This window comes from Tachyglossus aculeatus, chromosome 3, assembly GCF_015852505.1.
Source record: "Tachyglossus aculeatus isolate mTacAcu1 chromosome 3, mTacAcu1.pri, whole genome shotgun sequence".
Classification (NCBI taxonomy): Eukaryota; Metazoa; Chordata; class Mammalia; order Monotremata; family Tachyglossidae; genus Tachyglossus; species Tachyglossus aculeatus.
The window spans coordinates 31,363,304-31,507,482 of NC_052068.1; the positions used below are offsets into that span (position 1 = coordinate 31,363,304).

Sequence of the window (144,179 nt, forward strand, 5' to 3'; positions counted from 1 at the left end):
GAGGGAGGACGTGGGCCGGGGGTCGACGGCGGGACAGGCGAGAACGAGGCACAGTGAGGAGGTTAGCAGCAGAGGAGCACAGGGTGTGGGCTATTTTTCTACAGAAAAGTTCAGGGCATGTCACCCCGCTCCTCAATAATCTTGTGGTTCCCTATCCACCTCCGTATCAAACAAAAACTCCTCACTATTGGCTTTAAAGCTCTCCATCACCTTGCCCCTTCTTCCGTCACCTCCCTTCTCTCCTTCTACATCCCAGCCCGCACCCTCCGCTCCTCTGGTGCTAACCGTCTTGCTGTGCCTCAATCTCGCCTGTCTTGCCGCTGACTCCTGGCCCACATCCTACCTCTGGCCTGGAACACCCTCCCTCTACAAATCCTCCAAACAATCACTCTTCCCCACCTTTCAAAGCCCTACTGAAGGCACACCTCCTTCAAGAGGCCTTCCCAGACTAAGCCCTTCTCCTCAGCTCCCTCTCCCTTCCACATTCATTCAATCGTATTGAGCGCTTACTGTGTGCAGAGCACTGCACTAAGCGCCTGGGAAGTACAAGTTGGCAACATATAGAGACGGTCCCTACCCAACAGTGGGCTCACAGTCTAGAAGGTGGGCTCACATCACCTTGACTCACTCCCTTTGCTCTTCGCCCCCTCCCCGCCCCACAGCACTTAGGTATTTTATTAATGATGTGCATATAGCTATAATTCTATTTATTCTGATGGTTTTGACACCTGTCTATATGTTGTTTTGTTGTCCATCTCCACCTTCTAGACTGTGAGCCTGTTGTTGGGCAGGGACCGTCTCTATGTTACTGACTTGTACTTCCCAAGTGCTTAGTACAGTGCTCTGCACACAGCAAGTGCTCAATAAATACGATTGAATGAATGTATATATCTATAATTCTACTTATATTGATGCCTGTTTATTTGTTTTGATGTATCTCCCCCCCCTAGATCGTGAGCCCGTTGTGGGAAGGGATTGCCTCTCTTTAGTGGTGTACTGTACTTTCCAAGTGCTTAATACAGTGCTCTGCATACCATAAGCGCTCAATAAATACTATAGAATGAATTAATGTACTAAGCGGTTGGGGGAGTACAATATAACAATCAACAGACACATTACCTGCCCACAATGAACTTACAGTTTGGAAGGGGAATCAATACCAGTTCCCTTTCCTACTTAGACTGGGAGGTCCATGTGGGACAGGGACAGTCTCTGACCTTTTAACTTGTATTTACCCCAGACCTTGCTACCACTGCCTCCCACACAGTGAGCACTCAACAGATACCATTAGTATCACAGTCCCACTATCTCTAGATAGATGGAGATCAGCTGAGTACAGACTCAAATACGGCTGCTTCATTTATGGTGGAAAGTCTTTTTATTTACATAATTAATACAAGGATGCTGCAGGCAATGATCCAGGTATTTACCAAACACTGAAGAATAGGGTTGATTTTTGATCCCTCTGCTCGTGGCTCAGTGGAAAGAGCACGGGCTTTGGAGTCAGAGGTCATGGGTTCAAATCCCAGCTCTGCCAACTGTCAGCTGTGTGACTCTGGGCAAGTCACTTCACTTCTCTGTGCCTCAGTTACCTCATCTGTAAAATGGGGATGAAGACTGTGAGCCCCACGTGGGACAACCTGATCACCTTGTAACCTCCCCAGCACTTAAAACAGTGCTTTGCACATAGTAAGCACTTAATGAATGCCATTATTATTATTATCGACCCCCATTCGCCGTCTCCACGACTGCCCACCAGCTCTGCCTGGCGGCATCGAGGTTTCTGCTTTATCAGGAGGCAGCAATAAATTTGCAGGATCACACAGGCGTGTCATTTTTAACGTAAACTTTAATCTGACCTTTATAAACAAAATTTCGACTCATGCGAGGAATCCCTATTCAACTCTGGGTCGGTAGTTCCTCGGAAGAGCTTCAACTTCAAAATCAGCTCTGTTACGAGCTGTTTGTGCAAAACTAATTTTTAAAGAAAATAACTTCTTGTAGTCACCTGTTCTACTGCTGTGTGCAAGAGGGACAATCTGTTTCTCCCAAGACTGAGACCGGCTATATCCAAACAGGTTTGTGTTGTAAGATTCTTTAATTCCCACTCTAGTCAAATTTTTGGTGAAAACAAGTGCTATGGCAGGATTGGGCAGGATCAAAGCCTGTACGATATGTTACCCCTCCCTCCCAATTAAGACTACTCCAAGTTCAGAATTTTAACCTTTTCCCAAAGCCCCAATAAATTTAAGCATCCACAATTCTTTGTGCATTTTTCTGTGTTTTTCAGTTTCTTATCGATACATAGGCACACACTCCTTGAGTTCAGTTGTCCCTTTATTCTGGCATTCAGTTGGATCAATCTGATTAATTCATTCCGGAAGACCACCCTGGGAAAGAAGAGGTGAGGGTGGTGGGAGGAGGGGAGGTAGGGAAAGAAATTATAATTGTTTAAGGCTTATTTCCTCTCATCCAACGCTTATTCTAAAAAGGGATGCACTTTCCTTGCCCCTGGTTTTCAGTGTCCCATCTCAGGACCACAGCCCTCGATGAGTCCTGGGAAGTGGAACTTTGTTCTTTCCTGAAGTTGTGCATCCATTTCCCAGAACCTGACCTTCGGGAAAGCACAAAGGATGGGCTGCATTGAAGGTTCTCAGGGGGTGGTGGTGGTGAGGGGGGTTAGCAACTCCATGGCCATCACCATTTTCATTTCTTCCTCTGGCACTTTGCCAGTCTTAATGAGCAGTTCGGCACAAAGAGCACATTGTCTCCTGGGGCAAAATCCACTCTTTTTTCCCTTGAAGACAAGCTACTTAGACTTTTTTTTTTTTTCAAATTTTGCACAAAACCTCCTCCAGAGCCTTGGAAAACCCAACAGCAATTACAGAGCTACTGCGAAGAAATCCTTGCAGATTAATAAGGTCTTCCTCTGCCGCTTAATCTTTACAGAGATCTGACGCACATGCTTCCTGCTTCAACTGTAGATTTACACCCTCCTACTGTATGAGCTCTTCAGGTTCAGCCCTTCTCTGTGATTCTTCTGAGATTCATTCGTTTCTCTTTCTCCCCAACCCTCCTTCTTCAGGGACTAACCTCTGCAGGGCCTCCAACACCCAGGCAGTTGCCGGTGGTTGAAGTGAGGTGAAGACTGAGTTGCGGTTACTCCGAAGACAATGACGGGGCCCCATCTAGTTTTGCCAATTCCACGGCTGGTCTAGGTTTTTTTGAACTCCTGAGGCTAAAAAACCCAGGAGGGCAGCTGCCGGATGGGCCACCCAGCTATTTTTAGCCAGAATGGGGAGAACTGGAGGCCAACAAAGTCGACATTCAACGTCCCCCCCGCACTTAGACTGCGAGCCCCAAGTGGGACATGGACTGCATCTCCACCCTGATTATCTCGTATCGACCCCGGTGCTTAGAACAGTGCTTGACACATAGTAAGCGCTTAATGAATACCATTTTTTAAAAAAGAGGCAAACAAAAATAACACCCTTGAATCGTAGAAGTGTAGGTGGAGACTGGATGCAGGGAAGTTGGATGCTCTCAGGACCTGGGTAGAGCGGATCTCAGCAAGGCCTTGGGTTTCACCCCAGTTCCAGGTTTGAATTCAAATCCTATGCGGCGATTTTGCTTGACCAGTTTTTTCGGATTAACTTCAATATTGGCTTTTACAGAGTTCTTGCTGCTTAAAAAGAAGAGTAAATAAAAATGTTTTTTTTTTCTTTAACTTGAGAACATCACATTGGGAAATTTCAACAAAGGGTGAAACAAAAAACTTGAACTTCTTCCTTGTTTGTATTAGACTGGGTACACAGCTACATGCTGTCTGGAGCCAAAAAGCAGACGGCTAATTCCCACTTGCCACAGTGCTAAGGTGTCGAGATGAAATTATAATAGTGGGCTTGATGCAACTGGAAAATGGCAAAAATAAAAACGATGTCAAACATAGACAAATGAACTAACAAGGATGAATAAATTAGAACCAGCCAGAGATAGGTTGGGAAATAGTTATTAACTTATTCACACAGAAATGGTCTCCAACAGGAGACTATGTACTTTCAGGCAGTACCACAGTTGGCTGTGACAACATGGATAATGTGAGAAAGTCTTCCATCTTTCTGAACTGAAAAGCTTCGAGCTGAATTCAATTCTTGAACAGGTGCTCCTCTCCATTGTCCACATCTGAGTCCGCTTTATTTTCCAAAGTTGGTGGCAGCAAACCATGGATGGCTAATTTGGGTTTGGCCCCGAGGCCAGAAGAATGCCGGATTAAGTCCGCAGTCTTTCCGGTCCTCTGGTGGATGCTACGTGACCATGGGGATGTGGAACTCGCTCGTATCGAAGACCAAGGGCCTCTCGGGAGGGTTGGGATCCCGGTCAGCTTTGTGGAGCAGCTTGAAGAGTCCGGTCCCAATGTTCATCGGGATGCCCATGATTATGCACTCAGAAACACCTGAAACAACAACCCAAGTGCTATTAGAATCCTGCACCTTGGCCCAGGTCTGAGAAAATCCTAACTAGGCTAGCCCGATGATGGACTTGACCCTCCATTTTACACTCATCATCATCATCATCATCAATCGGATTTATTGAGCGCTTACTGTGTGCAGAGCACTGTACTAAGGGTGAAAACTTGATAAAGCAGCCAAGAAAAAAAAAAAGCCAGACACGGTGAACTTTCTTTCAATATTAGTCCTGTTGTTCCTTGAGCACTTGCTTTTCACCAAGTACTGTGCTAAGTGCCATAGAGGTGCTTAAAAAATTAAATAATCAATATGAGTTCGTCCTCGTCTCTGCTGGGGCTCACAGTCGATCAATGACATTAAGTGCTTACTGTGTGCAAAACACTGTTCTAAGCACTTGGGAGAGTACACTACCACCGAATTGATAGATATGTTCCCTGCCCACAAAGAGAGAGACATTAAAATGGATTCTGGACATGTACATGAGTACTAGGAATTTCGAGAAATAGATATTGTTATCTCAGTAATCTTTTTGGTCTGTTATATTACTGTTTTCTAGTCACTTGTAACTATGGTGCCTTCTGCCTCTTCTGACCCTACCGTTAGACTGTAAACTTGAGGGAGGGGATCATGTATGTCTTTTATTTCTTTTTTATGTGCCCCACATACCTGAAGTACAGTGCTCTGGAGCCAGTAAGTGCTCAGTAAATACTACTAATACTACTGAAAGGCAGCATGACCCAGTTTCTAATCCCAACTCTGCTGGTACTGAAGTTACTGTGTGACTTTGGGTAAAGTCACACTCTCCCTGGGCCTCAACTTCATCATCTGTAGAATGGGGCTAATACCAGTCCTCTCTAACCCTTGGATTATAAACCCTGAGAAGGGCATACTCCGTATCTGATCTGAGTCGGTCGATCGACGGTATTTGAGTGCCGGGGCCCAGCGCGGCACTTGGCAGACAATTGGCATTTAATCAACACCACGATTGTTAAACTGGCACTGCTGTTTGCTTTACCAGGCTGAGACCATCACCTTTCGGATGGGCGGAAACGTGAAAAGTGCAGATTTAACAGACGTATCTTCAGCTCTTTCACTTCAAAAAGTTCTTGCTACCAATCTATGGGCCTGCTGAAAGCCCTGTTCTTAGTCTGCCGGCAGAGGATATGCAAAAGAGGAGTCTCTTCCTAGATTTGGGAACCCTGAGACTTGGCCCCAGGTCTTGGGTGGTTGATTTAGGAGAAGTGCCACCTAGTTCCAGCCAAATCACCGGGCGGCTGGAGACTGAAACCGTTTTGCTCTCACATCTGTGCTAAGTCAAATGGCAGCCACGGGGGCTGCCAAAGTGAAAAAATAAAAAATAAAAAGGAATCCGTACGGGTCCCTCTTCTGAGGTCATTAAACTTAGTCAGCAAGAACATTGAGCAAACACTTTCAGAAGGGATTGAGTTTGCCACAGAATGTTTTCTTTGACTGAAACCACAGAATAAAGTAAACAACCAGAGGTCAGCTCATGGACTTTGGACCAATTGGTGCCCAGGTCTTACCTACTGGAGAAAAAGGCAATAAAAATTCGGGACGTGCCCCAATGGCAGTTTTGTCTCTGCCGGGATTACCAGAACACGCCTGCCCCTGGGGCAGTTCAGAAATGCGACTCAGGTATTTGGGAGAAGGGAGAGGGGAGGAGAAATGGGAAGGAGGGAATCACCTCTGGAACAACTCACTGTGGCCAGGGAATGTGTCTACCAACTCTTATGTTGTGCTCTCCCAAGCACTTAGTACAGTGCTCTGCACACAGTAAGTGTTCAATAAACACGATCAATTGATTGAAATAGCCGGGCATTGCACTTGGCATAGGCTTCCCCTCGGGCGGCTTTAGGCAAGGCCTGAAAGACTCAGGACCTGAACGTGGGAATCCAGAAGTACGGGAATTCAAAAACGGGGAGATAAATAGGCCAACAGAGCAGAAGCCTATAAGAAGAAAAGCCTGTGGTGCTCTAGGGACAAAGGGAATAGGAGGAAACAGTTTTCTGCCTTTCCACACTGTTCTCCCCCTTCTAATCTCATCACCAATGGCATTTACTGAGCGCTTCCTATGAGCAGAGCACTATGCTAAGCGCCTGGGAGAGTACAATACCACAGAGTCGACAGATGCACCCCTGACCACAAGGCTAGAGGGGGAGACCGATATTAATACAGATAAATTTATAAGACGCAATTTATAATTCCAGTGAACCCAAACTGAGGCACCAGTAATAATACTCTGTGTTCGGAAGGAGTGAGGCCCGGACAAACGAACTGTGGAGAGGCGACTTCTCCGGTAATAATAATGATAATAATGATAGCATTTATTAAGCGCTTACTATGTGCAAAGCACTGTTCTAAGCGCTGAGGGAGATACAAGGTGATCAGGTTGTCCCACAGGGGGCTCACAGTCTTCACCCCCATTTTACAGATGAGGGAACTGAGGCCCAGAGAAGTGAAGTGACTTGCCTGAAGTCAGTAGCATTCCCATCCTTCCTTTCCCGGCTACAGTTTCTTTAAGAGTGGTGCTGATATCTGCTGCATCCTTGTGGTCACTGTTTCTCCTGGGTCACAAGCAGAAGTGATGTGGTCCAGGAATCGGTCAACCCATCGATCAACTAATGGCATTTTGTACTTACTTTGTGCAGAGCACTGTCCTAAGTGCTAGACAGTAAGCTCCCGATGGGTAGGGAATCGGTCTGCTAATTCTGTTGTGCTGTACTTCCCCAAGTGCTTAGTCCACTGCTCGGCACATTGTAGCTCTCAATAGATACCACTGATTGATTGGGAGAATACAATACCGTTGGTAGACACAACCACCTCAAGGAGTTAACTTGGGTACTTGTTAAGTGTTTACTATGTGTTAAGCACTATACTACACGCTGGTAATGGAACAAGTACTTTTTAAGCAAACTCACATTTGAAACATAAAAAGAAAGTGTATTTGAAAGGCTAGGGTCAGGGTGTGGCATATATAGATTACATATATATGTACATACGTATTCTATTTATTTTATTAATGATGTGCATATACCTATAATTCCATTTATTCATATTAATTCTATTGATGTCTGTTTACTTGTTTTGATGTCTGTCTCCTCCCTTCCAGACTGTGAGCCCGTTGTTGGGCAGATATTGTCTCTATTTGCTGCTGAATTGTACTTTCTAAGCGCTTAGTACAGTGCTCTGCAAACAGAAAGTGCTCAATAAATACGATTGAATGAATGAAAGAACAGATTCTTAGGCTTCTGGTTCTGCCCTATTTGGCTATGAGACTACAGCAAAATCTTATATCACTCTGCCTCAGTTTTACCATCTGCAGAGCGCAAGGGTGGTGGGATTGCTTTGTTATTTTAGGGAACACCAATTTAAAAAAAGGGTAAATAATGGTAATACTGGTATTTTGTTAAGTATGTACACTGTGCCAAGCATTGTTCTAAGTATTAGGATAGATACGAGATAATCAAGTCAGGCATAGTCTCTGTCCCACATGGGGCTTAACAGTTAAGTAGGAGAACGGGTACTGAATCCCCATTTTATAGATGAGGAAACTGAAGCACAGAGAAGTTAAGTGATTTACCCAAGATCACACAGCAGGCAAGTGGCAGAGCTGGGATCAGAATCCAAATCATCTGATCCCCAGGCTCCTGTACTTTCCACTACGCCACACTGCTTCTCAGTGGTGTCATGTGAAAGAGAATGACTTACTAAAGTTAAGCTAGTGCTGGGGACTAGTTCCAACAGCCTTCTGAAAATAGAGCTATTACCACAGGTCAGTGTTTCATTAAAATTCCTACTTGTCCACAAGCATCAAATTCCTTTTGGGCCTGTTCTAATTGCTGTTAAGTCACGGCAGGCCCTTCTATGCTGTTTTCTACAGCTCAACCCCCCTACAAGGGCAGAGAAAGAAGACATATCCCGTCGTGCTTTCTGAAACCAACAGATTCACTCGTTTCAATTTTAAGAACTGCAGTTGCAGCTTAAAAAAAATCTCCTTTTTAAGTTTTGAGAAGCACCTGAAACATTGACTCCTTTCGTTTCTTAAGTGACTTACCTGGTGCGTAAATGCTGGATGCATTACTACAACCTGTCTGTCCATGGATACTTACCACACACTGAATCCTTCTGCCCAAAGTAGGCAGCATCAAAGAGATGGTCCGCAGTCTTTTCAAAGGATGCCAGCATCAATACGCTTTCCTTCATTTTGGCCAGGCCGAACCTAGTAATGCCTAGCACTTCACCCTGGGTCAAAGGTCAGAAAGATACAAATTCAAACAGAGCTCCAGAGCTATGATTCTGCTTCCAACACAAACAAAAACAACACAAAAAAACAACACAACCATTTCCCCACCCACACAAAACAGCAGTTTGAATACATTTAAGCATCAGCAAAGAACAACATGGAACTGAATCTATCATCTGACTTAGAAACTGATGCCTGTTTCCTAAAATGATTTCTTTGAGCAGTTAAGGCCTGGAAGTACACACCTCCTGTCTTAATTGGCTATACCCCATTCCATGCGTACTTGGCTGTTTTCTAGACTTGGCTGCGATACATTATCTAAAATGACTTTGGAAGGGTATAAGATTTTGAAAAGCCATTTTAGGAAAGCTTTTTGTCATGAGAAGCAGCAAGGCCTAGTGGATAGGGAGCGAGCCGGGAATCAGAAAAACCTGGGTTCCAATCCCGGCTCCAACACTTGTCTGCTGTGTGACCCTGGTCGAGTCACTTCACTTTTCCTTGCCTCAGTTTCTTCAACTGTAAAGCGGGGATTAAGACTGTGAGCCCCATGTAGGACATGGACAGTGTCCAATCCCATTATCTTGTATCAACCCCAGTGATTACGTGCCTGGCGCATAATAAGAACTTAACAAATGCCATAAAAAAACCACACACACACACACACAGAGCCCCCCCACAAAAAACCCCAAAAGTCCCCCACATCATACCATAATAATATTCGTTAAGCACTTATTACGTGCCGACCACTGGACTTAGGCACTGGGGTAGATACAAGATAATCCTGTTGGATACGGTCCCTAATTCCTCAATGGACTCAGAGTCTAAGGAGGGAGAACAGGTATTTGATCCCCCTTTTACAGACGAAGACACAGAGGCATTGAGAAGTTAAGTGATTTGCCTAAGGTCACACCGCAGGCAGACGGCAAAGCCAGGATCCGAGAATCCAGTCCTTTAAGTCGAGGCCACTAAAGCCACACCGCTTCCCACCCCCAATGTGGCTGCTCCAGTATCATAAACAAAGCCAAAGACAGTTCCAACTGCTGAAGTCCCCAAATTTAATCAAGTCTTACAAGTAAGCAACGGGAAGGAATTCCTACATACACACCTTATAGGTCATCAGATCGGACAGCAGCATAACATGCCTTCTGTCGATGCTCATGCCATGATTGACCATTGTGTACTGGATTTCATTGATGATAGTTGTGCGGGCAGCTTCGATGCCCAGCGTTTTCTCCACCTGAGAAAACAACATCAAGGAGGAACCTTCTCACTGGGCCTCGCTCTCACCTGTCCCGCCGTCAGCCCCTGGCCCATGTCCTACCTCTGGCCTGGAATGCCCTCCCTCCTCATATCTACCAAACAACCATACTTCCCCCCTTCAAAGCTCTACTGAAGGCTCACCTCCTCCAGGAGGACTTCCCAGACTAAGTCCCCCTTTCCCTCTGCTTCCCCTCCCCATCGCCCCGACTCCCTCCCTCTGCTCTACCCCCTCCCCGCCCCACAGCACTTGTATAGATATGTACATATTTATAATTCTATTTATTTATATTAACGATGTGTACATATATCTATAATTCTATTTTTTTATTTTGATGCTATTGATGCCTGTTCACTTGTTTTGATGTCTGCCTCCCCCTTCTAGACTGTGAGCCCACTGTGGGCAGGGATAGCCTGGCTCAGTGGAAAGAGCCCGGGCTTGAGAGTCAGAGGTCATGGGTTCTAATTCTGACTCTGCCACTTGTCAGTTGTGTGACTTCGGGCAAGTCACTTCACTTCAGCACTTAGAACAGTGCTTTGCACATAGTAAGCGCTTAACAAATGCCATCATTATTATTATTACTATCCTCTGTGCCTCAGTTCCCTCATCTGTAAAATGGGGATGAAGACTGTGAGCCCCATGTGGGACAACCTGATCACCTTGTTTATCCCCACCACGCTTAGAACAGTGCTTTGCACACAGTAGGTGCCTAACAAATGCCATCATTATTATTATCCTTGTTGCTGAATAGTACTTTCCAAGTGCTTAGTACAGTGCTCTGCACACACTAAGTGCTCCATAAATATAATTGAATGAATGACTGAACACTGGCGCTTTCCCCTTTCCCTTCCTTTGAATATCCAGCTTCTCTTGCAGGTTTCAGGCTACAACAGGCTGCTTTTCCTTGGCAAAGAAATCGCAAGTGACGAGCAATTCACAGACCGTGGGTTCTTCTGTTTTGGCAAACGAGCAAGAAACCGCGGAAGGACTGAGGTGGGAAGAAGGGAAAATCCTCCCAAACTGACAATACGTTTCACCGGTAGGACAGCTGTACCTCATAAGTGTTATTGGAAGTGGTTTTAGTGCCCTTGACTCCGTGCGTGGCCATGACCGCCCGCAGATTATCCCCTTCCACCAGAAGCTTGTATTTCTCCTTCCCGCTCTGCTCGTCAATGTGAATGACCGCTCGCGACACCTCAGGGATGCCCTGCACCACCACCTGAAATCCAAAGAGAAAATGCTCTGAAGTCTTGTGGGTAGGGAATGGTGTCTGCCCTGTGGCACTCTCCTGAGCGCTTAGGACAGTGCTCCGCATCCACCGAGCGCTCAATAAATACGACAGATGGAGGTTTTCAGGCTTGCTCCCACCCCGCTTACGATCCGAGCCCTCCCTACGGTGACGTACCAGGCCCCAGCCCGGGGCTGGGCACAGGGGACAAAGGCAGGAAGCGGGTAGCGGTCTTACTTTCGGCAGGTCCTCTTTGAGAAACTGCAGGACGTAGTACATGGAGCTCTTGCTGTTCTCTCGTGGGGTGACACAGAGCACGGCCTCCCCGTGAACGGCGACATCCCCGGGCTTCACCCGCAGCTTGGACATGCAGATGGAGTAGCGGACCGTCTCAGCGTTTACCTGCAGTATCGGGCACAAGGGTTTCTGCATCTCAGCACGCGGTCCATTTGTTTCACTCATGGCAAAAGAAGCAGCTTCTGGCTGGCAAACCCCAGTTTCAAGCACTGGGCTGGTTTAACTAGCTCAAGTTATCCATTGTAGTGGGAGAAAAAAGAGAGTTCAGATAAATGAAATCGAAGAATGATTTTTAGAAGGTCACAAGAGAGGCAATGTGGCCTAGTGGATACAACATAGGCCTGGGTTTAGTCCTGGCTCTACCACCTGCCACGTGACCTTGGGCAAGTCACTTCTCTGTGCCTCCGTTACCTCATCTCTAAAATGGGGATTAGTACTGTGAGCCCCACGTGGGACCTGAACTGTGTCCAAACTGATTACCTTGCATCTACCCCAGTGCTTGGAACAGTACATGGCGCACAGTAAGAATTTAACAAATATTATTTTAAAAAAACATGCAAAAAACCAGAGCCGAACTTTAGCCAACATTTCCTACGGTCCAGTTCTTTTTTAACCTCTCAGGTTTTATTTTCTGTAATAATAACTGAATTTGCTAGATGCTTCATCATCATCATCAATCGTATTTATTGAGCGCTTACTGTTTGCAGAGCACTGTACTAAGCGCTTGGGAAGTACAAGTTGGCAACATATAGAGACAGTCCCTACCCAACAGTGGGCTCACAGTCTAAAAGGGGGAGACAGAGAACAAAACCAAACATAATAACAAAATAAAATAAATAGAATAGATATGTACAAGTAAAATAAATAAATAAATAGAGTAACAACTACGTACAAACAGATGCTTAATATTTGCTAAACTTTGAACTAAGCACTGGGATAGACAGAGGATAATTAGGCTGGACACGGTCCCTGTCCCACATGGGGCTCATGATCCAGCCCTAATTGTCACCATGCTGAAGCTGTTTCTCATTTAAGCGGTCTGAGTTTCATAATGAATAACTTACTTCTAGCCTCAGAAGCCTAATCCGCTCCAGGGACAGCTTGACGAGAATAAAACAATCATCGGGAAGAAACACTTCTTCAATGTATTCGGAAATCTACAAATCCAAAAATCCAAAATGTTCATCGATCAGTCTTTTCAATCGGTGGCATATGTTGAGTACTTATGGTGAGCGAGGGAGAGTATAAGAGTAGGTGGACACGATCCCCCCCCTCAAGAACCTTAAAATCAAGAGGAGGAGGGGGCAGACATTAAAATAAGTTATAGGTAGGGAATGAGAATAAGGAGATGTATGTTAGTGTTAGAGGGGAACTCGGGGGAGGTGATAAGTGCTTAGGGGATACAGACTCAAGTGCACAGGTGATGCAGTGGGATGAGAGAATACAGTGGGGAGATGAGCGATTAGTCAGAGAAAGCTTCCTGAAGGAGATGTGATTTTAGTAAGGATTTGAAGATGGGGAGACTGGTGATCAATTATATGAAACAGAGGGAATACCAGTAGCCTTTTTTGCTCTAACGGATAAAGATATTTGTAAGATACTCCGCCTGAATTTCACACTTTATATTTAGGCTACCTATTGAAGAGAAAGTTACAGAGCAGTATATGCAACCCAGCTTTCAAAATCCCACTGTTACTTGTTCTGCTAATCCAGAATTCAGTCCTGGACATAGTTTTATGAATTACCAAGAAAAAGTTTTCTTACCTCTCCCAAGAGGGTTTTCTCAATGCGACCTTTCACAAGACGGGCAAAATCGGAATCGTCATCTGAGTCCAGTTGTGCTGTGATAATAGGAGTGCTAGGTGGAAGAAAGGAGATAGGATACATTGGAAGGAAAAATGTTTTGTTCCTTAGTAACAACAGCTTCGTTCAACACCCTATATTTTGTGGAGGGCTGCTAGCATGGTGCAGTTTAATCTAGGACAAGATGTTCCTAACTTTTGCACCCATTTTTGTAGTCCAAGATTCATCTCCCTTATTCTTCACTGTTGGGTGTTAGAAGAAAATGCTTGTAGCCCAAGTGGCATTCAGTTCAGACTAAACATCTAAGGAAGTTAGGAGCAATGTGAGGTGGGTTTCATATACATTGGCCTAACTCCATGGGTTTTCCGAGTGAGTCCTTTCACCCCGTGATATTTTTCTTATTCATTATTTTTCTGGACGCGACCTTAGTCCCACAGAACCAACCATCGGCCCAGTTTAAGGAGGCAGCTAGCACGGGACTGGAAATCAGGGGGCCTGGATTCTAAGCGCTTGTACAGTGCTCTGCACACAGTAAGCGCTCAATATATACGATTGATTGGTTGATTTACTATTCTATTTTGTTAATGATGTGCATAGAGCTTTAATTCTATTTGTTCTGACGATTTTAACACGTCTACATGTTGTTTTGCTGTCTGTTTCCCCCTTTTAGACTGTGAGCCCGTTGCTGGGTAGGGACTGTTTCCATATGTTGCTGACTTGTACTTCCCAAGCACTTAGTACAGTGCTCTGCACATAGTAAGTGCTCAATAAATACGATTGAATGAATGAATAAGGCAGAGCAGGGCTCTGCTCTGCCACTTATCTGGTGTGTGATCTTGGGCAAGTCACTCAAGCTTTCTGTGTCTTAGTTTCCTCATTCCTCATCACCACACCCACTCCTTTGGAGATAACTCAATCAATCAATCAATCGTATTTATTGAGCGCTTACTGTGTGCAGAGCACTGTACTAAGCACCTGGGAAGTACAAGTTGGCAACATATACTACACATATATACACATATCATTCCTACAGCTTCAACTACCATCACTATGTGGATGATTAATAATAATAATGGCATTTATTAAGCACTTACTATGTGCAAAGCATTGTCCTAAGCGCTCCCAAATCTACACCTCCAGTCCTGACCTCTCTCCTTTTCTGGAGTCTCACATTTCCCCCTGCCTTGGGGACATCTCTACCTGGATGGCCTGACACCTCAAAACGGTTCAAAACAGAACTCCTCATCTTCCCACCCAAACCCTGTTCCCCCGGAACCCCCGTCACTGTAGACAATACCCCTATCCTCCCTATCTCACGAGCCCGCAACCTTGGTGGTGTCCTCAACTCACCACTCGTTCACCTCACATATTCAGTCTGCCACCAAATCCTGTCAGTTATACCTTCACAGCATGGCTAAAATTCTCCCTTTCCTCTCCACCCAAACTGCTACTATGTGGATTCAAGAACTTATCCTATCCCACCTTGACAGCTGCTTCTGCCTCCCTGCCTCTCCCAGTTAACTCTCCTGATTATTTTTCTACAAAAAGGGGGAAGGAAAAAAAAAACCCTCAAGGTACAATACCTGATGGCTTTGGATGCGTTAATGATTTCTTTGATCCTGGGCACACCCAGAGTGATGTTCATGGAGGCCACGCCTGCAAAATGGAACGTCTTGAGGGTCATCTGTGTGCCCGGCTCGCCAATGCTCTGAGCACAGAGAGCACCCACCGCAGAACCTGGTTCCATCTGGGCCCTAGGGTGGGGGGAAAAAAAGAAAACGTGGAGAAAAACGCATTAAAGTTGAAAATGCATTTCACACAGAATAATGGGGGATTTGGGGCATTGGCAAAAATTATCAATAGGCAGTTCCTTCCTAAAAGAGCCTTAAGAATAGGCTATACACCCAATTGGGATGCATGAGGAGTGCTCCACTATGGAAGGACGCTATGACCACTGGACTTCAACTCCAGGCATGAGATTCTATGAAGTTTCACTCAGGAAATAACCTTGTCTTGTGCAACTTTACATGTTCGATTCACAGCCTAAAGATAAAAAATTTGCTACAGTCACACAGAAGAACAGCCTCAGAGTATTATGTATTATGAAAAGTGTGAATTTAAATAATCCCAGCAGAGAAGGGCCATCCGATTATCTGAATTTGACTTTTTCAACTCCTGTGAGCGCTAGTGATTAAACCTAATCCTACCAAAAGACCAAATCGTCTGTGTAGAAAATAAGTGAAGGGAAATACGGGGGAAGATACCAATATTTGTAATTCAGATATGAGCTAATCCCAGCAGATCTGTAGACCCGTAGCAAACGTAGCAATGTAACCACAGCAGGAGCATGACCTAGTGGAAACAGCACAGGCCTCGGAGTCAAAGGACCTGGATTCTCATTCTGGCTCTAACACTTGTCTGCTTTGTGATCTTAGGCAAGCCACTTCACTTCTCTGTGCCTCCGTTACCTCATCGGTAAAATGGGGATTAAAACCGTGAGCCGTATGTGGGGCGTGGACTATGTCCAACCTGATTATCTTGTAGCTACTCCAGTGCTTAGTACAGTGCCTGGCACATAGTAAGTGCTTAGCAAATGCAATAAAAACAAAACAAAAAACTAAAAAGAGACCCAGGTTATCACTGTTCCACTGCACTAATGAAGAGTGTGTGTAAAGTGTGTGCAGTGTATAAAGTCTTACCAATGAAGAATTACTAAAGACATTTATTGAGGGCCTAGCTCAATGCAATGTCAAATCCAGCAGGTTCTAGACCATCCTAATTCTCCTAGACTTCTCAACTGTGACTGAAACTGTGGACACCCCCTTTTCCTGGAAATATTATCGAACCTTGGCTTCACTGACGCTGTCCTCTCCTGGTTTTCCTCCTATCCCTTTGGCCGCTTCTCCTTAGTGTCTTTTGTCAGACCCTCCTCTGCCTCCCACCCTTAAAGTAAGAGGGTTCCTCAAGGCATGGATCTCATTAGTTCCCAAAGCTTTATTTTATTAAAAGCACATTTCTTCTCAGAGATTATTCCCCCAAATAAGCCCTCATTTCTTCTTCTCCCATTCCCTTCTGTGTTGCCCGTGAACTTGGATTTCCACCCTTTATTCACCCTTAGCCCCACAGCTTAGTACAGAGCTTAACAAACACAATTATTCATTCTTATTACCAAATTTGTTATATTGTTCTCTCCCGAGCACTTAGTACAGTGCTCCGGACACGGTAAGCTTTCAGTAAATATCGTGCATTGATTAGCTGACAAACTGTTTTGTGAATTTCTCAATGAGTACTTTAACCCCGACAGTATTTCCCACCCATGGCAAGACTTGCAAATGGCTCCACAAAAAAAATTACTTCTAATTTCATTCAGGAGATACGCTTTCACCTACCTCATGTACTTATCCCTACAAGTCTCCAGAAATTTCTCTAGCTGAGTTGGGGTAATCCGGTCCAGCTGGTACAAAACTCGTGGCTGAAAAAGGAAAAAGTGAGGGATGTCATGAAGCGGCAGGCTTTGATCTGGACTGTTGCCACTATACTTCTTTTTCCAAGGATGTTACCTCTGTTGTGCCGTTGTCATTGATGCCGTATTTATCCCTGGTTTTTTTTATTTTTTCAGAAACGACTTTGATAAATTTTTTAATTTCCTGAAATGTATGAAAAAACACACAAAAAGACATTTTAAATGTATAACAGCAGATGTGTTCGGATCAAATTTCCCGCGTAAATTAGGAGACATTTGATCCCTGGAATGCATTTTAATTCTTCTACACTGTGTGCCATTTCATTACACGTCTAAGGAGGGACCTAATATACCAACACAACCCCATTACAAAGTGTCACGTTCTGTAAGCACTCGATGACTATCGCATGCCAACCCATATTTTCGGTAACAATTACTTCCTGCACGGTACTGTCTGTGAGCTCAGGGATTTGGTACTCGTCAAAGAATTTCGAACGTCCATTTACCATCTTATTACAACTTTCGTAATCGCCACTAATCCATGACAGCACAAGCTGCTCATACTTCTCATCCAAATACTATTTTCTGAACAGGTTGGGGAGACGCACCACGGTAAAGCACATCTGTCTCCTTCCACACTGCTCCCTCAGCAGACAGGGATGCTGGCAGGGTTCATTAATCAGTCAAATCCAACAGCGGGACTTAATCGAGCACTTACGGTGCACAGAGCACTGTACTAAGCGCTTGGGAAAGTACAATGCAGCAGCGTCGGTAGATGCGATCCCTGCCCACAGGAGCTTACAGTCTACAGGGGGAGGCAGATATTAAAGTTGATTAGAAAAGGGAAATAGAATATTAAAATGTGGACTTTAAAATGTGGCAATATGTTGCCAATTTGTACTTCCCAAGCACTTAGTACAGTGCTCTGCACACAGTAAGCGCTCAATAAATACGATTGATGATGATGATGATGACGGATTCACAGCTAGAGCAGACATCTAGCCAGAATCATTATTCCACAGGTACGATTGCCCCATCTGTTCATCTTATTGGCACTGCCTCAACCATTACTTTATTGAGGGGCTATGCCTTTCAGAGTACTGAAGAGAAGAATTTGATTTACCCATCAGGAGGGATATTAGTAGAATTTGATTTACCCATCAGGAAGGAACTAATATCTTCTAGGTTTGTATCATGATGTACCGTCGTAACAGTGTTGCTTTTATTGACAGACCCACCATTTTAAAATTAGGAGCTTCATTCCCTAAACCAGAATTAAGGGATAATACCGCCAGAAGACAACCGCAACAATTTTGCCATGCAAACAGATATTTTGCCTTTATTTTGAAGCTCAAATGCATGGACTGTGAGCCCACTATTGGGTAGGGACTGTCTCTATATGTTGCCAACTTGTACTTCCCAAGCACTTAGTACAGTGCTCTGCACACAGTAAGCGCTCAATAAATACGATTGATGATGATGAACCAACGGATGGCTTCCAGTTCCCCTGGCCCCCACAGCTAAGAGAGGGAGGAGAGAGCCAGGAGAGTCACTCCTTGGTGCCTCTCCCTCAAATGGAAGCCGAATCAATCAGTCGGAGACAAAGAGTGGGAAGGAAAGAGGGGGACAGGTTGGGAAGAAGGAGAACCTCAGCCATCTTGGAGGTGAGGGACAGATAGTGAGTGGTGTTCCTGGGAAAACGGGACACAGGGAAACCCGGGACAGACACAGGACTCAGGGATGGATTGGAGAGGCTCCCGGGAGGTTTGGAGACCAGCAGCCGGGACTCCGGAGGAGTGAGCCTCCTGTTCCCGATGGGGAGAAGACCCGGTACCCCAGGATGCCTACAGGGAAGTACAGTGTGGGAAAGAAGGAGAAACATTACTAGATCCAGAGAAAGGCAGTTTACTCAGAATTTGTTTTGGCTGCAACCTTATTAAAAATATATTAAATATTAGAGAGATCTCAGCTCTTGGTACTTCCCTGCAGTAGGAGCTGGAGGAGAAGCTCTGGGTGCTGGGGAGACCCGTGACCTGGGGAGCTGTGGGTGGTGGGCCGGACCCCGATGATCTCTATGCCTTCAGTAGTAAAGTGGTGGCAGCAAGAAGGGTCAAGGGGCTACGGGAATTGGGAGAGTTTTAGGGCCCAGTGGAGGCTGACAGGGGTCCAGGTGCTTATACGGTGACTCCAGGGGCTCTTTAGCTGACATTTAGGGTTGAAAACCCCCTGTAAAGTCAATTCACTTACTGACTGCTCTCTTTCTCTCTCTCTGAATTCATATTTTTTTGTGACGACCTTAACAATTACTGGTGGTTTTTCCACCTATCCCACTTTTCTCCGATCCTGCACACTTTTAATAGCAATTTCCTGGAAGCGATGAAAATGAAATTCTTCTTACAGGTTAGCACAAGAAATCAGGGGTACAGAATGTATGGCAAGGAAACAAGTGTCAACCTTTCCCACAGGAGAAGGGGAACAGGAAAACTCACTGTGCTTTCCAAATTTGAGGGTACTGACAAGGAAAACTGAAAGGCTTCCAGTGACCACCTTGAATGAATCAATTTCAACATTGGCAAAAGAAGGGGTAGGGATATTTTGTAATGTAGAGTGGAAAATTACTTTGCTGAAATGGAATCTAGAAAAAGCTGGTTAGAATTTAGCTAAATACATTAGGCAAAGGAGAAGGACGTGAAAGGAATTATTAAGGGCAGAAAAGAGGTAAGAGGGAAAAAAAATCAATAATTTTGAAAAGTCACATGCTTGGAATCTAGAAAAAGCTTGTTAGAATTTAGCTACAGAAACTATGAAAAAGAGAAGGAGGTGAAAGGAATCCTCAAGGGCAGGAAAGAAAAGGGAAAAAAATTGATAATTTAAAAAAGTCATACACTTGGAATCTAGAAAAAGCTGGTTAGAATTTAGCTAAACTGTGAAACAGAGAAGGACGTGAAAGGAATCATCAAGGGCAGGAAAGAAGAGGGAAAAATCAAATTTTTTTTTAAAAAGTCTCACACTCTCTGGACTAGATCACAGTACTCCCCTTCTTCAGACCATCTGTGCTCACTACCATAAAATGCAGACTCTCTTGATTCTGAGTGGGTGGGGCAGGTGGAGATGTTATAACCTGATGAAAATCTGCTGTAGGGTGGATTTTTTTACCCAGCTGGGCTCAAGACCATTTTTCAATACATCATCCTTTGGGCACTCATCCAAAAGTCAAAGGGGAGCAAAATAAAAGTGAAGGAAAGGTAAGTAAATCAAACACACCAAGCATAGTTGTTGAGGCAACATAGACGCCAGTTGTTGCGTTAGCTGGAGCACAGGAATTAACGCATTTATGCTCACAATTCATGACCATGCTAAGATTACCTCATTATACTGTGCGTAACCTGTCTCGGTTAAAGTCTTCAAGAATGACAGAAAAAAGAAAACCGAAAAATAAGAAGCTAAATGCAAGATCTGAAATGTTAGAGAGAAGTCCACCAGAAAACGAAATGGCTTTGGACTGGTTGCAGCGAGAATAACTGAACTTGCTCTACTTAACACAAATTCTCAAATTTCAGTCTTGACTCCCACACCACCCTACAATCCAGCTAAGTAGTAAAGTGCCAGATGTCTTAAGCAAAACATTACCCATTGAATCTTAATACTATTCACTTTAAATGTGAATTGCAAGGGGGTGTGAAAATTTCCTAAATCTGTCAGTTAGGCATTTCTACACAGGGCACTCCAATTTGCCTGCTGGTCTTCTGTCAGCATTTGGATTACAAATTAGGTTCCACAAAAAAGATGTTTCTGCTCCGGGGTGCACCAATCTGTGACCAATAATAAAGGAGCTGCTAAGGAGGATCAATGAAATTCACAGTTTTATCACGGGGTCAAAATCAGAGGCCATTTCAAAGAACCATCCCTCATCATCAATCGTATTTATTGAGCGCTTACTATGTGCAGAGCACTGTACTAAGCGCTTAATCCCTCCTACATGAAACTGGAAAAGTGAGACCCGATACATGATGGGAATTCATAAAAGGATTACACAGATCTAGCTGCTAAATGAGGAGGAGCAAACCAATTCCCCAGGATGCACAGTAACAGAAATGAGAATGTGGAGATTCAATTAAAAAAAGCATTTAAAAAGCCATTTTCTAATGGATGTAACTTTGTATACTAAATAAAACACAAACCCAATTACAGCTCAGGTGAAGGCTGAGCACACAAAAAAGTAAAATATATCTACTGCTTGTAACAAACTTTGACAATCCTGAATTAAGTTAGCAGTTTATCCCCCACAAACCGACCCTATAATTCTTGAAAAGATTTCTGAATGCCATCCATGATGGGTAAAGGCTCAGTCACGTGATTTAGGCTGAAAAAAGACATGCATAATAATAATAATAATAATAATGGCATTTATTAAGCGCTTACTATGTGCAAAGCACGGTTCTTTCATTCAATCGTACCTGAAGGAAGCTATCCTGGCAGCAGATGAATTCATTCTTCTTCATGATCGATTCAGTAGTCAGGACCAATTCATTTTTACTGAGCGCTGGCTCACTCTGGCATGGGAAGACTGCCTCAAGTTTTTCAAGAAAAGGAAAGGGAAGCATTAAATTAAGGAATAAATCACCTTACAGATAAGAACCAAAAGTTTCCTAACCTACATTTTTTTTCTTTTAACCAAACTATCCTCCACTAAAACCTGTAATTAATGGAAAGAAAGAGAAATATAATCAACGATATTGACTGCATAGATCTCTGGCAAAACTGAGCTGAACTCTAAATTCCAACCAGAAAAATGACTCTCTTTTGACACTTCTTGGATACATGCTCGGGATAGCAAAGGCAGGAAAAATATTCATGCAAAACACATGGTTGATAATGCTGTTGAAGCACCGCCATTTACTGTGAAATAGTTCTTTGATTAAAGAATCATTATCAAGCAATGGAATTCGAGCACTGTATGCAGAGTACCGCACTTAGCCCTTGAAAGAACACAACCAAATGGGTAGACACACTCCTTGCTCACAAGGAGCTTACAGTCTAGAGGGTCAGGCATTAAACGACAGGTACAGAAATACCTAAGTGTCCTGGGGCTGAGGGTGGGATGGATTCTCGTGTGTTTAAGAGGTACAGATCCAAGCGCAGAGGTGACAGAGAAAGGAGAAGGAATGGGGGAAGTGAGGGCTTAGTTGGGAAAGACCTCTTGGAGGAGATGTGAATTGGAAGATGAGGATAGTAGTAATCTGTTGGGTGTGAAGGGGGAGGGAGTTCTGCGATAGGGGAGGACGTGGGCCAGAGGTTGGTGGCAAGATAGATTGAGGTACAAGGATTAGGTTGGCATTAAAGAGGAGCACAGTGTGTGGATTGGGTAAGAAATCAGGGAGATAAGGCAGGAGGGGGTGACCTGAAAGTTCTTTAAAAACCGATGGTACGGAGTTTCTGTTTGACGTGGGGGTGTATGCGTAACCACCGGTAGTTTTGGAGGAATGAGATCAGGACTGACCTTTTTTTAGAAAAACGATTCTGGCAGCGGTAGAAGTCTGAAAACAATTTAAATCTTACTTTGATGTTGTCAAGAACCCTCTTGAATTCCAGGGGTTCGTCCTTCCCCTCCATGGCAGCGGGATCTAAACCATCTCCTCCATAAATAAACTGGATAATATCTCCAGTAGAACTTCGCACAGTCAAATCATATTGCGAGCAGAGGTCTTCAAGAGATTTTACAAGCCTTCGCTAAGGAAAGGTGGGAAGAAAACAGTTATCGTTGCTTTAAGAGGAGATCGATGACTCCTCAGGCTAGTTGATATAACCATTAGACTAAATAAACTTAAGTAACAAACAACTCAATCACATACCAGCTCACATCTGACCCCACCACAGCATAACCCTTCTATATTGGGAACTAAATTGAACTTTCACTCTTACATTTGCTGCTCCTTCTAGACTGTGAGCCCGTCTTCTAGACCGTGAGCCCGTTGTTGGGTAGGGACCGTCTCTATATGTTGCCGACTTGTACTTCCCAAGCACTTAGTACAGTGCTCTGCACACAGTAAGTGCTCAATAAATACGACTGAATGAATGAATATGGTATGACCAATCAAAAATGGGTTTAAATTGCACAATGTCTTAGAGAAGGCCTGTTTTTGTATGTCATTTTGACTTTAATTTTTTTCCTTAGGTTTAAATGATTTTCTTAAACATCAAAAACAGAGCCAATCATTTAAGCCAAACTCTTTTATATTCCAATATCTATAATAGATGATCAGGCCTGAGCTCACTCCTGGGAGAGAGAATGAGCGAAAGGCCAGGAGCATCATTAGTTTGGTCCACATCAGTGACTGTTTCCACCCATATCATTAGTGGGGTGGTCCACAGAAGCTGCATGGCCTAGTGAAAAAAGAGTCAGACGGCCTGGGTTCTAAACTGGATTCTGCCATATGCCTGCCGCATGACCTTGGGCAAGTCATTTAACTTCTCTGTGCCTCAGTTCTTTTGTTTTCCCTCCTACTTAGACTGTCAGCCCCATAAGGGACAGGGACGGTGTCCAACCTAATTAACCTGTATCAACCCCAGCGCTTAGACCAGTGTTTGACATGTGACATAAAGTATTTACACATTCACTTTAACTCCTCATCAGGTTGGGACAAAACACAATTTATGAACAGAACGCTTCAAACATCGCTGCGATAGAGCTGAGTTACTGATTTGACGTTGCTGTCAAATTACCTGCATGTATCCGGTTTCAGCTGTCTTTACAGCAGTGTCCACCAGACCTTCCCGTCCAGCCATTGTGTGGAAAAAAAACTCAGTTGGAGTCAAACCAGAATAAAAGCTATTTGCAACAAAGCCTTTGGCAGCTGGAAGCTAGAGGAAATAAGAAAAAACATATGAATACAAGACCCACATTTCTAAACTGCACTTTGAATCCAATATATATGTAACATGTCTAGGGGTCAGTTATTGCTCCCCTAGAACTTCCTCTGTGTTGGGAAAGAGAGCCTCCATGCTCCCGTAATAATTCAAAAGAGGTTCAAGGCCTCCTGGAATGGAAATTAAAGAACTTAATTCTGGACCATGCAAAACCCTCGAATATCCTGACACCAGTTGCCTCGGAAGTACTCACCTTCGAGTGCTTCTCAAAATGAGGCAAAGACCGATTTTCAAAACCATCTGGCACTCGTGACCCACTGATAGCCTGCTGCCCAACACAGGCAATCATCTGGGATATATTGATGAAGGAACCTAGAAACACAGATCCACCATGAAAACTGCACACACTACCCTGAACTCAAATGAAAATTCACCCCCACCTCGAAGTATTTTTTCTAAGGAAGACAATGCTACCTACGGATGCTGGTTTGTAGGAACAACTGTGTTCAACAAATTCAGTTTTCTGGGGACCATAAGTATCTGAATGGGCTTAAAACACACTAAACAAGGACTTCAATCAGTTATCACAAAATATTTGACAACTGAAATGCCCTTTCCTGCATGTCAGTTCTTCAACCAGCACAATGGATTGAAGCGGCAGGTATTAGGTTACTCCAGGTATAAAGTGCAGCACCCGACGAATATGTAGACCAAAAAATTCATCTTTCTCCTTTTCAACAAAATTGGTTGCCAATCGTTAGCTGCGTGTAAAAAGCCATAAAAAAAAAAGTCCCCTCCCACACATGGACTAGAAATGGGCTGAAGATCAGAAGCAAGGCAGCAATTAAATGTCAACAGATTTACCTTTGGAGCCACAAACAGCCATGACAAGGGGACTGTTACTCTTATCCAATTCTCGGAGACAGGCACTGCCAGCGTGGTCCCTGATTACAGACAGCTCCTTCAGGATTAAAGCCTAGAAGCATCCCAGATTGAGAAACACATATATGAAATACATGAGCTAGTAAAGACATACCAATTATGCTCATCATAACTTTTACAGTACCCTACAGTTAAACACCATCTAGGTTTTTGATTTATCAAGATTTTCCCAATGAGTCCCAAACACATATAGTGTTGGCACATGCTAAATGTTTAATACCGTTATTTACTTATATACCTCAAGTGGGGCTTGATGTTTGATTTTATTACTAGAGGAGCAGAGAGACTCATGTTCTCCCGCAATAGACTAAGTCTCCTGGGGGCAGGAATTGTGTCTACCAACTCCATTGTGTTGTATTCTCCCAAGCACTCACTACAGTGCTCTGCCCCCAGTAAGTATTAATAAACACCACCGAATGTAGCATTGAATGGGTGCGGACGAAGTCAAGAGGGATGCATCTAACCCCTATCAGGGGCCCAAACACAGCGGCTGAAATATCTCTACCGAAAGTCCTCGGAGAGGAGCAACGGGGAAACGGATAAGTAACGCAGCAGGTGTAACCATAAAGTGCTTCACACACAGTCAGCGCTCAATAAATATGATTGAATGAAGAATCACAATCAGCTGGCTGGAATTCCAGGAGCCGGAAAAAGCAGGACATAGGTGGGAAAACTGGCAGATGCGCCTGCCATTGTTTGTACATATTTTTTGACTCTATTTATTTATTTATTTATTTAATTTATTTGTACATATCTATTCTATTTATTTTATTTTGTTAGTATGTTTGGTCTCTGTCTCCCCCTTTTAGACTGTGAGCCCACTGTTGGGTAGGGACTGTCTCTATATGTTGCCAATTTGTACTTCCCAAGCGCTTAGTACAGTGCTCTGCACATAGTAAGCGCTCAATAAATCCGACTGATGATGATGATGCATTGCAGCTGCATGCAGACAGTTCCACAGGGCTGATGGTCCTGCTGGCTTTGCCTGTTTCCTTGCCATGAATTCTGTCCAGGCCTGGCGGTGGTTGCACACTTTCTTTCACTAATGAATTCTCCTGTTGATATTACCCCCCTTGCTAAGGATCAGGCATTTCAGTCTCTGTGAACTTGTATGGGCATCTGAAGCTGTGCTTGAGGTGGTTCCTGAGCGAGCAGGTAGAAAAGGAAAAGCCAGCTGCCTTTTCCCCTCAGTAGTAATGGGATTTATTAAGTGCTTCCTGTGTGCAGAGCACTGGGAAAGAATATGTGGGTGGAAATTAGACACGGTTTCATGGGGGAAGCAGCATGGCCTAGGGGAAAGAGGATGGGCCTGAGAGTCAGAGGACCTGGGCTCTAATCCCAGCCCCACCGCTTTCCTGTTGTAAAACCTTGGGCAAGTCACTTAGCTTCTCTGTGCCTCAGTTCCCTCATCGGCCAATACCCATTCTCCCTTCCACTTAGACTGTGAGCCCCATTGTGGGACCTATCTTATATCTACCCCAGCGCTTGGTACAGTGCTTGGCACATAGTAAGTGCTTAAATTCCACAATTACCATTATTTTTGTTATATCTGCCTCTAGGAGGGGTGCTATTTCTAATTCAGTTTGACTTGTCCAAGAAGCAGCTCCGTGCCATAAGGGAGGAGGCTTTGCTGGAGCATAAGTCCACTGCTACCAGGAGCTCTCAATTTACTTTCCTCAAAAAAAAATGAGTCACAGAGTGGACCTAGTAATGACTTGTGGGTCCTGATTTAGGAGACTGTCATCACAGGTCTATCAATCTTTCTGAAAAGAACTAAGCCCTTACTGTGATTAGGATTGTGCTACAATTGTAAGAATATTATTCCATTCTATGTTGTCACCTAACATAAAGTGAATGCTGAAAAACAAGCTAGTCTCTCCCCTCACCTTTGTGGAGTCAGAGTAATTTCTGTGGGAATGTGAGAATGTACCTTATTCTATGGGACAAAACAGAGGAAGGGGCCTGGATAGATATTCGATTTGAATGTTTATGGAATATCCTATCTGACTTTAATAAACTAATAATTACTCTGTCAAGGCACAGCTTTTGCCATCGTTTATTTTGATTGGAAGATAGTACTATGTTGCTAATCAAAGATGTACTGCATCACTCAGTGCAAGAGTGTTAAATAATTATCTGCAGATGAGGTCAAGAAAACTAAGATGACTGAAGAGCATACCCATGAAACAGTGGAGCCCAAGTGAGCCCAAGACCTTTTGCTGAAAAGAGCGTGAGAAGCAGCATGGGCCCAGTGGAAATAGCAGGAAGGACCTGTCACACTTGTCTTCTATGTGACCCTGGATAAGTCACTTCACATCGCTGTGCCTCAGTTACATCTGTAAAATTGTGATTAAGCCTGTGAACCCCATGTAGGCCATGGACTGTGTCCAATTAATTAGCTTGCATCTACCCTATCGCTTAACAGTGCCTGGCAAATAGTAAGTACTTAAATATCATAAAAAAAACCCAGTCCACCAATACCTAGCCCATTGGACTTCTTTGACAATCAATCAAGTAGATGTATGAACTACACGAGCCTAAAATAGCAAACAGAGAAAAAAAAATATCTCAAAGAACAAGCTACTCACCTCTAACGTTTCCTCGGCAGTACAGCCGGGTTGCTGCTGCAGCTTTCCAGTGTTCAAGGCTTCGATATATTCATCACATTTTTTATAGCCAGCATTTAGCAGCTCATATTTGGCTTTTAGCAATCCCTGACCTGGTGTGACATCACCAATCCCGATCGAGAATCCTCGGTTAGCTGCAGGACAAGAAGGGGCACGGAGAGGGAAAAAAAAAAGTACAGTACAGGATTTGGCTTGGTGAATTCTAGGTAGAGATAAGTTTAAAGCTTCACTGATTTTTTTTACAATTATAAAAGAAAAACAAATGAGAGATTTACAGTCGAGTAATCATCTCATTTCAGTGACAGAAATTCTGCCAAGAGTAAAATTTACTTCTGAAGAGAATCATATCGCTCTAACAGATTAAATTAGTGATGTCAAGCGTAGAAATGAATCTGGTCTAAATAAGGCTCCTAATTGGTCTCAGCTCTGCCCAGGGGAGGGTTAGTTTCTTGTTTTCCTTTTGTTTGTTTGTTTTGTTTCTTCTAAAACACAGAACAACAAAAATCAAATCCCACCTCAGCATATGAGGGGCACTGCCTTGGTCTAGGACCTGAGCAGATGGGGTCAGGTCCAGTCATCACCAAGCTGAACCCAAAGCCGGTCCCCTAAGTCTGTTTATTGTTGTACTGTACTTCCCCAAGCACTTAGTACAGTGCTCTGCACACTGTATGCACTCAATAAATACGCCTGACTGAATGAATGAATCAGCTTCCATCTCCAGTGCCTACTTTGGAGCTAAGGTGTCAAGAAAATGGGGTTCCCTTTTGTTTCAGCTTTATCTTCCTACTGGGAGACTGTAAAATGAAAGGAAAATATGTATATGTGCATTTACTTTAGAAGACAGCAGGTAAACCTGAGGCAGAATCCCCCCAAACTTGGACACAAAGGCAGAGCCTGGTTATTTAAAGGAGATGAAGGGATTGGTACTGCTGTGCCGATCAGTTTTAACAATCCAAGTGGACCGGACCCCAAATTCTGCTCAACTTGTTGGACTCTGACAAGGCTTCAGATGTGAAAGGCCAGGTCAGAGAGGTCTGGGCCTGAATGACCCAGCCCAAGCAAGTATCTGTGTGGTAGTCAGTAGTTGATAGCAGAAATTAGCAGGCTGGTGAGAAAAGGATGGGGGAGGGAGAGCATCTGACTGCCTGAGATCTTAGCACTCAAATGATGGTCTCTGAAAGGGGGCTGGCAATCTCTAAATGGGGTGAGGGAGCTTTGGTGGCTCTCTGACGTGGCCCAGAAGTCCGGAGTCAAGTCCAGTTGTTGCCGGGAAGGAGTAAGCTGGGAAATGGCTAAGCACCTCCCTCGCCCACCCAGCCAGGGAACTGGCTTTGACCCCTGGATGCAATCAGGTATCCTTATTTGTCAATTTATTGTTTTCAACCATGCCTTTAAAATGAACGGATTCATTAGTTCTCACCTTTATAAACCAAACTAGCTGAAATAGCTCAGCTCCCCCAATTCTAATGTACTCCTTTTTCTCATTCCCCCACCCCGAACCCTTAACACACACACACACACACACACACACACACACACACACACACACACACACACACACACACACACACTCTCACTCTTTCATTTTAAAATTGTTTCCTTTTCTTGTGGCAATGCCCCTACAAAGTAAGCGTAGGCACCCAGATGCACCTAGAAACAGACAAGCCATCACCACAAGGAACTGGACGACACAGTGCTTGGAGTGGCTACAACAGGGAACTGAAATGACTTGCCCGAGGTCACACAGCAGACAGGTGGCGGAGCCGGGATTAGAACCCATGCCCATCTTACTCTCAGGCCTGGGCTCTAGCCACTAGGCCACACTGCTTCCAGGCGGGGTCAAGTATTTTTGGAAGATGAATGGCTTTGGTCAAATGTCTCCCCCTTCTAGACTGTTTCCCCCCTTCTAGACTGTGAGCCTGTTGTAGGGTAGGGACCACCTCTCTCTGTTGCCGACTTGTACTTCCCAAGCACTTAGTACAGTGCTGGACACACAATAAGCGCTCAATAAATACGATTGAATGGTCTCCACATGGTAAGTGCTCAATAAATATGACTGAATGAATGAATTTAGGATTTTTTTTTCTAAATAGAGGAGAATCTTACAGAGGAGGTACTTACAGAGATAGACAGGAGCTAGTCTGGCCAGCCGGGACATTGCATCAGCAGCTTCGAGCTGTCCCCAGTCTCGCAGTAAAATGTAAAAGATGTTATTCTTGGATCCTGATCCTAAGGTTCCTTTGTCCATACTGCCGCTCATCAACTCGCTATTCTGGATGGTAACATCTGGAAACACAAAAAGGTCAATCCTGAAGGTTTCATGCTCTGGGCGATAGTTTTTTAAAAACCAGCCATTTGACTGTAAACTCCACAATGGCAGAGCTTCTGTTATATGTGCTCCTAAGTGCTTTGGACTCAGTAAGCAAACAACAAATGCAATGAATTGGTTTAAGTCATGGTAAACTTATGAAGCTAAAAAAGGATAAGATGGTGGTGTAAGGAAGTCTACTGCCCTTCTGCCAAGGCAGCAATACCCGTAGATAGATCCATGGACAATGTCCCACATCAATGTCTATAATAAATAGGGTGAAATGTTAGTTTTTCTAAAAAATGAACTACAAGCAGTTCTAGAAGTAGGGCAATTTATACTGATGGTTATTTCTGAAAGCCACCTGTACTCCATCAAAAATCAAATAAAGTAATTCCTAAGGAATAGTTACCCAAGAAAAAAAGCCAAGACACTTTCATGACAAAGGCCAAGGGATCTGGGGATGCTCTATCATTATGGACAGGAGGGAACACGGCTAATTCGGTTGTATCGTACTCTCTGAAGCACTTAGTTCGGTGTTCTGAACATAGTAAGTGCTCGACAAATACTATTGATAGGTTACGGAGCTAGAAGCATTTCTTGGAACACTGAATGTTGGAGGCACAGCTTTAAAGTGCTAGCTGAGTAAGGTGACCCATTATCAGATATATTTTTTTAAGATGAAATCTTCCAGGACTGTTAGCTCATTGTGGGCAGGGAATTCATTCATTCCATTGTATTTACTGGGCACTTACTGTGTGCAGAGCACCGTACTAAGCGCTTTGTGTCTGTTGTATTGCAATCTCCCAAGTGCCTCGTACAGTGCTCTGCACTCAGTAAGTACTCAGTAAACACAATTGAATGATGCCCTACAAGTCAGGTCCCCTACCTATACAGCTTTTTTTTTTTCCTCCATTTCAACTACAGTCCTTATTGGAGGCAGGATTTTGAAATATATTTTTGGGGAATTAAAGACCAAATTGATCAAATGGGCATAGCAGATTATATGATTAGTTTTCTACCAGGCATTCAGTTGGAGTTCAATAGTACTAATATATTAACAAAGACAACAGCAATATTTCTTTTGTATTTTTTTAAAGGTGGTTTAACTGAGTGGCCACCACACTCCTGCAAATCCACCCCAACTTTTTCTATCTTTCAGAAGTCCCTACCACATAAAACGGGATAAATGCAAGCTACACTCCTCTGCAAAACCCCACTCCTATCCAAAACGCTCAGAAAGACCATCATTTTTCTCCACTTGGATTTTACTTTTTCCAAGAGCCACCGAGTTCAATATCATTGGCCTTTGCCAGTGTTCCTCTTTAGTCTTTAAGTAGACCCTACAAACTAATGGGTTGGCACAACTCACAAGAATCGTTGACACAGAGATCCTCCCCTTTGCCACAGTACTGCTTGCCCTTAGTGCGGAGGTTGGCCCTCACAGGACTGGCATCGCTTGGTCTGAGGATGAGGCTGAAAACCTGCTTTCCGGTCCACAGGGTGACAGGCTGAAAGAGGACAAGAAAGGGATGGAAATACCAGTCAGGTCTCGGATAAGCAAAACATTATACAACTGGGATTATCCCAGTCTGATTTCCACACTAGGAAGCTTTAATGCATTCAGACAGGACAACACAGGATTCATCTAAGACACGAAACAATTAAACTTGGAGATAAACGCAAGTCAAAATCCACGTATGCTAAACAGACCTTTAGGATTGTTGGGGGCGGAAGGCGAACTTTAATCTTCTCATCTTTCCCAACCAAGATGGAAGCAATGATTTGACAGGTTTTAGCTCGGTCAAAGAAAGTATCTTTTAAGGTCAGAAGATAGGCACCTGAGAATAGTCAAACAATAGTGATTAAAAAAAAGGCATTAGAAAAGCAACAGACGAAACCATGCCGATCACTTGCTAGAAGATATTTTGACAATCACAAAAGGATAGGGGATATGTATAGACCGTGCCTCTTTCCCAACTGTGGCAATGTTGATTTTCAGGTCCATGCCTGAGAAAAAGCGGTTTGGGAACCAGTTAGATTAAGATTCCTCGATAATGTTGGTCTCAGAAACTGGAGTTGGAGTTCTGAACAGCTGTGTGATGATGATGGATGTAGGACCACCCGGAAAGCATTTCTTCCACTTATCTTTGTCTGTGACTAATGACTATTGAACACCTGTAATTTTGTAGAGCACACACACACCCAAACACCACACGTACTCTCTATTAAGAGAGTAGTCTTCTGTATTCAAAGGCACCACTGATGGAGAAATTCAACTGTCTGTGCATGTGTTGCTGTCATGGCCAGAGGGGCCAACTGTTCCGGCTACGTTGTGTACACACAAAGGTTTTCCCCTTGTTGCATCCTCATGCTGCCGCGCCTTTCTGTTGGTTGTCCTCAACAACTGACTCCCTGTTTTTCAGCCGGATCATGGCAGCGTCTGAGACTGTTTTCGCCTCAGCTCACCAGTCAGTGGATTTCTGATTAGCTGAATCTGGGTAAGGCGGGCAATTTTTAGGGACTCCTTTTCTGTTCTCCACAAAACAGTGCACTTCTAAAACAAGGCTCATCACCTTCTTCAACCTACTTCCCTTTCGTTCCTACCATGAGACTTTCCTACTTTTGGACACGTCTGACTGCCAACCGCTAACAAATTAAACAATTCTAAGCACTAGACAAATTAAACCTACAAGATTATTCATATACCTCTCATTTAATTAACCTCAAACCACAACAAGGCATTGCCTAACGTATGGGATTACTAATTTTTTAAATCTCCAAATTGGTATGCTTAGGCCATATTGCCTTCACAGCGTAATTATAAATGTTTTCTTTGAAAATGAACATCACACCACACACCTGTCAGAAAGTCTTGAATGGCAGCAATTAGTGGCTCCCCGTTTCTTGGCGTTACAAGGTTCGCTTTGGTCTAAGGAATACAAAATATTAAGTAAATCTTACTAATTAGAACTTCTATAACCAGAGAAACACTGGCACCTGTCCACATGTTTTGTTTTCTTGTCTGTCTCCCCCTTCTAGACTGTGAGCCCGTTGCTGGGTAGGGACCGTCTCTGTATGTTGCCGACTTGTACTTCCCAAGCACTTAGTACAGTGCTCTGCACACAGTAAGTGCTCAATAAATACGACTGATTGAATGAATGAATGAATGAATGGCAACACCTTGCAGCAAACATTTCTTGTGAACGCACCCACATGTTTTTCTTGTGTCTTCTAAAGGGGACACTCTAGGAAATGTTAAAATAAAATTAATATTAATATTATCAATAATAACACGCATTTGTTAGACACTAATAGCATGCCAAGCACTGTAGTAAGTGCTGGGGTGGATACAAGATAATCACATCTGATGCAATCCTTGACCCACATGGACTTTACAGTCTGAGAGGAAGGGGGGAATGGATATTTAATCCCCATTTTACAGATGAGGAAACCGAGGCACCAAGAAGCTAAATAACTTGCCCAAGGTCACACAGAAGACAAGTCCTGGCTCTCACGCCCTTCTCTATCCACTGGGCCATGCTTCTTCATTTTCTCCCCAAAACTAAAATTAAGCCTTCACTTTTCTTGTTTCCCCTTTTTTACTGATGAATTGTCTAGTTGCTTATGAAGATTATAAATTACTTTTGGAACCACTCTCTGTACCAACAACCCAGCAATATCCTAGGTTACTTGAACATATTAAATTGCTTCTCCCAGTACCAAGATATAAGAGGTCGTTTTCTCAAAAAATATGCTATTTTATTACTGTAGTTACTACTACTAATAATAATAAAATAAGAATTGCATTTGTTAAGTGCTTACTATGTACCAGGCACTGTAGTAAACACTGGGGTGGATACAAGCAAATTGAGTTGGACATAGTTCCTGTCTGTTGGAAGGCGTGCTTTAAAACAGATATACACTCAACTCTTTGGCCTGGATTTAATAATGTTCACCCGGTCTAAGCACAATAAATACTTGGACAATGGGGACGCACAGAAAAAAAATCAAATATTCTGGCCATGAGAGTGGCTAAGCTGGGGAACACGTGTGGCTGCCCAGGTCATGTCAGATCCGAGGCCCTCCTCACAGAACTCACGATGTTTTTGAGCCAAAAAATAAAATAAATAATAACAGTTTTAATGTAGCAGAGAGAGGAACTACAACTGAAAGCCGGCCACTGAGCTCTCGCATACCCCCATCAGGACGAGCGCTTCGGCCTTCGCCTCTTCCGTCTGAGGTAAATGAAGATTCATTTCGTCACCATCAAAATCTGCATTGTACGGTGTGCAGACACATTCGTTAAATCTAAAGGTCCGGTGGGGCTTGACTCTGGCCTACAGGGAGAGAAAAACAAACAAGTAAGACCAACCGAAAAAGGAATTGATCATTTAGCCACACTGCCCAAGTTGTGCAACTTTTAAAAAATACTATCTAGAAAACTGGGCACTTTTGCTTTTGGAAACAGACTGTCCATGTGCTCTATTCAGACACGAGAGTGTTATTTAGCCAATACTTTCTATCGTAGTGGCATTTTAAGTAGTCTTAATAGATCAGACTGTAGTGATATGAATTTATTATAAAACTATTTGGCTCCTGGAGCCTAGGATTTCAAAAAACATTAATTGCAAAATGCCAAACAGCCAACCGTAAACATCCTTCGCAGGAGGGTTTGTGCCAACCTCGTAAAAATACCAATTATGCATGTAGAGTTTAAGACTGCCTATTTGTTGTTTTGCACCACCAAGTGGAAAGACTTCTGTAGAGTGCTCAATTCTGCCGTACCTGACTCCCGCAAACATTTCCCTTAACAGCCTGCTTACGTAAACTGCTAACAAACTAGATTCAGCCTTAGTAACGAGTTCCTGAATTGAACTGTTTTATTAATATTTTATGAACTAGAGCTGCCGTTCTCTTCCGCTTGAAGTTTTTTTTTAAAAAAATATAACTAGACTTTTTTTAAAAAAGTACAATCAGGCAACAAAGGTCTTATTTTGGGAGAAAATCAAGCCGAAAGGGAACCAAGCTAAGATGAAATTTTCAGTTATTTTGAACCATCTATCCCTTCTCTCTTGCTGCCTGGCAACCACCTGCTGATCAAAGGCTCGATCCGTCAATGGTATTTGAGCTCTTACTGTGTGCAGACACTGAATTAACCGCTTGAGAGAGTATGATACAAGACAGTTGGTAGACACATTCCCTGCCTACAACAAGCTTCCGGACTAAAGGGGCACAGCATCAGTGTTATGCTGGGGTCACTTGGGTTATAAACCAGTCCTGCCCACAATCAAGGCCCTACTGAGAGCTCACCTCCTCCAGGAGGCCTTCCCAGACTGAGCCCCCTCCTTCCTCTCCCCCTCCTCCCCCTACCTTACCTCCTTCCCTTCCCCACAGCACCTGTATACATGTTTGTATGGATTTATTACTCTATTTATTTTACTTGTACATATCTATTCTATTTATTTTATTTTGTTAATATGTTTTGTTTTGTTCTCTGTCTCCCCCTTCTAGACTGTGAGCCCACTGTTGGGTAGGGACCGTCTCTATATGTTGCCAACTTGTACTTCCCAAGCGCTTAGTACAGTGCTCTGCACACTGTAAGCGCTCAATAAATACGATTGATTGATTGATAAACCTCTGTGCTTACTTCACAGCGTGTTGCCCCCTTCCCTGCCTATTCATTTGTGGCACCCTGAGCACCAGTGTGAACCCAACCCATGAGATGCAGTGTGGCCTAGTGGATAGAGCCCGGGCCTGGGAATCTGAAGGATCTGGGTTCTAATCCCGGCTCCGCCACTTGTCTGCTGTGTGACCTTGGGTTAGTCACTGAACTTCTCAGTTACCTCATCTGTAAAATGGGGATTAAGACTGTGAGCCCCATGTGCAGCAGAGACTGTGTCCAACCTGAATAGCTTGTATCCACCCTAGCACTTAATACAATGCCTGGCACATAATAATAATAATATTCACTAAGCGCTTACTACGTGCCAAGCACTGTTCTAAGCACTGGGGGAGATACAAGGTAATCAGGCTGTCCCACGTGGGGCCCACAGTCTTCATCCCCATTTTACAGATGAGGTAACTGAGGCACAGAAGTTAAGTGACTTGCCCAAAGTCACATAGCTGACAAGTTACGGAGCCAGGATTAGAACCCACGACCTCTGACTCCCAAGCCCGTGCTCTTTCCACTGAGCCACGCTGCTTTTCTATAATTATGTTATTTGTTAAGCGCTTACTATGTGCCAAGCACTGTTCTAAGCGCTGAGGTAGATACAGGGTAATCAGGTTCTCCCATGTGGGACTCACAGTCTTAATCCCCATTTTACAGATAAATTCACTGGGGCCCAGAGAAGTTAAGTGACTTGCCCGAGATCACAAAGCAGATAGGTGGCAGAGTCGGGATTAGAACCCACGTCCTCTGACTCCCAAGCCCAGGCTCTTGCCACTAAGCCACGGTACGCATTTAACTAATACCAGAAAAATAAAGCCAAAAACAAAACAAAACCCCAAAACAAACGAAAACAAACTGCAAGGACAGCAGAGTGCAAGGGGAGCTATGCAAACCACTAATACAAAAATGAATTCCTTGGCTCTTGCCCTTAAGTCTCAAGAATGAGGCCCATCTTGATGGGAAACTCCATCATCGAGTTCCTCTCATTTCATTTCTTTGTGAGAGGGATGGAGAAAGAAAGCCATTTTCTTCCATTTCTGTTTCCAGTTTGATAACCTTGGGCAAGCATTTGCTTAAGGTATTTAGTTTAGCACTTATATGTAAGGCGCTGTACTAAGCGCTGGGGTAGATACAAGGTGATCAGGTTGGACAGATAGGGCTCAAAGTGTTAAGCTTCATTTTACAAAGGCAGTAACTGAGGCTCAGAGAAGTGATTTGTTCACGCTAACAGAGCAGACAAATGGTGGAGTCAGAATTAGAACCCAGGTCCTCTGCCTCGCAGGCCATTCTCTTTCTCCTAGGCCACACTCGCTAGTTCTCTTCCTCCCTTCAAAGCCCTACTGTGAGCTCACCTCCTCCAGGAGGCCTTCCCAGACTGAGCCCCCTTTTTCCTCTCCTCCTCTCCAACCCCTCCGCCCTACCTTCTTCCCCTCCCCATAGCACTTGTATATATTTGTACAGATTTATTATTCTATTTATTTTACTTGTATATATTTACTATTCTATTTATTTTGTTAATGATGTGCATAGAGCTTTAATTCTATTTGTTCTGACGACTTTGACACTTGTCTACATGTTTTGTTTTGTTGTCTGTCTTTCCCTTCTAAAATGTGAGCCCACTGTTGGGTAGGGACCATCTCTATATGTTGCCAGCTTGTACTTACCAAGTGCTTAGTACAGTGCTCTGCCCACAGTAAGTGCTCAATAAATACGATTGGATGAATGATCGAATGACTATCTCTATATGTTGCCAACTTGTACTTCCCAAGTGCTCAGTATAGTGCTCTGCACACAGTAAGCGCTCAATAAATATGACTGACTGAATGAATGAATGATAGCATTGTATTGCTTAAACTACATAATAACTTCTAGAAAGTTTGGTGAAAAATTAAAGTGGGAAGAGAAAGTCAGAAAAACTTAATGACAGCACTGGCAATTTCCCCCTAACATCAGAATAAAAAAAAAACCTTCGCACCTTGTTGAATATGTATGCTAAACTCATTAAACTACCAACACACACAGACATACACCATGCACAGAATCCCTTACTTACTAGATGAGCCATGATGCTCAATTTATGTAGTGATGGCTGTCGGTTGAATAACACTACATCACCATCTATGAGGTGTCTTTCTACAATGTCACCATACTTGAGTTCCTGGGCCATCTTCTCCCGGTTTCCATACTTCAAAAACCTTGAGGCATGACAAAAAAAAAAAAAAAAAAGTGAAGAGCTCAGGGAAAAGAAAACTCCTCTCCTATACTGAGAGTCTTAAGAGACTCTGCTAAGTAATGTGTCTAATGTGACTAAGACTATTCTCAAGAAAATTCCATCTCCAAATGAACTGCCTGAGGCAACCCCATAATGGAGAAAGACCGATTAGACTTGAGTCCTTCCTCTCTGGCAAAAAACATGGTGTGTGGAGCTAAATGGAGAATGAAGCCAACACACCAAGTTTACTTCCCTGTACCCTTAGTTCTGCCAGAAATTAGATATGTCCCTACAGCAAGATTGCGGAATATTCATCCAACAATGTGAATCTGTCTGGATAGAGCACACCACAATGAGTGAATCAACTGCACTTACTGAGTGCTTAACGTGTGCACAACACTGTACTAAGTGCTTGTGAGAATACAATATAACCAAGTTAGCAGATACATTCCCTACCCCTAACTAGCTTCCAGTCTCGAAACAGTACAATAAATTAATGTGTGTGTGTGTGTGTGTGTGCACGTGTGTGTGTATATATATATATATATCGTATCTTTTATTCACCCCACCCTCAGCCCCACAGCACTCTCTCTCTCTTATATAATATATATCTTTTATTCACCCTACCCTCAGCCCCACAGCACATATATTATATATATTATAATATATAATAGCATATATATAGCATATATATAGCAGCATATAATATATATATATAATAGAGAGAGAGAGTGTGCTGTGGGGCTGAGGGTGAGGTGAATAAAAGATACAATTCCAAGTGCAAAGGCAACACAGAAGCGAGAGGAAGTAGGAAAAATGAGGGCTTAATTGGGTAAGGCCTCTTGGAGATGTGATTTTAATAAGGCTTTGAAAGTGGAGAGAGTAGCAGTCTCTCGTATATGAAGGAGGACAGAGTTCTTCCAGCCCAGAGGCAGTACATGGGTGAGGGATCAGTGGAGAGACAAATGAGACCAAGGTACAGAGTCCACAGAGTCTGAAGAAAAAGTTGGAGAGCATTCACATGACGTCTGGCCCAAGATAAATTCCACACTGTAACTCTTCCTCAAAATGGGGCCATGCAAGCATGTACACCCCTTGTAGAGTTAAAAACACCAAAAAACTTCTTTGAATATTTTTAAATTTACTTCAGAGCAACTGATCTATGAATACACAATTGCAGGTTAGTTGAGGGAAACATTGGGAACAGATGCAAAATGCATTTTCCAGAAGCCAAGTCATGGGATCAAAAAACGTACATTCTAAGACAGACCGCCAGTAAGACCAACTCTGGGATAAGCTGAAACATCGTTTCAGCATGGGGGAAGGAAACAAAGATAAATGGACAGGGAAGATGGTACCTTTTCATTTGCATATGTCTTTGCTGGATGAAATTTGCTCCTGGATGAACTTCAGGACCGTTCCGTACAAGCTTCCTCATAAAACTGATATTAGCTTTGTTCACCTGCAGAATCAATCAACCGGTAGTATTTGAGTGCTTACCATGTGAAAGGGACTGTTCTAAGCACAACAATATAACAGACACATTCCCTGCTCACATGAGCTTACAGTCTAGAAGGGGAGAAAAACATTAACATAAATAAAAATATGTACATAAGCATTACGGGGTTGGGGGCCAGGGGTGGTGAATAAAGGGAGTAAGTCAAGGTGAGGAAGAAGGGAGTGGGAAGTGAGGACTTAGTCAGAGAAGGCTTCTTGGAGGAGGTGTGCCTCCAATAAGGCTTTCAAGGTGGGGGGATTGCTGGATATGAAAAGAAGGCATTCCAGACCAGACGCAGGACATGGGCAAGACGTCAGTGGTGGGACAGACGAGATCAAGGTACACTGAGAAGGACGGCATTAGAGGAGAAAACGTTTAGGCTGGGTTGTAGTAGGAGTGTAGCGAGGTAAGGCAGGAGGGGGCAAGGTGACAGTGTTTTAGAGTTGACAGGAGTCTCTGATGCGGTGGTAGATAATGATAATAATAATAATAACGATGATGGTATTTGTTAAATGGAGGTTCTTGAGGAGTGGGGAAATATGGACTAAATTTTTTTTGTAGAAGAATGATCCAGGCAACAGAGTACAGTATGGACTTGAAAGGAGAGAGGCAGGAGGTCAGCAAGAAGGCCGATACAGTAATCTATGCCAGACAGGATAAGTGCTTGGATTAAAGTGGTAACAGTTTGGATGGAGAGGAAAGAAAACATTTTAGTGATGTTGTGAAGGTTGAACTGATAGGATTTGGTAATAGATTGAGTAAGTGGGTTGAATGAGAGAGGGGAGTCAAGGATAAAGCCAAGATTACAGGCTTGTGAGACACGAAGGATGGTGGTGCTGTCTACACTGGGGGGGAAAGTTGAGGGGAGGACAGGGTTTAGGTGGGAAGAGGAGGAGTTCTATTCTGGACATGTTAAGTTTGAGAAGACGTCAGGACAACCAAGTAGAGATGTCTTGAAGACAGGAGGAAATGTGAGACCGCAGAGGGGGACAGAGATCAGGGCTGGAGATGTGGATTTGAGAATTGTTCCCCTTGCCTTCCTAAGGCTTGGGCCCCGGATCAGAGAGGTGAGCCCCACATGGTCTCTAACAAGAAGCCCTTTGCATGGAGTCTTTGCTGTCTCGAGGCATCCCTCCCCAGGCTGTTCTTAAAATGGAGCCCCCCCCGCCCACACATACACAATTTGGAGACTGCTCCAAATTACAGTCTGGGTTGTTGCCCCTGTGGTTCAAGGTGACCCCACAGGAGGCTCCGACCCGCTGATGCTCTCAACCCATCTCTCAGAGTTGAGTCCCTGCAGATGAGAACATTTTAAAATAATCTAAGTCATCCCTGGTTTTCCTTCAGTAGGCCAGTGGAGTTGGCATCACACACGCTTCCTCAAAAAAACATCCTTCCCCTCGTTCCCCCCATTCCCACAAAAAAAGGGGAAATGATTTGACAGCACTTACTTTTTCTGGAAAGGTTAGTATTTTAGCCACATGAACCGGAACAGCTACTTCATCTATGCGGAGATTGGGATCGGGCGAGATTACCGTTCTACCGGAAAAATCTACTCTCTTTCCAGAGAGGTTTCCCCTAAACCGACCTGCCGTGAGAACAAATAAAATTCAAAGTTAGAGCGAGGGGGTTCCCCCAACTCATGCCACTCTGTTGGTTACTCATACAGCTGGTCTTCATTTTCATAGTGACATTATAGACAGCGAGATACGTCCTGAGGATCCTGGGATTACTACAACACCCTGGGATTACTACAAACTAGAAGAAGCTTACACGTCCCCTCGTTTTGTGTGAAAAAGCAGAAAATATAAAAAGCAATCCAACAGCTCATGAACATGACACTGAGAAAGAAGACGGGGGAGGAAAAGGCTTTAGATATACCTTGTTTTCCCTTCAGTCTCTGAACAAAACCTCTGGTCCATTTCTTGGGTGCCATGTTGAGAGGAATTCCAGAGAGCTCACTGTTAATGTAGAGGGCACACTGAAGCTGCAGGAAGTCCCAGTCTTCCATGATCATCTGGGTTTTGGCACCCGATATCCGATGCTAAAAAAATCCAGCAGAAATATGAACAAAAATCCATTTGCTCCTAAATCAGGTCTGTCACTACACGCCGGCCTTGAATTGCAAATAAAATACAGACCCTGACTCGGACGGAATACTCATCCCAGAGGCTCACCTTTTTGATCACATCGTTGAGGAAAATGATCTCCGTCAGTTTCATTGTCAAGTCGTCTTCATTAGTGCCGGACTTCAAATCACTCACCACGGAGGGCCGGATGCACAAGGGAGGGACCAGGAGTCGGGTCAGGATCAAGTCGGAGGGTTTCCCGGCTTCTGGGTTCATTAGGAGAAGTGGAATGTCCTCTGCCGGGATGCGCTTGAATAAATTTAGCACTGTCAAGGGGTTCAAATTTTCCTATGAAATTCAAGGAGCAAGGGTGGCATGTTAAAAAAACAAACCTCTCAGTCTGCTATATGATATTTTTGCAAGATTCCTCCACTTTATTCCAACTTCATAATAGGAAGAGCGTTTATTGAGCATCCACTGGGAGCAATGATTTGTACTCCACAGTACAAGAAGTGCAAAACAGAAGTGACATATTCCCGGCCCGCAAAGAGCTTACACTCTGATGAAGGACTCTAATATAGAAATACTTAGAAGAAAAGCAAGTTGAAGGTTCAGTTGAATAACATCTACACAAAAGGGCTCAGACTGGGTATAAATAAGGACATAAGTGGTGGGTTGGTAGAATTTGGGATGCTGGGGATTAACTGGGGAAGGCTGGTTGAAGGTAGGGAAAATTTCGGAGGGCACTGAATGTGGGGAGATCTGTGGCCTGCCACATTTGAGAAGCAGCATGGCTCAGTGGAAAGAGCACGGGATTTGGAGTCAGAGGTTGTGGGTTCGAATCCCAGCTCCGCCACATGCCTGCTGTGCGAACTTGGGCAAGTCACTTAACTTCTCTGTGCCTCAGTTACCTCATCTGTAAAATGGGGATTAAGACTGTGAGCCCCACGTGGGACAACCTGATCACCTTGTACCCCCTCCAGCGCTTAGAACAGTGCTTTGTACATAGTAAGCGCTTAACAAATGCCATCATTATTATTATTATTATTATTATTATTATTTGAGGAGGAGGGAATTCCAGGCTGGGGGGAACAGGGTGGGTGAGGGAGAGGCGAGAGTGAGGTACAGTTAGAAGGGTGGCTTGAGAGGTGTGAAGGGAATGAGAAGACACCATATGGAGAGGATGGGGGCTCTGAAACCGACCATGAAGAGCTTTTCTTTGACATGGAAACATGTGTACAGCAGCAGGCAGTAAATTGGGGAGGGGGAGAGGCTACAGGTAAGGAGGTCAGTGAGGTGGCTGATGTAGTTTTCTAGCTGAGCTACAACCAGAGCTTGGACCGGTTTCTGTTTGGGGTGAATGCCAATCAATCAATGGTATTTACTGAGCACTTACCATGTGCTGAGCACTGTACTAAGCACTTGGGAGAGTACAAAACAGAGTTAGCAGACACGCTCCCTGCCCACAACTGGCTTAGAGTCAATAGGTACATTATATCATAGTATTATCTCTTATGCTTTATGGCTCAAAGTGAGAAGCAGCGTGGCTCAGTGGAAAGAGCCCGGGCTTGGGAGTCAGGAGGTCGTAGGTTCTAATCCCGGGCTCCGCCACTTGTTAGCTGTGTGGCTATGGGCAAGTCACTTAACTTCTCTGTGCCTCAGTTACCTCATCTGTAAAATGGGGATTAAGACTGCGAGCGCCACGTGGGACAACCTGATTACGCTGTATCTCCCCCGGAGCTTAGAACAGTGCTTGGCATATAGTAAGCGCTTAACAAATGCCATCACTATTATTATTACCATTTACTGGTTTTACTGCTGTCAATGCTGTCCGGAGATTGGCCCTTTGAAAACTTGGTTAAGTTAGACATTCTTAGACTTATCTGTCTGTCACTAACCCTTCCCCCAATTTACTCTTAGCTTGTGAGTTCCTTGAAGACCAGGGACCATGTCCAGTTCTCTCCTGGGCGTGAATCACTAACATTTATTGAGCAGCTGCTGAGCAAGGCACACACGAAACTACCCTCAAAGAGCTTCCAATCTAGCCAGGGAAACATACAATGAAATCATTTACAGGGAGGAGAAGTAAGTGAAGAGGTAAATAAATGATTTCAATGTTTACAGCAAGATAAGGCAATGGATGCAGGAGTGTTATGGATGGTTTTGAGTTCAAAAGTTCATAGTTGGGTGTATAAGCGCTCAAGTGGTAGTAAGACTGTAAACTCATTGAGGGGAGGGATCATGTTTATCTACTCTATTGTAGTGTACACTCCCAAGTGCTTATCACAGTGTTCTGCACCTAAGAAGAGCTCATTAACCACCACTGATTAATTGATTGAGTAGGGGGGAGGGAAAATAAATGAATTACAGAAGGCCTCCTGGAGGAGATGAGATTGCAGAAGGGCTTTGAAGATACAGTCTTGAAAATCTGACAGGCCAGTATTTTTTCCTAGTATATAGTACCGTGCTTGGCACACAATAAGTGTTTAACAAATCATATTACCATTACTACTACTTTTTCATGAAATCAGCAACACTTTCCAACCACAGGCAACACGATGCACTTCCATAGAGGCTTACCTGTGCTCTCCCTAGGAGTGGCTCCACCTCTTTGTTATATTCTATGGCTGTTTCAAACGACTGAAGGAAATTGGATACAACTGGATCCACCACTTTCTTGTTGGTTTTGTACTTCTCATGAATTATCTTCAAAAGCCCACATTTCTTTACCGTTCCTAAAAGATACTACTTTGGTTAAAAACAAAACAAAAAACCCACAGAAAAAACCCTCAAAACCTACCTATTCACTTGTCACCCCACCCCACTCTCACTACATCTTTCATTACTTTATAGAAAACCAGTTTGGGGTGGTGAGAGAGAGAAGGGGGTTAAGAGGGCGGGAAGCTTATAAACAAATACTAGAAATTTTCTATTATTTGAGGGGTAAAAGTTTGGAAAGGGAAAAGGAAATGAAGAGTTTAGGAATGTGCCATCTAAAGCTATTCCTTCAGAATGGCTCTCATGTGAATGTGGCAGGGGTTTTTGTGCAGTTTCTTAAACCTAAAACAGACTGCACTGTATCTTTTCCAAAGAAAGCAAATACCCTTAGATGAAATAAAAGCTGATAAATAAATTCGGTATGTTAAACCCATATTCTGACCATGACTGCAAACTTGCTTTCTTGTTAAGTGTGCCCCATCTAAACAGGTGAGAAGCAAACACCAGGCTACAATAAAACTGTCAAACTACTTCCTAAACACTAAAGACAAGTGTCTTCAAACAAAGAAAAGGATCTAAATTTGGAGAACAAATACTTCTAGGACTTCAGAATACCTCCTTGTCGGCAGGGATTGCTCCTACCAACTCTGTTGTACTGTACTTTCCTCAAGTGCTTAAAACAGTGCTCTGCACACAGTAACTTCTAGATAAATACCACTGATTGACTGACACTCTGGGCTACCCATTACCAGCCACCCACTATTCTTAGGTTTAGAGTGACTGCCCCCAGTTCTGTGTAGGGTACAATTGGGCAACTGGCTTGAGAGCTCGTGCAAAGTCTTGCAAAATGTGATTTCTTTGGAGGAAAGTTGGGCAATAGGTATCTCTTTTTTTAAAAAAAGAAGCAACATGGTCTAGTGGAAGAGCACAGACCTGGGACTCAGAGGACCTAAGTTCTAATTCCGGCTCTGCCACTTGTCTGTTGTGTGACCTCGGGCAAGTTATTACTACACTTCTCTGGGCCTCAGTTTCCTGACCTGTAAAATGGGGATTGAATACCTGTTCTCCCTCCTACCTAGACTGTGAGCCCCATGAGGGACAGGGACCCCATGTGTAAAACGGGGATCGAGACTGTGAACTCCACTGGGGACAGGGATGGTGCCCAACCCAATTAGCTTATCTCCACCCCAGCGCTTAGTACAGTGTCTGGTAAACGGTAAGCACTTAAATACCATAATTATTATTATCATTAATTAACTTGTATCTTTCCCAGTGCTTCGAACAATGCTTGACATAATAAGTACTTCACAAATACCATCAAAAAAAAAAAAAAGGAAAAGAAAGGAGTTCCATCCACCCTGGATGGTTCCAACCATTCCCTTGGCTGGAAGGAGGGGGTTGGATTAAAGGTCTCTAGGTTACCCTTTTGGTTCTAGGAAGCTAAGATTTCCAGAATCACTTGATATGGCCTGGGGTACAATAGGGGACTTAGGTAGATAGAGACTCTGTCTCTGTAGACAGAGTGAACAAGCTCACCACTCGGCCACTCAAGGACACAGATTGCAATTTATATAGATGAGAGAGGGGATTCCAGGAAGCTTCCTACAGTTTCAAAGTCGGTACTCACCATTGAAAGCTCCGCAGTGATGACAAGTATTTTTCTTTTTGCACTTATCGGAGACCTTCTTTTTCAAGCCCCGTTTCTGTAGGTAGGTTAGACCGGGCCTTTTCAGGTAATCCAAAAACTGTTTCCTCTCTTCGGATGAGAGCATAATGTGACAACAGGTTTTACAGATCATCTTAAAAGATCAAACAAAGCAAGTAAATGAAAGCAACGAAATACAAAAAAAAAAAACCACCAAGCAGTCTAGAGTGGGCACCATGGTCTTTTTAACAAAGCAAGCTTCCAAATGGAAGTAACAACCCTTCATGGGTTCAGCGACACAGAACATAGTTCAGTCTGTTTAGTACACAATCTTCCCGATACGTTTGTTCCTTGAAAGTACACTCTTTTCCATTCAAAGATTTTCCTCCTCCCTCCCCAATAAGTTCTCTAACCACCTTTCAGAATCCACGTTCTGGGGCTGAAGATATTGGATTACTGCATCAGCCTCCTCTCTGATCTCCCATCCTTCTGTCTCTCCCCACTTCAGTCTATACTTCACGCTGCTGCCCGGATCATCTTTGTGCAGAAATACTCTGGGCATGTTACTCCCCTCCTCAAAAATCTCCAGTGGCTGCCAGTCAACCTATGCATCAAGCAAAAACTCCTCACTCTCGGCTTCAAGGCTGTCCATCACCTCGCCCCCTCCTACCTCACTGCCCTTCTCTCCTTCTACAGCCCAGCCCACACCCTCTGCTCCTCTGCCGCTCACCTCCTCATTGTACCTCGTTCTCACCCGTCCCATTGTCAACCCCCGGCCCACGTCCTCCCCCTGGCCTGGAATGCCCTCCCTCCGCACATCCACCAAGCTAGCCCTCTTCCTCCCTTCAAAGCCCTACTGAGAGCTCATCTCCTCCAGGAGGCCTTCGCAGACTGAGCCCCCTTTATCCTCTCCTCCTTTCCATCCCCCTGCTCTACCTCCTTCCCCTCCCCACAGCACCCGTATATATGCTTGTACAGATTTATTACGCTATTTATTCTACTTGTACATATTTACTATTCTATTTAGTTAATGATGAGCATCTAGCTTTAATTCTATTTGTCCTGACGACTTGACACCTGTCCACGTGTTTTGTTTTGTTGTCTGTCTCCCCCTTCTAGACTGTGAGCACGCTGTTGGGTAGGGACCGTCTCTATATGTTGCCAACTTGGACTTCCCAAGCACTTAGTACAGTGCTCTGCACATAGCAAGCACTCAATAAATACAATTAAATGAATGAACATATATCTTTTCACCTGTAAAACACCTATAACAGCTTTGAAGTATCCCACATGGAAACAAGGCAACTCCAAGTCAATGTATCCGTAGTGGCCCAAACAGTCGGCCAGATTCTTCCCGCAAGTCTCACAAGGACGATCCTTTTCACTGGTACCCTTGGGATCAAACACACACAAACACAAAGCAAGGTCGATTACTGAAGCACGCGGTGCGCTTCGCTCCCTTTCTCTTCAAGCGACACCAACTGGGACTCTTCCAGTGCTCAACCCTCCCACCATTAAAATTCATTCCCAACTCTGAAATATTGATATGCATTTAATGCTACTCGCCATACTGAACTGATGGCAGATTCTGACCTTTGGAAGGAAGAACTTTTAAGTCATGTAGAGACACTGGTTTCCTGAACGGAGAAATTCTTTTGCTTGGCCCGGCAGAGCATAAAGAAAAGCTGATAATGGCAAGAGGAAACTGGCATTTCCATGGGTATTTTCAGCAGGAAGCCTATATAAAAGCTGGGACAGGATTGATGAGTTCTATTTATTGAGAGGTTCTTTGGGGCCCAAGGAGGAAAACTATTCTCCTTTCACAAGTATATCCTGTGGATACTGACTCTGAAAGAATGAAGGAAAAACGCATCTTACCATTCGATGGTCAAGAACTCCATGCAGCAAGGGAGAATGGTGGTTGTCCTGACTATACAAGTTCTTACTCACTACCTGGATGTGTGCTTGTTGTCGCATTTCTTCAGGTGACTTCATCCCAAAACAGATGTGGCTTCTAGAATGGGAAAGAGGGGAAAAAGATGTAACGGTATTAGAAAAAGCCAAGCAAATTATTCTTGATGTATATGGTGGGGGGAGGGGGATGGGGCAGAGAGAGGGGGGTTTCTGTATTTAGCGGAGATGACATTACTGGTAACGGAAACTAGGGAGCTTCCGTTACCATCGGTCTGTGGAGGAATCCCAAATCTACAAAGGCCCAGTGGAAAGAACAGGGGTTTGGGAACCAGAGGATCTGGGTTCATTCATTCATTCATTCATTCAATCGTATTTACTGAGAGCTTACTGTGTGCAGAGCACTGTACTAAGCACTTGGGAAGTTGGCAACATATAGAGACGGTCCCTACCCAACAGTGGGCTCACAGTCTAGAACAGGGAGCCAGAGAACAAAACAAATTAACAAACTAAAATAAGTAGAACAAATATGTACAAATAAAATAGAGTAATAAATATGTACAAACATATATACACATAAACAGGTCTAATCCCAGCTCCGACAGTTGCCTGCTGAGTAACCCCGGGCAAGACACTTCACTTCTCCGAGGCTCAGTTTCCTCATTTGAAAGATAGGGATTCAATACCTGCTTTCCCTCCGACTTAGACTGCGAGCCCCACGTGAGGCAGGGACTGAGCCCAACCTGGTAACTTTTTATCTACTCGGGCACTTGGTACAGTTCTTGGTACATTGTAAGTGCTGAACAAATACCATTATTATTATTATTACTACCTCACCAGCATTACAATCTACTATCCCCTTTTGCCTCCAAGACATCTTCATATTGAGGTCCCACCTGCATCTTGACCTCAACATGGCTAAAAATGAACAACTTGTACTCTCCCAAGCGCTTAGTACAATGCTCTGCACACGGTAAGCACTCAAATGCCATCAATTGATTCACTGGTCTCCTTTCGAATCCATTAACTTTCCCACCACAACAGAGTAAATTTCCTCTCCGAGGCTTGCCGCCTTGGTGCCTTTGACTTCTTTAACACTCACACTCAGTCTGTTACTAAACTCTACCAGTTCTTCCTAGATTCACCCTTTCTTTACCACCCAAATTATCACTGTGCTGGTTTAAATGTATTTTTGCTGTTACACTGTACCCTCCCTAGTGCTTAGTGCAGTGCTTTGCAGACAGTATGCACTCAATAACTACGACTGAATGAATGAATTTAAACTCTGGCCACCCTTTTTTTTTTTTAGTGATATTTGTTAAGCGCTTACTAAACCCTCTTCCAAAGAGACTACTATAACGGCCTCCTCACTTGCCTTCCTGCCTCCGGTCTATACTGCCCTCCGCAGCCTGGATCACCTTTCTAAAACATCGTTCGGCACACACCACCCCTCTCATCAGTACACTGCCGGGCACTGTACTAAGCACTGGGGTAGACACAAGGGGCTCACAGTCTTAATCCCCACTTCACATCTGAGGTAACTAAGGCATAGAAATGACTTGCCCGAGGTCACAGAGCAGACAGGTGCCAGAGGCGGGATTAGAACTCAGGTCCTTCTGACTCCCAAACCCGTGCCCTATCCACCCTATCCTTATCCATTTCCCTCCGTACCAAGAAGAAACTCTTGACTTCAAAGTTCTCCACCACCTCTCTTCTTCTGTTCATCCCCTATTTCCCTCAGGCTCACCTTTTTCCTGCTCCTCGCTCTTGACTTTCCAGCCCCGGGGAATGCCCCCCTTTTTTTTAATGGCATGTATTAAGCGCTTACTATGTGCAAAGCACTGTTCTAAGCGCTGCGGAGGTTACAAGGTGATCAGGTTGTCCCACCGGGGGCTCATGGTCTTCATCCTCATTTTCCAGATGAGGGAACTGAAGCCCAGAGAAGTGAAGTAGACTTGCCCAAAGTCACCCAGTTGACAAGTGGGGGAGCCGGGATTTGAACCCATGACCTCTGACTCCCAAGCCCGGGCTCTTTCCACTGAGCCACGCTGCTTTCTGGCTCTCCCCCAGCACTTAGTACGGTGCTTGGCACATAGGAAGCACTTAACAAATAATAATGATGGCATTTACTAAGCGCTTACTATGTGCAAAGCACTGTTCTAAGCGCTGGGGAGGTTACAAGGTGATCAGGTTGCCCCACAGGGGGTTCACAGTCTTCATCCCCATTTTCCAGATGAGGTCGCTGAGGCCCAGAGAAGTGAAGTGACTTGCCCAAAGCCCCACAGCTGACAAGTGGCGGAGGCAGGATTAGAACCCATGACCTCTGACTCCAAAGCCTGGGATCTTTCCACTGAGCCACGCTGCTTCTTGTATCTCCCCCAGCGCTTACTACAGCGCTCGGCACATAGGAAGCGCTTAACAAATAATAATAATGATGGCATTTACTAAGCGCTTCCTATGTGCAAAGCACTGTTGTAAGCGCTGGAGAGGTTACAAGGTGATGAGGTTGTCCCATGTGGGGCTCACAGTTTTCATCCCCATTTTACAGATGAGGTAGCTGAGGCCCAGAGAAGTGAAGTGACTTGCCCAAAGTCCCACGGCTGACAAGTGGCGGAGGCAGGATTCAAACCCATGACCTCTGACTCCAAAGCCCGGGCTCTTTCCGCTGAGCCACGCTGCTTCTTGTATCTCCCCCAGAGCTTAATACAGTGCTCGGCACATAGTAAGCACTTAACAAATGCCATCATCGTCATTATTCATTCATTCAATCGTATTTATTGAGTGCTTACTTTGTGCAGAGCACTGTACTAAGCGCTTGGGAAGCACAAATATTATCATTGACGCAGCGTGGTTCAGTGGAAAGAGCCCGGGCTTTGGAGTCAGAGGTCATGGGCTCAAATCCCGGCTCTGTCGACTGTCAGCTGTGTGACTTTGGGGAAGTCACTTGACTTTTCTGGGCCTCAGTGACCTCATCTGTCAAATGGGGATGAAGACTGTAAGCCCCCCGTGGGACAACCTCATTCACTCAATCATATTTATTGAGTGTTTACTATGTGCAGAGCACTGTACTAAGCGCTTGGGAAGTACAAGTTGGCAACATAGAGAGACGGTCCCTACCCAACAGCGGGCTCACAGTCTAGAAGGGGAAGACAGACAACAAAACAAAACATATTAGCAAAATAAAATAAATAGAATGAATATGTACAAGTAAAACAGAGTAATAAATACGTACAAATATACAGGTGCTGTGGGGAGGGGAAGGAGGTAACCTCCCCAGTGCTGAGAACAGTGCTTGGCACATAGTAAGCGCTTAATAAATACTATCATTATTATTTGTACTTCCCAAGCGCTTAGAACAGTGCTCTGCACACAGTAAGTGCTCAATAAATATGATTGAATGAATATTATCATTAATGAATGGAGTAATGGGTTTTTTTATTTGTCCATATTTATTCTATTTATTTTATTTTGTTAATATGTTTTGTTTTGTTGTCTGTCTCCCCCTTCTAGACTGTGAGCCCGCTGTTGGGTAGGGACCGTCTCTCTATGTTGCCAACTTGAACTTCCCAAGTGCTTAGTACAGTGCTCTGCACACAGTAAGAGCTCAATAAATACGACTGAATGAGTAAATGAATATCATTAATGAATAGAGTAATGGAGAGCGGAGATCGATTAACCATGCCGCAGAGCTGGGGGAGGGGGCGGGGGGGCGGCTCCTTACATTTTGTTGGCCACATCGGTAAGCGTTCAATAAATACGATTGAATGAATGGATGAATATTATCATTAATGAATGGAGTAATGGAGAGCGAAAGCTGATTAACCGCGCCGCAGAGCTGGGGGCTCTTTACATTTTCTTGGGCACATCGGTAAGTGCTCAATAAATACAACTGAATGAATGAATATTATCATTAATGGAGAGCAGAGACCGATTAACTGTGCCGCAGAGCTGGGGGGGTCCTTACATTTTGTTGGCCACATCGGTAAACACTCAATAAATACGACTGAATGAATGGTCATTAATGAATGGAGCAATCAATCAATCAATCGTATTTATTGAGCGCTTACTGTGTGAAGAGCACCGTACTAGGCGCTTGGGAAGTCCAAGTTGGCAACATATAGAGATGGTCCCTACCCAACAGTGGGCTCACAGTCTAGAAGACTCATCTAGACTAGACTAATCTAGAAGTCTACAGTAATGGAGAGCGGAAGCCGATTAACCGCGCCGCAGAGCTGGGGGCTCCTTACATTTTGTTGGCCACATCGGTAAGCGCTCAATAAATACGACTGCATGAATGAGTGAATGTTATCATTAATGAATGGAGTCACGGAGAGCGGAAGCCGATTAACCGCGCCGCAGAGCTGGGGGCTCCTTACATTATTGACACCCATGCCCATCACCCCCGCCAGCTCTTCCGTACATTCAACTCCCTTCTCAGGCCCCCGGTTCCTCCCCCTCCTCCTTCCCTCACCCCCAACGATCTGGCCTCCTACTTCATTAACAAAATTAAATCCATCAGGTCCGACCTCCCCAAAGTCTCTTCCCCCCTTTCTCCATCCCCCCGGCTCTCAACACTCTCTGCTACTCTCCCATCCTTCCCAGCGGTATCCTCAGAGGAACTCTCCTCCCTCCTCTCAAGTGCTACTCCGGCCACCTGTGCTTCTGACCCCATTCCCTCTCATCTTATGAAATCTCTCGCTCCATCCCTTCTCCCCTCCTTAACTTCCATCTTCAACCGCTCACTCTCCACTGGTTCCTTCCCCTCTGCCTTCAAACATGCCCATGTCTCTCCCATCCTACAAAAACCCTCTCTTGACCCCACCTCACCTTCTAGTTATCGTCCCATATCCCTCCTACCATTCCTTTCCAAACTCCTTGAACGAGTTGTCTACACGCGCTGCCTCGAATTCCTCAACACCAACTCTCTCCTCGACCCCCTCCAGTCTGGCTTCCGTCCCCTTCATTCCACGGAAACTGCCCTCTCAAAGGTCACCAATGACCTCCTGCTTGCCAAATCCAACGGCTCATACTCTGTCCTAATCCTCCTCGACCTCTCAGCCGCCTTTGACACTGTGGACCACCCCCTTCTCCTCAACACGCTATCTGACCTTGGCTTCACAGACTCCGTCCTCTCCTGGTTCTCCTCTTATCTCTCCGGTCGTTCTTTCTCAGTCTCTTTTGCAGGCTCCTCCTCCCCGTCCCATCCCCTTACTGTGGGGGTTCCCCAAGGTTCAGTGCTTGGTCCCCTTCTGTTCTCAATCTACACTCACTCCCTTGGTGACCTCATTCGCTCCCACGGCTTCAACTATCATCTCTACGCTGATGACACCCAGATCTACATCTCTGCCCCTGCTCTCTCCCCCTCCCTCCGGGCTCGCATCTCCTCCTGCCTTCAGGACATCTCCATCTGGATGTCCGCCCACCACCTAAAGCTCAACATGTCGAAGACTGAGCTCCTTGTCTTCCCTCCCAAACCTTGTCCTCTCCCTGACTTTCCCATCTCTGTTGACGGCACTACCATCCTTCCCGTCTCACAAGCCCGCAACCTTGGTGTCATCCTCGACTCCGCTCTCTCATTCACCCCTCACATCCAAGCCGTCACCAAAACCTGCCGGTCTCAGCTCCGCAACATTGCCAAGATCCGCCCTTTCCTCTCCATCCAAACCGCTACCCTGCTAATTCAAGCTCTCATCCTATCCCGTCTGGACTACTGCACTAGCCTTCTCTCTGATCTCCCATCCTCGTGTCTCTCTCCACTTCAATCCATACTTCATGCTGCTGCCCGGATTATCTTTGTCCAGAAATGCTCTGGGCATATCACTCCCCTCCTCAAAAATCTCCAGTGGCTACCAATCAATCTGCGCATCAGGCAGAAACTCCTCACCCTGGGCTTCAAGGCCCTCCATCACCTCGCCCCCCTCCTACCTCACCTCCCTTCTCTCCTTCTACTGCCCAGCCCGCACCCTCCGCTCCTCCACCACTAATCTCCTCACTGTACCTCGCTCTCGCCTGTCCCGCCATCGACCCCCGGCCCACGTCATCCCCCGGGCCTGGAATGCCCTCCCTCTGCCCATCCGCCAAGCTAGCTCTCTTCCTCCCTTCAAGGCCCTGCTGAGAGCTCACCTCCTCCAGGAGGCCTTCCCAGACTGAGCCCCTTCTTTCCTCTCCCCCTCGTCCCCCTCTCCATCCCCCCGTCTTACCTCCTTCCCTTCCCCACAGCACCTGTATATATGTATATATGGTTGTACATATTTATTACTCTATTTATCTATTTATTTATTTATTTTACTTGTACATTTCTATCCTACTTATTTTATTTTGTTGGTATGTTTGGTTCTGTTCTCTGTCTCCCCCTTTTAGACTGTGAGCCCACTGTTGGGTAGGGACTGTCTCTATGTGATGCCAATTAGTACTTCCCAAGCGCTTAGTACAGTGCTCTGCACATAGTAAGCGCTCAATAAATACGATTGATTGATTGATAGTAAGCGCTCAATAAATACGATTGATTGATTGATTGATTTTGTTGGCCACATCGGTAAGCGCTCAATAAATACGACTGAATGAATGAATACTACCATTAATGAATGGAGTCATGGAGAGCGGAAGCCGATTAACCGCGCCGCAAAGCTGGGGGCTCCTTACATTTTGTTGGCCACATCGGTAAGCGCTCAATAAATACGATTGGATGAATATTATCATTAATGAATGGAGTGCGGAGGTCGATTAACCGCGCTGCAGAGCTGGGGGCTCCTTACGTTTTGTTGGCCACATCGGTAAGCGCTCAATACATACAATTGAATATTATCATTAATGAATGAAGAGCGGAGGCCGATTACCCGCGCCGCAGAGCTGGGGGCTCCTTACATTTCCTTGGCCACATCGGTAAGCGCTCAATAAATACGATTGAATGAATGAATGAATATTATCATTAATGAATGGAGTCATGGAGAGCGGAAACCGATTAACGGCGCCGCAGAGCTGGGGGCTCCTTACATTTTCTTGGCCACATCGGTAAGCACTCAATAAATATGACTGAATGAATGAATAACATTAATGAATGGAGTCATGGAGAGTGGAAGCCGATTAACCACGCCGCAGAGCTGGGGGCTCCTTACATTTCCTTGGCCACATCGGTAAGCCCTCAATAAATACGATGGAATGAATGAATGAATATTATCATTAATGAATGGAATCATGGAGAGCGGAAGTCGATTAACTGCGCCGCAGAGTTGGGGGCTCCTTACACTTTCTTGGCCACATCGGTAAGCGCTCAATAAATACGACTGAATGAATGAATGAATGAATACTATCATTAATGAATGGAGTAATGGAGAGCGGAAGCCGATTAACCGCGCCGCAGAGCTGGGGGCTCCTTACATTTTGTTGGCCACATCAGTAAGCGCTCAATAAATGCGATTGAATGAATGACTATTATCATTAATGAATGGATTAATGGAGAGCAGAGGCCGATTAACCGCGCCGCAGAGCTGGGGGCTCCTTATATTTTCTTGTCCACATCGGTAAGCGCTCAATAAATACGATTGAATGAATGGTCATTAATGAATGGAGCAATCAATCAATCAATCGTATTTATTGAGCGCTTACTGTGTGCAGAGCACTGTACTAAGCGCTTGTGAAGTACAAGTTGGCAACATAGAGAGACGGTCCCTACCCAACAGTGAGCTCACAGTCTAGAAGACTAATGTAGACTAGACTAATCTAATCTAGAAGTGCAGAGTAATGGACAGCGGAGGCCGATTAACCGCGCCGCAGAGCTGGGGGCTCCTTACATTTTGTTGGCCACATCGGTAAGTGCCCAATAAATACAACTGAATGAATGAATATTATCATTAATGAATGGAGCCATGGAGAGCGGAAGCCGATTAACCGCGCCGCAGAGCTGGGGGCTCCTTACATTTTGTTGGCCGCATCGGTAAGCGCTCAATAAATACGATTGAATGAATGGTCATTAATGAATGGAGCAATCAATCAATCAATCGTATTTATTGAGCGCTTACTGTGTGCAGAGCACTGTACTAGGCGCTTGGGAAGTCCAAGTTGGCAACATAGAGAGACGGTCCCTACCCAACAGTGGGCTCACAGTCTAGAAGACTAATGTAATTTGGAAGTCTAGAGTAATGGAGAGCGGAAGCCGATTAACCGCGTCGCAGAGCTGGGGGCTCCTTACATTTTGTTGGCCACGTCGGTAAGCGCTCAATAAATACAATTGAATGAATATCATCATTAATGAATGGAGTCATGGAGAGCGGAAGCCGATTAACCGCGCTCAATGAATACGATTGAATGAATGAATATTACCATTAATCAATGGAGTAATGGAGAGTGGGGGGCTCCTTACATTTTGTTGGCCAAATCGGTAAGCGCTCAATAAATGCGATTAAATGAATGGTCATTAATGAATGGAGCAATCAATCAATCGTATTTATTGAGCACTTACCGTGTGCAGAGCACTGTACTAAGTGCTTGTGAAGTCCAAGTTGGCAACATAGAGAGACGGTCCCTACCCAACAGTGGGCTCACAGCCTAGAAGACTAATATAGACTAAACTAATGTAATCTAGAAGTCTAGAGTAATGGAGAGCGGAAGCCGATTAACCGCGCCGCAGAGTTGGGGGCTCCTTACATTTTCTTGGCCACATCGGTAAGCGCTCAATACGACTGAGCGAATGAATATTATCACTAATGAATGCAGTGCGGAGACCGATTAACCGCGTCGCAGAGTTGGGGGCTCCTTACATTTTGTTGGCCACATCGGTAAGCGCTCAATACGACTGAGCGAATGAATAGTATCATTAATGAATGGGGTGCGGAGGCCGATTAACCGCGCCGCAGAGCTGGGGGCTCCTTACATTTTGTTGGCCACATCGGTAAGTGCTCAATAAATACGATTGAATGAATATTATCATTAATGGAGTGCGGAAGTCGATTAACCGCGCCGCAGAGCTGGGGGCTCCTTACATTTTCTTGGCCACATCGGTAGGCGCTCAATAAATACAATTGAATGAATGAACATTATCATTAATGAATGAAGAGCGGAGGCCGATTAACGGCGCCGCAGAGCTGGGGGCTCCTTACATTTTCTTGGCCACATCGGTAAGCGCTCAATACATACGATTGAATGAATGAATATTATCATTAATGAATGGAGTCATGGAGAGCGGAGGCCGATTAACCGCGCCGCAGAGCTGGGGGCACCTTACATTTTCTTGGCCACATCGGTAAGCGCTCAATAAATGCGATTGAATGAATGAATGAATATTATCATTAATGAATGGAGTCATGGAGAGAGGAAGCCGATTAACCGCGCCGCAGAGCTGGGGGCTCCTTACATTTCCTTGGCCACATCAGTAAGCGCTCAATAAATACGATTGAATGAATGAATATTACCATTAGTTAATGGAGAGCGGAAGCCGATTTACCGCGCCGCACAGCTGGGGGCTCCTTACATTTTGTTGGCCACATCGGTAAGCGCTCAATAAATACGACTGAATGAATGAATATTATCATTAATGAATGGAGAGCGGAGGCCGATTAACCGCGCCGCAGAGCTTGTTGGGGGGGGGGGAGGGGGCTCCTTACATTTTCTTGGCCACATCGGACTCGCGGAACTGCTCCTTCCCCATGGTGACGGCGGGGGGAACTAGGTGCTCGCCCCCGCGACCGCTCCGCGCACCGGCCCGACCCGGCTTCCGTAGGCCCCGCCCCCCCGCGCACCTCCGACTTCCGCCTCGGCTCCCAGCCAATGGGAGCGCGGCTCCGGCCGCCGCCGCCCAAGAGGGCACGCTCCGGGGCTGCGCTTCGTGCGGCCGCCCCCCACAGCGCCCCCTCGGGCCAGGAAGCCCCCACTGCCGCTTGGTCCTCAACGGCGCACCTTCATTCATTCATTCATTCATTCATTCATTCATTCATTCATTCATTCATTCAATCGTATTTATTGAGCGCTTACTGTGCGCAGAGCACTGTACTAAGCGCTTGGGAAGTACAAGTTGGCAACGTATGGAGACGGTCCCTACCCAACAGCGGGCTCACACTCTAGAAGGGGGAGACAGACAACAAAACAAAGCATGTGGACAGGTGTCATCAGAATAAATAGAAATAAAGCGGGATGCACATCATTCCTAATCATCATTCATTCAACAGTTTTTATTGAGCGCTTACTGTGTGATGATGATCGTGGCATTCAATTGTATTTATTGAGCTCTTACTGTCTGCAGAGACTGGACTCAGCGCTTGGGAAGTGCAAGTTCTTGTACCCGCCCCCCTACCTTACCTCCTTCCCCTCCCCACAGCACCTATATATATGTTTGTACATATTTATTACTCTATTTAATTTGTCCATTTTTCTTCTATTTATTTTATTTTCTTAATATGTTTTGTTTTGTTGTCTGTCTCCCCCTTCTAGACTGGGAGCCCGTTGTTGGGTAGGGACCGTCTCTATACGTTGCCAACTTGTACTTCCCAAGCGCTTAGTACAGTGCTCAATAAATATGATTGAATGAATGAATAAGTGAACTGTTCTTTCCAAGCTTAGTACAGTGCTCTGCACACAATAAGCGCTTAGTAAATATGATTGAATGGATGAATGAATTGTACTCTCCCAAGCTCTTAGTCCATTGCTCGGTACATAGTAAGTGCGCAATAAGTACAATTGAATGAATGAATAAATGAATGCATGGCTTGTACTTCCCAAGCACTCAGTACAGTGATTTGCACACAGTAAGCGCTCAGTAAATACGATTGAATGAATGAAGTGTACTTTCCAAGGGCTTAGTCTGCACACAGTAAGGGCTCAGTAAATATGAATGAATGAATGGATGGATGGTGACTGACAGTCTGACTGACAGACTGACTGACTGAATGACTGACTGACACTGACTGACTGACTGAATGAATGAATGTATGAATTGTACTTCCTAAGCTCTCAGTACAGTGCTTTGCACACAGTAAGCGCTCAGTAAATATGATTGAAAGAATGAAGTGTACTTTCCAAGCACTTAATCTGCACACAGTAAGCGCTCAGTAAATTTGAATGAATGGATGGATGACTGACTGTCTGACTGACTGACTGACTGAAAGCATGAATTGTACTTCCCAAGCCCTCAATACAGTGCTTTGCACACAGTAAGCGCTCAGTAACTATGATTGAATGAATGAATGAAGTGTACTTGCCTTTCCAGGCGCTTAGTCTGCACACAGTAAGCGCTCAGTAAATATGAATGAATGGATGGATGGATGACTGACTGACCGACTGACTGACTGGATGAATGAATGACACTGACTGAATGAATGAATGCATGAATTGTACTTCCCAAGTGCTCAGTAGAAGGCTTTGCACACAGTAAGCGCTCAGTAAATATGAATGAATGAATGGATGGATGACTGACGGACTGAATGACTGACTGACACTGACTGACTGACTGACTGACTGACTGACTGAATGCATGAATTGTACTTCCCAGGAGCTCAGTACAGTGCTTTGCACACAGTTAGCGCTCAGTAACTACAATTGAATGAATGAATGAAGTGTACTTTCCAAGCGCTTAGTCTGCACACAGTAAGCACTCAGTAAATATGAATGAATGGATGACTGACTGACTGTCTGACTGACTGACTGAATGACTGACACTGACTGACTGACTGAATGAATGCATGAATTGTACTTCCCAGGTGCTCAGTACAGTGCTTTGCACACAGTAAGTGCTCAGTAAATCCGATTGAATGAATGAATGAAGTGTAGTTTCCAGGTGCTTAGTCTGCACATAGTAAGCATGAATGAATGGATGGATGGATGGATGGATGGATGACTGAATGAATGAATGAATGAACGACAGGCAATGACTGCATGACAATGACTGACTGAATGAATGAATGCATGAATTGTACTTCCCAAGCGCTCAGTACAGTGCTTTGCACACCGTAAGTGCCCAGTAACTACGATTGAATGAATGAATGACATGTACTTTCCAAGCACTTAGTCTGCACACAATAAGCGCTTAGTAAATATGAATGAATGGATGGATGACTGACTGACTGTCTGACTGACTGACTGACTGACTGACTGAATGAATGACTAACACTGACTGACTGAATGAATGCATGAATTGTACTTCCCAGGTGCTCAGTACAGTGCTTTGCACACAGTAAGTGCTCAGTAAGTATGAATGAATGGACGGATGACTGACTGACTGACAATGAATGACTGAATGAATCCATGAATTGTACTTCCCAGGTGCTCAGTACAGTGCTTTGCACACAGTAAGCGCTCAGTAAATATGAATGAATGGATGGATGACTGACTGCCTGACTGACTTAATGAATGACTGACTGACACTGACTGACTGAATCACTCAATACAGTGCTTTGCACACAGTAAGCGCTCAGTAAATATGAATGAATGGATGGATGACTGACTGCCCGACTGCATGCATGAATTGTACTTCCCAGGCGCTCAGTATAGTGCTCTGCACGCAGTAAGTGCTCAGTAACTACGACTGAATGAACGAATGCGGTGCCCTTTCCAAGCGCTTAGTCTGCCCACAGTAAGCACTCAGTAAGTATGAATGACTGACTGACTGCCTGACTGAATGCATGAATTGTACTTCCCAGGTGCTCAGTACAGTAACTACGATTGAATGGACGAATGCAGTGTCCTTTCCAAGCGCTCAGTCCACCACAGTAAGCGCTCAGTAAGTATGAATGAATGAATGGATGACTGACTGAATAAATGAATGCATGAATTGTACTTCCCAGGCACTCCCAGGCGCTCAGTACAGTAACTAGGATTGAATGGACGAATGCAGGGTCGTTTCCAAGTGCTCAGCCCACCCACAGTAAGCGCTCAGTAAGTATGAATAAATGAGTGGATGGATGACTGACTGACTGAATGACTGACTGCCTGAATGACTGACTGAATGCATTAATTGTACTTCCCAGGCGCTCAGTACAGTAACTACAATTGAATGGACGAATGCAGTGTCATTTCCAAGCGCTCAGTCCTCCCACAGTAAGCGCTCAGTGAGTATGAATGAATGAATGGATGACTGACTGCCTGCCTGACTGAATGACTGACTGACTGAATAAATGAATGCATGAATTGTACTCCCCAGGCGCTCAGTACAGTGCTCGGCACACGGTAGGCGCTCAGTAACTAGGATTGAATGGACGAATGCCGCGTCACTTCCAAGCCCCCAGCCCGCCCACAGTAGGCACTCAGTAAGTATGAATGAATGGATGACTGACTGACACTGACTGACTAACTGAATGCATGAATTGTACTTCCCAGGTGCTCAGTACAGTGCTCTGCACACAGTAAGCGCTCAGTAACTACGATTGAATGGACGAATGCAGTGTCCTTTCCAAGTGTGCAGTCTGCCCACAGTAAGCGCTCAGTAAGTATGAATGAATGAATGGATGACTGACTGACACTGACTGACTGAATCCATGAATTGTAGTTCCCAGGCGCTCAGTACAAGTGCTTTGCTCAGTAACTGCGACTGAATGGACGAATGCAGTGTCGTTTCCAAGCACTCAGTCTGCCCACAGTAAGCGCTCAGTAAGTATGAATGAATGAATGGCTGACTGACTGAATAAATGAATGCATGTCTCGTACTTCCCAGGTGCTCCCAGGCGCTCAGTACAGTAACTACGATTGAATGGACGAATGCCGTGTTGTCTCCAAGCGCTCAGTCCGCCCATAGTAAGCGCTCAGTAAGTATGAATGAATGAATGGACGACTGACTGACTGAATGACTGACTGAATGCATGAATTGTACTTCCCAGGTGCTCAGTACAGTAACTAGGATTGAATGGACGAATGCAGTGTCATTTCCAAGCGCTCAGTCTGCCCACAGTAAGTGCTCAGTAAGTATGAATGAATGGATGACTGACACTGACTGACTGAATGCATGAATTGTACTTCCCAGGCGCTCAGTACAGTAACTAGGATTGAATGGACGAATGCAGGGTCCTTTCCAAGCGCTCAGTCCACCCACAGTAAGCGCTCAGTAAGTATGAATGAATGAATGGACGACTGACTGACTGACTGCCTGAATGACTGACTGACTGCCTGAATGACTGACTGAATGCATGAACTGTACTTCCCAGGCGCTCAGTACAGTAACTAGGATTGAATGGACAAATGCAGGGTCGTTTCCAAGCGCTCAGTCCGCCCACAGTAAGCGCTCAGTAAGTAGGAATGAATGGATGACTGACACTGACTGACTGAATGCATGACTTGTACTTCCCAGGCGCTCCCAGGTGCTCAGTACAGTAACTAGGATTGAATGGACGAATGCAGGGTCGTTTCCAAGTGCTCAGTCCGCCGCGCTCAGTAAGTATGAATGAATGAATGGATGACTGACTGACTGACTTCCTGAATGACTGACTGACTGCCTGCCTGAATGAGTGACTGAATGCATGAATTGTACTTCCCAGGCGCTCAGTACAGTAACTAGGATTGAATGGACGAATGCAGGGTCGTTTCCAAGCGCTCCGTCTGCCCACAGTAAGCGCTCAGTAAGTATGAATGAATGGATGACTGACACTGACTGACTGAATGCATGACTTGTACTTCCCAGGCGCTCCCAGGCGCTCAGTACAGTAACTAGGATTGAATGGACGAATGCAGGGTCGTTTCCAAGCACTCAGTCCGCCGCGCTCAGTAAGTATGAATGAATGAATGGACGACTGACTGACTGCCTGAATGACTGACTGACTGAATGCATGACTTGTACTTCCCAGGCGCTCCCAGGTGCTCAGTAAAGTAACTAGGATTGAATGGACGAATGCAGGGTCGTTTCCAAGTGCTCAGTCCGCCGCGCTCAGTAAGTATGAATGAATGAATGGATGACTGACTGACTGACTGCCTGAATGACTGACTGACTGCCTGCCTGAATGAGTGACTGAATGCATGAATTGTACTTCCCAGGCGCTCAGTACAGTAACTAGGATTGAATGGACGAATGCAGGGTCGTTTCCAAGCGCTCCGTCTGCCCACAGTAAGTGCTCAGTAAGTATGAATGAATGGATGACTGACACTGACTGACTGAATGCATGACTTGTACTTCCCAGGCGCTCCCAGGCGCTCAGTACAGTAACTAGGATTGAATGGACGAATGCAGGGTCGTTTCCAAGCGCTCAGTCCGCCGCGCTCAGTAAGTATGAATGAATGAATGGACGACTGACTGACTGCCTGAATGACTGACTGACTGACTGCCTGAATGAGTGACTGAATGCATGAACTGTACTTCCCAGGCGCTCAGTACAGTAACTAGGATTGAACGGACGAATGCAGGGTCGTTTCCAAGCACTCAGTCTGCCCACAGTAAGTGCTCAGTAAGTATGAATGAATGGATGACTGACACTGACTGACTGAATGCATGAATTGTACTTCCCAGGCGCTCAGTACAGTAACTAGGATTGAATGGACGAATGCAGGGTCGTTTCCAAGCGCTCAGTCCACCCACAGTAAGCGCTCAGTAAGTATGAATGAATGAATGGATGACTGACTGCCTGAATGACTGAATGCCTGAATGACTGACTGACTGCCTGAATGACTGACTGAATGCATGAATTGTACTTCCCAGGCACTCGGTACAGTAGCTACGATTGAATGGACGAATGCAGGGTCGTTTCCAAGCGCTCAGTCCGCCCACAGTAAGCGCTCAGTAAGTATGAATGAATGGATGACTGACACTGACTGACTGAATGCATGAATTGTACTTCCCAGGCGCTCAGTACAGTGCTTTGCTCAGTAACTACGATTGAGTGGACGAATGCAGTGTCCTTTCCAAGCGCTCAGTCCGCCCACAGTAAGTGCTCAGTAAGTATGAATGAATGAGTGGATGGATGACTGACTGCCTGATTGACTGAATGACTGACTGCCTGAATGACTGACTGAATGCATGAATTGTACTTCCCAGGCGCTCAGTACAGTAATTAGGATTGAATGGACGAATGCAGTGTCGTTTCCAAGCGCTCAGTCCGCCCACAGTAAGTGCTCAGTAAATGGATGACTGACACTGACTGACTGAATGCATGAATTGTACTTCCCAGGCGCTCAGTACAGTAACTAGGATTGAATGGACAAATGCCGTGTTGTTTCCAAGCGCTCAGTCCACCCACAGTAAGCGCTCAGTAAGTATGAATGAATGGATGACTGACTGCCTGAATGACTGACTGCCTGAATGACTGACTGAATGCATGAATTGTACTTCCCAGGCGCTCAGTACAGTAGCTACGATTGAATGGACGAATGCAGGGTCGTTTCCAAGCGCTCAGTCCGCCCACAGTAAGCGCTCAGTAAGTATGAATGAATGGATGACTGACACTGACTGACTGAATGCATGAATTGTACTTCCCAGGCGCTCAGTACAGTGCTTTGCTCAGTAACTACGATTGAGTGGACGAATGCAGTGTCCTTTCCAAGCGCTCAGTCCGCCCACAGTAAGTGCTCAGTAAGTATGAATGAATGAGTGGATGGATGACTGACTGTCTGATTGACTGACTGACTGACTGACTGAATGACTGACTGAATGCAGGGTCGTTTCGAAGCGCTCAGTCCGCCCACAGTAAGCGCTCAGTAAGTAGGAATGAATGAATGGATAGTCGACTGACTGACTGAATGCATGAATTGTACTTCCCAGGCGCTCAGTACAGTAACTAGGATTGAATGGACGAATGCAGGGTCGTTTCCAAGCGCTCAGTCCGCCCACAGTAAGCGCTCAGTAAGTATGAATGAATGAGTGGATGGATGACTGACTGCCTGATTGACTGAATGACTGACTGCCTGAATGACTGACTGAATGCATGAATTGTACTTCCCAGGCGCTCAGTACAGTAATTAGGATTGAATGGACGAATGCAGGGTCGTTTCGAAGCGCTCCGTCCGCCCACAGTAAGCGCTCAGTAAGTAGGAATGAATGAGTGGACGACTGACTGACCGCCTGACTGAATGACTGACTGACTGAATAAATGAACGCATGAATTGTACTTCCCAGGCGCTCAGTACAGTGCTCTGCACACAGTAGGCGCTCAGTAACTAGGATTGAACGGACGAATGCCGTGTCGTTTCCAAGCGCTCAGTCCGCTCACAGTAAGCGCTCAGTAAGTACGTAGGAATGACTGACGGACTGACTGACGGACTGACTGACTGACTGACTGAGGGAGCGGGAAGGCCCGCGGTGTGCCGGACGTGTGGGTGTGTTTGAGTCCGGCAGTGCGTCGGGCAGCCCCGGCGCGCGCGCCCCGCCCCCTGGCGCGTGAGCGGTTGGGGTCCTCGTGCGCGCGGCGATATGATTGGCGGGCGGGCCGGCGCGCGACCCTTTCCTCCCGACGCCGACGCCGAGAAGGAGCCGCGTCGCTCGGCCGTCGTCGTCTCCTCAGCAGCGCCGCCGCGGCCGCCATCATGGTGAGAGCGCGCGGCCCCCTCGGCCATCCGCCCGCCATCGGGGCCATCCGCCCGCCATCGGGGCCATCCGCCCGCCATCGGGGCCGTCCCGCCGCCCCGGGCCCGGGCGGGACGCCCCGGTTGGCCGCTTCGGGCCCCGACGAGGGCCTCCACCCGGGATTCGAACCCATGACCTCGGACTCCAGAGCCCGGCTTCTGAATAATCATCATGATAATGGCGGCATTTGTAAAGCGCTTACTGTGTGCAGAGCACTGTTCTAAGCGCCGGGGAGGTTATGGGGGTAATCAGATTGTCCCACGTGGGGCTCACAGCCTTCATCCCCATTTTACAGATGAGGTCACTGAGGCCGAACTAGGGCCCGTCGGACGCGCACACTCTGCAACAAGCGCCGCTCCTCACAATAATAATAATAGTGATGACGGCATTTGTTAAGCGCTTACTATGTGCAAAGCACTGTTCTAAGCGCTGGGGAGGTTACAGGGTAATCAGGTGGTTCCACGTGGGGCTCACAGCCTTCATCCCCATTTTACAGATGAGGTCGCCGAGGCCGAACTAGGGCCCGTCGGACGCGCACACTCTGCGACAAGCGCCGCTCCTCACAGTAATAATAATAATAATGATGACGGCATTTGTTAAGCGCTTTCTACGTGCAGAGCACTGTTCTAAGCGCTGGGGAGGTTATGGGGGTAATCAGATTGTCCCACGTGGGGCTCACAGTCTTCATCCCCATTTTACAGATGAGGTCGCCAAGGCCGAACTAGGGCCCGTCGGACGCGCACACTCTGCAACAAGCGCCGCTCCTCACAATAATAATAATAGTGATGACGGCATTTGTTAAGCGCTTACTATGTGCAAAGCACTGTTTTAAAAGCTGGGGAGGTTACAGAGTAATCAGATTGTCCCACGGGGGGCTCACAGTCTTCATCCCCGTTTTACAGATGAGGTCGCCGAGGCCGAAGTAGGGCCCGTCGGACGCGCACACTCTGCGACAAGCGCCGCTCCTCACAATAATAACAATAATAATGATGACGGCATTTGTTAAGCGCTTACTATGTGCAGAGCACTGTTCTAAGCGCTGGGTAGGTTATGGGGGTAATCAGATTGTCCCACGTGGGGCTCACAGTCTTCATCCCCATTTTACAGATGAGGGAACTGAGGCCGAACTAGGGCCCGTCGGACGCAAACACTCTGCGACAAGCGCCGCTCCTCACAATAATAATAATAATAATGATGACGGCATTTGTTAAGCGCTTACTATGTGCAGAGCACTGTTCTAACCGCTGGGTAGGTTATGGGGGTAATCAGATTTCCCCACGTGGGGCTCACAGTCTTCATCCCCATTTTACAGATGAGGTCACCGAGGCCGAATTTAGGGCCCGTCGGACGCGCACACTCTGCGACAAGCGCCGCTCCTCACAATAATAACAATAATAATGATGATGGCATTTGTTAAGCGCTTACTATGTGCAGAGCACTGTTCTAAGCGCTGGGTAGGTTATGGGGGTAATCAGATTGTCCCACGGGGGGCTCACAGTCTTCATCCCCATTTTACAGATGAGGTCACCGAGGCCGAAGTAGGGCCCGTCGGACGCGCACACTCTGCGACAAGCGCCGCTCCTCAAAATAATTATTAAATGATGATGATGATGGCATTTGATAAGCGCTTACTATGTGCAGAGCACTGCTCTAAGCGCTGGGGAGGTTGCGGGGTAACCAGGTTGCCCCACGTGGGGCTCACAGTCTTCATCCCCATTTTACAAATGAGGTCACTGAGGCCGAAGTAGGGCCCGTCGGACGCAAACACTCTGCGACAGGCGCCGCTCCTCAAAATAATAATAATGATGATGATGGCATTCGTTAAGCGCTTACTCTGTGCAGAGCACTGCTCTAAACGCTGGGGAGGTTACGGGGTAATCAGATTGTCCCACGTGGGGCTCGCAGTCTTCATCCCCATTTTACAGATGAGGGAACTGAGGCCGAACTAGGGCCCCCCCCCCCGCCCGCACCTGCGTCGGACGCACACACTCTGCGACAAGCGCCGCTCCTCATAGTAATAAGGATGGCATTTGTTAAGCGCTTACTATGTGCTTAGCACTGTTCTAAGCGCTGGGGAGGTTACAAGGTAATCAGATTTGGCCCACGGGGGACTCGCAGGCTTCATCCCCATTTTACAGATGAGGTCACTGAGGCTCAGAGAAGTGGTTCGCCCAAGGTCACAAAGCAGACCTGTGGCGGAGCCGGGATTCGAACACATGACCTCTGACTCCAAAGCCCGGGCTCTTAATCATCATAATAATAATAATTGTGGCATTTACTATGTGCAGAGCACTGTTCTAAGTGCTGGGGAGGTTACAGAGTAATCAGATTGTCCCACGGGGGACTCACGGTCTTAATCCCCATTTTACAGATGAGGTCACTGAGGCCGAACTAGGCCCCCCCCCGCCCGCACCTGCGACAAGCGCCGCTCCTCCTCATAATAATAATGGTGGCATTTGTTAAGCGCTTACTATGTGCAAAGCACTGTTCTAAGCGCTGGGGAGGTTACAAAGTAATCATTGTCCCACGGGGGGGCTCCCAGTCTTCATCCCCATTTTCCAGATGATGTCACTGAGGCTCAGAGAAGTGAAGTGACTCGTCCAAGGTCACGCAAAAGACACGTGGCGGAGCCAGGATTCGAACCCATGACCTCTGACTCCAAAGCCCGGGCTCTTAATAATAATAATAATAATAATAATAATAATAATAATAATAGCATTTATTAAGCGCCTACTATGTGCAAAGCACTGTTCTAAGCTCTGGGGAGGTTACAAGGTAATCAGGTTGCCCCACGGTTGCTCATAGTCTTCATCCCCATTTTACAGATGAGGTAACTGAGGCCCAGTGAAGTGACTTGCCCAAAGCCCGGGCCCTTTTCCACTGAGCCATGCTGCTTCTCTTAGCCCTTCCATCAGTTTTTTTGAGAGCTTACTACGTGCCGGGGGCGGGGGGAAGAGGCAGAGGTCGTGAGTTCTAATCGTCAGCTAGAGAAGCAGTGCGGCTCGGTGGAAAGAGCCCGGGCTTTGGAGCCAGAGGTCGTGGGTTCGAATTCCGCCTCCACCACATGTCTGCTGTGTGACCTTGGGCGAGTCACTTCACTTCTCTGGGCCTCAGTTACCTCATTCATTCAATCGTATTTATTGAGCGCTTACTGTGTGCAGAGCACTGGACTGTATATATATCTGTATATATGTTTGTACGTATTTATTACTCTATTTTACTTGTACATGTCTATTCTATTTATTTTGTTAATATGTTTTGTTCTCTGCCTCCCCTTTCTAGACTGTGAGCCCACTGTTGGGTAGGGACCATCTCTATATATTGCCAACTTGTACTTCCCAAGCGCCTAGTACAGTGCTCTGCACACAGTAAGCGCTCAATAAATACGATTGATTGATTGGACTAAGCGCTTGGGAAGTCCAAGTTGGCAGCTATATATAGAGACGGTCCCTACCCAACAGCGGGCTCACAGTCTACCTCATCTGTAAAGCGGGGATTAAGACTGTGAGCCCCACGTGGGACAACTTGATCACCTTGTATTCTCCCCCCCCCCCAGCGCTTAGAACAGTGCTTTGCACATAGTAAGCGCTTAATAAATACCATTATTATTTCCTTCTAGACTGAGCCCACTGTTGGGTAGGGACCGTCTCTATATGTTGCCAACGTCTACTTCCCAAGCGCTTAGTACAGTGCTCTGCACACAGTAAGTGCTCAATAAATACGATTGAATGAATGAAAGGGCCCCCCGCCCGGCCCTGCATGTGAGGCGCCCACTCTGCGCCAAGCGCCGCTCATAGCCCTTCCATTGGTTTTATTGAGCGCTTACTACGTGCCCGGATTGGGGGGAAAGAGGCGGAGCCAGAGGTCGTGGGTTCAATTTCTGGCTCCACCACTTGTCAGCTGTGTGACTTTGGGCAAGTCACTTCACTTCTCTGGGCCTGTTACCTCATTCAATCGTATTGAGCTCTTACTGTATGCAGAGCACTGTACTAAGCGCTTGGGAAGTCCAAGTTGGCAGCATATAGAGACGGTCCCTACCCAACAGCGGGCTCACAGTCTACCTCATCTGTAAAACAGGGATTAAGACTGTGAGCCCCACGTGGCACAACTTGATCACCTTGTATTCCCTTCCCCCCCAGTGCTTAGAACAGTGCTTTGCACATAGTAAGTGCTTAATAAATGCCATTATTATTTCCTTCTAGACTGTGAGCCCACTGATGGGCAGGGACCGTCTCTATATGTTGCCATCTTGTACTTCCCAAGCGCTTAGTGCAGTGCTCTGCACACAGTAAACGCTTTGTAAATACGATTGAATGAATGAATGAAAGGGCCCCCCGCCCAGCCCTGCGTGTGAGGCGCCCACTCTGCGCCAAGTGCCGCTCATAGCCCTTCCATCGCTTTTATTGAGCGCTTACTACGTGTGGGGTGAGGGGGGAAGAGGCAGAGGTCAAGAGTTCTAATTGTCAGTTAGGGAAGAAGCATGGCTCGGTGGAAAGAGCCCGGGCTTTGGAGCCAGAGGTCGTGGGCTCAATTCCCGGCTCTGCCACTTGTCAGCTGGGTGACTTTGGGCAAGTCACTTCACTTCTCTGTGCCTGTTACCTCATTCATTCAATCATATTTATTGAGTGCTTACTGTGTGCAGAGCACTGTATTAAGCGCTTGGGAAGTACAAGTTGGCAGCATATAGAGACGGTCCCTACCCAACAGTGGGCTCACAGTCTACCTCATCTGTAAAACGGGGATTAAGACTGTGAGCCCCACGTGGGATATCCCCCCCCCCCCCCATTCATTCATTCAGTCGTATTTATTGAGCGCTTATGTGTGCAGAACACTGTACTAAGCGCTTGGGAAGTAGAAGTTGGCAACATATAGAGACGGTCCCTACCCAACAGTGGGCTCACAGTCTAGAAGGGGGAGACAGAGAACAAAAAACATATTAACAAAATAGAATAAAAATTACAAGTAAAATAAGTAGAGTGATAAATGCATATATACATATATACCGGTGCTGTGGGTCAGGGAAGGAGGTAAGACGGGGGGATGGAGTGGGGACGAGGGGGAGAGGAAGGAAGGGGCTCAGTCTGGGAAGGCCTCCTGGAGGAGGTGAGCTCTCAGCAGGGCCTTGAAGGGAGGAAGAGAGCTAGCTTGGCGGATGTGCGGAGGGAGGGCATCCCCAAGGGGGATGACGTGGGCCGGGGGTTGATGGACAGGCGAGAACGAGGCACCGTGAGGAGATTAGTGGCAGAGGAGCGGACCTGGGTGCGGGGTGGGCTGTAGAAGGAGAGAAGGGAGGTGAGGTAGGAGGGGGCGAGGGGATGGACAGCCTTGAAGCCCAGGGGGAGGAGTTTCTGCCCGATGCGTAGGTTGATTGGTAGCCACAGGAGATTTTATTGAGCGCTTACTGCGTGTGGGGGGGAAAGAGTCACAGGTCGTGGGTTCTAATTCCAGCTCTGCCACTTGTCAACTAGGTGACTTGGGGCAAGTCACTTCATTCATTCAATCGTATTATTGGGCACTTACTGTGTGCACGACACTGGACGAAGCGCTTGGGAAGGACAAGTCGGCCACAGATGGAGACGGTCCCGACCTAACAACGGGCACTTCTCTGGGCCTCAGTTCTCTCATCTGTAAAACGGGGATGAGGATTGTGAGCCCCACGTGGGACAACATGATTATCTTGTAATAATAATAATAATGGCATTTATTAAGCGCATACTCCATGCAAAACACTGTTCCAAGCCCTGGGGAGGTTACAAGGTGATCAGGTTGTCCTTTGTAGGGCTCACAGTCTTAGTCCTCATTTTACAGATGGGGACTGAGGCCCAGAGAAGTGAAGTGACTTGACCAAAGTCGCCCATCTGGCAAGTGGCGGAGCCTGGATTAGAACCCATGACCTCCGACTCCCAGACCCCAGCTCTTTACATTGAGCCACGCTGCTTCTCAGTAATGATGATATTAAGGGCTTACTATGTGCTAAGCGCTGGGGGGATACAAGGTGATCAGTTGCCCCACGTGGGGCTCACAGTCTTAATCCCCATTTTACAGATGAGGGAACTGAGGCACAGAGAAGTTAAGTGACTTGCCCAAAGTCACACAGCTGACAATTGGCAGAGTATGGATTTGAACCCATGACCTCTAACTCCCAAACCCCAGCTCTTCGCACTGGGGGGGATACAAAGTGATCAGTTGCCCCACATGGAGCTCACAGTCTTAATCCCTATTTTACAGATGAGGTAACTGAGGCACAGAGAAATTGTGACATTCCCAAAATCACACAGCTGACAAGTGGAGGAACTCAGATTAGAACCCACGACCTCTGACTCCCAAGCCCGGGCTCTTTCCACTGAGCCACGCTGCTTGTATCTATCCCAGTGCTTAGAACAGTGCTTGGCACATAGTGAGTGCTTAACAAATGCCATCATCATTATTATTGTTGTTAGTAAATGCTTGGGAAGCACAAATCGGCAACAGGTAGAGACGGTCCCTCCCCAACAATGGGTTCACTGTTCTAAGCGCTGGGGGAGAAACACGCTGCAGAAGCATCATGGGTTCTAATTCCGCTCCACCACATGTCAGCTTTGGGCAACTCACTTCACTTTTCCCTCATCTGCAAAATGGGGATTAAGAGTGTGAGCCCCACGTGGGGCAGCCTGATCACCTTGTATCTCCCCCAGCGCTTAGAACAGTGCTTTGCACATAGGAAAGGCTTAACAAATGCAATCATTCTAAGTGCTGGGGGAGAGACATGCTGGAGAAGCAGCGTGGCTCAGTGTTAAGAGCCAGGGGTTGGGGGTTCTAAGCCCGGCTCCGCCGCTTGTCAGCTGTGTGACTTTGGGCAAGTCACTTAGCTTCTCTGGGCCTCAGTTACCTCATCTGTAAAATGGGGATAAGACTGAGCCGTGCGTGGGACAACCTGATGACCTTATATCTCCCCCAGCGCTTAGAATGGTGCTCGTCACATAGTAAGGGCTTAACAGATACCATCATCATTATTATTACCACGGTGCTTGGCATGTAGTAAACGCTTAACAAATGTCATCATTATTATTAAGTGAAGTGACTTGCCCAAAGTCACACAGCTGAGAAGTGGCAGAGCCGGGATAATAATAATAATGCTAATAATGGTGATATTTGTTAGAACCCATGATCCCTTGGCACTAAGCCATGCTACTTGTAGGATGCTCAGGCGGGGCCCAGGCTGCAGGGAACGGGGTGGAATTTGGACTTGTCAAGCACTCACTTTGGGCCAGGCACTGTTCTAAGGGTTGGGGCGAGCGCAAGCTAATGGGAATGACCCTCCCACCCCCGCCGGCCACCCTCTGATGGTCTTGGGCTGCAGGAAAGCCACCCCAGCCCCCTAAGCAGCTATGACCGGGGGTTTGGGGGGATAGAGCTACAGCCTGGGCCGCCTGAAGGCTTTGGGGCGGGGGTGTTGGGGATTCCCCCATGAAGTCCTCCGCACCTCTATGAAAAAATATTTTGGAGTTCATTCATTCAATCGTATTGATTGAGCGCTTCCTGTGTGTGCAGAGCACTGTACTAGGTGCTTGGAAAGCGCAATTCAGCAAAAAAGAGAGACCATCCTTGCCCACAATGGGCTCACAGTCTAGAAAGGGGGGAGACAGACATCAAAACAAGTAAACAGGCATCAGTAGCATTAGTATAAGTATAAGTATTAGTATAAGTAGAATTGTAGGTGTATGCACATCAATACAAGTAAACAGGCATTAGTATAAATAAATAGAATTATAGGTATGTATGTGGATGCAAGTGCTGTGGAGTGGGGAGGGCTGAGGAAAAGGGGGTGCTTAGTGTGGGAGCGATGTTGACCCGGGTGTGCCCCTTAAGATCTGCACAGCAACTCGGGTTTTGAAGCAGTATGGCTTAGTGGAAGGAGCGTGGGCCTGAGAGCCAGAAAGTAAAGGGTTAATAATAATGATAATAATAGTTGTTAAGCGCTTACTATGTGCCAAGTGCTGTTCTAAGCACTGGGGTAGGTACAAGGTAATCGGGTTGTCCCACGTGGAGCTCACTGTCTTAATTCACATTTTACAGGTGAGGTAGCAGGCACAAAGAAGTGAAGTGGCTTGCCCAAGGTCACATTCACATAGCAGACGAGGTGGGGCCAGTATTAGAGCCCACGTCCTCTGATTCAGCGCTTAGAACAGTGCTTTGCATATAGTAAGTGCTTAATAAATGCCATTATTATTAGTGTTATTATTCCCAAGCCCGTGCTCTTGCCACTAAACTACGCTGCTTATCTGGGTTCTGATCCTGCTTCTGCCACTTGTCTGCTGTGTGTCCTTGGGCAAGTCACTTCACTTCTCTGAGCCTCAGTTATCTCATGCAAAATGGGGATCAAGACTGAGCCCACAGGGACTATGTCCAATCTGAAGCAGGATAATCAGTCGGACCCTGGCTCACGTGGAACTCGGTCTGCCCAAGGTCATACAGCAGACAAGTGAAGAGAAGCAGCGTGGCTCAGTGGAAAGAGCCCGGGCTTTGGAGTCAGAGGTCATGGGTTCAAATCCCAGCTCCGCCACTTGTCAGCTGTGATTTGGGCAAGTCACTTCACTTCTCTGGGCCTCAGTTACCTCATCTGTAAAATGGGGATTAAGACTGAGCTCCCCGTGGGACAACCTGATCACCTTATAACCTCCCCAGCGCTTAGAACAGTGCTTTGCACATAGTAAGCGCTTAATAAATGCCATCGTTATTATTGTTATTATTCTTAAGTGGTGGAGCTGGGATTAGAGCCCATGACCTGATTCCCAGGCTCCAATTGAGAAGAGACTAGGATTTAATTCCCATTTGACAGATGAGAAACTGAGGTTTAGAGAAATTAATTGATTCCATCAATTAATGGTTACACAGCAGAAAACAGAGCAGGGATTAGATCCGTGGTCGTTTTCTACTAGGGCACTTTGCTTCTCAGGAAAAAAACTGGTCCCCCAAACACGGTTTATTCTTACGTTATCTGAATTGTACTTGCAGAACGACACCGTCACCATCAGAACCAGGAAATTCATGACAAACAGACTTCTTCAGCGTAAACAGATGGTAAGTCGGGTATTGTCTGACTGGGATCCTATTCACTGACGTGAAATTCCAATATTTTGGCCGTCCTGTGAACACAAGCTCAATGGTAAAAACTTTTTTTTAGGTTATTGATGTCCTTCACCCTGGGAAGGCCACAGTTCCCAAGACTGAAATTCGAGAAAAGCTGGCCAAAATGTACAAGACCACACCAGATGTGATTTTCGTTTTTGGATTCAGAACTCATTTTGGAGGTGGCAAGACAACGGGCTTTGGCATGATTTATGATTCTCTGGATTATGCAAAGAAAAATGAACCGAAACACAGACTTGCAAGGGTAAGTGTCTTGCATTTGTCACATAATGTTAAATGGGGTGCAGAGGGATTGAGATCTGCCTCTGTAGCACTCTTAGGAATAGGAAGAGGCCCGGGTATCTGAGGACAATTGGCAAAAAGACCAGTCTGAGATGCCCGTTCCTCATTTGGGAATCACTATTAGCTTTTATCCAGGTTAATTTGGGTGATCTGGTTTTGTCGTTTGGGTTTGGGGGTGTGCCATAACTTTTTTTTGGTCAATTTTCGTATTTTACGTATGACTGTAGGCAGTGCCCTTTGTTGGGTAGGGACCGTCTCCATATGTTGCCAACTTGTACTTCCCAAGCGCTTAGTACAGTGCTCTGCACACAGTAAGCGCTCCATAAATACGATTGAATGAATGAATAAATACAAGTGAACTATTTAATCTGTGGCCCACGTCATCCCCCGGGCTTGGAATGCCCTCCCTCTGACCATCCGCCAAGCTAGCTCTCTCCCTCCCTTCAAGGCCCTGCTGAGAGCTCACCTCCTCCAGGAGGCCTTCCCAGACTGAGCCCCTTCTTTCCTCTCCCCCTCGTCCCCCTCTCCATCCCCCCCGTCTTACCTCCTTCCCTTCCCCACAGCACCTGTATATATGTATATATGGTTGTACATATTTACTACTCTATTTATTTATTTATTTTACTTGTACATTTCTATCCTATTTATTTTATTTTGTTGGTATGTTTGATTCTGTTCTCTGTCTCCCCCTTTTAGACTGTGAGCCCACTGTTGGGTAGGGACTGTCTCTATGTGTTGCCAATTTGTACTTCCCAAGCGCTTAGTACAGTGCTCTGCACATAGTAAGCGCTCAATAAATACGATTGATTGATTGATTGATTGGAGCATATGTAGATTTTTTTAAAGCTCTTACTAGTGGCAAACCTGTCTTCCCTTCCACCTGTGGTCTCATTTGCCATCTTGGGTCTCTCCAGGCTCCGCCCAGGGTGGGAGGGTTTTGCCCCTGGTTTGTGTGCTCACCGAAGTTCCCCAGTAGCTTGAGCAATCCTCAAACTCTAGTTTCTGTTTTTCACTCTGGGTTACTCTGAACAAATGAGCCGCTAGACGTGTTAACGTGTGGGTGAACACATTCTTTTCATTCAGCATGGCTTGTACGAGAAGAAGAAGACATCGAGAAAACAGCGAAAGGAACGCAAGAACAGAATGAAGAAAGTGAGGGGTACAGCGAAGGCAAATGTCGGGGCTGGCAAAAAGGTACGATTTGTTGGGGGGACCTAAGGCATAAACGCAGGTCTTAATTTGAGGTTTAGCTCTGAGTAACGTTTCTTATTGTTCTGTTCTCTTGCCGTATTTTCTTCTGGATTACAGAAGGTAACATAAAATGCTGAGTAGGCCTGTAGCTGCTTCAGTAGCTAGCTCTTCCCCTTGTTTGCCTGCTCCTAAATCACGGCTAGCGAATTCCAAATTGATCCCATGATACCAAGGGGTACTGATTTTCACCGTCTCGGATACTATAAGACGATTTATTAAAGAACTACCTGGTATCAGGTAATTTGAGCGAAGTATGTGATATCACACATTAAGAACTACAGGGTGCTGAAATGTGGTTGAATCAATGAAGTGTGCTTTTTTGGTGTGCTAGAGACCCTGTTGATTCTACCTTTGGCAGTTCCCTGGGATTCAGATACCTCCCTTTGGCAGTGAAGCTTTAGCAATTTCGAATGACTTCTTTTTCAATGTAGTCTGGTGATTTGGCGAGAGGTTTCGATTGAATAACGAAGTGCTTCTATAATGTTTTCTCTTTCTTTCTCTCCTACATTCTTGGATTTTTTGTTCATCAGAAATGAAGTGTCTAGCAGGTACAGAGACTGAGCACGGTGTGGTGATTGTTTAGATAAATGCATCACTTTCACACTCTAATGCATTTTACTTATATCATGCATGTCTGCTCTTGGCTTTCTGAATTGAACAGTATGATACTTGCAGAGCAAAATACCTTCTGTGGAGGGAAATGAAGGGAAATTGGAGAAGCTGAATGATCTTTTTGTCCACAATGCTGGAAATGTATCTAGTGAAATGAAGCAATGGGGGATATTACTGTGCTTGAGTTGGGGCCATTTTGAGGCACTCTCACCTTCACGTGGCAGGCTGGCTGTATTGGATAACATCCTAGAAAGCATTAAGTTACTACCCTTCGTTTTGATGATCCTTCCTCCTTTAGGTTGCTTTCTCCCCAGAGAAGTGTTGCACATCCAACCAATAGACTTGCATCCTTGAGATAATTTAAAGTTGGATAATTAGCCCTTGACTCCGCTCCCTTCCAGCATGGAGCCACCGAGCCCGGGGCCGTTTCTGTTTGGCAGCCTTCACCAGGCATAAATTTCCGAGGAGGAAGAAAATGTGGCAGGGCTGACAGAGCTGCACTGACAGCTCTTCCCCTGGAGCATCACGGCGATTTGGGTGGTCCCAAGGTGACCCTGAGAGTCCACTGGGCCCTGAGGGGAGCCTCTGGCCGGAGGCCAGGGTCCTTAGGGAGCACCTAAAATGCAGAGTGGCTTTCCTGAAATTTGATCTGAGCCCCCCAAGCTCCCCACAACTGCCCCAGCAAGAGGACTGTTTCCCACTTAACTGCCCACTCTTGGCCCCTGAGCTGTGCACTCCACCGGGTCCAGTGGGGCAAGACAGTCGATTCCGGCAGTGGTGGCTTCCAAGTGATTGTTGCAAGCCCCGTTTGATTCTCTCATTCGGAGCCAAGCCAACTTGGCGGAGGAATCCCGCTCCCCAAAGAGCTACTTCTGCCGGGCTTGTCCATTCAAGATCTTTCAATAAACGTCAGCGACTGAACGAAGATCTTAACGATGTAGCAAAAAGCCCGCTGGAATAAAAATCTGGGGCTTGGCCCAAGATGAGTTTGAGGGTTGTGGGTGATGTATCTGGCGGCTCCGAGGCCTTGCCTGATTAATCTCCCACCCTGCGTAATAATAACGAAAGCCGTGCTTAAGTGCTTACTGTTGGGAAGAGCACGGGCCTCGGGGGTCAGAGGAACTAGGTTCTGATCCCAGCTCTGCCACCGGTCTGTCTGACCTTGGGTGGGTCATTTCTGTGCCTCGGTTTCCTCATCTGCAGAATGGGGATTAAGCTCTACTTTGACTGAGCCTCATGTGGGACAGGGACTGTGTTCCATTTGATTATCTTGTATAAATGAGTAACTTGTCAGCGCTTAGAACAGTGCTTGACACATAGTAAGCATTTAACAAGCAGAGGCAGTGTGGCTTAGTGGAAAGCACGGGCCTGGGAGCCGGAAAGGACCTGGGTTCTAATCCCAGCTCAGCCCGTTGCTTGTTGAGTGACCATGGGCAAGGCATTTCATTTCTCTCTGCCTCCGTTGCCTCAATTAGCCTGATAGGGTAGTGACCCCAGTTCTTAGAACAGTGTTTTACACATAGGAAGCGCTTAACAAATGCCATAGAATAGTATCAAAGTAATTATGTGCCAAGCACCAGACTGGATAAAAGAAAAGATAATCAAATTGAATTAAAGTACATATTACAAATTAAATTATAAACAATATTGTCTGTCTCTCCCCCCGAGAATAAGCTGGTAGACAGGGAAAGTGTCTGCTAACCCTGTATTGTACTTAACTCAGCACTTAGTCTAGTACTTTGTACATAGTAAGCACTCAGTAATTGCTCCCAAAAGTCAGGTTACAATCCCTGTGCCATATGGGGCTCACAGTCTTAAGTGGAAGAGGTAAATAAAATCCCCATTTTACAGATGAGATAATGGAGGCACAGAGAAGTTAAGTGACTTGCCCAAGGTCACAGAGCAGGCCATGCTGCTTCTCTATAAACGCAGCCCCCCATTGCCCTTAGGAACATGTCTTTATAGTGTTGCTTCCTCCTAGTTGTAAATTCTTTTAGTGTCTTGTCTCACCTGCTCGATTGTAGCCTTGAGGATGGACGTCATGTCTACTAACTCTCTTGTACTCACTCAATGCTTCGCCCAGAGGAGTGCCTCAAATAGTTGCTGTAGAATGCCCAGAGATACTCCTTAGGCCAGGGCCCATGTGACCAAGGCCCATAGTGGATTGAAATGAAGAGTGGTTTGATCAAAGTAAGGGTTTGCTCAAAATCTGCTTCCTGAGAATTTGCGGGGGGGGGGGGGGGGGGGGGGGGGGGGGGGGGGGGGGGCACGCCCCCTGACCCGATCAATCAATAGTGTGGTTTGAAGCCTAAAACAGATCTGCACCGTTTGGGTTTTAGCATTCATTCATTCAGTCGTATTTATTGAGCGCTCACTGTGTGCAGAGCACTGTACTTGGCAGCCACTCGTGAAAAGTTAGGTGTAAAATTAGGCTTTTTTGAAAAGTGTGGTTTCAGCCTCCAACCCAGTATAGTTAGGAGTGGAAGTTTCAACCTTTTCAAAGTAGCTTTTACCTTATTGATTGCAGTACTACCAGTATGCTTTATTTTACATAGAAGTAGCATTACACTTGTAGAATTGCTTTTACTTACCTAAGAACTAAAAGTGGTAATTCTCTAATCTTGAAATAAGCAGTAGATAGAGCAGGTGGGCGGGGCAAAACCTAGGTGTTCTTTAAGCAATTGCAAGCTCTTTGCATTGAAGTTTTAAGGCCATCATGGACAACACTACTGTTTTTATTGGAACCATATAGTAACAGTAATTAGGGAACATCATCCCAGAATGTATATAAATGAAATTTGGGTGAAGCCAGGGGATGAAAGCATAGGGTTTTTTTTTAAAAAAAGCCCCCTTTTGAGCCAGTTATATCAAATGATCGCAGGGTTGGCATTACAATAATGTTTTTGATTTCTGTCATCTTAATGAGAGAGATCCTCTCGTTGGCTAGGCTGTTATTTTACCATTCAGTTCTAGAACACTAGCACGCTTAAAATACGCAGCTTGAAAACAGGTGGTCATTACAATTTTAAAGTAAACTGATTGCTTGCACTGAAATGCAGATTGTTTTCCTGTTGGGCTTTGTAAGCGACTTAACATTTTTTCTTCTTTCTCTCCTGCCAGTGATTTTAGTGAGCCAGAGATTGAATAACAGGTATAATTCAAGCTCTTTATCAGCATTCAATTTTTGAGATTGAGCATGTGGAATACAAAATAGAAGTTCTTTGAAATAACCCATATCACGGTACTAATCATTTAGCTGGTTCTGGATGTTGGGAACTAATAGACTTACTCTGCATCACGTCAATTCTTAACGTGTTAAATGTTATTGTCCCCATCTGCTTTCTTGTCATTTGTTTAGTTGTATGATTCATGCGATAATTCAAGAAAATAATCTATTTTAAGATTACTTGCGTGTTGCATGGACACTTATCGCTGTTTCTTCAGAATCTTGAATTTTAATAAGTTTTAACACGTGGCTTGATAAATTAACTTGATTCCCTAATCTGTTTCTTTTCTTTTATTTGCAGAAGGATTAAATTGTTCCTGTAATGATTCCATCTGTGAAGAAGGGACAGTTTTTTCGCCAAGATTGAATAAATTCGTATAAAAACTGGAAAGCGTTCTTTGGTTATTTGCAGTGTATCTCTGGCCAGGTTGCAATGTATAGATCGCAGGTAGGGATAGAAACCTACATATAAGGTTTAGGCTTCCATTTTCACGGGTCAGATTTAAAGCGTTAAATTGATCACATTTCCCTCTTGCTCAGTCCGTAAGAAAGGGTAGTGACATGCAAGCGTTTTTACTAGGCACAGCTATCACTAGAGGGTGGTACGAGCCCAGGGATAGGAACCTATTAACATCTTTTCATTCTTGGAGATGGTAAAGACTTCTGGATTAGCTGAAGAGGTCATCTTCCCCTCTGTGAAAAATCTGGCCCATAAAACATAGGTTTGTCTCTAAAACAGCATCATTATACCAGAAATAAGGGACTAATTAATAATTATAATGGAATTTGTTAAGCGCTTACTATGTGCAAAGCACTGTTCTAAGCGCTGGGGGGGGGGGGTACAAGGTGATCAGGTTGTCCCACGTGGGGCCCACGGTCTTAATTCCCATTTTCCAGAGGAGGTAACTGAGGCACAGAGAAGTGAAGCGACTTGCCCAAAGTCACAGCTGACAAGTGGCAGAGCTGGGATTAGAACCCATTCATTCATTCATTCAATCGTATTTATTGAGCGCTTACTGTGTGCAGAGCACTGTACTAAGCGCTTGGGAAGTACAAGTTGGCAACGTATAGAGATGGTCCCTACCCAACAGCGGACTCACAGTCTAGAAGGATGAGTGCGGCCTAGGGGAAACAGCACGGGCCCGGGGGTCCGAGGACCTGGGATCTAATCTCGACTCTGCCGGTTGTTTGCTGTGTGACCTCGGGCAAGTCTGCTACCTCCTCTGTGCCTCAGTTTCCTCATCTTTAAAATTAGGATTCAGTACCTGTTCTCCCTCCTATTTGAACTGCGAGCCCCTTGAGACAGTGACTGTGTCCGACCTGATTACCTCATATCTACCTCTGCACTTAGAACAGTGTGATTTAGTATGAACTTAACAAATACACTTTATTATTGTTATGTAATTCTTGCAATTTTCCAGTGCATCTGTTGTCTAAATCCCAAATAGTCAAGGAAGATCTGGAGGACAGTATTGTTCTCCAGTGTCGCAGATGACTTCTGGCTCTTTCCACTGAGCCATGCTGCTACTCATTAACTAATTAGCAACAGTGGCCATCACACAGGTTGGGTACAGCACATTGCCCTGCCTGCCTCCTCCTTGGGTTCTATTTACTACGTTATCCGTCTACCAGTGGGCCAGCTTTGTCATGTCCACCCCAAAAGACTCAACTTCACGAAGAAGAAAGTGGTCACTGGGTGATTTGGATTTCTGAGGCGCTTGCCATGCAATGCACCGAGTCTAGCTAGCAGATCTGGTTCTCAGTCTGAAATGGGGGAGACTGCTGGTGTCTTCGTCTTCCAAGGTTGGGGCCTGCCAAGTCAATCAATCAACCGTATTTATTGAGCACTTACTGTATGCAGAGCACTGTACTAAGCGCTTGGGAAGTACAAGTTGGCAACATATAGAGACAGTCCCTACCCAACAGTGAGCGCTGGGTTCGGGCAATGCAGAATTTTCCTGAAGCACTCCTGTGCTTCAGGAAAAACAATCGGATGTTACTGCAGGTTGATTTAAAGGACCCGTGAATCAAGGTCATTATTCTGAAGCCTTAGTGTTTTGGCCAGAATTTAGGAGCCTTCCTGGAACTGTTAATTGAAAACATCTGGTCTGGTTCTCCTCCCTTACCTCCACCGCCTGCGTGGTTTAGCTCTTCTTCCCCACTCATTTTTCAAAGTCTCGCTGCCCCCTAAAAAGGGAGAATATCACCATAAGGTCCAGAAAGTTCGTCATTAGCTCCCATTGAATTTTCTTGTGCAGTGGGACTTTGACCAGTCACACCCTGAGTTACAGGAAGAAAGGTATGAGCTTAAGACTTGTTTTCAGGGTATTTTTAAAGCACTCTGAATTAGGGCAAGTGAGGATCAGATTCTGTCAGGCAATAGGGAATTAGATTGAAAATTCCCACATCCTCCGAGGGTTGTGAGGTTGAATTGGCAGAAGAGGAAGCTGCGTGTGGCCTGGAGGAGAGTGGGGGGTGGGAAAAGATCTGAGATGAGGATTTGTCCAAAGTTTCCCCTCCAGTACCACCACCACTTTCATTCATTCAATTGTATTTTTTTTTTTGATGGCGTTTATTCGTTCATTCATTCAATTGTATTTCTTGAGCGCTTACTGTGTGCAGAGCACTGTACTAAGCACTCGGGAAGTATAAGTTAGCAACATATAGAGACGGTCCCTACCCAACAACGGGCTCACAGTCTAGAAGGGGGAGACAACTAAACAGAACGTGTGGACAGGTATCATCAGAGCAAATAGAAATGAAGCTAGGTGCACATCATTAACAAAATAGAATGGTAAATATGTACAAGTAAAATAGGGTAATAAATCTGCACAAACATTTCATTCAATCATTTATTGAGTGCTTACTGTGTGCAGAGCACTGTACTAAGCGCTTGGGAAGTAATATAGAGGTGCTGTGGGGAGGGGAAGGAGGAGAGGAAAAAGGGGGCTCAGTCTGGGAAGGCCTCGGAGAAGGGGAGCTCTCAGGGCTTTGAAGGGAGGAAGAGAGCTAGCTTGGCGGATGTTCATTCATTCAATCGTATTTATTGAGCACTTACTGTGTGCAGAGCACTGTACTAAGCGCTTGGGAAGTACAAGTTGGCAACACATAGAGCCGGTCCCTACCCAATAGTGGGATGTGTGGAGGGAGGGCATTCCAGGCCAGACCACCACCACAGTTCCTCCCTTTCAGCCGTCACAAAGATCTGATTTAGGAAGCCAGTTTTATTTTTAAATGGCACTAAGTGCTTACTAAGTCAAACACTTGTAAGCGAAGGGGGTAGATCCCAATTAATCAGATTGGACACAGCTCCTACCCACGTGGGGCTCAGTCTACTGGGAGAACAGGTACCTAAACCCCAATTACAGTTGAAACAGGCACAGAGAAGTGACCTGCCCAAGACGAGCTGGGATTAGAACACAGGGCCTCTGATTCCCGGGCTTGTGCTCTTTCCACTAGGCCCTGCTGCTTTGAAGCAGTTAGAGGTATCTCCCTAATAAATAAAGTAATAAATTGAGAAGCCAATTTGAGGCTTCTCAATTGTGGCATTTGTTAAACGCTCGCTTAGCCAGAAGCAGCATGGCCTAATGGATAGACCACAGGCCTGAGAGTCATGGGTTCTAATCCTGTCTCTGCTACTTGTCTGCTGTGTGATCTTGGGCAGATGATTAAACTTCTCTGGGCTTCAGTTCCCTCATCTGGAAAATGGGGATTATGCTCTATGTGGGACAGGGACAGTGTCTAACCCGGTTATCTTGTATTTCATTCACTCATATTTATTGAGCACTTACTGTGTGCAAAGCACTGTACTAAGCGCTCGGAAAGTACAAGTTGGCAACATATAGAGACGGTCCCTACCCAACAGCAGGCTCACAGTCTAGAAGGGGGAGACACAAGACAAAACATATTAACAAAATAAATAGAATAAATATGGACAAATAAAATAGAGTAATAAATACGTACAAACATATATGCAGGCGGTGTGGGAAGGGGTCCAGTGCTTAGAACAGTGTCTGTCACATAAATACCATTATCATTATATATCTCTAGACTGTGAGTTCATCGTGGGCAGGAATGTGTCAATAAGCACTCAATAAATACGATTGAATGTATGAATGAATAATAATAATAATAATGATGGCATTTGTTAAGTGCTTACTATGTGCAGAGCACTGTTCTAAGCGCTGGGGGGGATACAAGGTGATCAGGTTGCCCCACGTGGGGCTCACAATCAATCCCCATTTTACAGATGATGTAACTAAGGCTCACAGAAGTTAAGTGACTTGCCCAAGGTCACACAGCGGTCATGTGGTGGAGTCGGGATTCGAACCCATGACCTCTGACTCCAAAGCCCGTGCTCTTTTCACTGAGCCACGCTGCTTCTCATAAGGCAAATAAGGTTGGACACAGTCCCTGTCCCACATGGGGCTCACCGTCTTAATTCCCATTTTACAGGTGAGGTAATTCATTCAATTGCATTTATTGAGCGCTTACTGTGTGCTGAACACTGTACTTGGGAAAGTGCAATACAGCAATAAAGAGAGACGATCCCTTTCCATAAGGATCTCATAGAGCTCAAAGTAAGGCATAGAGAAGTAGCTTGCCCAAGGTGACACAGCAGACAAGTGGCAGAACAGGAATTTGAACCCAGCTCCTTCTGACTCCCAACTCCGCGCTCATCCACAAGAGCTGAGACAGAGAGGAGAGGTTGAGTTCAATCAATCATACCTACTGTTTATTGCCTAGGACAGTGTGATGTAACAGAGTTGGTAGCCACATTCCCTGCCCACAACGAGTTTACATTCTAGAGGGAGACAGACATTAATATACATTAATTATGGATAGTCTATAAGTACTATTATTTATTTATTTATTTATTTTACTTGTACATATCTATTCTATTTATTTTATTTTGTTAGTATGTTTGGTTTTGTTCTCTGTCTCCCCCCTTTTAGACAGTGAGCCCGCTGTTGGGTAGGGACTGTCTCTATATGTTGCCAATTTGTACTTCCCAAGTGCTTAGTCCAGTGCTCTGCACATAGTAAGCGCTCAATAAATACGATTGATGATGATGATGAAGTACTGTGGGGCTCAGGGAGAGGTGTATAATGGGTGCCAATTAAGTGCAAGGGTGATGCAGAAGCGGGTGGGAGACGAGGAAGTGGTGGCTTAGTTGGGAAAAATAAGGCTTTGAAGATGGGGAGAATGATTGTTGCTTCATTCATTCATTCAATCGTATTTATTGAGCGCTTACTGTGTGCAGAGCACTGGACTAAGCGCTTGGGAAGTCCAAGTTGGCAACATATAGAGACGGTCCCTACCCAACAGCGGGCTCACTGTCTAGAAGGGGGAGACAGAGAACAAAACCAAACATATTAACAAAATAAAATAAATAGAATAGATAGGTACAAGTAACATAAATAGAGTAATAAATCCATACAAACATATATACGTCTATACAGGTGCTGTGGGGAGGGGAAGGAGGTAAGGCGGGGGGGATGGGGAGGGGGAGGAGGGGGAGAGGAAGGAGGGGGCTCAGTCTGGGAAGGTTGGTTATGAAGAGAGAGGGCAGGTCGGAGGCTGGGTGTGGTTGACAATTTGGTGATGAGATAGACAAGATCAGCGTGGCTCAGTGGAAAGAGCCCGGGCTTTGGAGTCAGAGGTCATGGGTTCAAATCCCCGCTCCGCCAACTGCCAGCTGTGTGACTTTGGGTAAATCACTTAACTTCTTCTGGGCCTCAGTTGCCTCATCTGCAAAATGGGGATTAAGACTGTGAGCACCCCCCCATGGGACAACGCTTGTAACCTCCCCAGCACGTAGAACAGTGCTTTGCACATAGTAAGTACTTAATAAATGCCATCATCATCATCAAGGTAGAGCAGGTTGGCATTTAGAAGGGTGAAGTGTGAGGGCTGGGTTGGAGAAAATCAGGGAGGTAAAGTGGGTGGGAGCAAGGTGACAGTGCTTTAAAGCCTTTGATAAGGAGTTTCTCTTTGATCCCGAGGTGGATGGGCAGCGACTGGTGGTTCTTAAAGAATGAGGAAACATGGACTGATCGTTTTTGTAGAAAAACGATCCGGGCAGCAGAGTTAAGGATGGACTGAAGTGGGGAAACAGGAGGCAGGGCCCGTTAGCAAGGAGACTGATGCAGTAATCATCGATCAGTGTGGTAGCAATTTGAATGGAGAGGAAAAGGCATATTCTAGTGACATTGTAAAGGTTGAACCTACGGGATTTGGTGACAGATTGAATATGTAGGTTTGAAGAGGGAAATGAGTACAGGATTATGCCAAGGTTTTGGGTTTATGAGATTGGGAGGATGGCAGTGCTTTCTGCATTCATTCATTCAACCAATCAATCATATTTATTGAGTGTTTATTGTGTCCCGGCCGCACCACTTGTTTGCTGTGTGACCTTGGGTAAGTCACTTCACATCTCTGGGTCTCAGTTCCCTCATCAGTAAAATGGGGATTAAGACCGTGAGCCCCACTTGGCTCCTTTGTCCAGCCTGATTTGCTTATATCTACCCCAGTGCTTAGTATAGTGCCTGGCACACATAGTAAGGCTTAACAAATGCTATTATTATTATTATTATTATTACTGCTAAGTGCTTGGGAGAGTACAACAATAACTGTCTCTACATGTTGCCAACTTGTACTTCCCAAGTGCTTAGTACAGTGCTCTGCACACAGTAAGCGCTCAATAAATACGATTGATGATGATGATTTCCTGCTCACAATGAGCTTACAGTCTAGAGCCAGGGAGACAGACATTAGTATAAATAAATTAGTTACAGATACGTACATAAATGTTGTGGGGCTGGGAGGGGGGATGAAAAAAGGGGGCAAGTCAGAGTGACACAGAAGAGAATGGGAGAGGAGGAAAGGGGGAGCTTAGGGAACGCCTCCTGGAAGAGATGTGCCTTCAATAAGGCTTTGAAGGTAGGAGAGATTAATTGTCAAAAATTCTGCAGTAATGGGAAAGTCATTCATTCATTCATTCAATCGTATTTATTGAGAGCTTACTGTGTGCAGAGCACTGTACTAAGCGCTTGGGAAGTACAAGTCGGCAACCTATAGAGACGGTCCCTATGGGGAGGGCAGGGTTTGGGTGGGAATGTGAGGAGTTCTGTTTTGGACATGTTAAGTTTGAGGTGTCAGCTGGACATCCGAATAGGGATGTCCTGAAAGCAGGAGGAAATTAATTTGGGTGATCTGGTTTTGTTGTTTGGGTTTGGGGGTGTGCCACAACTTTTTTTTGATCAATTTTCCTATTTCATGTATGACTGTAGTCAGTGCCCGTTGTTGGGTAGGGACCGTCTCTATATGTTGCCAGCTTCGAGAACCAGCGTGGCTCAGTGGAAAGAGCACGGGCTTCACGGGCTTTGGAGTCAGAGGTCACGGGTTCAAATCCCGGCTCCGCCAACTGTCAGCTGCGTGACTTTGGGCAAGTCACTTAACCTCTCTGTGCCTTAGTTCCCTCATCTGTAAAATGGGGGTTAAGATTGTGAGCCCCCTGTGGGACAACCTGATCATCTTGTATCCTCCTTAGCGCTTAGAACAGTGCTTTGCACATAGTAAGCACTTAATAAATGCCATTATAAAAAAAAACTTGTACTTCCCAAGGGCTTAGTACAGTGCTCTGCACACAGTAAGCGCTCAATAAATACGATTGAATGAAATAGAAAACCGCAGAGGAGAGAGATCAGAGCTTGGTGATGTAGAAATGGAAATGGTAGTTGAAGCAATGAGAGGGAATCGGTTCTCCAAGGCAGTGGGTACAAATAAAAAATAGAAGGGGACCCAGAACTGAAGCTTGAGGGACTCCCACCATTAGTGTGTAGAAGGCAGAAGAAGAGCAGCCAGAGAGATAAGGATAGCGCCAGGATTTAAATATCCCTATTTATTTTATTTTGTTAGTATGTTTGGTTTTGTTCCCTGTCTCCCCCTTTTAGACTGGGAGCCCACAGTTGGGTAGGGACTGTCTCGATATGTTGCCAACTTGTACTTCCCAAGCGCTTAGTACAGTGCTCTGCACACAGTAAGCGCTCAATAAATACGATTGATTGATTTAGACCTGGGCAGACAGGAACGTGGGCAGGGAGATATGCTCATTTGCGACCTGCTGGAGCGGGCGGTCAGTCAGTCAATTGTATTTATTGAGCACTTGCTGTGTGCAGAGCGCTACTGTAAGCACATGGAAGAGTACAATATAACACACACATTCCCTGCCCACAACGAGCTTGGAGTCTAGAGGGGGAGACAGACAGTAATATAAATAGATAAATTACAGGTACGTACACAAGTGCTGTGGGGCCCGGAGATGGATGAATAAAGGGAGCAAATCGGGGTGAAACAAAAGGGAATGGGGGAAGAGGAAAAGAAGGCTTAATTAGGAAGGGCCAATGCATATCCCTATACTCTCCTATTCCCTTAACAGAAATTTCTTATTCATTCATTCATTCATTCATTCATTCAGTCACATATATCGAGCACTTACTGTATGCAGAGCGCTGTACTAAGCGCTTGGAAAGTACAATTCAGCAACAGAGGCAATCCCTACCCAACAATGGGCTCACAGTCTAGAAGGGGGGAGGCAGACATCAAGACGAGTTAACAGGCTTCAGTAGCTTTATTATAAAGAAAAATAATTATAGATATACATATTAATAAAATACATAGACTTATAATTATAAGGGCAGACATCAAAACAAGTTAACAGGCACCAGTAGCTTTATTATAAAGAAAAATAATTATAGATATACATATTAATAAAATACATAGAATTATAATTATAAATATGTACATATCTACACCAGTGCTGTGGGGTGGGAAGGGGGTGTAGAGCAAAGGGAGTGAGTTGGGGTGATGGGGAGGGGCCTGTCACTCCTCTAGACTGGAAGCTCCTTGAAGGCAGGCAATTTGTCTGTTTATTGTTATATTGTCCTCTCCCAAGCGCTTAGTACATTGCTCTGCACACAGTAAGCGCTCAATTGAATGAATGAATGAACTGTACTGCACTGTTCTCCCCCAAGCACACAGTAAATGCTCAACTTATTCATTCATTCATTCGTTCAATCGTATTTATTGAGTGGTTACTGTACTAACCTCCTTGTAAGCTCCCCAGCGCTTAGAACAGTGCTTTGCACGTAGTAAGCGCTTAATAAATGACATTATTATTATTATTATTATTACTAAGCGCTGACAGGGATTTAGGGAAGGCAAAATCTGGCCTTGGAGAAAATCTATTTCTAACTGGGCAGTCCTGAGGGCTTTGATTTTTAACAATTGACTTAACTGGAAGCACACTAGGACAGTTTCCAGTGATTTCAGTATTAGGAGTACTAGTATTAGGAGTATTAGGAGTATTAGTAGACTGTAGACTTTTAGACTGTGAGCCCACTGTTGGGTAGGGACTGTCTCTATATGTTGCCAATTTGTACTTCCCAAGAGCTTAGTACAGTGCTCTGCACATAGTAAGCGCTCAATAAACACGATTGATGATGATGATGATGATTAGTATTAGTATTAGGAGTATTAGGAGGATTTCAGTAGGAGGCCTTCCCAGACTGAGCCCCTTCCTTCCTCTCCCCCTCGTCCCCCTCTCCATCCTCCCCATCTTACCTCCTTCCCTTCCCCACAGCACCTGCTTATATGTATATATGTTTGTACATATTTATTACTAGTTATTTATTTATTTATTTTACTTGTACATATCTATTCTATTTATTTTATTTTGTTAGTATGTTTGATTTTGTTCTCTGTCTCCCCCTTTTAGACTGTGAGCCCACTGTTGGGTAGGGACCGTCTCTATATGTTGCCAACTTGTACTTCCCAAGCGCTTAGTACAGTGCTCTGCACACAGTAAGCGCTCAATAAATACGACTGATTGATGTCCTGAACCAGGCTGCTGGTTCCTCCGGGGAGCCCTCCAAGTTTTATTCAGCCAGCCCACCTTCATGGACATAACAGACGTGTCCACCCATCCAGTCACATGCATCCATAGAGCCCCGAGGCCAGAGAAGTGAGCTCGTTGTGGGCAGGAACGTGTCTGTTTGTTGTTCTATTGCATTCTCAGCGTGGCTCGGTGGAAAGAGCCCGGGTTTTGGAGTCAGAGGTCAGGGGTTCAAATCCTGACTCTGCCAGTTGTCAGCTGGGTGACTTTGGGCAAGTCACTTAACTTCTATTGTAAAATGGGGATTAAGACTGTGAGTACCCCGTGGAACAACCTGATCACCTTGTAACCTCCCCAGCACTTAGAACAGTGCTTTGCAATCAATCAATCAATCAATCGTATTTATTGAGCGCTATGTGCAGAGCACTGTACTAAGCGCTTGGGAAGTACAAATTGGTAACACATAGAGACAGTCCCTACCCAACAGTGGGCTCACAGTCTAAAAGGGGGAGACAGAGAACAAAACCAAACATACCAACAAAATAAAATAAATAGGATAGAAATGTACAAGTAAAATAAATAAATAGAGTAATAAATATGTGCAACCATATATACATATATACAGGTGCTGTGGGGAAGGGAAGGAGGTAAGATAGTAAGCACTTAATAAATGCCATTATTATTATTATTATTTTCCCAAGCGCTTAGTACAGTGCTTTGCACACGGTAAGCGCTCAAAAAATACGATTGAATGAATGAAGGGAAAGAGAGGCTGAGGCAAAGCAGAGGTTTAGCCAGCAGAGGACTGTAGAACCACATGACATCTGTTTCACTGATGCGAAAAGCCCAGTCACAAAGGAAAACCATCTAGGGAAGAAGATGAGATGGACTAAACTACTCTGATAAAACACAAACAGAAGGGGTGCCAATTTCTCGTTTATTCCTTAATAAAGACTTAATTTACCCCCCTCCCCCCCCCCCAAAAAAAAAGATTTATGGGAATTTAGTTTACATTTCCAAGACAGTCGTCGAGTGCTTCAACCAAGGCCTTGGGGATGGCGGGGAGGCAGAACTCGAATCGGGGCTGAGGTGTCCCTAAAGGAAAGCATACTTCATTTGTAATGAACATTATGTCTGCAGAAACTAATGGCCCAACCTCCTATTCAGTTTATGTAAAATAAAACATGCCATATGTTGCTGCTTTCAGAGTTTTGGTGTTTAAATTAAATGTTGTTTAATGAATATTCAAACCCATTTGCTCAAAAGTTGTGTTCAATGCGGTTCCTTCTTCTCCTCCCCCCTCCTTTCAGTACCTAGGGTATTAAGCCATTATAAGAGGGTGTTAAAAAGTAGGCATCTGTCTTCCAACTGAAAGTCAGATATTAAAATGCTAGAGCAGATGACTGTATAAATAAAGACATACAGTGAGAGGATCATCTGATTATTTTTGGTTTGGTAATTAACACTAAGGAGGGGCTGACTTCCCTCCCACCTTGTCGAAAAGCGGGGAGAAAAGCAGCCGTGACTCCAGAACCCACCGAGGACCCTTTAATCAATCGATCAATTAGTCGATCGGTGGTATTTCTTGAGTGCTTACAGTGTGCAGAGCATGGTACTAAGTGTTTGCGAGAGGATGATATAACAAGTTGATGGACAGAGCTCCTGCCACAAGGTTACAGTCTAGAGGGGGAAACCGACATTAATATAAATGAATAAATTACAGATGTGTACTTAAGTGCTGAGGGGCTGAGGGTGGGGTGAATATCAAGTGCATAAAGAGTAGGGATCCAACTGCATAGGTAATGTAGAAGGGAGCGGAAATAGGGAAAAAGAGCATTTACTTGAGGAATGCCTTCTGGAGGAGATGTGTCTCTCCTTGCTTCAGTTTATACTTCACTCCGCTGCCTGGATTATCTTTCCAAAGAAACGCTCTGGGCATAAAAATAATAATCATAATGCCATTTATTGATGATGATGGCATTTGTTAAGCGTTTACTATGTGCAAAGCACTGTTGTAAGCGCTGGGGAGGATACAAGGTGATCAGGTTGTCCCACGTGGGGCTCACAGTCTTCAACCCCATTTTACAGATGAGGTCACTGAGGCACAGAGAAGTGAAGCAGCTTGCCCAAAGTCACACAGCTGACAATTGGCAGAGCTGGGATTTGAACCCCTGACCACTGACTCCAAAGCCCGGGCTCTTTCCACCGAGCCACGCTGCTTCTCTAGCGCTTACTATGTGCAAAGCACCGTTCTAAGCGCTGGGGAGGTTACAAGGTGATCAGGTTGTCCCACGTGGGGCTCACAGTCTTAAGCCCCATTTTACAGATGAGGTAACTGAGGCACAGAGAAGTGAAGTGGCTTGCCCAAAGTCACACAGCTGACAATTGGTGGAGCTGGGATTTGAACCCCTGACCACTGACTCCAAAGCCCGGGCTCTTTCCACCGAGCCACGCTGCTTCTCTAGCGCTTACTATGTGCAAAGCACCGTTCTAAGCTCTGGGGAGGTTACAAGGTGATCAGGTTGTCCCACGGGAGGCTCAGAGTCTTCAGCCCCATTTTACAGATGAGGTAACTGAGGCACAAAGAAGTTAAGTGACTTGCCCAAGGTCACACAGCTGACACTCCCCTCCTCAAAAATCTCCAGCGGTTGCCTGTCAACCTTGGCATCAAGCCCAAACTCCTCACTCTGGGCTTCCAGGCTGTCCATCCCCTCGCCCCCTGCTACCTCACCTCCCTTCTCTCCTTCTCCAGCCCAGCCCACACCCTTCTCTCCTCTGCCACTTCTAACCTCCTCACTGGGCCTTGCTCTCGCCTGTCCCGCCGTCGACCCCCGGCCCCCGTCCTCCCCCTGGCCTGGAATGCCCTCCCTCTGCCCATCCACCATGCTAGCTCTCTTCCTCCCTTCAAAGCCCTACTGAGAGCTCACCTCCTCCAGGAGGCCTTCCCAGACTGAGCCCCCCTTTTCCTCTGCTCCTTCTCCCCTGCCCATCGCCCCCACTCCCTCCCTCTGCCCTACTCCCTTCCCCTCCCCACAGCACTTGTGTATATTTGTACATATTTCTTACTCATAAATAATGTGTATATATCTATAATTCTATCTATCTATTTTAATGGTATTGATGCCGACTTGTTTTGTTTTATTGCTTGTCTCCCCCCTTCTAGACTGTGAGCCCCTTTCTCCCCCTTTTAGACTGTGAGCCCACTGTTGGGTAGGGACTGTCTCTGTGTGATGCCAATTTGTACTTCCCAAGTGCTTAGTACAGTGCTCTGCACGTAGTAAGCGCTCAATAAATACGATTGATTGATTGATTGATTCTAGACTGTGAGCCCGTTGTTGGGTAGGGATTGTCTCTATGTGTTGCCTAATTGTACTTTCCAAGCGCTTAGTACGGTGCTCTGCACATAGTCAGCGCTCAATAAATATGATTGAATGAATGAATGGGGCTTAGTGGCAAGTGGGTCTGTGGAAAGAGCACGGGCTTTGGAGTCAGAGGTCATGCGTTCAAATTCCGGCTCTGCCCATTGCCAGCTGTGTGACTTTGGGCAAGACAGTTAACTTCTCTGTGCCTCAATTACCTCATCTGTCAAATGAGGATTAAGACTGTGAGCCCCCCGTGGGACAACCTTTGTAACCTCCCCAGTGCTTAGAACAGTGCTTTGCATATAGTAAGCACTTAATAAATGCTATATAAATTAAAAGAGCCCAGCCTTGGGAGTCAGAGGTCATGGGTTCTAATCCAGGCACTGCCACCTATCAGCTGTGTGACTTTGGGCAAGTCACTTCACTTCTCTGTGCCTCAGTTCCCTCATCTGTAAAATGGGCATCAAGAGTGTGAGCCCCATGTGGGGCAACCTGATTACCTTGTATCTCCCCCAGCACTTAGAACAGTGCTTGGCACATAGTAAGCTCTTGAGCCCGCTGTTGGGTAGGGACCCTCTCTATATGTTGCCACCTTGTACTTCCCAAGCGCTAGTACAGTGCTCTGCACACCGTAAGTGCTCAATAAATACTATTGAATGAATGAATGAATGAACAAATACCATTATTATTATTATTACTAATGAATAAAGCTTTGAAGATGGGAAGAGTGGTGATCTGTCGTATTTGTGAGGGAGAGGCAGCTCCAGGCCAGAGGGAGGAGATGGGCAAGGGGTTGGAGGTGAAATAAATGAGATTGAAGTATGCAGTAAATTGTTAGAGGAGCAAAGTGTGTAGACTGCGTTGTAGTAATAATAATAATAATGATGGTATTTGTTAAGCGCTTACTATGTGCAAAGCACCGTTCTAAGTGCTGAGGGGATACAAGGTGATCAGGTTGTCCCACGTGGGGCTCAGTCTTCCTCCCCAATTTACAGATAAGGGAACTGAGGCACAGAGAAGTGACTTGCCCAAGGTCACACAGCTGACAATTGGCGGAGTCGGGATTTGAACCCATGACCTCTGACTCCAAAGCCCGTACTCTTTCCACTGAGCCACGCTGCTTCCAAGAGAGGCTACTCACCCACGGAGTTAATAATAATAATGGTGGTATTTGTTAAGCGCTTACTATGCGCCAAGCACTGTTCTAAGCGCTGGGGGAGATACAAGGTGATCAGGTTGTCCCACGTGGGGCTCACAGTCTTCATCCCCATTTTCCAGATGGGGGAACTGAGGCCAGAAGTGGTGACTTGCCCAAAGTCACACAGCTGACAAGCGGTGGGGGTGGAATTAGAACCCATGACCTCTGACTCTCAAGGCTGGGCTCTTGCCCCTAAGTCCCGCTGTTTCCCGATCCGGTCCCCCTGCAGAGTTTTCTGCAAAACCTGGGGATGAGGACGGTGAGCCCCACGTGGGACAACCTGATCACCCTGTATCTACCCCAGCGCTTGGAACGGTGCTCGGCACACAGTGAGCACGGAACAAATGCCATAATCAATCAATCAATCAATCAATCGTATTTATTGAGCGCTTACTATGTGCAGAGCACTGTACTAAGCGCTTGGGAAGTACAAATTGGCATCACATAGAGACAGTCCCTACCCAACAGTGGGCTCACAGTCTAAAAGGGGGAGACAGAGAACAGAACCAAACATACCAACAAAATAAAATAAGTAGGACAGAAATGTACAAGTAAAATAAATAAATAAATAAATAAATAGAGTAATAAATATGTACAACCATATATACATATATACAGGTGCTGTGGGGAAGGGAAGGAGGTAAGACGGGGGGATGGAGGGGGGACGAGGGGGAGAGGAAAGAATAATAATTATTATTATTAACAAATACCACAACTATCATTATGATCAATCAATCAATCGTATTTATTGAGCGCTTACTGTGTGCAGAGCACTGTACTATGCGCTTGGGAAGTACAAGTTGGCAACATATAGAGACAGTCCCTACCCAACAGTGGGCTCACAGTCTAAACGTGATCATTAAATATTGTCTCTATTTCTGCATTGTACTTTCCCAAGTGCTTAGTCTTGTGATCTGCACACAGTAAGCACTCAAGAAATATGATGGAGTGAATTATTAATCATACGATTAAATTACTATCAAATAATAATAAATACTTTTTTAAAGTTTGTGTCGTTGCGGGGGGCGGGATACCGTACTTGTATATACTTCAAGTCTTAGTGCCTGGCGTAGAGTAAACATTTAACAAATGCCATTATCATCATCATCATCATCATCATCAATCGTATTTATTGAGCGCTTACTATGTGCAGAGCACTGTACTAAGCGCTTGGGAAGTACAAATTGGCAACATTGGGTAGACAGTCCCTACCCAACAGTGGGCTCACAGTCTAAAAGGGTTATTATTATTATTACCGAAGCAGTGTGGCTCGGTGGAGTTTAGAAATCGGAGGCCATGGGTTCTAATCCCGCTCCGCCACTTGTCAGCTGGGTGACTTTATTTTACTTGTACATATTTATTCTATTTATTTTATTTGGTTAATATGTTTTGTTTTGTTGTCCATCTCCCCCTTCTAGACTGTGAGCCCGCTGTTGGGTTGGGACCGTCTCTCTATGTTGCCAACTTGGACTTCCCAAGCGCTTAGTCCAGTGCTCTGCACACAGTAAGCGCTCAATAAATACGATTGAATGAAGGAATGAGCGAGTGGGATTCTTTTCCCAGCCTTGCAACTCCCAATAAAGAGCTTCCCCATTTTAAATTTCTTTTCCCTGGAATCAGGGATGTAAGGTGGGAGAGGAGATCTAATCTTTTAGACTGTGAGCCCACTGTTGGGTAGGGACTGTCTCTATATGTTGCCAACTTGTACTTCCCAAGCGCTTAGTACAGTGCTCTGCACACAGTAAGCGCTCAATAAATACGATTGATTGATTGATTGACTGATCCAGTGCCTTAAAGCAGATGGTAAGGAGTTTCTGTTTCATGCAGAGGTGGATGGGCAAACACTGGAAGTTCTTGAGGAGCTGGGAGATGTGGATTGCCAATTTGTACTTCCCAAGTGCTTAGTACAGTGCTCTGCACATAGTAAGCGCTCAATAAATACAATTGATAATGATGATGATGGAATGAACGTTTTTAGAAAAATGATCTGGGCAGCAGTGAAGTATGGACTGGAGTGGGGAGAGACAGAAGGCAGGGAGGTCAGCAAGGAGGCTGATGTGATAATAGTAACAACAATTCAATCATTCATTCATTCATTCATATTTACTGTGTGCAGAGCACTGTACTAAGCGCTTGGGAAGTCCAAGTTGGCAACATACAGAGACGGTCCCTACCCAACAGTGGGCTCACAGTCTAGAAGAGAAGAGAATAACAATAATGATGGTATTATGTTCCAATAATTATGTTGCCAACTTGTACTTCCCAAGCGCTTAGTACAGTGCTCTGCACACAGAAAGCGCTCAATAGATACGATTGATGATGATGGTATTTGTTAAGCCCTTACTATGTGCCAAGCACTGTTCTAAGCACTGGGGGAGATACAGGGTCATCAGGTTGTCCCACCTGGGGCTGAATCCCCATTTTACAGCTGAGGTAACTGAGGCGCAGAGAGGTTGTGACCTGCCCCAAGTGAGACGGTTGACAAGCGACAGGAGAAGCAGTGTGGCTCGGTGGATAGAGCACGGGCTTGGGAGTCAGAGGTCATGGGTTCTAATCCCGCCTCTGCCACTTGTCAGCTGTGTGACTTTGGGCAAGTCACTTCACTTCTCTGGGCCTCAGTTACCTCATCTGGAAAATGGGGATGAAATGGGGTTGTCCCCACGCGGGACAACCTGATCACCTTGTATCCCCCCCAGTGCTTAGAACAGTGCTTTGCACATAGTAAGCACTTAATAAATGCCATTATTATTGTTATTATTATTATTATTATTTTTCCAAGCACTTAGTACAGTGCTCTGCACACAGTAAGCGCTCAAAAGTACGATTGAATGAATGAATGAACGAATACCATCATTATTATTATTCTTAGCAGCCTACCCGGAGCACCCAGAGACGAAGGCAGGTTTCTCAGTACCCAGAGAAGCAGCGTGGTTCAATAGGAAAGAGCCCGGGCTTTGGAGTCGGAGGTCATGGGTTCAAATCCTGGCTCCGCCAGTTGTCAGATGTGTGACTTGGGGCAAGTCACTTCACTTCTCTGGGCCTCAGTTACCTCATCTGTCAAATGGGGATGAAGACTGTGAGCCCCACGAGGGACAACCTGCTCACCTTGTAATCTCCCCAGCGCTTAGAACAGTGCTTTGCACATAGTAAGCGCTTAATAAATGCCATCATTATTTTTATTAATGGGTGGGGACCCAGCCATTCCCAGCTGGGGGGAGTTAGCCAGTGTGAACAAGTCCTTAGCAACTGTCCAGACTGCACAGGCGATGGCTAACAAGTAGTTAGCTGCTAATGAGAAAATGTTAACACATTGTTAACCCCCATCTTACCTCCTTCCCTTCCCCACGGCACCTGTATATATGTATATATGTTTGTGCATATTTATTACTCTATTTATTTATTTATTCATTTTATTCGTACATATCTATTCTATTTTATTTTGTTAGTATGTTTGGTTTTGTTCTCTGTCTCCCCCTTTTAGACTGTGAGCCCACTGTTGGGTAGGGACTGTCTCTGTATGTTGCCAATTTGTACTTCCCAAGCGCTTAATACAGTGCTCTGCACATAGTAAGCGCTCAATAAATACGATTGATGATGATGATGATGATGATTGTTAGTAGCTGAGTTGGTGTGCAGAATTCTGTTCCTCCTTTCTCCTGGCGTGTCCCCAGGTTCAGGTTCATTCATTCAATTGTACTTATTGAGCGCTTACTGTGTGAAGAGCACTGTACTGAGCGCTTGAAAAGTACAATGCAGCAGTAAAGCGTTGGTCTAGATGGCTTAGTGGAAAGAGCCCGGGCTTGGGAGCCAGAGGTCGTGGGTTCCAACCCCGGCCCTGCCACTTATCAGCTGTGTGATTTGGGGCAAGTCACTTCATCATCATCATCAGTCGTATTTATTGAGCGCTTACTGTGTGCAGAGCACTGTACTAAGCGCTTGGGAAGTACAAGCTGGCAACATAGAGAGACAGTCCCTACCCAACAGTGGGCTCACAGTCTAGAAGGGGGAGACAGAGAATAAAACAAAACATATTAACAAAATAAAATAAATAGAATAAATATGTACAATTAAAATAAATAAATAGAGTAATAAATACGTACAAACATATATACATATACATAGGTGCTGTGGGGAGGGGAAGGAGGTAAGGCGGGGAGCACAGATTTATTACTCTATTTTACTCTGTTTTGGAGTCAGAGATCAAGGGTTCAAATCCCGGCTCCGCCACTTGTCAGCTGTGTGACTTTGGGCAAGTCACTTCACTTCTCTGTGCCTCAGTTCCCTCATCTGGAAAATGGGGATGAAGACTGTGAGCCCCCTGTGGGACAACCTGATCACCCTGTAATCTCCCCAGCGTTTTGAACAGTGCTTTGCACATAGTAAGCGCTTAACAAATGCCATTCTTCTTCTTATGATTATTATTAAAATGGGGATTTTAATGGGGGATTTAAAATGGGGATAACCCAAGGTTATCAGTTCAGCAGGTGCAGTCTCTATCCCACATGGGGCTCAGAGACTAAGAGGGAGGGACACTGGGAATCTCATCCCCACTTTACAGTTGAGGGAGCCAAGGATCAGAGAAGTTATGGCATTTATTAAACACTTATTACGTGCAAAGCACTATTCTAAGCGCTGGGGAGGTTACAAGCTGAACAGGTTGTCCCACGGGGGGCTCACAGTCTTAATTCCCATTTTTCAGATGAAGTAACTGAGGCACAGAAAAGTGAAGTGACTTGCCCAAAGTCACACAGCGGACAAGTGGCGGAGACAGGACTTGAACCCATGACCTCTGACTCCAAAGCCCGGGCTCTTTCCACTGAGCCATGCTGCTTCACATTCAATTCGATGTGAATTGCCTGAGGACCCACAGAATCAATGGCGTTTATTGAGCGCTCACTGTGGGCAGAGCACTGTACTAAGTGATTGGGAGAGTACAGTGTTACAGAGTCGATAGGGACATTCCCTGCCCACAAGGAGCAGCATGGCTCAGTGGAAAAAGCCCGGGCATTGGAGTCAGAGGTCCTGGGTTCAAATCCCGACTCTGCCACTTGTCAGCTGTGTGACTTTGGGCAAGTCATTTAACTTCTCTGGGCCTCAGTTACCTCATCTGTAAAATGGGGATTAAGACTGTGAGCCCCCCGTGGGACAACCTGATCACCTTCTAACCTCCCCAGCGCTTAGAACAGTGCTTTGCACATAGTAAGCACTTAATAAATTCATTATTATTATTCTTATTAAGGAGCTTGCAGTCTAGAGGAGGAGACAGGCATTAATATAAATAAATTAAGTATCTGAACTTGAATTCTGTGGGGACCAAGAACGGGCCACTGGCAGAGCTCAGACTACTACATGTATTTCCTGATTCCCAGTCCATTCTCTTCCCACCAGGCCATGCTGCTTCTAGTGTGGGACAGGAGGAGCATGGAAATGTCTTATGCCCAGCGCTTAGAACAGTGCTTTGCACATAGTAAGCGCTTAACAAATGCCATCATCATTATTATTATGGGGCCCTGGACCTCCTGGCCACTGGATCCCAGGAAAAGAGTCAAAACAAAGGGAGGGGAGCTTCCCCCGAGACGGCCTGACTCCAGAAGCCTGGGGCAAGAACACAGGCTTGGGCTGGGTTCTAATTCTGGCACGGCCACTTTGCTGTGTGATCTTGGGCAAGTCACTTCACTTCTCCGGGCCTCAGTTACCTCATCTGTAAAATGGGGATTCACTCATTCAATCGTATTTATTGAGCGCTTACTGCGTGCAAAGCACTGGACTAAGCGCTTGGGAAGTCCAAGTTGTCAACATATAGAGACGGTCCCTACCCAACAGCGGACTCACAGTCTAGGAGGGGGAGACAGACAACAAAACAAGACATATTAACAAAATAAAATCAATAGAATTGTAAATATGTACAAGTAAAGTAGAGTAATAAATCTGTCCAAACATATATACAGGTGCTGTGGGGACGGGAGGGGGAGAGGAAGGAAGGGGCTCAGTCTGGGAAGGCCTCCGGGAGGAGGTGAGCTCTCAGTAGGGCTTTCCCTTGTGCCAAACCTCCTGGCCTTATGACATCCAGTGCCCTGCCAAGGCCGGTCCCAGTCGAGGGACAGTGAGAAGGTCCCGAGCCAGGCTCCCACCACGCCGGTCAGGGTGGTGATCTGCAGACTTTTATCCCAAATGGAGGTAGCGCTAAAAAAGGCAAGACGCGCAATCAAGGCTCCGGGAAACCCGTCCATCCAACGATGCTATTTATCGAGCGTTTCCTGTGGGCAGGACGCTGGCCTGAGTGCCATTTTTACTGAACACTCTTTGCCAAGCATGAATGTTGGGCCCTAATTGTTGTAATGTGCTCTCCCAAGCACTTAGTACAGTGTTCTGCAGCCGAGAAGTGGCTCTATAAATACAACTGACTGGATAAGAGCACAAAGGATCTGGGTTCTAATCCCAGCTCCACCACTTGTCTGCTCTGTGCCTTTGGGCAAGGCACTTCACTTCTGTGCCGCAGTTACCGCATCCGTAAAATGAGAATTAATTAAAATGGTGAGCCGATCTATCCTGTATCTACCCCAGTGCTGAGTACAGTGCCTGACACATGGTAAGTGTGTAGAAGTAATCTTCTAGACCGTGAGCCCACTGTTGGGTAGGGCCCGACTCTATATGTTGTCAACTTGTACTTCCCAAGCACTTAGTACAGTGCTCTGCACACAGTAAGCGCTCAATAAATACGATTGATTGAATGAATGAATGAAGTGTTTAACAAATGCCATTAAAAAAGTCTCTGTCCCACATGGACAAAAGGTTCCCCTCCTTCCTCTCCCCCTCCTCCTCCTCCCCATCCCCCTCACTGCCTTACCTCCTTCCCCTCCCCACCACATCTGTATATATGTTTGTGCATATTTATCACTCTATTTATTTTACTTGTACATATTTATTCTATTAATTTTATTTTTTGTTCTGTTGTCTGTCTCCCCCTTCTAGACTGTGAGCTCGCTGTTGGGTAGGGACCGTCTCTATATGTTGCCAACTTGTACTTCCCAAGCGCTTAGTACAGTGCTCTGCACACAGTAAGCGCTCAATAAATACGATTGAATGAACAATACACACAGGCAAGGTAGTGGTGTAAGTAGACACGATGACCGCAAAAGAGATTGTTTTTCTCAAGGGATTGAGACTGTGAGTCCCACCTGGGACAGGGACTGTGTCAATCAATCAATCAATCAATCAATCAATCGTATTCATTGAGCACTTACTGTGTGCAGAGCACTGTACTAAGCGCTTGGGAAGTACAATTTGGCAACATTTGGAGACAGTCCCTACCCAACAGTGGGCTCACAGTCTAAAAGGGGGAGACAGAGAACAAAACCAAACATACTAACAAAATAAAATAAATAATAAATAAATAAAATAAATGTCCAACCTGATCACCTTGTATCAGTAGCAGCTTGGTACATAGTAAGCACTTAAATACCCTTAAATATTCCTGCCCAGATACTCTCATTCTGAGGGGACCGGCAGGAGGGCAGAGAGGAGGGGGTGACTCACTGGATGGCTCTGCTGTCGGTCTTGGTAGCATCTGGGGCTCCCTTGTGCTAGGCAGTGATCTAACTATAGCCCCTGGGGAGACTAGGTGGATATATTACCTGCATATAATAATAATGATAATAATGACGGCATTTGTTAAGTGCTTACTATGTGCAGAGCACTGTTCTAAGCGCTGAGGGGGATACAAGGTGATCAGGTTGTCCCACGTGGGACTCACAGTCTTCATCCCCCTTTTACAGATGAGGTTCAGAGAAGTTAAGTGACTTGCCCAAGGTCACACAGCAGACATGTGGCAGAGCTGGGATTTGAACCCATGACCTCTGACTCCAAAGCCCAGGCTCTTTCCACTGAGCCATGCTGCATATCTTAGTGGACAGAGCACCAGCTTGGGAGTCAGAAGGACCTGGGTTCTAACCCTGGCTCTGACACTTTTCCGCTGTGTGACCTTGGGCAAGTCACTTCACTTTTCTATGCCTCAGTTACCTCATCTGTAAAAGGGGGAATAAGACTGTGAGCCCCATGTGAGACAGGCGCTGTGTACAACCTGATTATTTTGCATCTACCCCAGCTCTTAGAACAGGGCCTGGCACATAGTAAGTGTTTAATGAATACCATAAAATGAATACCAGAAAAAAGATGAATCAATCAACTAAACTGATTCAAAGTAGTGTTGATTTTAAGCAATTGGGCAGACTAGTATTTGGATCTGTTCCCTTTGGGCACTTGGAATTCACCCCACCCTCATCCCCACAGCAGTTATATACATATCTGTAATTTCTTAATTTATATGAATGTCGGTCTCCCCTAGAGACCATAAGCATAGTAAGCGCTCAATAAATACGATTGATGATGATGATGATTCATTCATTCAATCATATTTATTGAGTGCGTACTGTGCACAGAGCACTGTACTAAGCGTTTGGGAAGTACAAGTTGGCAACATATGGAGATGGTCCCTACCCAACAACGGGCTCACAGTCTAGAAGGGGGAGACAGACAACAAAACAAAACATGTGGACAGGTGTCAAGTCATCAGAATAAATAGAAATAAAGCTGAATGCACACCATTAAGAAAATAAATAGAATAGTAAATATGTACAAGTAAAATAAATAGAGTAATAACTCTGTACAAACATATTTACAGGTGCTGTGGGGAGGGGAAGGAGGTAGGATCGGGGGGATGGGGAGGAGGAGAGGAAAAAGGGGGCTCAGTTTGGGAAGGCTTCCTGGAGGAGGTGAGCTCTCAGTAGGGCTTTGAAGGGAGGAAGAGAGCTAGCTTGGCGGGTGTGCGGAGGGAGGGCGTTCCAGGCCCGGGGGAGGATGTGGGCCGGGGGTCGACGGCGGGACAGGTGAGAACGAGGCAGGGAATGTGTCTACCAACTTTGTTGTATTGTACTCTCCCAAGCACTTAGTGCAACAAGGTGGCATGGATTGTTGAGTGTCCATCTGTCTGCCCAATCACACCCATGGTTAGGATTTCACCTTAGGCATCATCTTTGAATATTCAAAATGGCAAAAAAGACAGAAGATTTCATCAATTGTGACAAACACACAGCAGAAGATAGATAAATGTAGAGAAAGATAGATCAGTAGATAGGTAGTTAGTATACAGAACTGAAGAGCATCCCGGTGTCTCTCTCCACTTCAATCCATACTTCATGCTGCTGCCCGGATTATCTTTGTCCAGAAACGCTCTGGACATATCACTCCCCTCCTCAAAAATCTCCAGTGGCTACCAATCAATCTGCGCATCAGGCAGAAACTCCTCACCCTGGGCTTCAAGACTGTCCATCACCTCGCCCCCTCCTATCTCACCTCCCTTCTCTCCTTCTCCAGCCCAGCCCGCACCCTCCGCTCCTCCACCGCTGATCTCCTCACCGTACCTCGCTCTCGCCTGTCCCGCCATCGACCCCCGGCCCACGTCATCCCCCGGGCCTGGAATGCCCTCCCTCTGCCCATCCGCCAAGCTAGCTCTCTTCCTCCCTTCAAGGCCCTGCTGAGAGCTCACCTCCTCCAGGAGGCCTTCCCAGACTGAGCCCCTTCCTTCCTCTCCACCTCGTCCCCCTCTCCCTCCCCCATCTTACCTCCTTCCCTTCCCCACAGCACCTGTATATATGTATATATGTTTGTACATATTTATTACTCTATTTATTTATTTATTTATTTTACTTGTACATATCTATTCTATTTTATTTTGTTAGTATGTTTGGTTTTGTTCTCTGTCTCCCCCTTTTAGACTGTGAGCCCACTGTTGGGTAGGGACTGTCTCTATATGTTGCCAATTTGTACTAACCAAGCACTTAGTACTGTGCTCTGCACATAGTAAGCACTCAATAAATACGATTGATGATGATGATGATGATGAAGAGCAAAGTGAGAGGAAAGCTCATGAAAAAGTAAATACATTATATGTTTAAATATTTATTCCAAAAGCATGAAAGCTCTCGATGTCATGCATCAGATCCTCTCTCTGGGCCTAGTTGTTCATTTGAAGTTTTCTTGAAATTTCACACGAACAAGTGAGAGGGTCACCCTTCCTGGAGGTAGAATGGGTAGTCTTCAAGTTGTTTATCATCCAAGTGATTATTGTCCTAATCATCTCCATTCAAAGCATTGATTAGGTGCTTGGTATTGTCTAGGGGCTTACAGTGAAAGCCAGACATGAAAGCTAGACATAATTCTTTTGGTGAGCTGACAATCTAAGGCAGACAACATTGTCTCAAACAGAAATGTTCAGAACTTTGATGTGAGCGAACAAAACTTGAACATGTGCATTTACATCCGCAAGTAAAGACGTCAAGCACCTTTGGGAGTGCAGAATGAAGAGAGATTGACAGGGGTTGTGTTACCAAGCAGAGTGTCACACATATGATAATTAGATTACAGCTAGTGTATTAACGAGGTACAGTTGTATCTTTCTGGGCTCACAAGGTGGGTGAATCGATTTAGAAAATAGGAGTGTCAGAACACCTGCCTGCGGGAGAAAAGCAGCGTGGCTCAGTGGAAAGAGCCCGGGCTTTGGCGTCAGAGGTCATGGGTTCAAACCCCGACTCCGCCAATGGTCAGCTGTGTGACTTTGGGCAAGTCACTTAACTTCTCTGTGCTTCAGTTACCACATCTGTAAAATGGGGATTAAGACTGTGAGCCCCTGTGGGACAACCTGATCACTTGTAACCTCCCCAGCACTTAGAACAATGCTTTGCTTAATAAATGCCATTATTATTATTATTAAAAGGTCAGCATGGCCTAGTGGATATCGCGTGGGGCCGGGAGTCAGGAGGACCTGGGTTCTAATCCCGGCTCCACCACTTGTTTGCTGGGCAGAACGGAGTGGGAGAAGAGGAAAGGAGGGGCTTAGTCTGGGAAGGCCTTATGGAGGAGGTGAGTCTTCAATAAGGTTTTGAAGTGGGGTAAAGTAATTGTCTGTTGGATTTGAGGAGGGAGAACCATGGTGCAATGGATAGAGCATGGTCCTAGGAGACAGAAGGTCATGGGTTCAAATTCTGGTTCCGCCACTTGTCTGCTGTGTGACCTTGGGCAAGTCACTTCACTTCTCTGTGCCTCAATTACCTCCTCTGTGAAACAGGGTTTGAGACTGTGAACCCTACGTGGGACAAAGACTGTGTCCAACCTGATTTGTTTGTATCCACCCCGGCACTTAGTACAGTGCTTGGCACGGAGTTAGTGCTTAACAAATACCATAATTATTATAATTATGTTCCAGGCCAGAGGCAGGATGGGAGCTAGAGGTCGGCAGCTAGATAGACGAGATCGAGTCACAGTGAGAAGGTTAGTATTAGAGGAGTGAAGTGTGAGGGCTGCGTGTAGAAGGAGAGGAGTGAGGTGAGGTAGGAGGGGGCAAGGTGATGGACTGCTTCAGAGCCAATGTTGAGGAGTTTTTGTTTGGTGCAGAGGTATATGGGCAACCGTTAGAGTTTTTTGAGGAGGCCGGTGGCATGTTCTGAATGTTTTTGTAGTAAAAAAGAGAAGCAGCATGGCTCAGTGGAAAAAGCACAAGCTTTGGAGTCAGAGGTCATGGGTTCAAATCCCGGCTCTGCCAATTGTCAGCTGTGTGACTTTGGGCAAGTCACTTAGCTTCTCTGTGCCTCAGTTACCTCATCTGTAAAACGGGGATTAACACTGTGAGCCCCATGTGGGACAACCTGATCACCTTGTAACCTCCCCAGCTCTTAGAACAGTGCTTTGCACATAGTAAGCACTTAATAAATGCCATTATTATTATTATTTATAAAATGATCTGGGCTGTAGAGCGAAGTATGGATTGGAGTGGGGAGAGGCAGAAGGCTGGCGGGATCAGTAAGGAGGCTGATGCAGTAATCCAGGAGGGATAGAATGAGTGACTGGATCAACGTGGTAGTAATAATAATAATAATGATGGTATTTATTAAGCGCTTACTATGTGCAAAGCACTGTTCTAAGCGCTGGGGAGGTTACAAGGTGATCAGGTTGTCCCACGGAGGGGCTCACAGTCTTAACCCCCAGTTTACAGATGAGGGAAATGAGGCCCAGGGAAGTGAAGTGACTTGCCCAAAGTCACACAGCTGACAAGAGGCGGAGTTGGGATTCGAACCCATGACCTCTGACTCCAAAGCCCGGGCTCTTTCCACTTTGCCGCGCTGCTTCTCTGGTAGTTTGGAGGGAGAGGAAAGGACAGATTTTAGTGATGTTCTGAAGGTGGGACCGACAGGATGTAGTGATGGATTGAATACGTCGGTTGAATGAGAGAGAGGAGACAAGGATAGCACCAAAGTTACGGACTTGTGAGGTAGGACCTGTATATATGTATATATGTTTGTATGTATTTATTACTCTATTTATTTTATTTGTACATATTTATTCTTTTTATTTTATTTTGTTAATATGTTTTGTTTTGTTCTCTGTCTCCTTCTTCTAGACTGTGAGCCCACTGTTGGGTAGGGACTGTCTCTATATGTTGCCAACTTGGACTTCCCAAGCACTTAGTACAGTGCTCTGCACACAGTAAGCGCTCAATAAATACGATTGAATGAATGAATGAATGAATAGGAAGGATGGTGATGCCATCTACAGTGAATAGGAAGGATGGTGATGCCATCTACAGTGATGGGAAAGTCAGGGGGAGGACAGGGTTTGGGTGGGAAGATAAAGAGTTCAATTTGTATCTATTCCAGCGCTTAGTACAGTGCCTGCACCTGGTCACCACTTAACAAATATCATAGGGGAAAAAATGTCGAGGAGGGTTTGGCAATAGCTATTTTAGGAAAAATATACATTTCAAAACTAATAATTATGGTATTTCTTAAGTGCTTACTACATGCCAAGCACTGTTCTAAGCGCTGGGGTAGATGCAAGGTAATCAGGTTGTCCCACATGGGGCTCACAGTCTTCATCCCCATTTTACAGATGAGGTAACTGAGGCACAGAGAAGTGAAGTGACTTGACCAAGGTCACACGGCAGGCAAGCGAAGGAGCTGGGATTAGTTGTACATATTTACATATTGTACATATTTATTATTCTATTTATTTTACTTTGTTAATATGTTTTGTTGTCTGTCTCCCCCTTCTAGACTGTGAGCCTGCTGTTGGGTAGGGACCGTTTATATATGCTGCCAACTTGTACTTCCCAAGCGCTTAGTACAGTGTTCTGCACACAGTAAGCGCTCAATAAATACGATTGAATGAATGAATGAATTAGAACCCATGTCTTCTGCCTCCCAAGCTCAGGCTCTTGTGGCTAGGTCATGCCGCTTCTCTAACATAAAGGACAAAGTTCAGAGTTCAACCCTATATGTTGCCATCTTGTACTTCCCAAGCACTTAGTACAGTTCTCTTCGCAAGTAGGTGCTCAATAAATGCCATCGATTGATTTATAGAGGGATGGGGAAGAGGGAAGTGTGGAAAGGAGTAGAAGGGGAATAATGGAGATTCCTCAACTTCCCATCCAAATCCCTGTCCTCCCCTGACTTTCTCATCACTGCAGACAGCAGAAGGCAGAAGCAGTGCCTACCAATTTTTCTACTGAGCATTTAATACAGTGCTCATATTTGTTACTCAGTACAGTGTTTGTTTGTAAGTGTAAACTACAAGTGTAAACTAAGTGTTTGTTAGTACAGTGAGCTCTGCACACAGTTAAGTGCTCAATAAATACGATTGATTGATTTGGAGGTAAAATGGACCAGTGGAGTCCTCAAGACGCAACTTTCCAGGTCAGCCACAGTCCGGGAACAACTGAAGCCTTCCGCACGTCCAAAATTTGTGGAGGCCACAAGACACTGTGGGCTCAGGGCATAGCAGGAACAGGAGATCTTGGTGGTTTTGCACAAAGCACGACCTGTCACTCTCCCAAGTCCCTCTTATCCCTGAGAGAGGATCGGGAACGAAGACCGGCCCGGGATGAGCCAAAAGCAATCAGAGTAGAGCCGTCTTTTCTTGATTTATTACTCCGTTCATTAATCCATATATAAAATACAATTTAGGGCCAGGCTCAGGAACCCTACCTCCCTGACACGTTTTCACATGTTTGATAAATGATTCCTCGGTAAGAGGCTTGAAGGGCATCTGCGGTAAATTGTGCTGATCTATTTTTCCAAACATTTTTACACTTTCATATCAAAATGGAAGCTCTTCCTTAGATAAGAGTAAGTGATGAGGTTTGTATGACTCACACTGCTGTCTTTGCATTCACCAGAGGGAAAAACGAGGGACTAATCATTGCAATAGAAAACTTTCAAATTTCCTAATGAACCTCTACCAGCTCCATAAACTGTATCTTTTTATGTCCGCGTACATTAACATTTATGAGCGAAAAAAAATTCTGTACGCGCGAGGCAGGCAGGGCCTCGGGCACAGGTGGGCATCGACGGGCACAGTCAAATGCAGATACTAGGCAGCGAGAGATGGGGAAAGAGGGATGAAAAGTACGAAGTTAGAGAACAGAGAGAGGAGGAGAGCACCAAGAAGGGGAGGAGGGTGGAGAGGAGAAAGAAAGAGAGGGGAGAGAGAGAGAGACTGATTCTGATACTCATTCCAGCCCCACAGCACTTATGGACATTTCCTTATACTCTTCTATTTCCTTTATCTGCATGTATTTTGATCTCTGCCTCCCCATTGTAGATTTTAAACTGCCTGTGAGCATGGATCATTTCTACCAACTCTTTTCTGTTGTCCTCTCCCAAGCACTTAGTACAGTTCTCTTCACAAGTAGGTGCTCAATAAATGCCATCGATTGATTTATAGAGGGATGGGGAAGAGGGAAGTATGGAATCAATCAATCAATCAATCAATCGTATTTATTGAGCGCTTACTATGTGCAGAGCACTGTACTAAGCACTTGGGAAGTACAAATTGGCAACACATAGAGACAGTCCCTACGCAACAGTGGGCTCACAGTCTAAAAGGGGGAGACAGAGAACAGAACCAAACATACCAACAAAATAAAATAGGATAGAAATGTACAAGTAAAATAAATAAATAAATAAATAAATAGAGTAATAAATATGTACAACCATATATACATACATACAGGTGCTATGGGGAAGGGAAGGAGGTAAGATGTGGGGATGGAGAGGGGGACGAGGGGGAGAGAGTAGAAGGGGTATAATGGAAATTCCTCAACTTCCCATCCAAATCCCTGTCCTCCCCTGACTTTCTCATCACTGCAGACAGCAGAAGGCAGAAGCAGTGCCTACCAATTTTTCTACTGAGCATTTAATACAGTGCTCATATTTGTTACTCGATTTGTTTATTTTACTTGTACATATTTATTCTGTTTATTTTGATCTGTTAATATCTTTTGTTCTCTGTCTCCCCCTTCTAGACTGTGGGCCCGCTGTTGGGTAGGGACCGTTTCTATATGTTGCCAACTTGTACTTCCCAAGCACTTAGTACAGTGCTCTGCACACAGTAAGCGCTCAATAAATACAACTGAATGAATGAATGAATGCTCCACAGACTGTAAGTGTTCAATAGTGCTCAGGACAATTGATTGATTCTCAAAGGCAAGGTGAACTAGAAGATTGGAGCATTCTGCAGCAGATCTAGATAATGCAATCAATTGACCAATAGGTAGAATTTACTAAACACTTATGTGTGCATAGCACTGTACTAAGATCTTGGAAGAGGGTAATAGAGGTAGTAGACATGATCCCTGTCCTCGAGGATCTGCTAATTTAGCGGGGGAGGCAGACCCTAGGATAAATTACAGGTAGGAGAAAGCAGCAGAGTGTGAAAATATGTACAAAACTTCAATGGGGTGTGTGTGAATACCCAAATGTTTAGGAGATTTGGAAGTGTCTGAGTGGCAGTAGTGGAAGGAATAAGGTGGGAAGATGAGATGTTAATCAGGGAAGACCTCCTGGAGGAGATGTGATTTCAGAAGGGCCTTGAAGATGGGGAGAGCAGTGCCCTGTTGGACGTGAAGAGGGAGGGAGCACCAGGCAGAAGGGAGGATGTGAGTGAGAGGTTGGTGATGAGAGGGATGAGAATGAGGCACAGTGAGTGGATTGGGTAGAAAGAAGAAAAGTGTGTGAGCTGGAGTGTAGTAGGAGAGGAGTGAGGATAAATAGGCTGTGGGGATAGTTGATTGAGGGCCTGAACCCAGACCTCCAGATTCCCAGACTCCCAGGCCCAAGCTTTTTCCAACAACTCACTTGACCAATGGATCTTTCTCGTGGCTTAGTGGAAAGAGCACGGGTTTGGGAGTCAGAGTTCGTGGGTTCTAATCCCTGTTCCCATCTCTCTGATCTCCCATCCTCGTGTCTCTCTCCACTTCAATCCATACTTCATGCTGCTGCCTGGATTATCTTTGTCCAGAAACGCTCTGGGCATATCACTCCCCTCCTCAAAAATCTCCAGTGGCTACCAATCAATCTGCGCATCAGGCAGAAACTCCTCACCCTGGGCTTCAAGGCTGTCCATCACCTCACCCCCTCCTACCTCACCTCCCTTCTCTCCTTCTCCAGCCCAGCCCGCACCCTCCGCTCCTCCACCGCTGATCTCCTCACCGTACCTCGCTCTCGCCTGTCCCGCCATCGACCCCCGGCCCACGTCATCCCCCGGGCCTGGAATGCCCTCCCTCTGCCCATCCGCCAAGCTAGCTCTCTTCCTCCCTTCAAGGCCCTGCTGAGAGCTCACCTCCTCCAGGAGGCCTTCCCAGACTGAGCCCCTTCCTTCCTCTCCCACTCGTCCCCCTCTCCATCCCCCCATCTTACCTCCCTCCCTTCCCCACAGCACCTGTATATATGTATATATGTTTGTACATATTTTTTTACTCTATTTATTTATTTATTTAATTTATTTGTACATATCAATTCTATTTTATTTTGTTAGTATGTTTGGTTTTGTTCTCTGTCTCCCCCTTTTAGACTGTGAGCCCACTGTTGGGTAGGGACTGTCTCTATATGTTGCCAATTTGTACTTCCCAAGCGCTTAGTACAGTGCTCTGTACATAGTAAGCGCTCAATAAATACGATTGATGATGATGATGATGTTCCGCCACTTGTCAACTGTGTGACTTTGGGCAAGTCACTTAACTTCTCGGTGCCTCAGTTACCTCATCTGTAAAATGGAGATTAAGAGTGTGAACCCCACCTGAGACAACCTGATAACCTTGTATCCACTCCAGCGCTTAGAACAGTTAAGCACATAGTAAGTGCTTAACAAATACCATCATTATTATTATTACCCAGCACCAGGTGGTGGTTAACTCTACTGAAATGCCTCTAGGGTACGGTGTGGAATGGTAAACAGTAACAGTGGAATATTAAATCATGCCAAATTTTTGACACGGCTGGATAATAAACATCTTTCTCAGCTGTCGTGGAAGCTGCTATAAAAATATTAAAACCAATTGCCATTTTCTATCAGAGGACTGGAGGTGTGTGATATTCAGCTTTCAAATGAATTAAAATAAGGGGCAGCTCCCTCCTAGTTCCCTTCTATGGGGTATTTCAGATTTACACAATATTTCTGAAAGCTCTTTTCATAAAGCATACGCACTTAGAGCCCTTAATGAAGTCAGTTCAGCGCTTGCTGGTCCCGTTTCATGGAGTTAATTGTTAAGTGTTTTGCATACTTACAATTGAACTAAATTATTCTGAGCCTAGCTGGTTTCAGGAAGTGTTAATTATATTTCAGTAAAGGAAAATCAAGGCTGAAAAATCATCCACTAGAGCTTCTCTATTTATGAACACCATCGTCTGAAGACCTCAAAAATATATTTTAACACGTGAATATTTAGATCATCTCTAGATTTTAAGCTCATTATGGGCAGGGATTGCGTGTGCTGATTCTCTTGTTCTGTGCTCTCCCAAGTGCTTAGAGCAGTGCTCTGCTTATAGTAATAATAATGGCATTTATTAAGTGCTTACTATGTGCAAAACACTGTTCTAAGCGCTGGGGAAGTTACAAGGTGATCAGGTTGTCCCACGGGGGGGGGGTCACAGTCTTAATCCCCATTTTAGTAAGGGCTCAATTAATACCACTGATTGATTGATTAATATTTCTATGTAAAAGACATCTTTATTCCTTTCTTCAATAGGGCAGAATCCCATTCCTGCAGCTTCATTCAGCCTCTCATAATTGAACTTGACAGAGGCATTGCTTTGTTTGAATGGCTCCTTAAATCTTCTTACCCAGTGCTAGAAGCAGCGTTAGGTCAATGCATCTGCTTGCCAGGCCTTCATTAAAATAACTCATTAATGCTTGGGTCCAGGGCATAATAATAATTGGGACATAAATTATCTATTACATTAATGTCCGCCTTCCCCCTAGACTGTAAGCTCGTTGTGGGCAGGGAGCATGCCTACCAACTCGGACGTATTGTACTCTTAGTAACATTGATGATTCATTCAAGCGCTTAGCACAGTGCTCTGCACACAGTAAACGCTCAATAAATACGATTGATTGATTGATTTACTTCTCTGGGCCTCTGTTAGCTCATCTTTAAAATGGTGATTGAGACTGTGAGCTCCACATGGGGAAAGGGACTGTGTTCAACCCGATTCGTTGTATCCACCCCAGTGCTTAGTACAGTGCCTGGCATATAATAATAATAATGATATTTGTTAAGTGCTTACTATGTGCAAAGCACTGTTCTAAGCGCTGGGGAGGTTACAAAGTGATCAGGTTGTCCCACGGGGTGCTCATAGTTTTAATGCCCATTTTACAGAAGTAAATATAGTAAATATGAAAATTTATTACTCTATTTTATTTGTGCATATTTATTCTATTTATTTTATTTTGTTAATATGTTTTGTTTTGTTGTCTGTCTCCCCTTTCTAGACTGTGAGCCCACTGTTGGGTAGGGACTGTCTCTATATGTTACCAACTTGTACTTCTCCCTTTTCCCATCCGCCAAGCTTGCTCTCTTCCTCCCTTCAGGGCCCTACTGAGAGCTCATCTCCTCCAGGAGGCCTTCCCTGACTGAGCCCCTTCCTTCCTCTCCCCCTCAACCCCCTCTCCATGCCCCGCTTCTTACCTCCTTCCCTTCCCCACAGCACCTGTACATATGTATATATGTTTGTACAGATTTATTACTCTATTTATTTATTTATTTATTTTACTTGTACCTATCTATTCTATTTATTTTATTTTGTTAGTATGCTTGGTTTTGTTCTCTGTCTCCCCCTTCTAGACTGTGAGCCCACTGTTGGGTAGGGACTGTCTCTATATGTTGCCAACTTGTACTTCCCAAGCGCTTAGTACAGTGCTCTGCACACAGTAAGTGCTCAATAAATACGATTGATTGATTGATTGATTCTCAAGCGCTTAGTACAGTGCTCTGCACACAGTAAGTGCTCAATAAATACGATTGAATGAATGAATGAATGAAATTCAATCGTATTTATTGAGCGCTTACTGTGTGCAGAGCACTGTACTGAGCGCTTGATGATGATGATGATAATGATGATGATGTGGTATTTTTAAAGCGCTTATTATGTGTCAAGCACTGTTCTAAGCACTTGGGAAGATACAAGATAATCAGGTCAGATATAGTCCCTGTCCTACACAGGGCTCACTACTTAGGTAGGAGGGAAAATAGGGATTGAATCCCCATTTTACAGATGAGGCAACTGAGGCACAGAGAAGGTAAGTGATTTTCCGAAAGTCACACAACAGGCTCGTGGTGAAGCCTGGATTAGAACCCAGGTCCCCTGACTACCAAGCCTGTGCTTTCTCCACTAGGCCAAGCTGCGCCTCATAATGTGGCACTGGTCATAGCTGCTTAATTGGTGGCACTAGCTTTAACTGTTGCAAATGGGAGAATTTTAAGCTTTCATTCATTCCTTCATTCAATTGTATTTATTGAGCACTTACTGTGTGCAGAGCACTGTACTAATCGCTTAGGAAGTACAAGTTGGCAGCATATAGAGACGGTCCCTACCCAACAACGGATTCACGGTCTAGAAGGGGGAGACAGACAACAAAACAGAACATGTGGACAGCTGTCAAGTCATCAGAACAAATAGAATTAAAGCTAAATGCACATCATTAACAAAATAAATAGAATGGTAAATATGTACAAGTAAAATAAATAGAGTAATAAATCTGTGCAAAGGGACCGTCTCTATATGTTGCCGATTGTACTTCCCAAGCGCTTAGTACAGTGCTCTGCACAGAGTAACGCTCAATAAATATGATTGAATGAATGAATAAGTGCTCAATAAATACGATTGCATGAATGAATGAGTGAATATACAGGTGCTGTGGGGAGGGGAAGGAGGTAGGGCGGGGGGGATGGGGAGGAGGAGAACTTGCATGCCTCTGAGAGAGAAAGCCAGTTAAATTGCTTGCCCAAAATTAAATTACATCAATCAATCAGTCAATCGTATTTATTGAGCGCTTACTGTGTGCAGAGCACTGTATTAAGCACTTGGGAAGTACAAGTTGGCAACATATAGAGACAGTCCCTACCCAACAGTTGGCTCACAGTCTAAAAGGGGAATAATAATGATAGCATTTGTTAAGCACTTACTATGTACGAAGCACTGTTCTAAGCGCGGGGGGTGATCGGGTTGTCCCACGTGGGGCTCACAGTCTTAATTCCCATTTTACAGATGAGGGAACTGAGGCTCAGAGAAGTTAAGTGACTTACCCAAGGTCACTCAGCTGGCAAGTGGCGGAGCCAGGATTCGAACCCTTGACCTCTGGCTCCCAAGCCCAGGCTCTTTCCACTGAGCCACGCTGCTTCTCTGCCCAAGGTTACCCAGCAGGTAAGTGGCGGAGCCGGGATTAGAACCCAGGTCTTTCTGACATCCAGGTCTGTGCTCTATCCACTAGGCCTTGCTACTTCTCTAATGCTGATAGTTCTAATGCTGATAATTCAAGCGCTTAGTACAGTGCTCTGCACATAGTAAGCGCTCAATAAATATGATTGATGATGATAGTCTACGCTGATGCTCTCCTCATTCCCAGAACCACAGCAGTTATGTACACATACTCTGCTGCTTCCCCTATCTGTCATTTATTTTAATATCTGCCTCCCTCACTAGATTGTAAACTCAAAGGCAGGGATCTTGCCTACCAAAGTGTTTTTCTTATATTCTCCCAAGTGCTTAGTGCAATGCTCTGCACACAGTAAGGGCTCAAAAATACCACTGATTGATTGCTGGATGATTGCTGTATCATTCCCCCTTTTAGACTGTGAGCCCACTGTTGGGTAGGGACTGTCTCTATATGTTGCCATCTTGTACTTCCCAAGCGCTTAGTACAGTGCTCTGCACACAGTAGGCGCTCAATAAATACGATTGATGATGATGATGATGATGGTTTGACAGAGGACTTACTTTGTGTGGAGCACCGCAATAAATAAGCACTTGGAAGAATGTAGTAGAAGAAGCAGGCCCAATGCCTGCTCACAAGGGGTAGTGGTAGTAATAGAAGCAGTGTGGCTCAGTGGAAAGAGCCCGGGCTTTGGAGTCAGAGGTCATGGATTCAAATCCCAGCTCCGCCACTTGTCAGCTGCGTGACTTTGGGCAAGTCACTTCACTTCTCTGTGCCTCAGTTCCCTCATCTGTCAAATGGGGATGAAGACTGTGAGCTCCCCGTGGGACAACCTGATCACCTTGTATCCCCCCAGTGCTTAGAACAGTGCTTTGCCCATAGTAAGCGCTTAATAAATGCCATCATCATCATCAGTAGTATTGATTTAGTTTTCACTGTGTGCAGAGTCCTGCGCTAAATGCTGGGTGAGAATATACAGATGGGAATTAGACATAATCTCTGGGTGGGCTCCCAATTTAACAAGTGAACATTTTTTTCCTTGCTAAGCTCTTTAGCTAGGAGCTCTTTGTGGTACCTGAGAAGGAGAAATAAGCCATTTGTGAGAGACTGTAAGCTCCCGGTGGGCAGGGAACATGTCTAATAAATCTGTTATATTGAACTCTGTCCAATACCAGTGCTCTGTAACTTGTAAGCACTCAATAAATGCCAGAGATTGATTGATAATGGGTGTATGGCTCTCTTGGCATCAGGGCCTCCTTCCTGCCCCTTCAGAAGGCTCCACTCATTCAATCATATTTATTGAGCGCTCACTGTGTGCAGAACACTGTACTAAGCACTTGATTGTGCAGCTAGGAAAAAGGGGTCTCTAAAAAAATGCTGGGGTTCAGGAGAAGTAGGAGAATGAAGCTGTATCATTAGTAGGGAAGCAGCATGGCTTAGTGGAATGAGCACAGGCTTGGGAGTCAGAGGTCATGGGTTCTAATCCCCACTCTGCTGCGTGACCTTGGGCAAGTCACTTAAATTCTCTGTTCCTCAGTTACCTCATCTGTAAAATGGGGATTGAGACTGTGAGCCCCACATGGGACAACCTGATTACCTTGTATCTACCCCAGTGCTTAGAACAGTGCTTTGCACATACTAAGCACTTAACAAATACCAACATTATTATTCATTCATTCATTCATTCATATTTATTGAGCGCTTACTGTATGCAGAGCACTTTACTAAGCGCTTGGGAAGTACAAGTTGGCAACATATAGAGATGGTCCCTACCCAACAATGGGCTCACAGTCTAGAAGGATTATTATCCTATTATGTCTAGAAGGATTGTTATCCTATTATCCTAATAAATATTAATTATTATTAATTATTATCATTATTACTATAAAGTCAGCATTCTGAGGCTGCTAACATCCAACCCCAAATCAATCAATCAATCATGTTTATCAAGAGCTTATTGTATGCAGAGCACTGTACTAAGCACTTGGGAGAGTATAATAGAACAGAGTTGGTAGACATGTTCCCTGCCCACAGCGAGCTTAGAGTCTAGAGAATAAAAATGGTTCTGTGGGCAGCAAAGCAGATGATACAATATTCTGGAAAATCATTAGGATTCAAAATCTCAATTGGACAGATAAAATTTGCTGTAGTCATTCTAAAACTAATCTCTCCCTTTTCTTTCTTGGCTCTCCTACTGCTCCCTAGCTCACAAGGCTGTCACAAAAGCATTTCCAGCATTTCCCTGTAAACACAGAACCGCAGATACCAGATTAAAAGGGAAGCAATCTTCCCAGGTTCTTTTTAAACTTGGTTCTGACTTCCATGTGGGTCTTCTACATGCTTTAGATCCAAGTTTAGTCAGCCAGGACTTAATTTCATGATGGACGTGAGTGGTCGGTGGGCAACTTGGAGATAGACAGGGAAGAAGAAATGGGAAAGGGAAAAAGAAGACAAGAGGAAGAGGAGATGAACAAAGGGGAAGAGAGGAAGGGAGAGAGGGGGAATGTAGGGGACAAGATGAGGAGGCAAAGCAGCAGAGGAGTGCTTTTTGCTTCTCCCAACCTTCAATTCAGTTATTCAATTATTCACTTTTATAGATACGATCCATGACCTCATAGAGCTTACTGTCTAGCTGGGGAGATGGGCACTAAAACAAATTACAGATAGGTTTAATCAATCAATCAATCAATCAATCAATCAAGCATATTTATTGAGCACTTACTGTGTGCAGAGCACTGTACTAAGCGCTTGGGAAGTACAAGTTGGCAACATAGAGAGACTGTCCCTACCCAACAGCGGGCTCACAGTCTAGAAGGGGGAGACAGACAACAGAGCAAACCATATTAACAAAATAAAATAAATAGAATACGTAACAAATAAAATAAATAAATAATAGAATAATAAATACGTACAAACATATATACAGGTGCTGTGGGGAGGGGAAGGAGGTAAGGCGGGGGAGAGGAAGGAGGGAGTAGAGGAATAGAAGTTTAAGGAATAGAGTGCAAACATACTTACTTAAATGCTACTGGGCCAGGGAGTGCAGTGTCTCTAGGTAACTCAGAAGTGCTGAAGTAGCAGTTTGAGGAGAAGTGAACTGTGAAGATGAGAGATTAATCAGGAATGGGCTCCTACAGGAGGTGTGATTTCAGAAAGGACTTGAAGATGGCCAGAGCAACAGTCTGCTGGATGGGAAAGGAGAGAGGATTCTAAGCAGAAGGAAGGGTGTGAGCATGAGAGATGAGAACAGTGTTCTGAACACAGTAAACGCTCAGTAAATACAATTGAATGAGCAAATGTTTGAGGGCCTTAAGGCCAATGGTCAGGAATTTTGGTTTGATGTGAAGAGTAACGGGTAACTATTGGAGGTTTCTGATGAGTAGGGAGACATGCAGCAATATATTTAAGGAAAATGATCTGGGCAGTGGAATGAAGTATGGACTGGGGAGGATGAAAATTGGAGACAGGCAATCTGTGAAGAGACTGATGTGGTAGAATGTAAGATCCTCAAAGGCAGGGATTATGCTTACCATTTCAATTGCACTGTACTCTCCCAAGTGCTTCATACAGTACTCTGCACACAGTAAACACTCAAGAAATAGTATTGATTGATTGATTGAGATGGAATATGATGTGCCTGGGGCTGGGTGGGGAAGTTCGGATTTGGAAAAGAAAGGGTGGATTCTGAAGATCTTGTGGGGGTTGAAAGAGAGACAGGAATCAGCAGAATGCCAGGGTTACTGTCTTGAGAGAAGGGGAGGATGTGGGTGTTGTCAACTGTGATTAGAAAGAGAGGGGGAAGAGAGGATTTTGGAAGATATGCCTGGTGCCAGTGTGGAAATATCCAGGTTGTAATGTACTTCTCTTCTACCTCCACCCCCTAGCACCCAATATATTGGTGTACCAAAGGAGAGAAGAACCCTCCCCGCATTTTTACCAACACAACTGTGGGTTCTTAAATCGGTTCCAACCTAATCACCCCTTTTCCTGGAGCTATGAATTTTGACAGAGTTATCTCTGATCTCTTCCACTGCATCAATATACCCTCACATCACTTCATATGCCAGTTTAGAGCTAATTAAGATTCATAAGCCACAGGTAGTGAATGAAATTCCGAGGATTAATTTGCTCGCTAGAGTATTAATCTGTGTAATGTAGTAGGGTTATCCTTCGGTAAACCAGGCTGGGTGGAGATGGGGAGATATATTTCCTTGCGTGGTTTACTGTAAATGCAGTAATTAGTCCCACTGGGTTAGCAGGCTGAGTGGGGGCAGCCAGACATCAGGTAACTCTCCCCTGAACTCCAGGAGGGGAAAAAAAATAACAAAAACAATCAGCAACTTGGAAATACAGTAGGGATCGTTTTGCAGTGTCAGCTCACCTTTTCCTCCTGCTGAGAGTCGGAGTCCTTGGGGGAGAGGGGCATGCATGAAACAGCCCATCTTGCCAGAAAAGTTGCCACATCCCTTCTTCCATCACTATATTGTACTCTCCCAAGTGCTTAGTACAGTGCTATGCTACTATTGAATGAATAAATGAATGAATTTCTTCTTTCTTGCCTCCTCCCCCTTTCCCTGCATTTTTTATGGTATTTGTTAAGCACTTACTGTGTGCCAGGCACAGTACTAAGCCCTGGGATGGATACAATATAATCACATAGGACACAGTCCTTGTCCCACATGGGACTCACAGTCTTAACCTCCACTTTACAAATGAGGTAACTGAGGCATAGAGAAGTGAAGTGACTTGCTTCAAGTCACACAGCAGACAAGTGTCAGAGCCAGGATTAGAACCCAGGTCCTTCTGATGCCCAGGCCCACGCTCTATCCGCTAGACCCTCTTGTTCTCCCTTCTCCCGTTTCCCTCTCCTCACTGTCCTGAGGGACGGGAAGGATGGAAATGGCAACACCTCAGGTATATTCAGCTCCAAGACCTTGCTGCTTTCTAGCATTTCTTAATTAGATCATCAATCAATCAATCATATTTATTGAGCAAATACTGTGTGCCTAGTACTGTACTAAGCCCTTGGAAGAGTACAATACCAGGTAAAAGGATATCTTCTTAGGAGATTAAAAACAAACGAACAAACAAACAAAAAAACTAAATAAGGTCGTGGCTTTTTAACTAGGACACTGCAAACATTAGTGTTTGCTATTCACCCCACCCTTAGCCCCACAGCATTTTTACTTCCTTGACCCCCAAGCCCCATCTCTGCAGTCTGGCATTTCCTTCTGCCTTCAGGACATCTCTGCTTTGGATGTCCTCAAATTTAACATGTCCAAAACAGAACTCCTCACCTTCCCACCAAACCCTGTCCCCTCCATGACTTTCTCATCACTGTAATCATCATCGTCATCATAATGACATTTATTAAGCGCTTACTACGTGCAAAGCACTGTCCTCCCTGTTTCACAGACCCATAACCTTATCGTTGTCCTCAAACTGATTTTTAATTCAACCCACAGATTCAATCTGCCACCAAATCCTGTTGGTTCTACCTTCACAACATCGCTAAAATCCACCCTTTCCTCACCATCCAAACTGCTATCATGCTGATCCAAGCATTTATCATATCCCACTTTGAAACATATCCCACATATCCCATCAGTTTCCTTGTTGACTGCCCTCCCTCCTGTTTTGTCCCAATCTGGTCCATACTTTGCTCTGCCACTTGGATCATTCTTCTAAAAAAGATGTTCAGTCCACGTTTCCCCACTCCTCAAGAATCTCCAGTGGTTGCACATCTACCTTTGCATCAAACAAAAACTCCTTATCGTTGCTTTTAAAGCACTCAATTACCTTGTCTCCTCCCATCTTACCTTCCTGATTTCCTATTACAATAATGATGGCATTTATTAAGCGCTTACTATGTGCAAAGCACTGTTCTAAACTCTGGGGAGGTTACAAGGTGATCAGATTGTCCCATGGGGGGCTCACAGTCTTAATCCCCATTTTACAGATGAGGTAACTGAGGCACAGAGAAGTGAAGTGACTTGCTCAAAGTCACACAGCTGACAATTGGTGGAGCTGGGATTTGAACCCATGAACTCTGACTCCATAGCCCGGGCTCTTTCCACTTTGCAGCGCTGCGACCCACCACACTCACTTCACTACTCCAATACCAACCTACTCACTGTACCTCGATATTTCTATTTCACCATCTATCTTTCACCCATGTCTCCCCCTGGACTGGAGTCTCTCATAATAATAATAATAATTATTATTATTAACTTATTTGTTAAGCACTTACTATGTGTCAAGCACTGTTCTGAGCTCTGGGGTAATCAGGTTGTCCCACGTGGGGCTCACAGTCTTAATCCCCATTTTACAGATGAGGTAATTGAGGCACAGAGAAGTGAAGTGACTTGCCCAAAGTCATGCAGCTGACAAGCGGAGGAGAGGGGATTAGAACCCACAGCCTCTGATTCCCAAGCCCTTGCTCTTTCCACTAAGCCATGCTGCTTCTTGTTTTATATGTATGATAAACCATCACCCTCCCTGTCTTCAAAACCTTAGTAAAATCACTTCTGCTCCAAGAAATCTTCTCTTATTAAGTCCTCATTTCCCCTACTCCCTCTCCCTGTTTGCATCACCTTGGCACTTGGATTTGTATCCTAGAAACATTTGATATTCACCCCAACCTCTCCCCAGCAGCACTTACGTACCTATCCATAATATATTTTAATGTCTATCTCCCCATCTAGTCTTTCAGCTCCTTGTGGTAAGGGAACATGTCTACCAGCTCTGTTGCATTGTCCTCTCCCAAGTGCTTAGTATAGTGCTCTGCACATAGTAGGTGCTTATCAAATACCATCGATTGATTGAATATCTATAACTTCTTTTAATTGTCTGTCAAGCTCTCTCTCTCTAAACTGTAAGCTCTTTGGGGACAGGGAACATGTCTACCATCCCTTGTGTATTGTACTCTCCCAAGCACTTAGTAAAGTGCTCTGCACAGAGTAAGTGATCAGTAAATGCCCCGGATTGATTAATCAGCAGAAAGAATGTGAGTTGAAACTTAAACACCATTAGTGCCTTCTGAAAACGTCTCAGTAGCCTCCCCTCTCCCACATCAGTCTTCTAACAGCTGAGTTCTGGAAACTGGAAATGTGAAGTTGCAACACACACACACACACACACACACACACACATTCACATATAGAATTTAATTGGCTGATTGATGGATCTGTCACAGCCTAATAATAATAATAATAATAGGATTTATTAAGCTCTTACTATGTGCCAAGCACCGTTCTAAGTACTGGGGGAGTTACAAGGTTATCAGGTTGTCCCAGGTGGGTCTCACAGTCTTAATCCCCATTTTACAGATGAGGGAACTGAGGCACAGAGATGTTCAGTGACTTGCCCAAAGTCACACAGCTGAGAAGTGGCAGAACCGGGATTGGAACCCACGATCTCTGACTCCCAAGTCCGTGCTCTTTCCACTAAGCCACGCTGCTCATCTGTCTACTGGTTCACTCTGAGTGACAGAAAAATCTGTCCAGGCTAAAGAGGGGGTTGATGTGGTTTGTTATAATTATCTTTTGTCTCTACTGTAAGTCTCTAGACTGTAAGCTTCTTGTAGGCAGAGATTGTATCTACCAACTCTATCTTATTATCCTCTCCTAATCGCTCAGCATAGTGCTCTGCACACAGTAATCACTTGGAGACAGTTCTTTTCACCCATCTGGGAACCAGACCCTGGATGGAACAGATTGTAAACTCCTTGTGGACAGGGAAACTCTCTACAAAATCTGTTATTTTTGTACCTTAGTGCTTAGTTCAGTGTTCCGCACAAAGTAAACGCTCAATAAATACCATTGATGGATAACAGATGATCAGCCAGTATCAGACAATTACTCTCCCCACCTTCAAAGCCTTATTGAAGGTACATAATAATAATAATAGTGATGGCATTTTTTAAGCACTTACTATGTGCAAAGCACTGTTCTAAGTCTCCTCCAAAAGGCCTTTCCTGACTAAGCCCTCCTTTCCTCTTCTCCCCCTCCCTTCTGCATCACCCTGACTTGCTCCCTAATTCATCTCCCCTCCCAGCCCCACAGCACTTATATACATATCTGTAATTTCTTTATTTCTTTATATTAAAGTTGGTCTCTCCCTCTTGACTATAAGTTCTCTGTGGGCAGGGAATGTGGCTGTTTATTGTTAAACTGTACTCTCCTAGGTGCTTAGTACAGTGCTCTGTACACATTGAGTGCTCAAAAAATGCAATTGAATGAATTAACGAACAAATGAATATCTATCTCCATCCTGTTCCACCGCCAACTTATCCAGAGCCAGGTTGTCTGAGCCTCTCAGAGTCCCCCGTAGATTGGAGCTGGTCAGTTCTTGCTTTTTGGCTGCTTAGCCAAGAGACATTAAAGCTCATTATTCCAAAAATAATTACATTTTTCTTCCTAGGCAACTCGTTCCTGGTGGCGAGGGTGCTATTCTCTCACAGCCATGTCAACTCACTCTTCGGATCAGCACAGAATCAATTTAAAATGATAATTTATATTGGAAGAGAGAGGATTACGGGTGAGTCACAAAGCGGCAACTTGGAATTCTAATGTGGTTGAAAGGGGTAGCTTTAGACAGGAAAAAGAGAGACAATGGGGTAGCTACAGGGCAGGAAACAGAGAGACAAAGGGGTAGCTACAGGACAGGAAACGGAGAGACTGGGTTGTTCTGTCACCAGAGTTCTTGATGCTGTGGGGGTTCCTGGATGGAATATGAGAGGAAACCTTAGAGGCTGTAAATTCTCTTGAGACTCTGAGGCTAATTTTGGGCCCTCCCTAAAGCGGGTGGGGAGGCCCCATATCTAGCACTATGCTATCCAATCAATCAATCAATCGTATTTATTGAGCGCTTACTATGTGCAGAGCACTGTACTAAGCGCTTGGGAAGTACAAATTGGCATCACATAGAGACAGTCCCTACCCAACAGTGGGCTCACAGTCTAAAAGGGGGAGACAGAGAACAGAACCAAACATACCAACAAAATAAAATAAGTAGGATAGAAATGTACAAGTAAAATAAATAAATAAATAGATAAATAGAGTAATAAATATGTACAACCATATATACATATATACAGGTGCTGTGGGGAAGGGAAGGAGGTAAGACGGGGGGATGGAGAGGGGGACGAGGGGGAGAGGAAAGAAGGGGCTCAGTCTGGGAAGGCCTCCTGGAGGAGGTGAGCTCTCAGCAGGGCCTTGAAGGGAGGAAGAGAGCTAGCTTGGCGGATGGGCAGAGGGAGGGCATTCCAGGCCCGGGGGATGACGTGGGCCGGGGGTCGACGGCGGGACAGGCGAGAGCGAGGTACAGTGAGGAGATTAGTGGTGGAGGAGCGGAGGGTGCGGGCTGGGCAGTAGAAGGAGAGAAGGGAGGTGAGGTAGGAGGGGGCGAGGTGATGGAGAGCCTTGAAGCCCAGGGTGAGGAGTTTCTGCTTGATGCGCAGATTGATCGGTAGCCATTGGAGGTTTTTGAGGAGGGGAGTAATATGTCCAGAGCGTTTCTGGACAAAGATAATCCGGGCAGCAGCATGAAGTATGGATTGAAGTGGAGAGAGACACGAGGATGGGAGATCAGAGAGAAGGCTAGTGCAGTAGTCCAGACGGGATAGGATGAGAGCTTGAATTAGCAGGGTAGCGGTTTGGATGGAGAGGAAAGGGCGGATCTTGGCAATGTTGCGGAGCTGAGACCGGCAGGTTTTGGTGACGGCTTGGATGTGAGGGGTGAATGAGAGAGCGGAGTCGAGGATGACACCAAGGTTGCGGGCTTGTGAGACGGGAAGGATGGTAGTGCCGTCAACAGAGATGGGAAAGTCAGGGAGAGGACAAGGTTTGGGAGGGAAGACAAGGAGCTCAGTCTTCGACATGTTGAGCTTTAGGTGGCGGGCGGACATCCAGATGGAGATGTCCTGAAGGCAGGAGGAGATGCGAGCCTGGAGGGAGGGGGAGAGAGCAGGGGCAGAGATGTAGATCTGGGTGTCATCAGCGTAGAGATGATAGTTGAAGCCGTGGGAGCGAATGAGGTCACCAAGGGAGTGAGTGTAGATTGAGAACAGAAGGGGACCAAGCACTGAACCTTGGGGAACCCCCACAGTAAGAGGATGGGAGGGGGAGGAGGAGCCTGCAAAAGAGACTGAGAAGGAACGACCGGAGAGATAAGAGGAGAACCAGGAGAGGACGGAGTCTGTGAAGCCAAGGTCAGATAACGTGTGGAGGAGAAGGGGGTGGTCCACAGTGTCAAAGGCAGCTGAGAGGTCGAGGAGGATTAGGACAGAGTATGAGCCGTTGGATTTGGCAAGCAGGAGGTCATTGGTGACCTTTGAGAGCGCAGTTTCCGTGGAATGAAGGGGACGGAAGCCAGACTGGAGGGGGTCGAGGAGAGAGTTGTTGTTGAGGAATTCTAGGCAGCGCGTGTAGACAACTCGTTCAAGGAGTTTGGAAAGGAATGGTAGGAGGGATATGGGACGATAACTAGAAGGTGAGGTGGGGTCAAGAGAGGGTTTTTTTAGGATGGGAGAGACATGGGCATGTTTGAAGGCAGAGGGGAAGGAACCAGTGGAGAGTGAGCGGTTGAAGATGGAAGTTAAGGAGGGGAGAAGGGATGGAGCGAGAGATTTCATAAGATGAGAGGGAATGGGGTCAGAAGCACAATATAATAATAATAATAATGATGGTATTTGTTAAGTGCTTACTATGTGCAAAACACTGTTCTAAGCGCTGGCTATTCCAGCAATTCTAATTTATGATGGGGACAAAGTATAACATTGCAAAAATCTCCAGTGGCTGCCTGTCAACCTATGCATCAAGTAAAAACTCCTCACTCTCAGCTTCAAGGCTGTCCATCACCTCGCCCCCTCCTACCTCACCTCCCTTCTCTCCTTCTCCAGCCCAGCCCGCACCCTCCGCTCCTCTGCCGTTAACCTCCTCACTGTACCTCCTCGCCTGTCCCGCCTTTGACCCCAGGCCCTCGTCCTCCCCCTGGCCTGGAATGCCCTCCCTCCGCACATCCGCCAAGCTAGCCCTCTTCCTCCCTTCAAAGCCCTACTGAGCTCACCTCCTCCAGGAGGCCTTCCCAGACTGAGCCCCCTTTTTCCTCTCCTCCTCTCCATCCCCCCGCCCTACCTCCTTCCCTTCCCCACAGCACCTGCATATATGTTTGTTTAGATTTATTACACTACTTATTCTACTTGTACATATTTACTATTCTATTTAGTTAATGATGTGCATCTAGCTTTAATTCTATTTGTCCTGATGACTTGACAACTGTCCACATGTTTTGTTTTGTTGTCTGTCTCCCCCTTCTAGACTGTGAGCCCGTTGTTGGGTAGGGACTGTCTCTATATGTTTCCAACTTGTACTTCCCAAGCGCTTAGTACAGTGCTCTGCACACAGTAAGCGCTCAATAAATACGAATGAATGAATGAATGAATGAATAACGGCTTAAACATATGTGCATATTCCCCAAGCAAAACTGTGGTCATATTCCAGCTCAGTCAGATTTGGTGGTTTGTGTAGGCATAGGGATTTCTAGCTCAGCCTACAAACAATCAAACAGTGGTATTTATTGAGTGTTTACTATGTGCAACATACTTACTAAGCACTAGTTTAGTAAAATAGATTTAGTAGACATGATCCCTACCCACGGGGAGTTTACAATTGAGTGGGTTGCTTCCTCTACCTTACTGTTGCAACAAAGACCTTGATTTTTTTATGGCATGATCTGAATGCTCTTTGGTTACTCAACTCATTCATTCATTCATTCCGTCGTATTTATTGAGCGCTTACTGAGTGCAGAGCACTGTACTAAGCACTTGGGAAGAACAAGTTGGCAACATATAGAGACGGTCCCTACACAACAACGGTCTCACAGTCTAGAAGGGGGAGACAGACAAGAAAACAAAACATGTGGACAGGTGTCAAGTCATCAGAATAAATAGAAATAAAGCTATATTCATTGATTCATTCATTCAATCGTATTTATTGAGTGCTTACTGTGTGCAAAGCACTGTACTAAGTGCTTGGGAAGTACAAGTTGGCAACATATAGAGACAGTCCCTACCCAACAGTGGGCTCACAGTCTAGAAGGGGGAAATGCACATCATTAAGAAAATAAATAGAATAGTAAATATGTACAAGTAAAATAAATAGAGTAATGAATCTGTAGAAACATATATACAGGTGCTGTGGGGAGGGGAAGGAGGTAGGGTGGGGGGGATGGGGAGGAGGAGAGGTTCAGAGTTAGGATTCTGGAGGAGTGAGGCTGCTGCCCCTGAGAGGAGAAAGAACACTTTCTTTTTCAAGCAAAAACTCCTAACTCTCGGCTTCAAAACTGTCCATCACCTCACCCCCTCCTACCTCACCTCCCTTCTTTCCTTCTACAGCCCAGCCTGCACCCTCCACTCCTCTGCCACCAACCCCCTACTGTGCCTCGTCCTCGCCTGTCCCTCCATCGACCCCCGGCCCATGTCCTCCCCCAGCCTGGAATGCCCTCCCTCCACAGATCTGCCAAACTAGCTCTCTTCTTCCCTTCAAAGCCCTAATGAGAGCTCACCTCCTCCAGGAGGCCTTCCCAGACTGAGCCCCAACCTTTTCCCTCTCCTCCTCCTCCCCTCCTAATCGCCCCCACTCCCTCCCTCTACCCTACCCCCTTCTCCTCCTCACAGCACTTGTATATATTTGTACATATTTATTACTTTATTTTATTTGTACATATTTATTACTCTATTTTATTAATGATGTGTATATAGCTATAATTCTATTTATTCTGATGGCATTGACACGTGTCTACTTGTTTTGTTTTGTTGTCTGTCTCTCCCTTCTAGACTGGGAGCCCGTTGTTGGGTAGGGACCGTCTTTTTATGTTGCCGATTTGTACTTGTCAAGCTCTCAATAAATATGATTAAATGAATGATTGAATGACTGAGCCCCTTTTTTCCTCTCCTCCTCTCCATCCCCCCGCCCTACCTCCTTCCCCTCCCCACAGCACCTGCATATATGTTTGTTTAGATTTAGAGACTCTGTTTCCAAACAACTTTGAGAAGGTGAGACGGGGATCTGGAAGGCCTCAAGAAAAGAGAGGAGAGGTCCAGGAAAATGGGAGCCCTGGGACACCTGCAAGAAAGTACAGAGGGTCTTCATTAATTAATTAATTAATTAATTCAATCATATTGACTGAGCACTTCCTGAGTGCATAGCACTGTGCTAAGCACTTGGGAGAGTAGAATATAACAATAAACGGACAACAACAAGCCTACAGACTTGGGGGAAAAGTATTAGATCTATGGAAAGATGGTTTGAACTGAAATTCTTTTAATAATAATAATGATGGCATTTATTACGGGCTTACAATGTGCAAAGCACTGTTCTAAGTACTGGGGAGGCTACAAGGTGATCAGGTTGTCCCATGGGAGGCTCACAGTCTTAATCCCCATTTTGCAGATGAGGTAACTGAGGCTCAGAGAAGTGAAGTGACTTGCTCAAAGTCACACAGCTGACAATTATCGGCGTGGGGATTTGGACCCATGACCTCTGACTCCAAAGCCTGTGCTCTTTCCACTGAGCCACGCTGCTTCTCTTTTCATAGTTACCAGGCTAAGAAATGATTAAACACTATTGAAATGTCAGATCTTGGTGTCTGCCTGCGTTTGGGACTGGAGAAGAAGTTCTGGGGAGCCATTGGAGCCGGAGGGGGTGGGCTCTCCTTGAGCTTCTTTGTAGCCATCCCCAAGATGGCCAGTCTCTGATAATCTGTTTGCCTTCAGTGACACACTCTTTTTTCTCTCTCTTTTTCTTTGTCTAGCTCTCTTTCACCCTCTCCCCCTTCGCTCCCTTTTTCTTTGTTTCTTTCTCACACCCTTAATACTTCTCTCTCTCTCTCTATCTCTTTCTCTCTCTGTGTGTTTCTGTCTTTCTCTCTCTGGTCATATCTTTGGGTCATGGCCCTCCTTCTTCAGAATATTCGTGCTTCAGAATATTGGTGGCAGCAATAAGGGTGCAGGGACTTGGGGTACATTGTGCAGAAGGTCCTCAAAATTGGGTTTTATTGTTTTGTTGTACTCTCCCAAGTGCTTAGCACAGCGCTGCGCACACAGTAAGCACTCAATAAATATGATCGAATGAATGGGTTTCCGGAACGGAAGGTTGGAGGGCTTTAATCAATCAATCAATCAATCATATTTATTGAGTGCTTACTGTGTGCAGAGCACTGTACTAAGCACTTGGGAAGTACAAGTTGGCAACATATAGAGACAGTCCCTATGCAACAGTGGGCTCACAGTCTAAAAGGGGGAGACAGAGAACAAAACCAAACATACTAACAAAATAAAATAAATAGAATAGATATGTACAAGTAAAATAAATAAATAAATGAGTAATAAATATGTACAAACATATATACATATATACAGGTGCTGTGGGGAAGGGAAGGAGGTAAGATGGGGGGATGGAGATGGGGACAAGGGGGAGAGGAAGGAAGGGGCACAGTCTGGGAAGGCCTCCTGGAGGAGGTGAGCTCTCAGTAGGGCCAAGGACCCAGGTGGGGGCTAGCCAAGTTCTGGGCACTCTTAAAGTGACTCTGGGGACTCTTTTAAATGGGATTTAGAGCAGAGAACACTTGAAAATGTCACACAGACCAAACAAAAATGATCGATGAGAACCCAGCACCCAATTAACGTTGGGAAGGTCTTTAGGTTAAAACCATTTTCAGAATTGCAGTGACCAAATGCTTAGGACAGCGCTTTGAACATAGTAAGCATTCAATAAATACCATTATTTGGTTGACATTGATTTAGAGGTATGGACATTAGTCGAGCACAGGTGATCATTAAAATTATTCTGAAGAAGGAGGCCCATGACCAAAAGATGTAACCACAGAGAGAAAGACAGAAACACAGAGAAAGAGAAATTTTAAGGATGTGAGAAAGAAACAAAGAAAAAGGGTGCAAAGGAGAGGGTGAAAGAGAAAGAGAAGTCGGGGGTGGGGTGGGGAGAAAGGGAAAGAGAGACTGAGATCCCAAGCATTCTGAAGGAGTTCTATTTGGGGGCTTGTATTCATTCAATCATATTTATTAAGCGCTTACAGTGTGCAGAGCGCTTTACTAAGCTCTTGAGAAAGTACAGTGCTGCAGTGAAGAGTCACAATCCCCGCCCACAACGTTATATGTTCATGGGTTCAAATCCCGCTCTGCCAGTTGTCAGCTGTGTGACCTTGGGCAAGTCACTTAACTTCTCTGTGCCTCAGTTACCTCATCTGTAAAATGGGGATTAAAGCTGTGATTCTCCCGTGGGACAACCTGATCACCTTGTAACCTCCCCAGAGCTTAGAACTGTGCTTTGCACATAGTAAGCGCTTAACAAATGCCATCATTATTATTATTATTGCTGTTTTATCATGAGTGCCATGTCTACTTCTGTGTTTGTGTGTTTGTGTTTGTATGTCTCCCCTCACAATTCAATCAATTATTCACAAGGTCAAAAGTTCATAATGATCAGGGTTGCTTGCTTTTCAGGTATCTTGCTTTTCTTTTCGTCCCCCTCTCTATCCCCCCATCTTACCTCCTTCCCTTCCCCACAGCACCTGTATATATGTATATATGTTTGTACATATTTATTACTCTATTTATTTATTTTACCTGTGCATATCTATTCTATTTATTTTATTTTGTTAGTATGTTTGGTTTTGTTCTCTGTCTCCCCCTTTTAGACTGTGAGCCCACTGTTGGGTAGGGACTGTCTCTATATGTTGCCAACTTGTACTTCCCAAACGCTTAGTACAGTGCTCTACACACAGTAAGTGCTCAATAAATACGATTGATTGATTTTCAGCCCACACAGTAGAGCGCTCTGTTCACTGTAGCTGCCCAAGAGAAGCAGTATGGCCTAGTGGAAAGAGCGTGAGCCTAGGAGTCAGAGGACTAGAGTTCTAATTCTGACTCCTCCGCTTATCTGCTGTGTGACCTTGGGCAAGTCACTTCACTTCACAGAGAAGCTGCAGGGCATAGTGGTTAGAGCATGGGCCTGGGAATCAAAAGGCCATGGGTTCTAATCCCCGGGCTGCCACTTGTCTGCTGTGTGACCTTGGACAAGTCACTTCACTTCTCTGGGTCTCAGTTACCTCATCTGTAAAATGGGAATTAAGGCTGTGAGCTCCATGTTGGGGGACAGGGATTGTGTCCAACCTGATTACCTTGTATCTACCCCAGTGCTTAGAACAGTGCCTGATACCCAGTAGGCGTTTAACAAATACCATCTTTTTTTTTTCTCTGTGCCTCATCTGTAAAATGGAGATTAAATCCTCCTCCTTCTGATCTTGACTGTGAGCCCTATGTGGGACAGGGATTGTGTCCAACCTGATTGTCTTGGATCTACTCCAGCGCTTAGAAAACTTCTTGATACTTAGTAAGCACTTAACAAATATCATTAAAAAATTCTTCTGACAACTCAGTATAACACCAGACATTTAGTCAGGAAACCCCAGCAAACATGCCAGAGGGTGACAAGCTAAGATATTCAGCCTTCTAGGTTGGTCTCCGGCAGAGTGCCAGGGACTACGGCTTTTCTCGGGCTCTGGAATCCTCACCTGACATTTAGCATCACTGCCCATTTCTGGGTTCCTGCCTCTGCCAGCTTCTTTTTATTTTAAATGGTATTTGTTAATTGTTCATTTTGTGCCAGGTACTGTACTAATTGCTGGGGCAGATACAAGCTATTCAGATTGGACACAGTCCACGTCCCAGATGGGGCTCACAGTCACAATCCCCATTTTACAGATGATGCAACTAAGGCCCAGAAAAGTTTAGTGATTTACAGACTTACAGTCACAGAGCAGACAAGTAGTGGAGTTGGGATTAGAACCCAGGTCCTTCTGACTCCTAAGCCTGGGATCTATCCACTAGGTCACTTCTCCTACCTCTGTGAGGAACATGAAAACTGGAGGCAGAAACCTAGGAAACAAGAGAATGGCCCAGGCAACAGCACCAGTGCCACAGAATCCAGGATACATGGGAGGAGCAGGAGTTTTTTCAAGCTGTAATCAGAAACTGCCTCTGCAGAAAGGCAGATGCCAGGCTTGGCTGTCTCTGGAACAGTTAACTGGGAAATCTCCCAAATGCCCGGACTGAGGCTTGAGAGAGACAGGAGCGGAGATGGGGAGTGGGAAGGGGGATAGTTTGAGGAAGAGAAATTCCTCTGCTTCTTTAATCTGCTCACATGTAGTTCTTTATGGGCTCCAGGCAGCTCCCCTGAGACTTACTGACAGTCATACCCTCCCCACCCTTCGTCCATCCTGACTCCTCCCCTGGGCTGTGGATGATGACTCAACATGCCCAAGACTGAGCTCCTTATCTTCCCTCCCAAACCCTGTCCTCTCTCTGACTTTCCTGTCACTGTAGATGGCACTACCATCCTTCCTATCTCACGAGTCCGCAACCTTGGTGTCATCCTTAACTCCGCTCTCTCGTTCACCCCACACATCCAATCCGTCACCAAAACCTGCCAGTCTCACCTCCACAACATCGCCAAGATCAGCCCTTCCCTCTCCATCCAAACTGCTACCCTGCTCGTTCAATCTCTCATCCTATCCTGACTGGATTACTGCATCAGCCTCCTCTCTGATCTCCCAACCTCTTGTCTCTCCCCATTTCAGTCTATACTTCACTCTGCTGCTCGGATCATCTTTGTACAGAAACGCTCTGGGCATGTTACTCCCCTCCTCAAAAATCTCCAGTGGCTGCCTGTCAACCTATGAATCAAGCAAAAACTCCTCACTCTCACTTCAAAGCTCTCCATCACCTCGCCCCCTCCTACCTCACCTCCCTCCTCTCCTTCTCCAGCCCAGCCCACACCCTCCGCTCCTCTGCCACTAACCTCCTCACTGGGCCTTGTTCATTCATTCAATTGTATTTATTGAGCGCTTACTGTGTGCAGAGCACTGTACTAAGCACTTGGGAAGTACAAGTCGGCAACATGTAGAGACGGTCCCTACCCAACAACGGGCTCACAGTCTAGAAGGGGGAGACAGACAACAAAACAAAACATGTAGACAGGTGTCAGAGTCGTCAGAACAAATAGAATTAAAGCTATATGCACATCACTAAGAAAATAAATAGAATAGTAAATATGTACAAGTAAAATAAATAGAGTAATAAATCTGTACAGATATATATACAACTGCCGTGGGGAGGGGAAGGAGGTCGGGCGGGGGGGGATGGGGAGGAGGAGAAGCAGCGTGGCTCAGTGGAAAGAGCCCGGGCTTTGGAGTCAGAGGTCATGGGTTCAAATCCCGGCTCTGCCAATTATCAGCTGTGTGACTTTGGGCAAGTCACTTCACTTCTCTGGGCCTCAGTTACCTCATCTGCAAAATGGGGATTAAGACTGTGAGCCCCCTGAGGGACAACCTGATTGCCTTGTAACTTCCCCAGCGCTTAGAACAGTGCTTTGCACATAGTAAGCACTTAATAAATGCAATTATTATTATCTTTTAGACTGTGAGCCCACTGTTGGGTAGGGACTGTCTCTATGTGATGCCAATTTGTACTTCCCAAGCGCTTAGTACAGTGCTCTGCACATAGTAAGCGCTCAATAAATACGATTGATTGATTGATTGAGGAGAAGGAAAAGGGGGCTCAGTCTGGGAAGGCCTCTTGGAGGAGGTGAGCTCTCAGTAGGGCTTTGAAGGGAGGAAGAGAGCTAGTTTGGCGGATGTATGGAGGGAGGGCATTCCAGGCCAGGGGAAGGAGGTGGGTCGGGGGTTGACGATGGGACAGGCAAGAACAAGGCACAGTGAGGAGGTTAGCGGAAGAGGAGCGGAGGGTGTGGGCTGGGCTGGAGAAGGAGAGAAGGGAGGTGAGGTAGGAGGGGGCGAGGTGATGGACAGCCTTGAAGCCGAGAGTGAGGAGTTTTTGCCTGATGTGTAGGTTAACAGGCAGCCACTGGAGATTTTTGAGGAGGGGAGTAACATGCCTAGAGCATTTCTGCGCAGAGATGATCTGGGCAGCAGAGTGAAGTATAGATTGAAATGGGGAGAGACAGGAGGATGGGAGATCAGAGAGGAGGCTGATGCAGTAATCCAGTCGGGATAGGGTGAGAGACTGAACCAGCAAGGTAGCTGTTTGGATGGAGAGGAAAGGGCGGATTTTGGTGATGTTGTGGAGGTGAGACCGGCAGGTTTTGGTAACAGATTGGATGCGTGGGGTGAACGAGAGAGCGGAGTTGAGGATGACACCAAGGTTGTGGGCTCATGAGACAGGAAGGATGGTAGTGCCGTCTACAGTGACGGGAAAGTCAGGGAGAGGGCAGGGTTTGGGAGGGAAGATAAAGAGTCAGTCTTGGACATATTGAGTTCTCACCCGTCCCGCCGTTGACCCCTGGCCCACGTCCTACCTCTGGCCTGGAATGCCCTCCCTCCACACATCCGCCAAGCTAGCTCTCTTCCTCCCTTCAAATCCTTACTGAGAGCACACGTCCTCCAGGAGGCCTTCCCAGACTGAGCCCCCCTTTTTTCTCTCCTCCTCCTCCTCCTCCCCTCCCCATCGCCCCCCCACCCTACTCCCTCCCCCCATAGCACTTATATATATTTGTACATATTTATTAATTTAATTTACTTGTAAATATTTATTACTCTATTTTATTAATAATGTGTATATAGCTATAATTCTATTTATTCTGATGGTACTGACACCTGTCTACTTGTTTTGTTTTGTCGTCTGTCTCCCCCTTCTAGACCGTGAGCCCGTTGTTGGGTAGGGACCGACTCTATATGTTGCCGACTTGTACTACCCAAGTGCTTAGTACAGTGCTCTGCACACAGTAAATGCTCAATAAATATGATCGAATGAATGATGCCCAGATTATTATTATTATCTTATAGTAATAACAAGAATAATATAATAATGTAACAATGATAGTATGTTTGTAAAGTATACTATGTGCAAAGCCTAGAGCAAATCCAGGATAATCAGGTGAGACGCAGTCTCTGTCCCACGGAGTTCACAATCTAAGTAGGAGGGAGAACAGGTTGTGAACCCTTGTGTTATAGATGAAGAAACGGAGGCACAGAGAAGTTAAGTGACTTACTCAAGGTCATCCAGTGGGCAGGTGGTGGAGCCGGGATTATTCATTCATTCAATCGTATTTACTGAGCGCTTACTGTCTGCAGAGCACTGTACTAAGCGCTTGGGAAGTACAAGTTGGCAACATATAGAGACGGTCCTTACCCAACAGTGGGCTCACAGTCTAGAAGGGGGAGACAGAGAACAAAACAAAACAAAACATATTAACAAAATAAAATAAGTAGAATAAAAATGTCCAAGTAAAATAAATAAATAGAGTAATAAATACGTACAAACATATATACATATTAGAACCCAGGTCTTGTGTCTTCCAGGCCTTTCTTCTTTCAGCTAGGCCAGGCTGTTTCATACCAGTTCCACGCTACTTCTTTGCCCAGGTGGACACCAGCCAGTGGGATTTTGCCAGTATGCGGTGGGTGCCTCCAGCCTGGAGCATGAGACTTACCTCCTTCCTCGGGGCCTTGCATCCTTATCCGTGGACAGGTAAGGCCTGCAACGGGCAAGGCGATGGATGAAATCTTTTCGCTCTGCTCCAGGTTCACGGGAAGTTGTCACTGGCCCAGGCGGGTTGGCACGTAGAACACTGCACGTTTCAGTTTAGCATTTTCAATATTTTCAATATAACAGCAAGGAGGAACTGCATCGTCCTATCCCATCCCCACCTTCCGTTTCCTAACTAAAATTAAGCATTTGACTCGGGCTTGTGCGTCCCAGGGGAGTCTGGTAATACGCCATGGACACGCATGACTGTATCCTGGAAACGAAGCAGCATTCATTCATTCATTCATTCACTCGTATTTATTGAGTGCTTACTGTGTGCAGAGCACTGTACTAAGTGCTTGAGAAGTACAAGTCAGCAACGTATAGAGACGGTCTCTACCCGACAATGAGTTCACAGTCTAGAAGGGGGAGACAGGCAACGAAACAAAACAAGCAGACAGGTGTCAGTACTGTCAGAATAAATAGAATTATAGCTCTATGCACCTCATTAACAAAATAAATAGAGCAGTAAATATGTACAAGTAAAATAAATAGAGTAATAAATATGTACAGATTTATACAAGTGCTGTTGGGAGGGGAAGGAGGTAGGGCAGAGGGAGGAGTGGTGATGGGGAGGGGAGGGGAGGATAAAGGGGGCTCAGTCTGGGAAGGCTTCTTGGAGGAGTTGAGCTCTCAGTAGGGCTTTGAAGGGAAAAAGAGAGCTAGCTTGGCAGATGTGTAGAGGGAGGGCATTCCAGGCCAGGGGAAGGACGTGGGCCATGGGTCGATGGCGGGACAGGCGAGAATGAGGCACAGTGAGGAGGTTAGTAGCAGAGGAGCAGAGTGTGTGGGCTGGGCTGGAGAAGGAAAGAAGGGAGGTGAGGTAGGAGGGGGCGAGGTGATGGACAGCCTGGAAGCCGAGAGTGAGGAGTTTTTGCTTTATTTGAAAGTTGACAGGCAACCACTGGAGATTTTTGAGGAGGGGAGTGACATGCCCAGAGCGTTTCTGTACAAAGACAATGTGGGCAGCAGAGTGAAGTATAGACTGAAGGCCAGCATGGCCTACTGGCTAGAGCACAGGCCTGGGTGTCAAAATTACCTGGGTTCTAATCCTGGCTCCGCCATAAGTCTGCTGTGCAACCTTGGGCAAGTCACTTCATTTCTCTGTGCCACAGTTACCTCATCTGTAAAATGGGGATTAAGGGCGTGAGCCCCATGTGGGGCAGGAACTGTGTCCAACCTGATTAACCTGTATCTACCCCACACTTAGAACTGTGCTTGGAACATGGTAAGCACTTATCCCGCCTCCCCCACATGTCTGCTGTGTGACCTTGGGCAAGTCACTTCACTTCTCTGTGCCTCAGTTCCCTCATCTGAGCCCCACATGGGACAATCTCATCTCCTTGTATTCCCCCCGGCGCTTAGAACAGTGCTTTGCACATAGTAAGCACTTAACAAATACAAAAAAAAAGTACCATCATCATTATCATCAGTAAGAGAAGCAGCATGGTTCAGTGGAAAGAGCACGGGCTTGGGAGTCAGAGGTCATGGGTTCTAATCTGGCTCCACCACTGACCAGCTGTGTGACTTTGGGCAACTCACTTAACTTCTCTGTGCCTCAGTTACCTCATCTGTAAAATGGGGATTAAGACTTTGAGCCCCACATGAGACAACCTGATCATCTTGTATCCTCTTAGTTCTTAGAACAGTGCCTCACACATAGTAAGCGCTTAACAAATACCATTATTATTATTAGTAGTAGTAGTATTAAATGCACGGCACAAGTGTGGAACCATATTGAGACTATAAACCCGTCCTCTAGACTATGAGCTCGCTGTGGGCAGGGAATGTGTCTGTTATTGTTGCATTGTACTCTCCCAAGTGCTTAGTATAGTGCTCTGCACACAGTAAGCACCCAATAAATGCGATTGAATGAATGAATGAATTGCTAATGATGGCACGGAGGATTTTGGCAACAAAACGACTTCTTTAGTAGCCCAAATGCCCGATGAAAGACCGCGTTCTAAGGGACACAAAAGGTGAACTGTACTGCTCTCTCTGGTCCCCTCCATTTCCTTTTCACACAAAGGTCGATCAGACTCGATAAGAAGAAAGCTGTTCACGCTTACAAAGGTGACACTTCCCCCCTCATAGTCACAATCTTACGATTTGCTCTTGTTCAGACATTATTAGTTAAAAGAGGGACTAATTTGTTTAATGGAACAATCATGGAGGGAATGCAGTTTAAATGTTAATCGCTTTTTTAACTTCACATTATGTGATCCGTTTACATTAATATTTAATTTAATGCAGTCAAAAGATTAATGCCTGTGTTTATTTCTAAAAAAGGCAAAGATGCTTCAGGGTGGCATTCGGCTTGGCTGTGCTTTAGGAAACGGAACAGAAGAGATTTATTCATGCTGTAATAATACAAATACGCTCTTCCCCATCTTTCCCACATCCTCTCCCCTTCTTTATTCCTAAAAACAAGGCACGGGGTCCTAACGGGGACCCCATTAGGTATTCGGTTCCGTAATTTATGCAAAAGCGAATCCCAACAGGAATCAGGCGATCGGGAAATCTGTTGTGAAATAATTATCCTGAATGACATTGTAGAAATGGTCTGTGAGGAGGTTGTCAATAATACATTACACGAAATCTGTTCGAAACAAACCTCGGAAATTACACGATATTCATGGGAACCTGAAAGAATGATCAGTAAACAAATTTAATCAACTCGATGTTATGCGTACCACTCCACCTCTTATTATCTGATCATCTAGGTTTAGGGATCATCTAGGGAATAGGATGACAATGGAGACGGAGCTGTAGCTGCAGGAGCTAGCTGGAAGAGACCAGGCTACCTGATGTCCTTTAATTTTCCCTCATCTTCTTTCATTTGCATTGTCTCTTTGTGCCTCACTGTTGTCACGGAGCCGGCTCCCAGAGGCCTGGCCAACATTTTGTGTAGCATTTCTTTCTGTAACAAGAGCCGGGCTTCCAGACGGTCCTCCTGCCTTTTCCCTCCTTCCCTCCCCAAAGGTGACAAGCCCTTCGGCCCACTCCGAAACCTGGGGTGGCGGAGAGCCGACCGCTTGCATCATGGAAGAAGAAAAATCAAAGAGAACAACGGTTTAGTTGGGTGTTGCTCTGCTCAGTGTAAGCTCCCGCCAGACTGTGCTTGATTTGGGCAGGGAACATGTCTACTCACTCATTTGTATCGAACTCTCCCACTCAATCAATCAATCAATCATATTTGTTCATTCATTCATTCATTCAATCGTATTGATTGAGCGCTTACTGTGTGCAGAACACTGTACTAAGCGCTTGGGAAGTACAAGTCGGCAACATATAGAGACGATCCCTACCCAACAACGGGATCACAGTCTAGAAGTCTAGAGAAGCAGCGTGGCTCAGTGGAAAGAGCCCGGGCTTTGGAGTCAGAGGTCGTGGGTTCGAATACCGACTCCACCGCAAGTCTGCTGTGTGACCTTGGGCAAGTCACTTAACTTCTCTGAGCCTCAGTTCCCTCATCTGTAAAAACGGGGGTTAAGACTGTGAGCCCCCCGTGGGACAACTCGATCACATTATAACCCCCCAGTGCTTAGAACAGTGCTTTGCACATAGTAAGTGCTTAACAAATGCCATCATTTTTTTTTTTTATTATTAGAAGGGGGAGACAGACAACAAAACAAACATGTGGACAGGCGTCAAGTCATCAGAATAAATAGAAGTAAGGCTAGATGCACTTAGTACTTAGTACTTAGCGCTTAGTACAGTGCTCTGCACACAGTAAGCGCTCAATAAAAACGATTGAATGAATGAATCATTAACAAAATAGAATAGTAAATATGTACAAGTAAAATAAATAGAGTAATAAATCTGTACAAACATATATACAGGTGGTAGGGACCGTCTGTATATGTTGCCAACTTGTACTTCCCAAGCGCTTAGTACAGTGCTCTGCACACAGTAAGTGCTAAATAAATATGATTGAATGAATGAATGCTGTGGGAAGGGGAAGGAGGTAGGGTGGGGGGGATGGGGAGGAGGAGAGGAAAAAGGGGGCTCAGTCTGGGACTCATTCAAGTGAATTTACTTAACACTTATTGTGGGCAAAGCACTGTACTAAGTGCTTGGGACAGTACAGTATAACAGTAAATGAACATATTCCCTGCCCACTCAGAGCTTCGCTTCACCTCAGTTGCTTCATCTATAAAATGGGGATTGAGAGTGTGAGCCCCATGTGGGACAGGGACTGTGTTCAAGCTGATTGACTTGTATACACCCAGTGCTTAGTACAGTGCCTTGAACATAGTAAGTGCTTAACAAGTACAATTATTATTATATACTGAGTGCTTACTGTGGGCAGAGGACTGTACTAAGTTCTTGGGAGAGTACAATGTCAGGGGTTAGATGTGTTCCCTGAACAAATGAGCACCTAGTGAAGTGCTCTACAAATAGTAAGTGCTCAATAAAAACCAATGATTGATTGATTGATAGATAGGGAAGTGGAAGTCAAAGGACAAACACTTCATCCAAGGTTTCCCTGTATGTCACTATTAATGTTATTATTATTGTGGTATTTGTTCAGTGCTTACGATGTGTCAAGCACCGTTCTAAGCGCTCGGGTAGATACAAGTTAATCATGTCATGTGACTTTGGGCAAGTCACTTCACTTCTCTGTGCCTCACTTACCTCATCTATAAAATGGGGATTAAGACTGTGAGCCCCAAGTGGGGCAACCTGATCACCTTGTATCCCCCCAGTGCTTAGAACAGTTCTTGGCACATAGTAAGCGCTTAACAAATACTATTTATTATTATTATTATTATTATTATTATTATTATTATTATTATTATTATTATTATTATGTTGGACACAGTCACTGTCCCACATGGGATTCGCAGTACCAGAGCCGAACCTAGAATGGAGGGCTGCTAGCCTTAGGTGGGTAGGAATTGTTTCTTTTTATGGTTTTTGTTAAGCGCTTACTCTGGGCCAGGCATTGTTCTAAGTGTTGGGGTAGATATTCATTCATTCATTCATTTAATCATATTTACTGAGTACTTACTGTGTGCAAAGCACTGTACTAAGCACTTGGGAGAGTACACTGTAACAACAAACAGACATAATCCTGCTCACAGTGAGCTCACAGTCTAGAGGGAGAGATCCTCCCCCCCGCCCCCCCCCGCCACCTCCTTCTCCTCCCCACATCACTTGTATAAATTTGTACAGATTTATTACTCTATTTATTTTACTTGTGCATATTTGCTATTCTATTTATTTTGCTAATGATGTGCATATAGCTATAATTCTCTTTGTTCTGACAATTTTGACACCTGTCTACACGTTTTGTTCTGTTGCCTGTCTCCTCCTTTTAGACTGTGAGCCCATTGCTGGGTAGGGACCCTCTCTATATGTTGCCGACTTGTACTTCCCAAGCGCTTAGTACAGTGCTCTGCACACAGTAAGCGCTCAATAAATACGATTGAATGAATGAATGAATGAATGGATATTAATATAAATTTAAAAAAATAAATAAATAAACAGAAACCAATCAGGTTGGTCACAGTCCACGACCCACCCACCCTACCACCTTCCCCTCCCCATAGCACCTGTATGTATGTTTGTACAGATTTATTGCTCTATTTATTTTACTTGTACATATTTACTATTCTATTTATTTTATTAATTATGTGCATATAGCTATAATTCTATTTATTCTGACGGTGTTGACACTTGTCTACTTGTTTTGTTTTGTTGTCTGTCTCCCCCTTCTAGACTGTGAGCCTGTTGCTGGGTAGGGACCGTCTCTATATGTTGCCGACTTGTACTTCCCAAGCGCTTAGTACAGTGCTCTGCACACAGTAAGCGCTCAATAAATACGATTGAATGAATGAATGCATGAATGGATATTAATATAAATAAATAAATCAGTAAATAAATAAACAGAAACCAAACAGGTTGGTCACAGTCCACGACCCACCCGCCCTCCTCCTTCCCCTCCCCATAGCACCTGTATATATGTTTGTACAGATTTATTGCTCTATTTATTTTACTTGTACATATTTACTATTCTATTTATTTTGTTAATGATGTGCATATAGCTACAATTCTATTTGTTCTGACGATTTTGACACCTGTCTACTTGTTTTGTTTTGTTGTCTGTCTCCCCCTTCTAGATTGTGAGCCCGCAGTTGGGTAGGGACCGTCTCTATATGCTGCCGACTTGTACTTCCCAAGCGCTTAGTACAGTGCTCTACACAGAGTAAGCTCTCATAAATTCATTCATTCCTTCATTCATTCAATCATATTTATTGAGCACTTACTGTGTGTACTAAGCGCTTGGGAAGTACAAGTTGGCAACATATACAGACGGTCCCTACCCAACAGTGGGCTCACAGTCTAGAATAAATACGATTGAAGGAATGAATCTCCATTTTACAGATGAGGTAGCTGAAACACAAAGAAGTTAAGTGACTTGCCCAAGGTCACACAGCGGACAATTTAACTCCCAGCCCCAGGCTCTTTCCACTACACTAGACTGCTTCCCTATTTCCCCAGTTTCATCATCAATCATATTTATTGAGCGCTTACTATGTGCAGAGCAGTGTACTAAGCGCTTGGGAAGTACAAGTTGGCAACATATAGAGACGGTCCCTACACAACAGTGGGCTCACAGTCTAAAAGGGGGAGACAGAGAACAAAACCAAACATACTAACAAAATAAAATAAATAGAATAGATATGTACAAGTAAAATAAACAAATAGTTTCGATACATCAGGCAGCTTAAGGCCAACCCTGCAGGTCCCTCCCCCATTTGATCAAATTTGCAAATCAGGAGCCTGATGAAGACCAGTGAAAAATGGGAAGAGTCTCTGCCTTATTATTTATTTAGATTCAGTGGCAGAATTGCTGCCTGAAATAGAATTTGTACTTTAAAGGAGGCTTACCTGATGACCTCAGGAAAAAAATGCTTTGTTTCCCAGAATCACAGAGAAAAGACGCCACTCAGTGGAAAGAGCACGGGCTTGGGAGTCAGAGGGCAAGGGTTCAAATCCCGCCTCCCCCACTTAATAATAATAATAATAATAATGGCATTTATTAAGCGCTTACTATGTGCAAAGCACTGTTCTAAGCACTGGGGAAGTTACAAGGTGATCAGGTTGTCCCACGGGGGGCTCACAGTCTTCATTCCCATTTTACAGATGAGGTAACTGAGGCACAGAGAAGTTAAGTGACTTGCCCAAAGTCACACAGCTGACAATTGGTGGAGCCGGGATTTGAACCCATGACCTCTGACTCCAAAGCCCAAGCTCTTTTCCACTGAGCCACGCTGCTTCTCTAGCTCCTTGTCAGCTGTGTGACTTTGGTCAAGTCACTTCACTTCTCTGGGCCTCAGTTCCCTCATCTGTAAAATGGGGGTGAAGACTGTGAGCCTCATGTGGGATAACCTGATCACCTTGTATCCTCCCCAGTGCTTAGAACAGTGCTTGGCACATAGTAAGCGCTTAACAAATGTCATCATTATTATTATTATCAAATATGTATGTGGAGAGGAAGAAGAGGTGGAGAGAAAAAAGAGGGCACATATTTTGAGAGAGATTAAAATATTCTGGGGAGTTTTAGAGAAGCAGCGTGGCTTAGTGGAAAGAGCGTGGGCTTTAGAGTCAGAGGTTGTGGGTTCTAATCCCAGCTCTGCCACTTGTCAGCTGTGTGACCTTGGACAAGTCACTTCACTTCTCTCTGCCTCAGTTACCTCATCTGTAAAATGGGGATTAAGATTGTGAGCCCCACTTGGGACAACTTGATAAACTTGTATCTCCCCCAGTTCTTAGAACAATGCTTGGCACATAGTAAGTGCTTAACAAATACTATTATTATTATTATTATGGACCCACTTTCCTAAAATTGGTTCTCGTTTTTAAAATTGATATTTTCAGGGATTTGATTTCTCTAGACTATAAGCTCATTGTAAACAGGCAACGGGTCTACCAACCGTTGCATTGTATTCTCCAAAGTGCTTAGTACAGTCAGCGCTCAGTAAATCACAGATCGATTGAATGATTTGAGGCTAAGTACTGAAAACTGAACACCAAGGGTCCTGCTTATAATAATGATGGCTTAGAACAGTGCTTTGCACATAGTAAGTGCTTAATAAATGCCATTACTATTATTATTATTATTATTTGTTAAGTGCTTACTATGTGCAAGGCACTGTTCTAAGAGCTGGGGAGGATACAAGGTGATCAGGTTGTCCCATGTGGGGCTCACAGTCTTAATCCCCATTTTACAGATGAGGTGACTGAGGCACAGAGAAGTTAAGTGACTAATAATAATAATAATGATGATGATGGCATTTATTAAGTGCTTACTATGTGCAAAGCACTGTTCTAAGCGCTGGGGAGGTTACAAGGTGATCCGATTGTCCCACGGAGGGTTCACAGTCTTCATCCCTGTTTTACAGATGAGGTAACCGAGGCACAGAGAAGTTAAGTGACTTGCCCAAGATCACACAGCAGACAAGTGGCGCAGCGGGATTAGAACCCACAACCTCTGACTCTCAAGCCTGTGCTCTTGGCACTAAGCCACGCTGCTTCTTATGCTGTCGCGTCTGACCCATAGTGACACCATGGACACATCTCTCCCAGAAGGCCCCACCTCCATCTGCAATCGTTCTGGTAATGGATCCAGAGAGTTTTTTAGAGAACAAATACGATAAAATAGTGAGTGACGGGGGAAACACCTCCAAGCACAAATGAACACAAATGAGAAGCAGCGTGGCCTAGTGGACAGAGCACAGGCCCGGGAGTCAGAAGGACCTGAGTTCAAGACCCTACTGAGAGCTCACCTCCTCCAGGAGGCCTTCCCAGACTGAGCCCCTTCCTTCCTCTCCCCCTCATCCCCCTCTCCATCCCCCCATCTTACCTCCTTCCCTTCCCCACCGCACCTGTATATATGTATACATGTTTGTACATATTTATTTATTTATTTTATTTGTACATATCTATTCTATTTATTTTATTTTGTTAGTATGTTTGGTTTTGTTCTCTGTCTTCCCCTTTTATCATCAATCGTATTTATTGAGCGCTTACTATGTACAGAGCACTGTACTAAGTGCTTGGGAAGTACAAATTGGCAACATATAGAGACAGTCCCTACCCAACAGTGGGCTCACAGTCTAAAAGG

General features: G+C 45.2%; 2 protein-coding genes across 5 annotated transcripts; one reads left to right on the forward strand and one right to left on the reverse strand.

Annotated features, from left to right (window-relative positions):
• Positions 1 to 1,831: 1,831 nt before the first annotated feature.
• Positions 1,832 to 56,926, reverse strand: POLR3A (RNA polymerase III subunit A). The gene is made up of 31 exons (XM_038743580.1): positions 56,850 to 56,926; positions 47,218 to 47,353; positions 46,594 to 46,731; positions 45,322 to 45,493; positions 43,557 to 43,711; positions 41,085 to 41,324; positions 40,789 to 40,951; positions 40,359 to 40,495; positions 38,768 to 38,871; positions 37,251 to 37,392; positions 33,723 to 33,863; positions 32,386 to 32,455; positions 31,237 to 31,364; positions 30,896 to 31,034; positions 29,337 to 29,501; positions 27,177 to 27,349; positions 24,511 to 24,622; positions 23,900 to 24,018; positions 23,503 to 23,640; positions 22,339 to 22,509; positions 21,237 to 21,350; positions 16,877 to 16,963; positions 16,706 to 16,788; positions 14,900 to 15,070; positions 13,278 to 13,371; positions 12,578 to 12,670; positions 11,454 to 11,618; positions 11,043 to 11,207; positions 9,836 to 9,967; positions 8,597 to 8,729; positions 1,832 to 4,453 (listed from the first exon to the last, which is right to left on the reverse strand). The coding sequence occupies exons 1-31, from the start codon at positions 56,891 to 56,893 to the stop codon at positions 4,305 to 4,307; spliced, it is 4,173 nt and encodes a 1,390-aa protein (XP_038599508.1). The 5' UTR covers positions 56,894 to 56,926; the 3' UTR covers positions 1,832 to 4,304.
• A 7,653-nt stretch (positions 56,927 to 64,579) lies between these two features.
• Positions 64,580 to 79,605, forward strand: RPS24 (ribosomal protein S24). 4 transcript variants are annotated; one of them, XM_038744251.1, is made up of 8 exons: positions 64,580 to 64,677; positions 73,709 to 73,774; positions 73,878 to 74,087; positions 75,209 to 75,319; positions 75,434 to 75,436; positions 75,907 to 75,924; positions 79,109 to 79,139; positions 79,516 to 79,605. In XM_038744251.1, exons 1-6 carry the CDS (start codon positions 64,675 to 64,677, stop codon positions 75,910 to 75,912), a joined length of 399 nt encoding a protein of 132 aa, XP_038600179.1. In that variant the 5' UTR covers positions 64,580 to 64,674; the 3' UTR covers positions 75,913 to 75,924; positions 79,109 to 79,139; positions 79,516 to 79,605. The 4 variants fall into 4 exon arrangements, with proteins under 4 accessions (XP_038600179.1, XP_038600181.1, XP_038600180.1 ...); XM_038744253.1 differs by lacking the exon at positions 75,907 to 75,924; XM_038744252.1 differs by lacking the exon at positions 75,434 to 75,436.
• Positions 79,606 to 144,179: the final 64,574 nt, after the last annotated feature.

Coding starts and splice junctions, on each gene's coding strand:
- POLR3A (XM_038743580.1), bottom strand. CDS start 56,893: ATGGGGAAGGAGCAGTTCCGCGAGTCCGATGTGGCCAAGAAAAT. Junction 45,494..46,593: donor CTGTTATAGGTGTTTTACAG/GTGAAAAGATAT, acceptor TGATCTTTTAAG/ATGATCTGTAAAACCTGTTG. Junction 12,671..13,277: donor AGAAAACCCTCTTGGGAGAG/GTAAGAAAACTT, acceptor TTGGATTTGTAG/ATTTCCGAATACATTGAAGA.
- RPS24 (XM_038744251.1), top strand. Junction 73,775..73,877: donor TTCTTCAGCGTAAACAGATG/GTAAGTCGGGTA, acceptor ACTTTTTTTTAG/GTTATTGATGTCCTTCACCC. Junction 74,088..75,208: donor CGAAACACAGACTTGCAAGG/GTAAGTGTCTTG, acceptor CTTTTCATTCAG/CATGGCTTGTACGAGAAGAA.